At 42.8% G+C, this 133,475-nt stretch overlaps 5 protein-coding genes and 2 long non-coding RNA genes across 22 annotated transcripts; 4 read left to right on the top strand and 3 right to left on the bottom strand.

Annotated features, from left to right (window-relative positions):
* Positions 1-1,590: 1,590 nt before the first annotated feature.
* LOC106585005 (pleckstrin homology domain-containing family A member 2) lies at positions 1,591-24,578 on the top strand. Of its 6 annotated transcripts, XR_006761821.1 has the most exons (14): positions 1,591-1,854; positions 3,871-4,035; positions 6,617-6,673; positions 6,779-6,827; positions 11,747-11,844; positions 16,192-16,320; positions 16,425-16,526; positions 16,607-16,675; positions 16,968-17,038; positions 17,138-17,201; positions 17,621-17,704; positions 17,876-21,037; positions 21,334-21,488; positions 23,964-24,578. XR_006761821.1 is itself a non-coding variant. In XM_014170730.2 (12 exons), the coding sequence occupies exons 2-12, from the start codon at positions 3,895-3,897 to the stop codon at positions 18,344-18,346; spliced, it is 1,335 nt and encodes a 444-aa protein (XP_014026205.1). In that variant the 5' UTR covers positions 1,591-1,854; positions 3,871-3,894; the 3' UTR covers positions 18,347-21,070. The 6 variants fall into 6 exon arrangements, 3 of the variants coding, with proteins under 3 accessions (XP_014026205.1, XP_014026206.1, XP_014026207.1); XR_006761822.1 differs by lacking the exons at positions 21,334-21,488; positions 23,964-24,578 and having other exon boundaries at positions 17,876-20,190; positions 20,233-21,070; XR_006761823.1 differs by lacking the exons at positions 21,334-21,488; positions 23,964-24,578 and having other exon boundaries at positions 17,876-20,184; positions 20,227-21,070.
* Positions 19,201-21,070, top strand: LOC123730422 (keratin-associated protein 10-9-like). The gene is made up of 2 exons (XM_045707064.1): positions 19,201-20,359; positions 20,394-21,070. The coding sequence occupies exon 1, from the start codon at positions 19,201-19,203 to the stop codon at positions 20,275-20,277; it is 1,077 nt and encodes a 358-aa protein (XP_045563020.1). The 3' UTR covers positions 20,278-20,359; positions 20,394-21,070.
* A 929-nt stretch (positions 24,579-25,507) lies between the features above and the next one.
* On the top strand, positions 25,508-51,081 carry LOC106585003 (T-box transcription factor TBX5). Of its 3 annotated transcripts, none has more exons than XM_014170729.2 (9): positions 25,508-26,072; positions 32,992-33,161; positions 34,002-34,096; positions 40,709-40,828; positions 42,545-42,692; positions 43,260-43,412; positions 45,601-45,692; positions 47,592-47,818; positions 47,990-51,081. In XM_014170729.2, exons 2-9 carry the CDS (start codon positions 33,027-33,029, stop codon positions 48,544-48,546), a joined length of 1,527 nt encoding a protein of 508 aa, XP_014026204.1. In that variant the 5' UTR covers positions 25,508-26,072; positions 32,992-33,026; the 3' UTR covers positions 48,547-51,081. The 3 variants fall into 3 exon arrangements, with proteins under 3 accessions (XP_014026204.1, XP_014026203.1, XP_014026202.1); XM_014170728.2 differs by lacking the exon at positions 25,508-26,072 and adding an exon at positions 31,160-31,591; XM_014170727.2 differs by lacking the exon at positions 25,508-26,072 and adding an exon at positions 31,601-31,787.
* Positions 51,082-84,758: 33,677 nt separating this feature from the next.
* On the bottom strand, positions 84,759-95,414 carry LOC106585002 (uncharacterized). Of its 2 annotated transcripts, XR_001323879.2 has the most exons (5): positions 95,068-95,406; positions 89,946-90,544; positions 86,779-86,903; positions 86,388-86,603; positions 84,761-86,220 (listed from the first exon to the last, which is right to left on the bottom strand). It is a non-coding gene; the product is annotated as an uncharacterized lncRNA (long non-coding RNA). The 2 variants fall into 2 exon arrangements; XR_001323878.2 differs by having other exon boundaries at positions 84,759-86,220; positions 86,388-86,903; positions 95,068-95,414.
* LOC106585001 (two pore channel protein 1) lies at positions 90,290-114,436 on the top strand. Of its 5 annotated transcripts, none has more exons than XM_014170723.2 (27): positions 90,290-90,578; positions 97,820-97,956; positions 99,879-100,055; positions 100,186-100,299; positions 100,506-100,636; positions 100,772-100,860; positions 101,066-101,100; positions 101,217-101,275; positions 104,725-104,824; positions 104,903-105,019; positions 105,109-105,233; positions 105,331-105,379; positions 108,668-108,731; positions 108,844-108,888; positions 109,020-109,076; positions 109,254-109,307; positions 109,426-109,498; positions 109,594-109,701; positions 109,877-109,948; positions 111,602-111,691; positions 111,884-111,999; positions 112,123-112,169; positions 112,287-112,355; positions 112,462-112,558; positions 112,699-112,838; positions 112,959-113,039; positions 113,417-114,436. In XM_014170723.2, exons 1-27 carry the CDS (start codon positions 90,485-90,487, stop codon positions 113,564-113,566), a joined length of 2,490 nt encoding a protein of 829 aa, XP_014026198.1. In that variant the 5' UTR covers positions 90,290-90,484; the 3' UTR covers positions 113,567-114,436. The 5 variants fall into 5 exon arrangements, with proteins under 5 accessions (XP_014026198.1, XP_014026201.1, XP_014026197.1 ...); XM_014170722.2 differs by lacking the exon at positions 90,290-90,578 and adding an exon at positions 95,598-97,483 and having other exon boundaries at positions 104,903-105,007; XM_014170721.2 differs by lacking the exon at positions 90,290-90,578 and adding an exon at positions 95,602-97,483.
* Positions 114,437-114,568: 132 nt separating this feature from the next.
* LOC106584999 (mitochondrial sodium/calcium exchanger protein) lies at positions 114,569-125,157 on the bottom strand. 4 transcript variants are annotated; one of them, XM_014170718.2, is made up of 15 exons: positions 124,588-125,156; positions 123,873-124,025; positions 123,317-123,369; positions 122,739-122,796; positions 120,879-120,984; positions 120,594-120,761; positions 120,184-120,300; positions 119,761-119,826; positions 119,531-119,661; positions 119,189-119,330; positions 118,939-119,060; positions 118,691-118,844; positions 118,500-118,580; positions 118,258-118,322; positions 114,569-116,040 (listed from the first exon to the last, which is right to left on the bottom strand). In XM_014170718.2, exons 1-15 carry the CDS (start codon positions 124,780-124,782, stop codon positions 115,852-115,854), a joined length of 1,800 nt encoding a protein of 599 aa, XP_014026193.1. In that variant the 5' UTR covers positions 124,783-125,156; the 3' UTR covers positions 114,569-115,851. The 4 variants fall into 4 exon arrangements, with proteins under 4 accessions (XP_014026193.1, XP_014026192.1, XP_045563004.1 ...); XM_014170717.2 differs by having other exon boundaries at positions 120,166-120,300; positions 124,588-125,154; XM_045707048.1 differs by having other exon boundaries at positions 119,531-119,826; positions 124,588-125,157.
* A 1,314-nt stretch (positions 125,158-126,471) lies between these two features.
* On the bottom strand, positions 126,472-127,887 carry LOC123730421 (uncharacterized). The gene is made up of 2 exons (XR_006761819.1): positions 127,783-127,887; positions 126,472-127,176 (listed from the first exon to the last, which is right to left on the bottom strand). It is a non-coding gene; the product is annotated as an uncharacterized lncRNA (long non-coding RNA).
* Between the last annotated feature and the right edge of the window lie 5,588 nt (positions 127,888-133,475).

A 133,475-nucleotide genomic window follows, 5' to 3' on the forward strand; every position in this document is an offset into this window, starting at 1 on the left:
ACGGTCCCATGGTGTTTATACTTGCGTACTATTGTTTATACAGATGAATGTGGTACCTTCAGGCGTTTGGAAATTGCTCCCAAGGATGAAACAGACTTGTGGAGGTCTACAATTTATTTTTCTGATGTCTTGGCTGATTTCTTTTGATTTTCCCATGATGTCAAGCAAAGAGACACTGAGTTTGAAGGTAGGCCTTGAAATACATCCACAGATACACCTCCAATTGACTCAAATGATGTCAATTAGCCTATCAGAAGCTTCTAAAGCCATGTCATCGTTTTCTGGAATTTTCAAAACTGTTTAAAGGCACAGTCAACTTAGTGTATGTAAAATTCTGACCCACTGAAATTGTGATACAGTGAATTATAAGTGAAATAATCTGTCTGTAAACAATTGTTGGAAAAATTACTTGTGTCATGCACAAAGTAGATGTCCTTACTGACTTGCCAAAACTATAATTTGTTAACAAGAAATGTGTGGAGTGATTGAAAAACGAGTTTTAATGACTCCAACCTAAGTGTATGTAAACATCCGACTTTAACTGTTTGTAATAGCCGTGCTTGACTTTGGCAGGAGCTCACCGGAGCTGGGTACCGGCTACAGCACCTCAAATTTTCTACTGCTTGAGCTCCTTTTCCTCTTATAGAATATTAGCTCAAAAGTGTTGTGGAGCTCCTGCACCTAAATACAAACAGTACTGGCACCCAACATGAGTACCTGCACCTATTTCAGTCCAAGTCAAGTACTGGTAATAGCCTATAGGTTATCTAAATAAAGTATAGGTCGGTACACAATCTATTTGACTGTATATCAGATGTATAGGAAGCATACCTGTGTATTATGAAGTGAGTGGTACACCTATTATTAATCAATTGTGTAAAAAGTACCCAGTTGTCATACTTGAGTAAAAGTAAAGATACCTTAACAGAAAATGACTCAAGTAAAAGTGAAAGTCACCCAGTAAAATACTACTTGAGTAAAAGTCTAAAAGTATTTGGATGTAAATATACTTAAGTATCAAAAGTAAATGTAATTGCTAAAATATACTAAGTACCAAAAGTAAAAGTACAAATAATTTCAAATTCCTTATATTATGCAAACCAGATGGCGCCATATTATAGTTTTTTTTAATTTACAGAAAGCCAGGGGGCACACTCCAACACTCAGACATAATTTACAAACGAAGCATGTGTTTAGTGAGGCCGCCAGATCAGAGGCAGTAGGGATGGCGCCTTGATAAGCGTGTGAATTGGACCCTTTTCCTGTCCTGCTAAGCATTCAAAATGTAACGAGTACTTTTGGGTGTCAGGGAAAATGTATGTTGTAAAAAGTTAATTATTTTCTTTGGGAATGTAGTGAAGTAAAAGTTGTAACAAATATAAATAGTAAAGTAAAGTACAGATACCCCCCAAAAACACTTAAATAGTACTTGATAGTATTTTTACTTAGGTACTTTACACCACGGCTATTAATGTTTGATGACCCAGCACAATGACAGCCATGAAAACTGTTAAAACCTAAAGTCAACAACAGAGAGATCAGCGGCAGCGCCAGTCAAGAGTCTGGCTACCCAAACTCCTTGCTTCAGCCTGACAAATTCAAGAGTTCATGTCAACGCAGTTCCTCATACTGTAGCTACTGCAAAAAACGACAAGAGACTAGATCATTTCCGGGATTGGTTCATTCTAATCGCGAGCCCTACCAGGAAAGAAGCCTCAGCTGACAGCGGTGTTCGGGTGCCGCATACATTTCAGATAGTAGACAGATGTCAACTAAGAGTAACAACAGATTTAAACGAGACGTGTTTTACTCTTTGCGACACTTGGGACGCACGCACACTGAACAGTAAAACGGGTAAGTTTTGTGTGTCTGTATGTGTGTGTTGGGGGGAGTAGCCTAGGTGTGGCAGACATACCTAGAGTTGTGGTTGGCAGATCGTTTCAGCATTAAACTTTCATGTCATCTCAACCTGATGCTAAATCATGCTTCATTGGGCGGAATAGTTATTCTCCATACAAGTCGACAACTAGTGAAATAACTGACAGAGTATCTAGCCTACAGAACATAGCCCACTGAGCACCTGATCAAATAATAATGTAGGCATATCTATGATACAGGATGGGTTCCACGTGGATCTGATCCTTCTGGATTAGACACACGGTAACAGTGACACTAATACTCAGATTGTTCACTTGTCAAATAAAAAACAACGATTGCAAAGCTAAACAAACCATACAACTCTATGCACAATAACTATTTTTAACATTTTCCACATAAAATTGTACAAAAACACGTTTACTTGAAGAACAGTGCAGATGTAAAGTTTGGTAACAGAATGATGTTTTGTGCTGTCATTCTGTTACCAAACATTACATCTGTACTGTTGGAATGCACCGTGGAATTACCCTCCTATAGTATTCATATGTAGCCTCTATTTCTGTATCTGCTCCTCATTCTGTTTGGGGAATAATAGCTGTGCATTAATAAACAAAACTTTATGATTCACACTAATCAGTAGGGTTGTGACAATTATGGAATTTGGGGTAACAATTAATTGTCATGCAAATGGTAACTGTTGTCGTAATTGTTTTGAGCTTGTGATGCATCTTTTGAAAATTGCCTACTACTTGCCTAATGAATATCACAGCTTGGTGACACCCCTGTCTCAAAACTGGTTTTGACCGCATTGAACTTTTGGAAATGAAGCTTCTCCTCCCGACCGTGCCGTTCTGCTCGTAAGATGACTACCAACTTTACCCAATTCATGTAAAAATGAAAACTGCTATTGGGTGAACTATATCTACTAGAATATAAAGTTGAACCTCCCCTTCTCCTAAAATACATGTATTAAGATTTTTGTTGTTGTTGTTCAGGGTTATTGTCATTAATTGTCGGTTAAACAATTATAGGATAACTTTGCCAGCCCTGCGAATAAGGCCTACATAGACAGCATGGTACCAAACACGAAGCCCTTTTAACCCAATAATAATGTAATGCTAAGTTTAAATGCATCAAATGTCCCATGTCTTGTAAAGATTGAGAACTACTTAAAGTTTGCCATAGATGCCAATATATAGTTTCAGACTTGGTCACTCCTGCTATGCTAAATGCCTGAAACAGATGTTTTTTCTGATGTCAAAGCAGTGTGTGTGTGTGTGTGTGTGTGTGTGTGTGTGTGCGCGCGTGTGTGTGTGTGTTAATTTCTTTCTTTCCTTAAACAACACCATGAACACAATGTTCTTCATATTGCTGTTCCAGAGGAAAGGTTGTGTTAGCATGCTTATGTGACCAGGTCGGTGCATCTACTGTACAAACAGGCATCAGTCAGGATGATGTCATGTCCTCAGCATGTCAGTCAGTCTCTCTGACAAGAGTTAGGTTGTCCTCTAATTAATGTTCATTCCCTTGTCACTCTCTGACCTGAACCCCCCCCCCCACTCTCTCTCTCTCCCTCCCCCCTTTTTCTCATCTCTATCTCTCCCTTCCTCTCTTTCTCTGCCCCCCCCCATATCTATCTGACCAGATGAAATGTGCCTGTATGCAGATCTGTTTAGTAGTCTATAATTTCCAGCTGTGGTGAATCCTCTGGTTAGCAGCACAGCCTGAGGTCTTATGCTTAGCTAGGCTGCCTCAATAACGTCACATGAAAAACTGCTGTGTGTGTGTGTGTGTGTGTGTGTGTGTGTGTGTGTGTGTGTGTGTGTGACATGACTGCTCGCTCTCTTCCTCTCTTTCGGGCAAATTTACTGCCTACTGTTGCTCTAAAAGAGGATTTGGGTTTTCTGAAGAATTAGATGCCTGTGTCATTACTGTGCAAGATTTATTTCAAAATGCCTTACAAATAGACTCCTCCCGCTCTCCATCTCTCAGTGATATGTGGTAGCAGGCAGCAGTATGCCATACGTGGACAGGCAGAACCGTGTGTGTGGCTTCCTGGACATTGAGGAGAAGGAGGGCAGCAGTCGCTTCCAGAGACGCTACTTCATACTGGACACACAGGGCAACACACTGCAGTGGTACATGGACAACCCCCAGGTACACACACACACACACACACAGTCATTATAGTACCTGTACAAACACACATGACCTCTGATGTGTCTGAGGCAGAGTGTGTTCAAATAGTGTGTGTGTTCCGCCGCTAGCAGGGTAGAGGAAGTGAAACTGGGAGTAGAAGGTTTTTAACTCTGTCTCTGCCTGCATAAGTGCTTGTTGTTAGGCTTGGGCGATACCCCGGTATACGGTATAAATGGTATATTTCAAAATACCGACGGTATGATTTTCAATACCGTTTAAATAAATATACAGTGCATTCAGAAAGTATTCAGACCCCTTGAGTTTTTCCACATTTTGTTACATTTTAGAATAAGGCTGTAATGTATTAAATGTAATTTTTTTCCCTCATCAATCTACACACAATACCTCAATGACGACGCGAAAACAGGTTTTTAGAAATGTTTGCAAATAAATTAAAAACAGAAATACTTTATTTACATAAGTATTCACACCCTTTGCTATGATACTTGAAATTGAGCTCGGGTGCATCCTGTTTCCATTGATCATCCTTGATGTTTCTACAACTTGATTGGAGTTCCACCTGTGGTAAATTAAATTGATTGGATATGATTTGGAAAGGCAAACACCTGTCTATATAAGGTCCCACAGTTGACAGTGCATGTCCGAACAAAAACAAAGCCATGAGGTCGAAGAAATTGTCCGTAGAGCTCAAAGACAGGATGGTGTCGGCACAGATCTGGGGAAGGGTACCAAAAATTATCTGCAGCATTGAAGGTCCTCATGAACACAGTGGCCTCCTCCATCCCCCTTCCTAGAGCTGTCTGCCCGGCCATACTGAGCAATCAGGGGAGAAGGGCCTTGGTCAGGGAGGTGACCAACAACCTGAAGGTCACTCTGACAGAGCTCCAGAGTTCCTCTGTGGGGATGGGAGAAACTTCCAGAAGGGAAACCATCTCTGCAGCACTCCACCAATCAGGCCTTTATGGTAGAGTGGCCAGACGGAAGCCACTCTTCAGTAAATGGCACATAACAGCCTGCTTAGAGTTTGCCAAAAGGCACCTAAAGGACTCTCAGACCATGGGACACAAGATTCTCTGGTCTGATGAATGCAAGATTAAACTCTTTGGCCTGAATGCCAACCGGTCACGTCTGGAAGAAACCTGGCACCATCTCTATGGTGAAGCATGGTGGTGGCAGCATCATGCTGTTGGGAGTTTTTTCAGCGGCAGGGACTGGGGGACTAGTTAGGATCGAGGGAAAGATGAACGGAGCAAAGTACAGAGAGATCCTTGATGAAAACCTGCTCCAGAGCGCTCAGGACCTCAGAATGGGGCAAAAGTTCACCTTCCAACAGGACAACAACCCTAAGCACATAGCCGAGACAACGCAGGAGTGGCTTCGGGACAAGTCTCTGAATGTCCTTGAGTGGCCCAGCCAGAGCCCGGACTTGAACCCAGTCGAACATCTCTGGAGAGACCTGAAAAAAGCTGTGCAGCGACGCTCCTCATCCAACCTGACAGAGCTTGAGAGGATCTGCAGAGAAGAATGGGAGAATATCCCCAAATACAGGTGTGCCAAGCTTGTAGCGTCACACCCAAGAAGACTCGAGGCTGTAATCGCTGCCAAAGGTGCTTCAACAAAGTACTGAGTATTGGGTCTGAATACTTATGTAAATGTTTTTTATTTTTTTTATTTTATCGTTTAAAAAAAATATATATTTGCAAACATTTCTAAACCTCTTTTTGCTTTGTCATTATGGGTATTGTGTGTAGATCGACGAGGGGGGGGAGAACTATTTAATCAATTTTAAAATAAGGCAAAATGTCAAGGGGTCTGAATACGTTCCGAATGCACTGTGTTTGGTATACTGTACCAGTCAAAAGTTTGGACACCTACTCATTCAAGGGTTTTTCTTTAGTTTTACTGTTTTCTACATTGTAGAATAGTATTGAAGTCATCAAATCTATGAAATAACACATGGAATCATGTAGTAATCAAAAAAGTGTTAAACTAATCAAAATATATTTGAGATTCTTCAAAGTAGCCACCCTTTGCCTTGATGACAGCTTTGTACACTCTTGGCATTTTCTCAATCAGCTTCACCTGGAATGCTTTTCCAACAGTCTTGAAGGAGTTCCCACATGTGCTGAGCACTTGTTGGCTGCTTTTCCTTCACTTTAAGACATGAAGGTCAGTCAATCTGGAAAATTTCAAGAACTTCAAGTGCAGTCGCTAAAACTATAAGTTATGTATAACTGTAATATATATATATATATATATATATATATATATATCCAGCTCAGGGCCACAGCTCTGCATTTGCTTTGGTAACTTTCTAGCAAAGTGGCTAGATGTAAAGGTCAAGCTTCTTGGTTACAGCAGAGACATTCAATCCCCTCCTGGATCAAGATCCCTGTTGCCTAAATTGTGTTGTGCGTCCCCTCAAAAAAGTATATATACAGGTATATTATTTTATTATTTATAGCAGCCCTTGTGTGCACATTCGGTAATACCGTATACCCCGGTATGGTACAGAAACGGTTTGACGGTATGAAAATCTTGCTATTACACTATTGTTGTGTTGTATGTCTGCCTCTAGAACCTGCCTAGTGGAGCAAACGCAGTTGGGATTCTGCAGCTGACGTACATCTCCAAGGTAACAACACCCTTAAACAGACTACTTAGTAAGGGCAATGTTTTTGACTGATTCCAGACTCTCATCTCCTCTCTCATCTCATCTGCTCCTTCGTTCGGTGGTTAGGTGAGCGAGGCCACGGGGAAACAGAAGTCCAAGACTGAGTTCTGCTTTGGTGAGTCAAAGTGTTTGTTTGAGTGCTTCTGTTTGCATGAGTATGAGAGTGTAAGGTCTTCTCATGGCCCTGGTGAAACACCTTCAGTTGTGTGTCATCTGAATCGTTCCATGTCATTTCAACAAGCCATGACACCCACCATCTCAGATTGTTCTGAAATTGTTTCTGTCGTTTGAAACATTGGCATTCTTCAAAGTGTTTGGGAGAGATTGAGATACATTGTCTAGATAAAGTAAGATATCGTCGGCGTATAATGACATGATGTTATCCGTAGAATTGAGAGAGATTGGTGTAATTTATTTTGATTGCCGAACTGCCTGGGCCAGTGGCTCCATAGACAGGTTGGTTGTTTAGCAACAAAACCGATGTGTGTGCAACAATGGGGCAAAACAGACAGGGTTTGTTTAGATTGTTGACAATATACAGTTGAAGTCAGAAGTTTACATACACCTTAGCCAAATACATTTAAACTCAGTTTTTCACAATTCCTGACATTTAATCCTAGTAAAAATTCCCTGTCTTAGGTCAGTTAGGATCACCACTTTATTTTAAGAATGTGAAATGTCAGAATAATGATGATTTATTTCAGCTTTTATTTCTTTCATCACATTCTCAGTGGGTCAGAAGTTTACATGCACTCAATTAGTATTTGGTAGCATTGCCTTTAAATTGTTTAACTTGGGTGAAATGTTTTGGGTAGCCTTCCACAAGCTTCCAAATTTTCAATGGGATTTAGGTCAGGGCTTTGTGATGTCCACTCCAATACCTTGACTTTGTTGTCCTTAATCTATTTTGCCACAACTTTGGAAGTATGCTTGGGATCATTGTCCATTTGGAAGACCCATTTGCGACCAAGCTTTAACTTCCTGACTGATGTCTTGAGATGTTGCTTCAATATATCCACATAATTTTCATGCCTGATGATGCCATCTATTTTGTGACGTGCACCAGTCCCTCCTGCAGCAAAACACCCGCACAACATGATGCTGCCACCCCCGTGCTTCACGGTTGGGATGGTGTTCTTCGGCTTGCAAGCATCACCCTTATTCCTCCAAACATCATGATGGTCATTTTGGTCAAACAGTTCACCGGTGTCGAGGTAATTGAGGTAATTATGTACATGCAGGTAGGGTTGTTAAAGTGGTAATAACAGAGAGTAGCAGCAGCATAAGGGGGGGGTTGCAAATAGTCTGGGTAGTCATTTGATTAGCTGTTCGGGAGTCTTATGGCTTGGGGGTAGAAGCTGTTTGGAAGCCTCTTGGACCTAGACTTGGCGCTCTGGTACTGCTTGCCGTGCGGTATCAGAGAGAACAGTCTATGACTAGGGTGGCTGGAGTCTTTAACAATTTTTAGGGCCTTCCTCTGACACTGCCTGGTATAGAGGTCCTGGATGGCAGGAAGTTTGGCCCCCCCGGTGATGCACTGGGCCGTACACACTACCCTCTGTAGTGCCTTGCGGTCAGAGGCAGAGCAGTTGCCATAGTTGCCATAACAGGCAGTGATGCAACGAGTCAGGATGCTCTCCATTGTGCAGCTGTAAAACCTTTTGAGGATCTAAGGACCCATGCCAAATCTTTTATTTTATTTACGTCCCTTCCAAATTACTCTTTGTGGCTGTATTAATCATTTCGAGTAATAGTTGATCTAATTGGTTCCAAAATATTAAATAGACCTCAGAAGGAATACTGTCCCAACCAGGTGATTTGTCTTTATTCATTCTATCCAATGCCCTTTTTAAGTTCGTGGAGAGAGATTTGGGCTCCCATCAAACTGGCTTCCTCAGTTGAGAGAAAAAGAGTTCTTACATCTTTAAAAAGGACTCCGTCTGGCTTGGAGTGGATTTACAATCAGAGGGGTACAATTCTTTATAGGAACGGGGGAATCTTTGTCATGTGTGCTCCCACTCTGGCCTCTAGGTCACCAGGCTGCTCGTTATGGCGCACACCTGTTACCATCGTTACGCGCGTCTTCAGACTCACCTGGACTCCATCACTTCCTTGATTACCTTCCCTACATATGTCACTCCCTTTGGTTCCTTCCCCAGGCGTTATTGTTTCTGTTCCTGTGTTGTCTGTGTGCCGTTAGTGTTTCTCATGTTTTGTATTATGTTTATTTATTAAAACACTCACTCCCTGAACTTGCTTCCGAACTCTCAGCGCACGTCGTTACACTTTAGTTGATATAATTTGGGTTCTGATAGTAATTAACCTGATTGAGTTTCAATGGTTACAATATCCCTTAATTACTGCGACGCTTGTTAGCCAGAAGACAACTGTGTCGATTACCATGAAACTAATGCTAAAGTTTATCTCCACAGATGGAATATTCTGCTCTCTGTCTTATCAATAGATTTAGTTCTGTCTTGACTTTGGAGAGAGTAGTTGCACTGAAAAAAGTATTTGTTGAGAACGCTCTAACTTCGTTAACAACTTTTCCAATTCTGATATCTTCTTTTAAATGTGATTTATTCAGCCCAGAAGCAAATGTAGTTGCATTGATTTTAATAAAACCTTTGTCCCATAAAATCAGAGAATCATCAACTGAATTTTTGTTCATAATTATGAATTCGTTCAATTCAATTTCAGGTGTGTTTCTCGGAGCATTGCTCTATCAATGTTGTTTTAAACTATCAAGATAGTTAGAATGATAGAACTATTAAGGCCTTTCAAATTCCACAAGAGAATAGCTAGTGTTGCCATTGTTTTACTAAAATGTAATTGTTATCTTTAATGTTGATTAGCCCATGGATGTAAAATAAAAGCAGGACCCACAGGGAAACCCACCCATTGGTCCGCTCCCCACATAGAAGACCCTCTCTATAAACCATTGACACTACCTTATGGTAAATAATGCAAGCTACTTCAATGACTAATTTCTTTGAACAGGGGAAAAGAAACATGACCAGATTCACAGGGAATGCATTACAGTCGTGACCAAAAGTTTTGAGAATGACACAAATATGAATTTCCACAAAGTTTGCTGCTTCAGTGTCTAGATATTTTTGTCACATGTTACTATGGAATACTGAAGTATAATTACAAGCATTTCATGTGTCAAAGGCTTTGATTGACAATTACATGAAGTTGATGCAAAGAGTCAATATTTGCAGTGTTGACCCTTCTTTTTCAAGACCTCTGCAATCCGCTCTGGCATGCTGTCAATTAACTTCTGGGCCACATCCTGACTGATGGCAGCCCATTCTTGCATAATCAATGCTTGGAGTTTGTCAGAATTTGTGGGTTTTTGTTTTTCCACCCGCCTCTTGAGGATTGACCACAAGTTCTCAATGGGATAAAGGTCTGGGGTAGATTTTGTTCCCCGAGCCACTTAGTTATCACTTTTGCCTTATGGCAAGGTGCTCCATCATGCTGGAAAAGGCATTATTCGTCACCAAACTGTTCCTGGATGGTTGGGAGAAGTTGCTCTCGGAGGATGTGTTGGTACCGTTCTTTATTCATGGCTGTGTTCTTAGGCAAAATTGTGAGTGAGCCCACTCCCTTGGCTGAGAAGCAACCCCACACATGAATGGTCTCAGGATGCTTTACTGTTGGCATGACACAGGAATGATGGTAGTGCTCACCTTGTCTTTTCCTGACAAGCTTTTTTCCGGACTCCCCAATCAATCGGAAAGGGGATTCATCAGAGAAAATGACTTTACCCCAGTCCTCAGCAGTACCTTTTGCAGAATATCAGTCTGTCCCTGATGTTTTTCCTGGAGAGAAGTGGCTTCTTTGCTGCCCTTCTTGACACCAGGCCATCCTCCAAAAGTCTTCGCCTCACTGTGCGTGCAGATGCACTCACACCTGCCTGCTGCCATTCCTGAGCAAGCTCTGTACTGGTGCCCCGATCCCGCAGCTGAATCAACTTTAGCAGACGGTCCTGGCGCTTGCTGGACTTTCTTGGGCGCCCTTAAGCCTTCTTCACAACAATTGAACCGCTCTCCTTGAAGTTCTTGATGATCAGATAAATGGTTGATTTAGGTGCAATCTTACTGGCAGTAATATCCTTGCCTGTGAAGCCCTTTTTGTGCAAAGCAATGATGACGGCACGTGTTTCTTTGCAGGTAACCATGGTTGACAGAGGAAGAATAATGATTGCCAGCACCATCCTCCTTTTGAAGCTTCCAGTCTGTTATTCAAACTCAATCAGCATGACAGAGTGATCTCCAGCTTTGTCCTCGTCAACACTCACACCTGTGTTAACGAGAGATTCACTAACATGATGTCAGCTGGTCCTTTTGTGGCAGGGCTGAAATGCAGTGGAGATGTTTTTTGGGGATTCAGTTCATTTGCATGGCAAAGAGGGACTTTGCAATTCATCTGATCACTCTTCATAACATTCTGGAGTATATGCAAATTGCATTCATACAAACTGAGGCAGCAGACTTTGTGAAAATTAATATTTGTGTCATTCTCAAAACTTTTGGCCACGACTGTACATGGTATGGAGAAGCAAGCCACAGCTTCATACTACTTGTCAAAAATAGAGAACTGATACTGTATACTGGTTGTTGGGGTGGGATTGGCATGGAGTGTGAGGGTTCTGTGGGTGGCTTAAAAAAAAATATACAAAAATACAATTCCTCTTCTTACTAATTGGTAGGAAGACGTTTGGTCCGAATCGGATGTTGGGTACTATATTAATTGAATATTATCTGAATCCTATACATTAAAATGGCCAATTTGGGTGCAATCAGTTAGGTTAAGTTCTCATAGATTAAATTATATTTCAACAAAATGTTTCAGAAATGCTAATTGTTTCTTTTGCTAAGAACAATCTAACATGGTGGGTGTTAACCCTCTTTCTGGTGCTTTTTGAGGTGGAACAACCCATACCTGTTGTGTCCTTCTTGCAGTGATCAGTGCTATTATAACCTCTGTATTTATGTTCTGTATTTCTGTATATCACTATGTCTGCAGTGATCAATGCAGTGTCTCGGCGTTATTTCCTCCATGCCAACGATGCTGCTGACCTGAAAGACTGGGTCCTCGCTCTGAACAAAGCTACCAAGATCACTGTGAGTACCTCAACTCCTGTAGCTAACGTTACCATTAACATATGGTAACATTAACATAACATATGACTCATCTAATCATTACACGTATAACCAGGCGTGTAACTTGCGGTCATGAGAGACAGGTCAATTTGCCCTTATAATAATTAACAGCCTTGGTTTCTCAAATAACTGCCTCGCCTGGTTCACCAACTACTTCTCAGATAGAGTTCAGTGTGTCAAATCGGAGGGCCTGTTGTCCGGACCTCTGGCAGTCTCTATGGGGGTGCCACAGGGTTCAATTCTTGGGCCGACTCTTTTCTCTGTATATATCAATGATGTCGCTCTTGCTGCTGATGATTCTCTGATCCACCTCTATGCAGACAACACCGTTCTGTATACTTCTGGCCCTTCTTTGGGCACTGTGTTAACAAACCTCCAAACTAAATGCATGCTCTTCAACCGATCGCTGCCCGCACCCACCCGCCCGACTAGCATCACTACTCTGGACGGTTCCGACTTAGAATATGTGGACAACTACAATTACCTAGGTGTCTGGTTAGACTGTAAACTCTCCTTCCAGACTCACATTAAGCATCTCCAATCCAAAATGAAATCTAGAATTGGCTTCCTATTTCGCAACAAAGCCTCCTTCACTCATGCTGCCAAACATACCCTCGTTAAACTGACCATCCTACCGATCCTTGACTTTGGCGATGTCATTTACAAAATAGCCTCCAACACTACTCAGCAAATTGGATGCAGTCTATCACAGTGCCATCTGTTTTGTCACCAAAGCCCCATATACTACCCACCACTGCGACCTGTATGCTCTCGTTGGCTGGCCCTCACTTCATATTCGTCACCAAACCCACTGGCTCCAGGTCAGCTATAAGTCTTTGCTAGGTAAAGCTCTGCCTTATCTCAGCTCACTGGTCACCATAGCAACACCCACCCATAGCATACGCTCCAGCAGGTATATTTCACTGGTCATCCCCAAAGCCAACTCCCCCTTTGGCCGCTTTTCCTTCCAGTTCTCTGCTGCCAATGACTGGAACGAATTGCAAAAATCACTGAAGCTGGAGACTTATATCTCCCTCACTGACTTTAAGCATCAGCTGTCAGAGCAGCTTACCGATCACTGCACCTGTACACAGCCCATTTGTAAATAGCCCACTCAACTACCTCCCCATATTGTTATTTATTTTTGCTCTTTTGCACCCCAGTATCTCTACTTTCACATCATCATTTGCACATCTATCACTCCAATGTTTTATTATTTCGCCACTATGGCCTATTTCCTTACCTCCCTAATCTTACTACATTTGCACACACTGTATATATATTTTTCTATTGTGTTATTGATTGTACATTTGTTTATCCCATGTGTAACTCTGTGTTGTTGTTTTTGTTGCACTGCTTTGCTTTATCTTGGCCAGGTCGCAGTTGTAAATGAGAACATGTTCTCAACTGAGGTGAAATACAACATTTACAAATTTGATTGATAGGGGAAATAAGTTCCCTCCATAAAGCACCAGGCAGCTACTTGATTTCTGTGTCTTGACACCACACAGTGCTACTCCTTTCCTCATTTTACGATTGCCCCCACCCCACCGCTAATTATGCTTTTGGTTTGGCACGCTCACATACTCTCACAATCTCTCATCTATAATATGAGGAAATGGTGAAACAGGACAGCATGATTTGTGTTTCGAGGTTTCACAGAGCACATTCCAGCACAGTGTGTGTTGAATCCTATATTCAGCCTGGTGGTGGGGGGGGGCTTTCCACACATACACTGTTTATAATACTGTATATACCATTTAGCAGATGCTTTTATTCAAAGTGACTTACATTCATGTGTGCATACATTTTATGTACATGTGGTCCTGGGAATCAAACCCTATCTTGGCGTTGCAAGTAGAGGTCTTCACGGAGCCGCTTGTACCCGAATACCCGAGACCCGATCCGAGACCTGAGCAAGTCCGGATCCAGAATTCTAAATAATGTCACGTGTCTGGGCCGGATCGAATTTGATTTTCACGGGTCTCAGGTATGTGTAGTTTTAACTGTTTTGTCCAGAAGGACCCATACAGATCAGAACGCGACTGCTGCATTAGAGAGAGAGAGAGAGAGAGAGAAATCCTATAATTTATGCTGCCGCTCTTTACTTTTCACAAGAGTGGCGCGTGAAGCTTGTTGTTGGCCAATCATAAGTCATCAAAGTGACAATAGGCTACAGTCAGAGCCTCCGTGTGTGGCAAAAGTTAGGACATATCTAATCAATGGAAGATGGAATTTAAAATGAAGGAAAGTTAAAGGCGAAGGATGAGCTACAACAACCAAGAGCCAACAGATAGGCTGCTACTTTATATTCTGAATGGTGTTGTTGTTGTTTGTAACTGGAGGATGAGAAAGCGCATGCAGCTTCAATTAGCCTAGATGGTTAGTTAACCAGGTTCTCCTGGTTTGATGCAGTCAAGACGGGTACAACGTAGTCATATTGGATGATAAATAACCTAGCTACAGTATGGCAGCTATTAGTCTACTATAGTGCGAGTCAGCTTGTTTGGTTGCGGTCTCTCCCTCCCTGTTCCCGTGTCACACACTCACACACACACACACACACACACAGCACGGCCCCTGCTAGAGCGTCACCTGTCCCTCACTTTATCAGCTCCGGTTAATAAATGACCTTAAAAATATACTTTTCTGCTGCTTTCCTCACTCGGATCGGACCGGGTCTGGATCTGACCAGGTCTATACGAAACTGGTCTAGTTGTCCTTGGGTCCATTTGGAACGGGTCTCTATACAGTGGGGGAAAAAAGTATTTGATCCCCTGCTGATTTTGTACGTTTGCCCACTGACAAAGAAAGGATCAGTCTATAATTTTAATGGTAGGTTTATTTGAACAGTGAGAGACAGAATAACAACAAAAATATCCAGAAAAACGCATGTCAGAAATGTTATAAATTGATTTGCATTTTAATGAGGGAAATAAGTATTTGACTGGCCTAGCCAGTCTCCGTTTCTTTTTATCCCAAAAAAGAGTCCTTGCCGATGACAAGCATACTCATAACATGAAGCAGCCACTAGCCTACTTTTAAATCTATAGTGTGGTACTCAGTGATATGTTGTTGGATTTGCTCCAAACATAACGCTTTGTATTCAGGACATAAAGTTAATTTATTTTATTTGTTATACTTTAGTGCCTTATTGCAAACAATGCATGTTTTTCATATATTTTTGTTCTGTACAGGCTTGCTTCTTTTCACTCTGTTATTTAGGTTAGTATTGTGGAGTAACTACACTGTTGTTGATCCATCCTCAGTTTTCTTCTATCACAGCCATTTTACTCTGTAAAATCACCGTTGGCCTCATGGTGAAATCCCTGAGCGGCTTCTTTCCTCTCCGGCAACTGAATTAGGAAGGACGGCTGCATCTTTGTAGTGACTGGGTGTTATTGATACACCATCCAAAGTCGATTTAATAACTTAACCATGCTCAAAGGGATATTCAATGTCTGCTTTTTTTATCCACCTACCAATAGGTGCCCTTCTTTGTGAGGCATTGGAAAACCTCCCTGGTCTTTGTGGTTGAATCTGTGTTTGAAATTCACTGCTCGACTGAGGGACCTTACAGATGATAATTGTATGTGGTGGGTGAGGTAGTCATTAAAAAATAATGTTAAACATTATTTCACACAGTGAGTCCATGCAACTTATTATGTGACTTGTTAAGCAAATTTTTACTCCTGCTCTTATTTAGGCTTGCCATAACAAAGGGGTTGAATATTTATTGACTACATTTTTAACTAATTTGTAAAAATGTCTAAAAACATCATTCCACTTTGACATTTTGGGATATTATGTGTAGGCCAGTGACACAAAATCTCAATTTAATCAAATTTATATTCAGGCTGTAACACAACAAAATGTGGAAAAAGTCAATGGGTGCGAATACTTTCACTGTAGCAGTCATTTTCTTTCCAATCCATGAAGGGAAGTGTCACACTTCGGGAGGAAGGAGAGATTATTGGAACCTGTGTCAGAAAGGTCACCACTGTCTGTGGCTCTGTGAGGCTGAAGTGTGGTGCTGCTCTGTTTCTTCTCTATTGTCACCTGCCCTCACACAACTCTCGCTCTTCCACTTCCTCTTTAACTGCCCTGTATTCCCGTTGAAGAAACCCTGTGTGCCTTATGAGCCTTGTTTATCTCACATTTCTTGTTTATCACTCCATAAATATGTTGTAATGCATTTATAGTTTCATAGGATATCAATAAGTAAACCTGAATGGTAATGTGTTGTTAGCTAAATGCCAACTGCTAGCTGTGTGTTTGACTTATTGCTCAAACTGTTGTTCGCTGTAGGTCCCAAAAGCAGGGCCTCTCCAGCCCAGATCAGAGGTTTCTACGGTAACCGGTGAGGCAGGGGGTAAGAGGCTGGCCTACAAGACTGAGATCATCGGGGGAGTGGTGGTGCACACACCCATCTACCAGGTACTATGGTCTAGACCAAATACACCATTGCCACGATGACAGTGAAGATGGCGATGATGATGATGATAGTTGTGAGGATGATGATTGTGTGTGTGTGTGTGCAGAATGAGGGGGAGGAGATGGAGGTAGGGGACAGGAGGGTCTCCTCTGTAGGCAGTAGACCAGGTGTACTGAGGTGTGGCTATTGTGTCAAACAGGGTAACGTGGTGAGTACACACACACACACACACACACACATGCACGTACACACACACACACTTTTGAACTAATCTGTTGTGTGTTTCAGAGGAAAAGCTGGAAGAGACGTTTCTTCACACTGGACCACAATGCTGTCAGTTACTACAAGTGTGAGATGGTGAGGTCATATCCTCTCCTCTTCTCTCCTCTGTGTGTGGCTCTGGGTGGTAACGCTGTTGCTGTTTAGACCTCAGTGGGGTGTAATTACAGATGTCCTCAAATGGATTTGGGATAGGAAATACAAACCAAGCCAATACATTGTAGGAAAAAACATGTGTCCTCCATGTTTGTCTTTGGTTCTGCTTTTGTGTGTTTAGTGTTCTGTGTGACAGATATGTCAGTGGAATAGAGTAAAGTGGTGTTTTTCTGATGTGCGTTTGCGTGAAACCTGCATTTGATATGTATTTCAGGATAAGGAGCCTCTGAGAGCTGTTCCTCTGAGAGACATTCAGAAGGTCCATGAGTGTCTGGTGAAATCTGGGTGAGAGTCACACACCTCTCTTTCTCTCGTTCTCTTGACACCAGACACAAACACACACAAACACAGAAGCTCAATGTCTTACCCACTCATCTCTGTCAGGGACCTGCTGATGAGAGATAACCTGTTTGAGATCATCACCAGCTCCAGGGTCTTCTACGTCCAGGTAGGGGGGGGTGTGTGTGTGTGTGTGTGTGTGTTGTCGTCCGTTGGGCTTCCATCTGTGTTGACTCCTCTCTGGCTTGATGCTCTGTTGCTCATGTGTGGCCTTACTTCTGTTTTTGGAGAAATGGACAGGATGTTTTTTGTGAATTGGAGGAGAACTTTCCCAACACTTAACCATAAGAACAATAACATCCCTTGTCCCCCCATGGGAGAACAGCTGACTAGGGGCAGGGGCCTCAGATCACAGAGAGGTGTGTGTGTGTGTGTGTGTGTGTGTGTGTGTGTGTGTGTGTGTGTGTGTGTGTGTGTGTGTGTGTGTGTGTGTGTGTGTGTGTGTGTGTGTGTGTGTGTGTGTGTGTGTGTGTGTGCTTACTGAGTTGTTTAAGCGTGATGTGTAAGCATGTGCTGGTTGTGTTGCAGACAGACACTCCAGAGGACATGCAGGGCTGGATCAGAGACATTGAGTTGAAGATACAGGACTTCAGAGGCCCTGCCAAGGTAAAGGTATATTTAGATACATACGAAAGCCTCATATCACAACTCCTCAGAATATGACCTGACGGGCCGACTAGCAATTCAGACCAGTACTATTAGTGGTCCTTATGGCATGCTCAAATGCAAGCGTGATTCAGTGGGGGAATTGGAAAAATCTCTCTCTCTCTCTCTCTCTCTCAGGGTTCTGTATTTACGTTTGCCTCCTCTCTGTATCGCCATGGTAACTCCTCCCACCCACCCTCTGTGTTCCGTGGTCGCCAGGGAGATGACAGGAGACCCCCACTAGTGAAGTCGTGTTCTGTGGCCCCGGGGTGGCAGCCCTGGACCCCCGTACCCCAAAGAGAGGCTCCCGCTCTGGGCACACTGGACAAGGACAGTCCCTTTAGCAATCTGCCCTCCAGTCTTTCCTCTCGCTCCACCTCCTCCTCCACCTCCTCATCTTCATCCTCCCCCTCCACTCCCACTCTCATCCCACAGGGGGTCCCAGCTCCAGCCCTAGCCAGTGGTGTGGGGGTCCCAGCCTGCCCTGGCCCCATAGCTCCAGACCCCTCCAGCAGCCGGAGGAGACACCGCTCTCAGCCTCAGCCCCCCAAAGACCGCAGCTTCCCTTTCAGCCTGGACGATGATGGCATCCGCACCACCGACGTCTAGAACCAACCACGTCTAGAATCAACCACTTCTAGAATCACCAAAACTCTGGATCCAACAATATATAGAACTACCATCTAGAACCAATGTGTAGACAAACAATGACACTTGTTTGAGTGTTTTCTACTGTTGAAAGGCTGAACCTCCCTCCCCCCACCCCCTTCTCCTCTACTCTAAGAGTTTCACAGGCCTGCTGCTGAAGCTACGTCTGCTGTGGGTCTGTTTGCTGAAGTAGCCCTGGTGGGAGAGGGTAGTGATGTAGACTGGGGTTCCTGGATGCGTTCTCTCACTGAGGGGTGTGTCAGTAGTGGCTGTGGGCTTTTGGTATAGAGGGTGACTCAGAGAGAGCAGTGTTGGGCAGACTGGGAGGGGTTATCAGTATTAGAGTGTCTGGTGGAATGTGAAGGATATGTTATATTTTATTGTACGATTTCCTCTTTAAACTTGAATTTAGTCCACCCAGGTACTGAGATGAAGGAAGGTGGATGCTGTGGTGGAGCCTGGTCTGTCTACCGAACACCCTCCACGAGTATAAGTCAGCTGGTCTTTTGCTTGTATTAACCAAGGCTACGTCCCAATTGGCACCCACTTTGGGTCTTGGTCAAAGGTAGTACACTATATAATGAATATGGTGCCACTGCCAATTGGGACCGAACCCAAGGGTCCCATTCAATCAATAACCTGGTCATGGAACATGTTAGTGTCTGTGGCTCTGCCTGTTGGTAGACAGTCCTGTTCCCTTGTTAGACTGCATCCAATTGCTACATCAGCAGCACATTTTGTATATACGCTTTTAGCGTATTTCTGCACGTTCTTCCACATACCGGATTCTCTTGCTCAAATGTAAATTATCCACTATGGTGTTGTGTCATGTCACATGTTGTGTTTTCCCTTGCCTGTACCTCACCGACCCAGGTCCAGGTGTGCTTTTCCTTTGCCTGTACCTCACCGACCCAGGTCCAGGTGTGCTTTTCCCCTGCCTGTACCTCACCGACCCAGGTCCAGGTGTGCTTTTCCCTTTCCTGTACCTCACCGACCCAGGTCCAGGTGTGCTTTTCCCCTGCCTGTACCTCACCAACCCAGGTCCAGGTGTGCTTTTCCCCTGCCTGTACCTCACCGACCCAGGTCCAGGTGTGCTTTTCCCCTGCCTGTACCTCACCGACCCAGGTCCAGGTGTGCTTTTCCCCTGCCTGTACCTCACCGACCCAGGTCCAGGTGTGCTTTTCCCCTGCCTGCACCTCACCGACCCAGGTCCAGGTGTGCTTTTCCCCCTGCCTGTACCTCACCGACCCATGTCCAGGTGTGCTTTTCCCCTGCCTGTACCTCACCGACCCAGGTCCAGGTGTGCTTTTCCCCTGCCTGTACCTCACCGACCCAGGTCCAGGTGTGCTTTTCCCCCTACCTGTACCTCACCGACCCAGGTCCAGGTGTGCTTTTCCCCTGCCTGTACCTCACCGACCCAGGTCCAGGTGTGCTTTTCCCCTGCCTGTACCTCACCGACCCAGGTCCAGGTGTGCTTTTCCCCTGCCTGCACCTCACCGACCCAGGTCCAGGTGTGCTTTTCCCCTGCCTGTACCTCACCGACCCAGGTCCAGGTGTGCTTTTCCCCTCCCTGTACCTCACCGACCCAGGTCCAGGTGTGCTTTTCCCCTGCCTGCACCTCACCGACCCAGGTCCAGGTGTGCTTTTCCCCTGCCTGCACCTCACCGACCCAGGTCCAGGTGTGCTTTTCCCCTACCTGTACCTCACCGACCCAGGTCCAGGTGTGCTTTTCCCCTGCCTGTACCTCACCGACCCAGGTCCAGGTGTGCTTTTCCCCTGCCTGTACCTCACCGACCCAGGTCCAGGTGTGCTTTTCCCCTGCCTGTACCTCACCGACCCAGGTCCAGGTGTGCTTTTCCCTTCTCTTTAAACTTAACCGGTCATGTTTCTGATTCTTTACATAGACTCCTGTTATAAATCACAAACATCAATATCTGCTTTGTGTGTGTCAGACATGGGTTCAAATACTATTTAATGTATTTTAATACATTTTCAATACATTTGAAACATGTATTCAGATACCCTTTATTTGGAGAAAAAAAAACAAGTAGTTGAAAATTGGAATGTATTTCGACATACACTTGGAAAGTATTTGAAAATACTCAAATACACTCCCATACATTTAACCCAGGTATTTGAAAATAGTATTTGAAATAAGTATTTGAATATACTTTTAAAATACAATTTGGTCGACTATTTGGTTTTTACAAATAACTCAAATAAAAGTACCTGTTTTGGGCTGTGTATTTGAAAATACTGAAATACATAGAAAAAGTATTTAAATAACAAATGCTCAAATACACATGTATTTGAACCCAGAGTGTGTGTGTCTATCTGTGTGTGTTGGGTTCATCATGGTTGACTGGCTGGTCAAACATTTTAGAAACAGGGTAATGTTTGTTTTTAAGTTAAGGCATCTTTGATATCTGTATATGTTCTTTTAGCATTTTGCAGTACTGCCATTCCGGAAAGAGAATGGTTAAATTCTCATGTCTGCTATTTCTAATGCAATTTCATGTATTTTGCTCTTCTGGTTACTGTTTTCTCTGATTAATTCCTGTGGTACAGTATTTCAGATGTAATGGACTGCCTTCTACCTCGTACCTGGTGTCCACTCACCTACCTGATCATAATGGTGTTGTTTTTTAACTTGTAAGCAAGTGCATTAAATAATAAGACAAAAGATTTTTAGTTCTATTGTAAAGTTGTCTGATTTGAAACCAATCTAGTTTTGGCCAGTACTTTTGATGTGAAGTGAGTGTATGACCCGCTCAGTCCTACTATAATAGTTAGTTTGTCATCCTGTGATCTGACAGTGTCACTGGTGCGCTGGATACAAGCAACACAAAGAACTTAACAGATGGTGTGAGAAAAAGACAGACAGAAATACCGTTTTTCTCTCTCCTATTATATCTCCTCCTCTTCTTTTATTCCCATCTCTCTCCTAGAGTTGAGATGAAGTGACCCCAGACCGTCCACCCTGGCCGGCCCCGCCAGAGGCTGTGTTAAGTGAAGTCTTTCACACGTCCAGTGCTGAAACCTGTGACCCAACGCTAACCCAGACCACCCGCCTGGGGACATGCCTCCTGAGCTCTGTACCATGGTGGGGAAAGGTGTGAGCCACAGTAAAGGCCACATTAACACAGTAAAGGGCCTTAGAGCATCACAAATGTCAGCTGTGTTGACATGAGTTTTCAGCCTTTAAAGACTGACATCCCAGAAGTGATAAAGTCTCCAATTGGAAGGAAGTGGCTTTTTAAAGGGAGCATTTAAACAGGACTGACTGATGGAGGACGAGGAAGGTTGAGGAGGAGATAATGATGTCTAGGAGAGGAGGAGATAATGTCTAGGAGATGATGTCTAGGAGAGGAGGGGAATAATAATGCCTAGGTAAGGAGGAAAGGAAGAGGAAATAATGAGAGGCGAGGAGGAGGATAATGTCTAGGAGAGAAGGATAATGATGTCTAGGTGAGGAGGATAATGATGTCTAGGTGAGGAGGATAATGATCTCCTTGAGAGGAGGAGGAGATAATGATGTCTAGGTGAGGAGGAGGATAATGATGTCTAGGTGAGGAGGAGGAGGATAATGATGTCTAGGCGAGGAGGAGGAGGATAATGATGTCTAGGCGAGGAGGAGGAGGATAATGATGTCTAGGCGAGGAGGAGGGTAATGATGTCTAGGCGAGGAGGAGGATAATGATGTCTAGGTGAGGAGGAGGATAATGATGTCTAGGTGAGGAGGAGGAGGATAATGATGTCTAGGCGAGGAGGAGGAGGATAATGATGTCTAGGCGAGGAGGAGGAGGATAATGATGTCTAGGCGAGGAGGAGGAGGATAATGATGTCTAGGCGAGGAGGAGGGGAATGATGTCTAGGAGAGGAGGAGGAGGGGAATGATGTCTAGGAGAGGAGGAGGAGGGGAATGATGTCTAGGAGAGGAGGAGGAGGGGAATGATGTCTAGGAGAGGAGGAGGAGGATAATGATGTCTAGGTGAGGAGGAGGAGGGTAATGATGTCTAGGTGAGGAGGAGGAGGGGAATGATGTCTAGGTGAGGAGGAGGGGAATGATGTCTAGGTGAGGAGGAGGGTAATGATGTCTAGGTGAGGAGGAGGGTAATGATGTCTAGGTGAGGAGGAGGGTAATGATGTCTAGGTGAGGAGGATGGTAATGATGTCTAGTAGGAGGATAATGATGTCTAGGAGAGGAGGAGGGTAATGATGTCTAGAGGAGGAGGATAATAATGATGTCTATGAGAGGAGGATATAATGTCTTGGTGAGGAGGAGGATAATGATGTCTAGGAGAGGAGGAGGATAATGGTGTCTGGGTGAGGAGGGTGATGATGTCTAGGTGAGGAGGAGGATAATGGTGTCTAGGTGAGGAGGATAATGATGTCTAGGCCAGCGAGCAGTATATGGAAAATATGAGGTCTTACTACATCAAGTAGTTCATATTGTAGTAGTTCATTTATGATTAAGCTCTAAGCCATTCTCTGTCGCTCGCTCTCTTTCTCTCCATCTCTCATATGTGTGTGTGAGTGGCCAATGGCCATCAGTGCGTAAAGAAGGTCACTTGTGTTTAGTAACACTTCAGAGTGACGCCTGTGAGTGAAATGTTCCTCTCGGGACATACACCCAGGCACAGAGGCTGGTATCCTAAATGTTAATGTTACCACATGGACACCTCTGTGCCCCCCTCACCCTAACCCCAGACCCTTTCTGTCCCCTCTAACTCTGCACCTGCGACTTTATTGGTCAAATGCCAGTGGATAAAATAATGGGCACTTTTCTGCAGAGAAACTCTGCCGTCTGTGTGTTAGACACACTGCCGTCTGTGTGTTAGACACACTGCCGTCTGTGTGTGTGAGCATGTTAAGAAGAGTTTAGGAGTGTGTGACCTGATGGTTTGGAACTCCTCAGAGTGAGTTTAGCACCGTGTTCTGTGTGCTATTGTGATGTTAGTCCCTGTTCTGCTGTGTCTGTCAGAGCAGAGGGCCAACACTAGAGGGCGATGGAGGGCCAGACACATCTCCATCAGGACAGTGACCCTAGAAGAGACTAGCCCTGTCTGAGGAACACACTGTACACACAGTCTAATGATAAGAGTAATTTACAGTAGTGATGTTGTTTTATTGAACAACAGTCGTGTAGTGTGGGCTAATAGACAGTAGAGTGTGCTAACAAAGTGTGTTTTGCAGCCTGGGATCTGGTGCCAGAAAGCTATGTCCTGCATTCCAACCCCAATATAAAGTAATAACACAGTGAAATAACACTTCCTTGAGTCTCTGTGCCATTCGGCATCTCTCATTGGAATCCAATCAGGACAGCTTGTAGTTATTCTTTATGTAGTTTATCATGTGAGGGTCCCTCTCTTTTCTACAAAATAGGACCTGAGCGAGACCACCTGACTGAAGGGGGTGGGCGAGATGAGAGAGGGGGAGAGAGAGAGAGGGGGGTAGGAATGTGACTTACCATGTGTGATGTGATTGTTTGCAGAGAAATGGGTTGACCTTGTCCATTGCTACCACATAGGCATACACACACACACACACACACTCATTCCCTTTGGTCTGGCTGTAGGTGTGTGGGACAAAGCTGTGGAGTGCTGGAACACTTGGAACCACTTCCTCCATACAGACCTAGCGGTTAAGAGCATTGGACCAGTTACTGGCGTAACCGAAAGGTCGCTGGTTCGAATCCCAGAGCCGACTACTTGAAAAATCGATTGATGTGCCCTTGAGCAAGCCACTTAACCCTAATTTCTCCTTTAAGTCGCTCTGGATAAGAGTGTCTGCTAAATGACTAAAACTTTTTTTTTTAAATCACTTGATAGAGTAAATGTAGAAGTAAGGATGGGACAGTGTAGTCCAACCATGGCCACAAAAAGGCATGTATTTTACCTCTGTCTATGTCTCTCTCAGCTTCTTAGTAATATAATGTTAGTTCTAACATGGAGGAGAAGTTTGTTTGGTTACTCAGCTTCTATACTCTCACTGTTGGAGAGTAGAAAACATGCCTACTGGAGTGACATGACATAGGGCCTATCACATAGGCCTGACCTAACCTTCCTTCTATTTATCTACTGAGATGATGTTCTAGAAGTCTTAAGTAAAAGAGAAATATGACAAGTTCAAAACAATCAAATTCTGTTTGAGATGAATATTTGTGATAAAGTCAATAAATAATTTGAATTGATTAATTTGCCTTTTTTTTCAAACAATGTAGCCTTCAACTATTAGTGTACTTTATTAGATTTCTACACACAGAGACGAAATATAGGTTATATTATCTGCAATTATAAATTCCTAAACTAAAATATCTTTAAAATCATAGTATTTTAGATATTGCTTAAGACGAATAAATTGTATAAAACAGCACTTGAGTATTAGAGAAGATTTTTCAAAAATGCTACGTGGCATTCAAGTTAATAGGCTTTCTACATTTATGATTTGGTTATGGGATTGTTTAAATAAACACATTGCATTAATATATATACCTACATTTAAAAATATAGCTGATAAAAAAAAAGTTTAGGCCTAATTCCTAATTTAATTTTCTTTAAGATACCTCTTTGAATTTAGTGATAGTCCCCTACATTCGTTTATAACAATCTGATATATTTGTAACATTGAAGTTATAAAGAACAACGGTTTTCGAAACATAAACAAACATTTTATAAAACATAAATTATTAAAAAGATGAATTGGAAATGCGTGTCCCTCGGGCCAACACGCATGTCAAACTATAGCCTACCAAAACATTCTCACAAACAGTTGCTGTTCGTAATGAATGTTTTTGTTCGAAATTAGATCAAAATGTGATTACACATGGAGGCCTACAATTATAGCTATGAATTAAAACAGTCGGTCCAGAAAGTATTGAGAAAGTATCAGACTTTATTTCATCTGAATCATCCAAATCATACACGTTCACAACTGTACATGCAACCGCAGCCAGAAATGACGACCGACCATCACTTGACCAAACATGAAATAGGCCTATTCTATAAATATACTGTGAGTGTAGGCCAACTATCTCGAAACTATTGTTTAACGGAATTCTAAATATTATGCACAAAATATTTCAAGATTTTTTTTATATCTCACACCGAGGCTGATGTTTCTGATTCGCAGCGCAGGATTAGGATTTTAGATGTTAGTGGGTCTCTATCTCTTTCTCAGGGCCCAAATATAAAAGAGAACACGTACAAGTCAGAGGGCATGAGGAGAGAGGGGTGAGACAGAGGCCTGAGTTCCACTGCACATTAAGTTTAGAAACAGTTGTCGTCTGATATTCGCAGAACACCATCACATCGCCCGGTTATCAATAGAAGGTTGATCTTTGTCCATCAGTCATTTCTCTGGCAGTTGAAATGCCACATATTGGTGGCAGTATAGTCTAGGCCTAATGTTTGACTTTATATCTTTGTGATTATTCACAGTGGGGTCAGTTATGTGAGCAGTGACGTGTGTGGTGCACGCAGCGACGGAAATCAATGCCAACTCCACAAGAGCCACAATCTCAATGCCACTACACGACAGCACATGCTCTAGGCATATGTGCATGCCCCGAAGCACATACGCATGGATTGCTTCATATGAGACCATTGAGGACTGTTGACACACTAGGCCTCGGCTACTGACCGAATAGACAGTAAATGTCCCAGCGCGGAACTGCCACCTGAACACGGTAAAATACAACAATTGATGAAATAACCGACTACTGATCTGTTTTGGAGACCATGCATGACCGACTGGCTATAGGCGTTTGTCTTCTTATTTGTGATTTATAAAAAATAGAGGTCAAGCCTTTTACTAATATTCCCAATATTAGCCTAAATTATATGCTAGGTTATCACTTTCTGAAATAATTGTTGGATTTGAAAACCTTGCGCTTTAGAGCACTCGGGACACTGCATGCGTAAAAGCCAAAATTCTGGTGACAATCCTGTAATAACGAGTTTATTGCTGTGACAAATAACCGTTTTGAGGAACAAGATCATTATCGAAGCAGAATGTCAAGGCTACAGAGTAATCGTCGGTAGCCTATGAGCGGTAGCCAAGAAAATGTGAGAAAAGCAAATCAGATTAGGTTATAATTAGGCTATATTTACGCGATGTTGACCTATTTTCATACACCAATGAGTCCAGGCTCTAATTTCACACTATTGTAATAGGCTGTATCGCTGCAAGCCTATCCTATTTCAATATGTGTGTGTGTGTGTGTGTGTGTGTGTGTGTGTGTGTGTGGTCGTGGATTGATTATTTGATTAAAACTTATTTGGGAAGGGGGCAGTATTGAGTAGCTTGGATGAATTAGGTGCCCAGAGTGAACTGCCTGCTACTCAGGCCCAGAAGCTAGAATATGCATAGATGTAGATTTGGATAGAAACACTCTAAAGCTTCCAAAACTGTTAAAGAAGGGTGACGAGCACGACGCATTTCGTGACAAAAAATGTCTAAATATTCCATTACCGTACTTCGAAGCATGTCAACCGCTGTTTAAAATCAATTTTTATGCAATTTTTCTCGTAAAAAAGCGATAATATTCCGCCCGGGAATCTGCGTTTAGGTAAAAAGACGAAAGAAAATAAAGCATGGGGTCGACTCGTGCACGCGCCTAAGCCCATTGTCCTCTGATCGGCCACTTACCAAAGGCGATAATGTGTTTCAGCCAGAGGCTGCCTCGATATCATTCAGCTTTTTCCCGGGTTCTGAGAGCCTATGGGAGCCGTAGGAAGTGTCACGTTACAGCAAAGATCCTCAGTCTTCAATAAAAAGAGCCAAGAACTTGTCAGACAGGTCACTTCCTGTATGGAATCTTCTCAGGTTTTTGCCTGCCATATGAGTTCTGTTATACTCACAGACACCATTCAAACAGTTTTAGAAACTTTAGGGTGTTTTCTATCCAAAGCCAATAATTATATGCATATTCTAGTTTCTGGGCAGGAGTAATAATCTGATTAAATCGGGTACGTTTTTTATCCGGCCGTGAAAATATTGCCCCCTAGCCATAACAGGTTAACCTCTCTAGGCTAGGCGGGACGAATTCGTCCCACCTACGTAACAGCCACTGCTATCCTGTGGCGCGATTTTCAAAACCTTAAAAATCCTATTACTTCAATTTCTCAAACATATGACTATTTTACAGCCATTTAAAGACAAGACTCTCGTTAATCTAACCACACTGTCCGATTTCAAAAAGGCTTTACAACGAAAGCAAAACATTAGATTATGTCAGCAGAGTACCAAGCCAGAAATAATCAGACACCCATTTTTCAAGCCAGCATATAATGTCACCAAAACCCAGAAGACAGCTAAATGCAGCACTCACCTTTGATGATCTTCATCAGATGACAACCCTAGGACATTATGTTATACAATACATGCATGTTTTGTTCAATCAAGTTCATATTTATATCAAAAACCAGCTTTTTACATTAGCATGTGACGTTCAGAACTAGCATACCCCCGCAAACTTCCGGGAATTCGCTAACATTTTACTAAATTACTCACGATAAACGTTCACAAAAAGCATAACAATTATTTTAAGAATTATAGATACAGACCTCCTCTATGCACTCGATATGTCCGATTTTAAAATAGCTTTTTGGTGAAAGCACATTTTGCAATATTCTAAGTACATAGCCCAGGCATCACGGGCTCGCTATTTAGACACCCGGCAAGTTTAGCACTCACCATAATCATATTTACTATTATAAAAGTTTGATTACCTTTTGTTGTCTTCGTCAGAATACACACCCAGGACTGCTACTTCAATAACAAATGTTGGTTTGGTCCAAAATAATCCATCGTTATATCCGAATAGCGGCGTTTTGTTCGTGCGTTCCAGACACTATCCGAAATAGTAAAGAAGTGTCGCGCGCATGGCGCAATTCGTGACAATAAAATTCTAAGTATTCCATTACCGTACTTCGAAGCATGTCAACCGCTGTTTAAAATCAATTTTTACGACATTTTTCTCGTAGAAAAGCGATAATATTCCGACAGGGAATCTCCTTTTCGGCAAACAGAGGAAAAAATCCCGAAGGCAGGGGCGGTCGGGGTCACGCGCATAAGCCAGTGTCCCTTGATCGGCCACTTGAGAAAGGCGATAATGTGTTTCAGCCTGGGGCTGGAATGACGACATTCTGTTTTTTCCCGGGCTCTGAGAGCCTATGGAAGACGTGGGAAGTGTCACGTTAGAGCAGAGATCCTTAGTAAATGATAGAGATGGAAAACAAGTTTTGGTCAGACAGGCCACTTCCTGTAAAGGAATCTCTCAGGTTTTGACCTGCCATTTGAGTTCTGTTATACTCACAGACACCATTCAAACAGTTTTAGAAAATTTAGGGTGTTTTCTATCCATATGTAATAAGTATATGCATATTCTAGTTACTGGGTAGGAGTGGTAACCAGATTAAATCGGGTATGTTTTTTATCCAGCCGTGTCAATACTGCCCCCTATCCTAAACAGGTTAAAGACAAACTTCTCCTTAATGCAACCGCTGTGTCAGATTTCAAAAAGGCTTTACGGCAAAAGCACACCATTCGATTATGTTAGGTCAGCGCCTAGCCACAGAAAACCATACAGACATTTTCCAACCAAGGAGAGGTGTCACAAAAGTCAGAAATAGCGTTAAAATGAATCACTTACCTTTGATGATCTTCATCTGATGGCACTCCCAGGTCTCCATGTTAGACAATAACTGTTCGTTTTGTTCGATAAAGTTCATCTTTATGTCCAAATACCTCCTTTTTGTTCGCGCGTTTAGTCCAGTAATCCAAATGCACAAGGCGCACTCACAAAGTCCAGACGAAAAGTCAAAAAAGTTCCATTATAGTTCGTAGAAACATGTCAAACGATGTATATAATCAATCTTTAGGATGTTTTTATCACAAATCTTCAATAATATTCCAACAGGACAATTCCTTTGTCTTTAGAAAGGAAAGGGAACGGAGCTCGCGATCATGGCCGTGCGCGATAAACTCCTCAAGGCTTTCAGCCAGACCCCTGGTTCAAACAGCTCTTATTCGCTCCCCTTTCACAGTAGAAGCCTGAAACAACATTCTAAAGACTGTTGACATCTAGTGGAAGCCTTAGGAAGTGCATACTGACCCCATAGACACAGTATATTGGATAGGCAATCACTTAAAAAAATCTACAAACCTCAAATTTCCCACTTCCTGGTTGAATTTTTCTCAGGTTTTTGCCTGCCATATGAGTTCTGTTATACTCACAGACATTATTTTAATCGTATGTTAAACACTTGTATCTTTCATCAATGTTTATGATGAGTATTTCTGTCATTTTATGTGTCTCTCTGCACTTTCACCGGATGTTTGTTTGAGACAATGCATTTCTGAACATAACCCGCCAATTTCAAATGAGGTTTTTGGACATAAAGATGAACTTTATCGAACAAAACACACATTTATTGTCTAACATGGAGTCCTGGAAGTGCCATCTGGTGAAGATCATCAAAGGTTAGTGATTAATTTTAACGCTATTTCTGTCTTTTGTGACACCTCTCCTTCTTTGGAAAATGGCTGTATGGTTTTCTGTGGCTAGGCGCTGACCTAACATAATCGCATGGTGTGCTTTTGTCGTAAAGCCTTTTTGAAATCAGACACTGTGGCTGGATTAACAAGAAGTTTATCTTTAAAATGGTGTATAATACTTGTATGTTTGAGGAATTTTAATTATGAGATTTCTGTTGTTTGAATTTGGCGCCCTGCAATTTCACTGGCTGTTGGCTAGCGCCCCACATATCCCAGAGAGGTTTTAAAATCACAGTCAAGTATATTCCGCCAAACGGAGAGAGCAGAGCTCAAACGAGCGCCTGTTTACCTCATGCTGACCCCTTCAACTCCGGTTGACTCTGCTCAAGAGCTGCACGGTAATGGATGCGACGGTTGATTATCTCGATTCTTAACACAGACGCAGCGCCCTGCAGTGAAATGCTGTGTGAAGGATGGTAGCCTTTGAGATAATATACATGTAGGTTATCCTAGCTATTATATAAGAAAGGGAAAGAGTCTAATTAAGCAATAAGGCCTGAGGTGGTGTGGTATATGGCCATTATACACACGACGCAAAGCGGAGTGCCTGGACACACCCCTTAGCAGTGCTATATTGGCCATATACCACAACCTCCCGAGGTGCCTTATTGCTATTATAAACTGATTACCAACGTAATTAGCAGGAAAAACAAATATTTTGTTATCCCCGTGGTATATGGTCTGATACCACAGCTGTCAGCCAATTAGTATTCAGGGTTCAGACCACCCAGTTTATTATAGTATTTATATCCTGAGATCATGCATGCATGTATTTACAGAAAATGTTGCTCCTCTCTTAAATAGGGATTATAGTACCTTCATGCTCTTTACATCAAACCAAATCCTCATAAACCGACCTCCATTTTCTCAAAATAATCCCTGGCCATGCAGGGAATGAATTAATCTCTCTCTCTCCATCTCTCGGTCTGTCTGTCTCTCAGATTCATAGCATCTTTATTAGCATGAATGACAAGGCCACTGTTGCTGAAGCTCTCTGTCTCTGTCACTCTCTCAGATTCAGATTCATAGCATCTTTGTTAGCATGAATGACAAGGCCACTGCGCTCTCTGTGTCTGAGCGAGAGGGGGGTGGGGGGTGGGAGGGAGGGAGGGAGGGAGAGCAATCTTATAGGTCTACATTATTTCAGTAACTGGCTATGACGCGAGGGTACGATGGGGGTGGGGGCTGAAAAGCGTAGGGGGTGCCTTGAAATGGGTAATTCCTGATTTGAGGGTCAAACCGAGCTCCAGCTCCGCACACTATAGACACTGCTGCATGGAGATAGAGGGACAGGAGTGGGGAAGGCGGGAAAAGACTGGGGGTCTCTGGTGGACCAGGCTGGCTTCGGCAACCGTCAACGGTCAGAGTCATAGGGAAATTCATCCAGACGTATGGTACAATCCAGTTTTAAAATACTAAACGTATATAGCCTAACCTTCGTCCAGTGTGATTATTCACCGTAATACTACGTTACTGACGGAGGTCTGACGGAGTGTTCAATTTAATTCGTTGAACTCTGTGGGTCTGCGTGTTTGGAGAATTTCGGATTAGGTGACACAGCGACTCTGGACACTGATCTAACAAACACACACACCAGGATGACCGTGGAACTGTGGTCTCCAGGACCGAAACAGAACAGCGCATGAGGTACACAGACCCGAAGAGTGTGTGAGGAGTGTTTAAGTGAATGTGTGCGGCTGGATGTAGTGTTGTTTAGTCTCAGCGTCTTGGCTTTAGACGGCTGTCTCTATGTCTTCGCTGTTCCGCTCCAGAGTTGATGTAGAATGCAGACCTGGGTTCAAATTCTTTGAAAGTAATTGAAATAGCCTAAAGACATTTCGAAGTAAGTATTTTGATAATTTTTCTTTGAAAATATAAGTAGGCTATTTGAATATTGGAATGTTTTTGGAAACACTTGGAAAGTATTTGAAAATACTCAAATACACAGACAAGTGTATTTTCAAATACAAATATTGAAATACTCCATGCATTTTAACCAAGGTCTGTTTGGTCCAAGGGGTATTTGAAATAATGGAAACAAGTATCCTATTTCAAAATACTGTAGTTTTGGCTATTTACATGAATTTACTTGCGTATACTTTCAAATAATTCCAATATAAGTAGCTGATTTGGCCACATTATTAGAAAATACTCAAATACACAGAAAATAAGTATTTAAATAACAAATAGGCCTAGTAAATACGCATGTATTTGAGGCCAGGTCTGGTACAGTGAGAGGTGCAGTCCGGGATTTGACCAACAATAAGCCAAACTGGACCTCTCTTAGCTCGTCTAGAAACACTGTTTGGATTTAGTGTCACGGTACATTTTATTGTCAATAATTTATAGAAAACAAAAGAATGTTTTACCAGTGGGCCCTGATCATTCACAGCGTATAATAAAATAGCATCCTTATATAACCGTCTATCTATTAGCTTACTAATAGCATATTTAATCACTAGTAGGATATTGTTACGCGTTATTAGTAACGATATGCTACATACATTATTATGATCACTAAGCCTATTCCTATTATTGTTATCTTATTATTAATTATGACTGTTATTCGATTATTATGATGATGATGATTATTGTTATTATTACACGTTAAATATGCACACGCTGTGATATAGCCAGAACACAATTTTAAATAATAGATTAATAATAGATAAAGCCTGCTGATATTTAACAAGACTATATGTTGCAGATGACTATCTAAATAGACACTTAAATGTTTATTTAAATATACATTTTAATTATGCTTATTTTTTCTAATTTGTTTCATTTGATTATCTAGACCATTTATGCATGAGCTTATTTCTTTAGGCCCAAGATGTTTTCAAATGCACAACACAGCTTATTTTGTAATATAGTTAGAATTTGGTCATATTTTCTGTGATATGAGACTGAGGTGTATATTGAATTCAAGTCATTATTATCAGCTCTGTTATCCCAGGCCTAATAGGTTAATAATAAAGTATTAACATACTGTATTTTAGGCCTATCAGATAATAGTGTGTGTGTGTGTGTTGTGTCTATCCCGTCAGTGTGTCCCTTGGTGTCAGGTACTGTAGTGTGTGTCATGGCTAACGGCGGGGACCCGTTCGTCATCCCAGAGCGCATGGACACAGACACGGACTCACCGAAAGAGAACAAACCGGAGAATCACACTAGCTCCAGCTCTCCACCGTCACCGGAGACCACGTGCACACAGCAGGTAACTTCCCGTGTGTGTGTGTGTGTGTGTGTGTGTGTGTGTGTGTGTGTGTAAATGTAACATTTTTCAAAACATGAAAACGATGCACTTGTATATTTTTTTAAATTGTGGGTGATCACGATTTATGCATGATTTTCTCTTCTAAAGCGAAGTGGTAAAGTAATGATTGAAAATAATGTAATTAGGTTAATAGTCTATAGTAGGCCCATAGCCTATTGAAGAGAGCAAATGAAAATACTCGGAATAATATAGGCCACTAATTTAAACGATTATTCCCCCAATATAAAAACTAAAGTTGGCGAAGTAGCGCATTTAATTTCAAAGCAGAAACAAATAGCCAATTTTAGGAACGCGGGAGCTGAATATGACCTAGATTTGGTTTCTAAACAGTCGGTTGGTTACCTAGAACATGCCCAGAGCAACACTGACTGACTCTCTGGTTAAATCTGTGTCAAACTCCGTTAGTGAAAATATCGGGGTTTTCTTATAAATTTGAAACATTCAGTAGCCTATTTAACAGTGTGGCCCTATGCAGCATCTAATAAATAGGCTTACAATAGTTATTGTTATTAATATAGGACCAAACGTATTGTCATTTTAATCAAACCGTTCCAATAGTACAACAGTCTCATTAAAATAAAATATATTGTTATTGGTAAGGCTGTAAAGGCTTATGTTTGTTTGTTTTAAAAAAAACTGTTTTGACAATGTTCAATTAAGTTTATGTAGGCCTATCGGTAGGATATTCTCTCAAGGAGGGATCGGGACTTTGGTTTAAATATTTAGTATATATATATATATATATATATATATCTTATCTTATTTGTTCTCTATTCTCAGGGGATGGAGGGAATAAAAGTCTACCTGCACGAGCGCGAGCTGTGGGAGAAGTTCCATGAGGTCGGAACAGAGATGATTATCACTAAAGCGGGAAGGTAAATGCGTGCTCTATGTGTTCTTGCATTAGAGGATAAGGAAAATTCGTGTCCATTATAGGCTACAATTATACCTGATAAACTAGTAAATATTGTTTTCTCTCTTTTTACGTTAGGCTTAGGCTATAGGTTTTTTGAGCTTCCGTTAATTAACACTGAACATTTAGGGTAAATAAACATGTGTCCACAAGACCTAGACCTGTTAAACATGTCACATTTTTGTGATTAGGGCTAATGTTTGTAACGTTTGTATTTATAATTAGGCCTATAACAAGTAGACTAATGGCCGGGTACACATTTTCACGTAACATAATTTTCTCATTAGCCTAATAAATGATTGGCGGTGGCTATGAATATGGAGTTTCGCACTCGCCCCAACCCCTCTGGAAAGCCCTTTCTCAAAGCTACGCATCCAAATCACCTCCTGTACGTGTTATTCTACGCACACATTTTTTGTTGCTGCTCACACTTCACCTCCCTTCACGTTTCTCTCTTTACTCACCCTCTTCTGATCGAACCAAGATGATGTATCCTCCCACTGGGCACAAACTGGTTGGTTCAATCAACGTAGCTAGTAACTTATCAATGTATTGTGACGTGGAATGAACGTGAAAATACATAGGATTTGAAAAAAAAGTCATCAATGGTTGTTTGGAAGGTGAAATTTCAACCACGGGATTATGTCATCATTGTAACCAGTTTTCAACATAGACAAACTTGTACGAAATATGTTGAATTTGTACCTTTGAAACAACGTTATCTTCAACACATAGACAAACTTGTTTAAAATATGTTGACTATGTACCTTTGAAACAGCTTTGGAGCTTCAATTTACAGTGAGCTCCAAAAGTATACAGCAATATCAATGGAATACATTTAACTCTGAAAGTGTTAAACGTACACTAATTTCAGTGAACATATGAGTCCCGGTGTTAAAATAACACTTTTGAAAGCGTTAAAGATTTAACTCTGTTACAGTGTTCCCAATTCAACACTTAAAGTGTTCAAATGAACTTGGTTGTGGTGTTTGCACAGCTCTACTGTAGAGTAATATGCACCTACAGCGTAAAACATAACACTTCATTTAGAGTAAACTGGACTCACTTTGCTTAGTGCTGATGCTGTTACACTTTCTGTGTAAGAAATGAACACCTCTAGTGTTACAGTAAATACTTTTTAGGTGTTGTTTTAACACTAGGGTGTAAAGCCTAATTTGCATATGTCCCGGGTGCCTTTTCTTTTTGAGTGAATTATAGAGTTTCCACCCATGACTGTATTTGTTACTGACAGAGACATGGTTATTGAATGATTTCATTTTAAAGGCCTGTGGCATTCACCAAGTGAGTACCTAGTCAAATGTGATCATTAAAACTAAACTCTATGACAATACAATACATATATCATAAGGCCTTACTTTGATGTGGTGTTAGGATACTCCTGGTTTACAGGCCACGTCAGGCCTGCAAGTCACATTATGCTGGCTTGCAAAGTGATGTGTAATTCCTATTGGAATCCAATCAGAGTTAGGATATCCAACAGCTGGAATTTTTAATCACCCACAACCTGCATTCAGAATGACTTTCAGGGTTAGGAAAGTTGATAAGAAGACTACCTAAACCATTTAAACTGGAACAACCATTTCAGTAACAGGTATAATAAATCAAACTAATTGATTGTATTAGTTTAGAAAAATGTATGTTATTTATCTTTGTGTAGCATAAGATTAATCAATCAATCAAAACCAAAAGCAAAAACACAGATATTAAAAACAATCCTAAAAAATCTACCTGCAGTAGAGAATGCTTGGAAATAGGATAATGATAAGCAGGGTTTTGATGGGACTGTTTTACTCTCCACACTGTACAAAATAACTCTGGTTATTAACACCAACGCTGGGGGTTCTTTTACACCACTTAGGGTTAATTTCACTCTTACAGAGTGAGTTTAACTCCTGAATCAACAGGAACATTTTTACACTGAAAAATCATAGTTGGCCAATTTGCTGTGTATTGGGACTGTGACAAATCTTTGTTGTTTTGGCACTGTGCTCCAGCACTTTGGATTTGAAATGATACAATGACGATGAGGTTAAAGTACAGACTGTCAGCTTTAATTTTAGGAAATGTTCATCCATATCGGGTGAACCATTTAGAAAGTACAGCACTTTTTGTACATAGTCGCCCAATTTTAGTGGACCAAAAGTATTGGGACATATTCACTTATGTGTATTAAGGTAGTCAAAAGTTTAATATTTAGTCCCATATTCCTAGCACGCAATGATTCCATCAAGTGTGTGACTCTACAAACTTGTTGGATGCATTTGCTGTTTGTTTTGGTTGTGTTTCAGACTATTTTGTGCCCAATAGAAATGAACAGTAAATAATGTATTGTGTAATTTTTTTACTCACTTTTATTGTAAGTAAGAATATGATTCAAAATACTTCTACATTAATGTGGATGCTACCGTGATGACGGATAATCCTGAATGAATCGTGAATATTGATGAGTGAGAAAGTTAGAGGCATGACTACTTTAATACACAAACATATAAGTTAATTTGTCCCAGTACTTTTGGTCCCTTTTGGAGCTCACTGTATATCCACCATCAGAAAAAAAACTATAGGCTGAGCACCACTTCCTACTGGAGAGTTGTTCTATCTAGAGCTATTAATTTGGTCTCCCATCCAGAGTTTTAACCAAGCCCTGCTTAGCTTTGATATTTATCACTGACTAATACCAATGTACTATCGTGAGAATGGCTATTGAGAGGTCTCTTAATAACAAAATTCACTATACCTATCAAAGTCATTCCAAAGGGTAGGTTTAACAGAGCAAATTAAATGTAACCATACTTTAGAGATCATCAATGATACTATTTAGGCCTATATAGCATTTGCGAAGTCATCTAGAGCTATGTTTCAATTCAACCCAGGGTTCAACAAAAAATTTACAATACATACAGTGCCCTCAAAGTATTCATACCCCTCAACTTTTTCTATACACAAAGTGTGATTAAATTGTCCTTTTTTTTGTCAACGATCTACACAAAATAATCTAATGTCAAAGTGGAAGATTCCTTAAATAAAACACTAATATATTTTGATTAGATAAGTATTCAACCCCCTGAGTCAATCCATGTTAGAATCACCTTTGGCAGCAATTACAGCTGGGAGTCTTTCTGGGTCTCTTAAGAGCTTTGCAAACCTGGATTGTACAATATTTGCCCATTTATTTTTGAAGAAATTCTTCAAGCTCTGTCAAGTTGATTGTTGCTGGACAGCCATTTTCAAGTCTTGCCATATATGTTTCAGCCGATTTAAGTCAAAAATGTAACTAGGCTACTCGGGAACATTCAATGCCATCTTGGTAAATAACTCCAGTGTATATTTGGCCTTGTATTTTAGGTTATTTTCCTGCTGAAAAGTGGATTTGTCTCCCAGTGTCTGTTGGAAAGCAGACTAAACCTTTAGGACTTTTCCTGTGCTTAGCTCTATTGCATTTCTTTTCATCCTAAAAAACTCCCTAGCCCTTGCCGATGACAAGCATACCCATAACATGGTGCAGCCACCACCACGTTTGAAAATATAAGACTGGTTCTCAGTGATGTGTTGGATTTGCCCCAAACATAATGCTTTGTATTTAGGACAAAGAGAGTATTCATTTTCCACATTTTGTGCAGTATTACTTTAGTGCCTTATTGCAAACAAGATGCATGTTTTGTAATATTTGTATATTCCAAAATACATGTAGGTTAGTATTGTGGAGTAACTACACTGTCAGTGATCCATACTCAGTTTTCTCCTATCACAGCCATTTTACTCTGTAAAATCACCATTGGCCTCATGGTGAAATCCCTGAGTGGTTTCCTTCCTCTCCGTTAACTGAGTTAGAAAGGACACCTGTATTTTTGAAGTAACTGGGTGTATTAATACACCATCCAAAGTGTGAAAAAATCATGTTAAACAACATTATTGCACACAGAGTTGGTTCATGCAATTTATCTGACTTAAGCACATTTTTACTCCTGAAGTTATTTTTGCTTGCCATAACAAAGGGGTTGAATACGTGTAACTGATGTGAAATGGCTAGCTAGTTAGCGGGGTGCGCGCTAATACTGTTTCAATCTGTGACGTCACTCGCTCTGAGACCTTAAAGTAGTTGTTTTTGTGGAGCGATGGGTAACGATGCTTCGTGGTAGGCAGTTGTTGATGTGTGCAGAGAGTCCCTGGTTCGAGCCCAGGTAGGGGCGAGGAGAGGGACTGATGCTATACTGTTACATACGTATTGACTAAAGACATTTCAGCTGTTCATTTTATTTATTTGTAAAAATGTCTAAAAACGTAATTCCACTACGACATTATGGGGTATTGTGTGTGACATAGCATCTAAAGAAAGGTTAATCCATTTTAAATACAGGCTGTAAAACAACCAAATGTGGAAAAAGTAAAGGGGTGTGAATAAGGCCCTATATAGGCACTGTGTAGGCCTAGGGTTTCAAGCTTTGGTTGATTTCAAATGTAATCTTCAAATTAATCATTGGATTCAAGTCTCCATCTTAACCAAAAATCAAGGCTAAAGAATCGGACTAAATCAAACTTTATTTAAAGTGCATTTAAAGTTTGATTAGATTAGATTTAATCCTATTATTTAACTTCGATTTTTGGTTGAGGTGGAGACGTCTATATCAATTATTCATTTGTAGACAATCTGGAAATTTAATTGTGCCAACGTAACCAAATATCAACATTTGAAGGAGATGTATCTTCTGCTTGGTTAGTTCCATCTGTGCCACTGATTTAGTCTAATTCCAGTTTGTCTACAAATTACTAATTGATATGTTGGATTCACTTCTGCATCTCAACCAAAAATCTAAGTTAAACAATAGTACTAAATCAAATCAAATTTGAAATACACTTTAAATGAAGTTAGATTTGATTTAGTCATGTTCTTTAACTTTGATTCTTTGTTGAGATGGAGATGTGAATCCAATTGATCAATTAGTAATTTGTAGACAAACTGGAATTAAAACCAGTCTAAATCAGTGGCACAAAAGATTCAAATGTTGATATTTGGTTGCGTTGACTTTAAAGAATAGGATTAAGGCTGTGGCTCAGATGAAACTATCCAAGCATTCAATATCCTTTAAATATTGATATTTGGTTGCGTTGTCAATAGCCTAAAGCTATTTTAGAAACTAATGTGACAGTATTTATTCAACCTTAAAATGGCCACATTTTGAGCTTAGCCTAATGTAACTATACATTTATTTTTATGTAATCTTAGAAAGCGTGCATGATCAAGATAGCATGCAAAGGTTGCAGGTCTGTGGAGATCTTTGCAATTGCTATAATAACCTGCACAGAATCTCGAACAGCATTGATCACTTGCACTATGCGCTTTTAATGTAATCTCAACTGCAATCCAGGTCATTTGGTTGTGCTATGAGATACATATTCAAAATATCTGACATTGTATTCCCATTTGAACTTTGTTGTGCTTTTAAATGGTTGAAAGTGCAGCGATAACACATGTAGATGAATACTAAACCAAAAATCTGACATTGTTTTTCCATTGGAATTTGGCTGTGATTTTAGAAGTGTTGAAAGCATAGTGATGACACATTGGGAATTCAACAAACTTCTGGCTGTCTTTTTGAGTGGGTGAATAAAGGTTGAAATCTCATTGATCAACACCTCAACCAAATATTACCCACATTTCCACATTGAAGTGGCGTGGTGTGCCCAGTGGGCTATGTTTCTGCCTCATACTTCTGAACAGTTGAAATAAAAACCCTGCAGTGATTTATGAAGACTGCCTACAACCATATCTGTCTGTTGTGTTGGATATTGCAGTTGTACAAGAGGGACGCAGTCCCTACACATTGCATTGGAGCAAAAACAATCTGCTTTTTGTGTTCTGATGGAGGCTAACCTTTGTAATTGTCATACGGTAGCCACTAGCCAGAGTTGCTGAAAAAAACACTGCTACTTTGACTGCCTGTCTGCCTCCTGCTTAGCCAATGTTTACAATGATGATTGAAAAGTACTTTAAATCGCTAATTGGACTGTGACTGTGTCTTGCTTGTGTTTGATATGCTGCCTAGATAGCTGCATGCAACTCCCCACTTGAGTTTTGACTGGAGTTTGTACGAACATGTTGATCATGTCTTTTGTGTTCGACATGTAAATAGCTGCATGTAGCTTAACTCCCCTCCTGAAAAAAAAAAAACATGAAATCATGCTTATGCTTAATATCCTACTGAGGCATGGAATTCAATAGAGAGAACATGTCGACCATATCCTTTGTGTACAACATGAAGGTTGTAGGCTACACCAGACAGTCGTTCATTGCCGATTAAGGAGGGGGAAGCGGCAGCAGAGCAGTGGGCAGCAGCTTCATATTTTGTTAGGAGGGCAGAAATCTCAGTATCTTTAGCCAGAGCAAATTGGGCCTCCAGAAAATCCGGAACCGCAGCCACTCCGTAAATTGTTTAGATGTTTCTCGTTTTGTTTCGCGTTTTGCTCACAACTGCAGCAATGGCTGCTATGCCTTTGTGATAGGCTACTGATATTGCTATGATCCTGACTGTCTGTGGTGTTGCTGTCTCGCCAGGCGGATGTTCCCCTGCTACAAGGTGAAGGTTACGGGCCTCAACCCTAAAGCCAAGTACATCCTCCTCATGGATATCGTGCCAGCGGATGACCACCGCTACAAGTTTGCGGACAATAAATGGTAAGCTAGTTATATATCAAAACGTTGTATATTTAAATCGCCTACGCTATGTGTTTTGTGCTGCTAAAAATAAATAGTAAAACGGAATATATTTTAACAGCATTATAGAGAAAGAAACATAACACAGAGCAGGGATGTGGATGTTTAGGCCTGCTTACACGCTGCCGTGACATCATGGTCCCGCTCGGTGCTCTGTGGCCTAGTTTCTTGTGTATGCCTGCTGCCCGCGCATCACACCTCCTGCCCCTGACTGCTGGTTCAGCCTCAGTACCATGGGTTCATGTGGCGGGCAGATTAAAGGCTAGGTTTCACTGAGGTCAGCACCAGGCTGCAGGGGAGATGTCGTAAACCCATAAACTCAGACATTTCCAACTTGCTTACTCGTTGTAGAAAGCTCTTACCCGAGTTTCGCTCTTGGGAAGTATCAGATACAACCAATATGAAACTCTACTCAAATAACTTACGCTCATTTTAACTAGGAGGTCCCAGGTTTCCAACATGACGTGAATGCGGCGTAAACCCTCTCGTGCTGCGTAAGTCTCCTCTCCCTGGTCACATGACGGAGCCCCGTGGCACCCTTAAGGACACGTCATTCATCTGATACAATAGAAGATGGGCGCTCCATTTTCAGTCATATGTTTAGACAAGGGACTATGTTAATGCCTAATGTGAATGTTGTTATGCATGGGTAGATTATTTGTTTGTAAATATCAGCGGTGCTCTGTCATTTCCCTGCCATATTTGACAGAAGTGGAATAGCTTCAGTGAACATGTTTGCTAACTCGGTCCAGTTGTTGCCAGTTGGAGGGCATTCTTCTCTGACAAATTCCAATTTAAGGAGTCATACACATGACAACAACACGCACACACGTCATAGGCTATTGTCATTAAAGTGGCAAGGTTGGGATCAATTCCGTCTCAATTCCAGTCAATTCAGGAAGTACACTGAAATTCCAATTGTCGTCAACGCTTTTCAATAAGGAAAATGTGGAATTGGAATTTGGTTTACTTTCTGAATTGACTGGAATTTAAATGAAATTGACCCAAATACTATGAAACAAACCAGAACATTTTGCATGTTTTAAATATACTGAACAGAAATATAAACATGCAACAATTAACAATTTTACTGAGTTACAGTTCATATAAGGAGATCAGTCAATTTAAATGAATTAATTTGGCCCTAATCTATGGATTTCACATGGGCAGTGGCGCATGTTTTTGGAAACATGTTCACATGGTTGGAATTTGCTTGTACCTCATCGCTCTGATTACCACCTGTATTGGTATGAACATATCCTGATGTAACAGACAGGGGCCAGCGGAGTCTCTTTGTAATAAAAGCAGTTGAAGCGTGAGGAGGATGTTGGTCTAGTAATAATAATACATACAGCCAGCGGTGCACCATGGCGTGTCAGATCTATGTGTCTCCTATGCCAGTGTGACAGCACGACGAACACAGTAAATAGCATGGCCAGGTTAGTGTGTGTGTGTGTGTGTGTGTGTGTGTGTGTGTGTGTGTGTGTGTGTGTGTGCGTGTGTGTGTTTTTGCGAGCGAGAGAGAGAGAGAGAGACACACAGTATGAGGTGCAGGTAAAAGGGCAGGGCTGGGTCAGACCAGGGCCAACTGACTCTCACATTAGCATCCAATTGTGATTGATATTTGGTTGAGTTGTCAATGTGTGAATTGTGTGTGTGTGTGTGTGTGTGTGTCAGGTCTGTGACGGGGAAGGCGGAGCCGGCCATGCCAGGCAGGTTGTATGTCCATCCTGACTCTCCGGCCACCGGAAGCCACTGGACACGTCAGCTTGTCTCCTTCCAGAAACTCAAACTCACCAACAACCATCTGGACCCCTTCGGACACGTTAGTCCTCAACCTCTCTACCTGTGTGTGTGTGTGTGTGTGTGTGTGTGTGTGTGTGTGTGTGTGTTTTGTGTGTGTGTGTGTGTGTGTGTGTGTGTGTGTGTGTGTGTGTGTGTGTGTGTGTGTGAAGGGATAGTGCTGCTGTCTGCTGTGGTTCTGTTAGAACAGTGGTAACCTCAATAATGATGTTAGGTATGTTAAGGGTCATTAGCTCATCCATGCCTGGTGGGACCGTCACACCAATTAGGATTAGGCCTCTCGATGAACGCACACGCACGCACACACACACTATTATCTGCTTTCTGCTAGGCCTATTATCTGTTAATACTTTACTATTACACACAGAGCATGGCTACCAGAGAGGGAACAAAATCACTGACACGACAAACATATGCACAGTGCATTGGTACATAAAGACAAGCATTTGGAAATAAACAATTTAGCTTCAGCATAGCATGCGTCCAGACACAAGGGCAAATTTATGGAAAGGCCTATTGAATATATCCGTCTACAAGTGGGATGGAGTTAGAACATTGGTTTAATGTATTTGTTTTTGTTGTATTGCAGATCATATTAAACTCCATGCATAAATACCAGCCCCGCCTCCATATCGTCAAAGCAGACGAATACAACAGGTTTGGTTCCAAGAACACTGCCTTCTGCACGCATGTGTTCTCAGAGACCGCCTTCATCGCCGTGACATCATACCAGAACCACAAGGTACCGAAACACTGAACACGCAAAATAATTTAGGATTATTATTTAATTTTTTTAAGTCACATTTTTGTTCATCTTATTTGATCAGATATTTCTGGATTATTTTGGCATAGGTACAGTTAAATTGTCCAGGTCCTGTTGTACAGGCCAGAGTTGTCTTATGGGTATATAGATTTGTGTTAGCCATGTGAATCAGTGCATTTTCCCCCGCGATCACTGTTCTCAACTCAACATGTCCAGTTTGATTACATCCCAGTGTTTACGCATCACAGGGCAGCTCTGACCTGTTCCTTTCCTTTGATCATATATGTTATGGTTTCAGCGCCATAGAGAAATCACTCTCACACACATACAGGTAACTGCCAAAATAAAGGAAACACTTGAGTAAATGAGAGATACAAAGTTTATTGAAAGCAGATGCTTTCACACAGGTGTGGTTCCTGAGTTGATTATGCAATTAACATCCCATCATGCTTAGAGTCATGTATAAAAATGCCCAGTTGCCCATTATTTCTGGCTACCATGGCTAGAAGAAGAGATCTCAGTGACTTTGAATGAGGACTCTCAAAGGACCATAGGGGGTTTAAATGGTGTGTGTGTGTGTGTCTCAGTCACCAGATCTCAACCCAATTGAACACTTATGGGAGTTTATGGAGACAGCGTTTTCCACCACCATCAACAAAACACCAAATGATAGAATTTCTCATTAAAGAAAGGTGTTGCATCCGTCCAATAGAGTTCCAGACACTTGTAGAATCTACACCAAGGTGCATTGAAGCTGTTCTGGCGGCTCGTGGTGGTCCAACACCCTATTAATAAGACAGTTTATGTTGGTGTTTCCTTTACAGTGCATTCGGAAAGTATTTAGACCCCTTCACTTTTTTCCCCATTTTGTTACGTTACAGCCTTATTCTAAAATGGATTAAAAATATATATATATCTCATCAATCTACACACAATACCCCATAATGACAAAGCAAAAAGAGGTTTTAGATTTTTTTGCAAATTGATTACAAATACAAAAACGAAATATCACATTTACATAACTATTCAGACCCTTTACTTAGTACTTTGTTGAAGCACCTTTGGCAGTGATTACAGACTCAAGTCTTCTTGGGTATGACGCTACAAGCTTGGCACACCTGTATTTTGGGTGCCAAGCTTGTAGCGTCATACCCAAGAAGACTTGAGTCTGTAATCGCTGCCAAAGGTGGAAACAGGATGCACCTGAGCTCAATTTCAAGTCTTATAGCAAAGGGTCTGAATACTTATGTAAATAAGGTATTTCTGTTTATTAGTTTTTTAAACGTGTTTTTGCTTTGTCCTTATGGGGTATTGTGTGTTGGTTAATGAGGACATTGTTTTATTTAATACATTTTAGAATAAGGCTGTAACGTAACAAAATCTGGAAAAAGTCAAGGGGTCCGAAGACTTCCCGAATGCGCTGTATTTTGGCAGTTACCTGTAGTTTCTCTCTCTCTCTGTCCTCTCACACACACACGCACGCGCGCGCGCACACACACACACACACTGAAACACATGAAATACAAGTTCAAATTATGTACAATACAAAATTCTAAACTATTGAATGCAAATTGAATTCCTGAACACAAATTCAAAATTCAATTTCTGTTGGCATTTATATCGCTCCATAGTGAAAGCCCACGTGAACTGTGATAAACACATCACCACGCCTAAAAAGAAAAACACAAACCAACGGCAAGTTTCCCGCCGTGTCATTGTCAATGAAAATATATATTTTTCACCCCAAATGTTCCTAGAACAACTATATTTGACTTAAGGACTTTAAAGCTGGAATCCTTGGTGAAACTGCTTCGTTCATTTTGGGATATTACAACAACAAAGAAATTACAGCAAACATTGTTTAGTTCTTTTCCCCTCACCTCTGTTTTGTCCATAAAACAATAACAAAGGTGCTGGGGCCGACAGCGGCGCTGTTTCTCCTAATGCGGATTCCATCTTTAAACAGTTTACACTGCTATTCTGCTGGTTCAAAATGAATACTTTCAGAACATGATCAGTGTCTGTGGAATGTCCATGTTGCGTTTCAGAATCTAGCAACTGTTCAGGTCCAGATTCAACATTTAGTGTCTCATGGATCAGCACAGTAACACAAAGGGCGGGGCAGGGTGTTTGGTGATCTAAGGCAGTGTGTTGTGTCCCTTCTCAGATCACCCAGCTGAAGATAGAGAACAACCCATTCGCTAAGGGCTTCAGAGGCAGTGATGACATGGAGCTGCACCGCATGGCTAAGATACAGGGGTGAGTACAGACTCTCTCTCTCTCCCTCCCCCCCTCTCTCTCTCTCTCTCTCTCTCTCTCTCTCTGACTTTTGCTCCAGCCTGTCTGGAAAGGACAGTCTATTTTGTGCATATTGTGTGAGGCGGTTTGAGTAAGTGTCCTCTCAGAAATCGACAGTAAACTTAGGAGAAGGGAGGAGGAGGAGAGGGGATGAGGAGGGAAGACTGGGGAGTCACTGTACTGCTCTAGGTGTAGATTGAGGGAGGTGAAAATAAGAGAGGGAATGGACTGGGGTGTTAGAGAGATTGAGAGAGACGATGAGAGCAGAGAGAGAGATGAGGGAGAGTATCTGAAGTGGCATGCGGATGAGAGTTTATTTTTAGAGTAGCATATTATCTTTCAGCAGTGTGTGTGTGTGTGTGTGTGTGTGTGTGTGTGTAACAGCAGGGTGAGAGGTAGAGAGCCACAGACCAATGTCCCCTACATACCACTGAGAGGCCAGTGTTCAAGAGAGGGAGAGAGTAAAATTACATCATAACATGCACGTCTATAATAGAAAAATAATGATCAAACTGGGAGGGAGACTACAAAAAGAAAGGAATACTGAGTGTGTAATTGAGGTTTTTGAATCACAAGTATGGAAATATACAGTATATGGAAGAACAGGTGGAAGTCAATTATTGTGTAATATTTTGGCAAGCAGCTTAGACAATATTTTCAAATCTACGTTAATTAGACTGTTTGCCTAAAATATATTCATATATCTGCTCACTGGGCACACACTGGTTGAATCAACGTAGTTCCAATGTAATTTGTCAACGTATTGTGACGTGGAATCAATGTGGAAAATACATTTGGATTTGAAAAAAGTCATCAACCAGCACTGTTTTCATCTAATTTCAACCAGCATTATAAACATTGAAATTAGGGTAAAGCTTCAACTTAAATACATTGACTTAACCTGAATAACAGATGGCACATCAATAAAAGTGTATTATTAATATCATGAATTTGGCATCCATATAGGGTTAATGATAACTACTTCTAAACTTTCAAAGATCCAATCAACCATGGATAAATGATAGTATACCTACCTACATGTAGAAATGACGGTGTCCTTTGTTGGGAAAATCAGATGTCAATGTAGTCTACATAAATGCAACCTCACTCCGAATTTACTTTCACACACAGATTGCGTAAGGAAGGTTAGAGGAGTTACTTTCAACTATTCAATGTTATTTAGGTAGTCTACGGAAATGAGTATGGAAGCGGATTGTCTAAATGTGTTGAAACGACAGCTCAGCTGAAACGAGCTTGTTTCCAAGGCTAAGCAGGGTACATAGGGTACATAGAGGTAGGCATCTGGATGGTAGACTTGTTATCAAGTGCATTACCCCTCATATACCATTTAAAGAGTCACTGTTCAGGCTTTACATTTTATTTCAATATACCTCTTTATTTAGGTTGATAGCTTAACCGTTGAAACAATGATGTTTATTCAAACATACCATTTTACTATCATTGAAACGAGGTCAAAGGCAATTTAAATGTATACATATTTCTGATGATTATTTTGAAATTAGATTGATGTAACAACCTGTTAGTCAGGTTATGTCAATATATTTAAGTTGAAGTTTTACCCTAATTCCAATGTGTATAATGCTGGTTGAAATGAGATAAAAACAATACTGGTTGATGACTTTTTTCAAATCCAATGTATTTTCCACATTGATTCCACGTCATAATACATTGATAAATGACATTGAAGGTTGATTTAACCAGTGTTTGCCCAGTGGGTGGTGGTTTAGTTTTCTTAGTACTGGAGGCCTGTCTCATTACTGTGCTTGGACTAAAAGATGATTTCAAAATGTGTTGCAAATGGTATAAATCTCTCTCTCTCTTTCTCTCTCTCTCTCTCAGTAAGGAGTATCCGGTGGTTCCTCGTAGCTCAGTGCGTCAGAGGGTGTGTCCTAGTGGGAGTCCGTTTGGGGGGGAAGCGAGGGGGTTGGGTTTGCACCCCTATTCCTGTGAGAATGGGGTGAGCAGCACCACCCAGGACCTCCTCATCCCTCCTCCATCCCCCTACACCCTCCCCCAACCAGACACACACGAACACATGCAGGTGTACCACTGCAACAAGAGAAAAGGTAAGCTACGCTGCATTTGTACGATTACTGTCACTCTAAACACTGGAGCAGTTTGTATTGCCTCTTTGTCTCTGGAGTGATTTGTTTCTATGATCGTCGTTGCTAGTGGAAGACCAGTCCCCTTTATAGTGTGTTACTCAATCTTACACCCCCCCCTCTCTCTCCCCACAGCGGATGATAGCTGTCCTACAGCAGAGAATCACCAGTACAGGAAGCCCTACATCGACAGTTCTCCCAGCAACGACGAGTCTTACTATCAGCCGTCTGCTTACCCTCATCCCCCTCTCCCTCCCTCCGTCCCTCCCCCTGGTCTCTCTGACTCCCCATACAGGTCAGAGGTGGGGCAGCGGCAGGCGTGTATGTTTGCTGGCTCAGAGCCCAGACTGGACAACCTCAGCTGTACATCCTGGTCCTACAGCTGCCCATTGACTCCTCCCATGGCCCCCATGACCCCTACTGACCCCTACACAACCTTCCCCCACCAGCCCTACTCCTCCAGTCCCCGGAACGCTCAGCTGAGCTCCATAGCCCACCAAGGCTCTCCTCCTCTGGGGGACTCTCTCTCTCGCGGCCAGACCCAGAGCTCCAGACCACACCAGACACCCCAACATCCCAGCCCACCCCTCAGAGAGTACCACCGCTACCCCTCCTCCCCATCTCCTCCTCACTACCACACCCTTCACACACATGTCAGGGGAGGGGTCCCAGAATGGAGCGAGCCCACCTGATTGGACCACAGGTGTAGGGGAAAGACTCTGATTGGTGGCTTGGGGTTATGTTTATGTGAGATGTTGTCATTTTATGTGTGAAGAGATTTAATTGGCCAGTTGTGTGTTTCCCTGTGCCATCGGTGGAACGTTAGATCATCTGTGTGTTGCGTTTAAGTCCATCCTCCTCTGACTGGGACCTCTCTGGAAGGAATTGATGTTAGAGGAACTTGGGGGATAAGCATTCAAACTAGAGGGACAGGAAGAAAGATGATGCCATCAACTAACACGTTCCACGCTTCATTCCTGAGACTGTTTTTAATACAGTATGTGACCTGTCTGTCACCCTGTCACCCTGTCCCCTGAAGATGTGAGACTGTCTCTCTGTGGCCGTGGTTCCCAGTTGGTTTGTGACCCACCGAAATCCCTGTGATCCAACAGACAAAACCATATTTGTAATCTGTGTGTGTGTCAGCTCAGCTCAGGGCTGCTGTGAGTTAATGTCGGCTGAGAGGGGCTGCGGTGGCCACAGGCAGAGCAGAAGAGAGATAAACTGTTAGTTTACACCAGGCTGCAGGGAGGAAGACCTGCACACACACACACACACTGACAAACATAGAGAACTTGTTTAGAGGCTGCTGCATGGCAGAAGACCTGTAAACACTCCCATTGCATTTTGGGTATACGCACATCTCATCATCATGCAGCTGTCACTGCTGGCCTCTCCTTTACCCCTGAACTGACCCAACAAAACTCTCTGTTTCTCTGAACTGACCAATCAACACTCTCCGTTTCTCTAAACTGACCTATCAATCAACACTGTCCTTTACCCCGAACTGACCAATAAACACTCGATCAACACTACATTTCTGTCTCTCTCTCTGCCCCTCACTCTCTGTCTGTGTTTCTAGCCCCCCCCCCCCCCTTAAAGCCAGTAGAAGGGAGTCATATTATAGTCACACTTTTAAACATATACTTTAGACATCATATGATTATTGTTCTTGTCTAAATATTGTTTTATTTTCCTTGAGAGTCAGTGGGTGTGTTAGTTGGAACCAGGTGATGGCCTGGTGTTTTACACTAACATAGGAAGAGTTCATATTGGTTCACAGAGGATCAGTACGTAAGCACTGCATGTGCAGAGCGAGAGTCATTCCTGTGTGTGTGTGTGTGTGTGTCTGTGCGCCAGCGTGCGTGTGTTTATGTGAAAGCAATACTTTAAAAAGAGACGTCCTGTGATCATTTGAGAAGTGTTTGTACTTTATTGTATTGTTATTGTTTATAGTATTTATTGGCCTTGAGATTCTGGCTGGTTTTGTTGTAATTACACAGTGCTGGTTTTGTTGTAATTACACAGTGTTGGTTGTAATTACACAGTGCTGGTTTTGTTGTAATTACACAGTGCTGGTTTTGTTGTAATTACACAGTGTTGGTTGTAATTACACAGTGCTGGTTTTGTTGTAATTACACAGTGCTGGTTGTAATTACACAGTGCTGGTTTTGTTGTAATTACACAGTGTTGGTTGTAATTACACAGTGCTGGTTTTGTTGTAATTACACAGTGCTGGTTGTAATTACACAGTGTTGGTTGTAATTACACAGTGTTGGTTGTAATTACACAGTGTTGGTTGTAATTACACAGTGCTGGTTTTGTTGTAATTACACAGTGTTGGTTGTAATTACACAGTGCTGGTTTTGTTGTAATTACACAGTGTTGGTTGTAATTACACAGTGCTGGTTGTAATTACACAGTGTTGGTTGTAATTACACAGTGCTGGTTGTAATTACACAGTGCTGGTTGTAATTACACAGTGCTGGTTGTAATTACACAGTGCTGGTTTTGTTGTAATTACACAGTGTTGGTTGTAATTACACAGTGCTGGTTGTAATTACACAGTGCTGGTTGTAATTACACAGTGCTGGTTGTAATTACACAGTGCTGGTTGTAATTACACAGTGCTGGTTTTGTTGTAATTACACAGTGTTGGTTGTAATTACACAGTGTTGGTTGTAATTACACAGTGCTGGTTGTAATTACACAGTGCTGGTTTTGTTGTAATTACACAGTGCTGGTTGTAATTACACAGTGCTGGTTGTAATTACACAGTGTTGGTTGTAATTACACAGTGCTGGTTGTAATTACACAGTGCTGGTTGTAATTACACAGTGCTGGTTGTAATTACACAGTGCTGGTTGTAATTACACAGTGTTGGTTGTAATTACACAGTGCTGGTTGTAATTACACAGTGCTGGTTGTAATTACACAGTGTTGGTTGTAATTACACAGTGTTGGTTGTAATTACACAGTGCTGGTTGTAATTACACAGTGCTGGTTTTGTTGTAATTACACAGTGCTGGTTGTAATTACACAGTGCTGGTTTTGTTGTAATTACACAGTGCTGGTTTTGTTGTAATTACACAGTGCTGGTTGAATTGTTCAACTTGTTTGTTTCCCATTGAAGTTTATTTATTTTTTGCTTTCCTCCCTCCCGTCTCCTGTCATTTCCTTTTGAATACAATATTTAACATGGTTGTAATAAATGGCTTGTTACTTTTTCTGTTCTGATGTGTGTGTGTGTGTGTATATATATATATATATATATACAAATGTATTTACAGAACTTAAATACATTTGAAGAGAATTTCAAATAACTCAATCTGTTGTCATGTTTATGTTCCTTCTGAAGAGACATGCATCGCACACACACACACACACACACACACACACACACACACTAAGGCTGAGTAGGGAGTAACTCCATCAGTGCAGGTTAAAGAACATTGAGCTGAGCTGTGTTGATAAAGGAAGTTAAACAGAGTAGTCTAGTTCGAGTGCAGCTGTGTGTGTGTGTGTGTGTGTGTGGGTTTTCTCTTATCTCTGACAGTTTGTTTGGCCTCTCCAGTCTCCTCCAGCTGTACCCCCTCACACAGATGACCTGCTGCCCAGAGAGTAGTGGGGTTGACTGGGCAGGAGCGGGCATCACCATGAGCACTGTTGGTGGTCCTCACTCTCTGTCCCTCTCTCTTGCCTCCTGAAGTGATTCTCGTTAAGGTGTCGTGTTTCTGCTCCTCAGTGGGGTTAAGGACTCCTCACACCTGCCCACAGCTCAGGGAAAGGATGAGACCGTTACAACACACACAAAGACACTCAGACACACACAGTGCATGGTAGAGAAATGTGTATGTACGTGCATGCATGCGCACCTGCGTGTGTGTCAGCTTGACTTTCCCCAGCTTTCTCTGCAAGACTTCGCCACAGCCAAAATGTAAACTCTCTCTCTCTCTCTCTCTCTCTCTCTCTCTCTCTCTCTCTCTCTCTCTCTCTCTCTCTCTCTCTCTCTCTCTCTCTCTCGGGTCGGGGTTAAGCACACAGCTCCTTTGAAGGTCCGTACCTCCTTAACCCTTCCTCTCCTGTGTTAGAGAGTGCTGAAAGGGGGAGTGGAGAGGCCCCTGATCCATCTGTTAAACAAACACAGTGGAGATGAATCACCCTACCACAAGCTCCTAGAGGAATGTTCAGTACACTACCGTAATAATACAACAGGGCTCTCCAGACAGCGATAAGAAAGAAACAACCAGATTATGAATGAGAAATGTCTCTGTAACTTTGAGACCATCAAAGATTGTGTGTGTATATTATAAAAGCTGAATGTTCAGTCTGGAGACTGTCTTATGATCAAAGAGCCTAAGTGGTGCTTATCGGTATCTCCAGCCAGGTCACCCGTGATACAAGTCAGTATTCGACGTTCCTCCATGTCTGAGGATGTCGGGAGATGATATGGAAACCAGCCACTAGGGGCAACAGTGAGCACTGTTACCTTCAAATAGATGTTGTATTGTGGCTGGGGATGGTGGATGGGTGTAAGCAGTTAGAATCCAATGATAGAAAGTTGTTTTTTAGATTTTGTTTTAAGCCTATCCCAAACCTTAACCATTCAGAGTTAATGACTAACCTTAAGATTTAGAAGTTAATGCCTAAACTTAACCCTAACCTTAAAAATTCGGAGTTAATGCCTAATCTTAACCTTTAAAGACCTCAAAATTTGACGTTTCCAACAACATAAAAATTTGACGTTTGAGAAGCATGGATGAAAGTCTAATTCTGACGTGAGACAGAGCTAGTTGGTTATCTCTCCCTGCCTCTTCCCTCCCTTCCTCGCTCCCTCTTTATTCCCCTCTCCCTCCATCCTCCCTTACTTCTTCCCTCTCTTTCTTCCCTTTTCCCCCTCTCCATTCCTCCTTCATCCCTCTCTCTCTTCCCCCTCTTCCCCTCTCTCTGTCCCTCTCTGTCTTCCCCTCTCCTCCTTCCTTCTCTTTCTTCCCCTCTACTTCCCCCTCTCCCTCCTTCCTTGGTTTTGGTTTTACACAAGTATTAGATCTAATTATAATCTGACATAAATATCTTCAGTTTTACCCATCCTCTTTAAGAACACAGGCATTTGTGCGATGTTCAGTCCTTAATGACATCATTTGGGGGAATAAGTCATTAGAAATGGAGTGTAATTGAAAAAGCTGATTATGTTCCACTTACAGCAGTAGGTCCTAGGAGTCAGTCACTTACAGAAGTAGAGTGGTCTGGTGGTCGTCTGGCTCTGGCGTCTAACTCAGGCTCTGTGTGTTTAAAACATGGAATTAGCATGGATAGAGCTTAGGAGAAACAGGTGTGCTACAGTAAGGCTGGAACAAAAGTAACTGCTCGTAAGTAAATTGTATCTGCCAACAGTTAACCAGGCTACATTAGCTAGCTAGTAGCTATACACATATTTTACAGTTAGTCACTACAGCTGCTGCATGCAACAATGATATCCTACTTACAGTACCATGACCACGGCAGTTCCACATCATTCGACCCAACATTCCAAACGGTATGTATCAAATATGGTACACCCACCAGGCAAAGTTGATTAGAAGGATAATGTCTGTTCTATAAATTCTAATTCCATGGTTTAAAAGCCCTGAGAGTGGTAATGTCATTAAGCTGTTCATAGTAACGAGCCCCAGACTCAGGCTAATAACCCCAAATGAGACTTTATGGCTGAAATAGTCTTGGTTGTTCTGGAGTAGATCTTCATATGGATACAAAGCTGTCAGGGATAAGAGAGGGCAAAGAGCACAGGGGTGGGTGTACACACAAGCAGTTGTCATTGTGCAAGCAGGCGTGCATGTGTATTGTAGCTGTACTGAGATATGATGCAGATGGACGGATGCACTGCGCCCTGGCAGGGAGACGGGACTTCATTTTCAGACTTTTAGCTCCATTACAAGATGCTCATACAGCAGCTCTCGTCTATTTGTGTTTCTGTGAGTAGGGTTAATGGGATCGTTCGGGATTTTGGCAATAAGGAAATCTACTTGCCTAGAGTCAGATGAACTCGTGGATATCATTTTGCGTCCAGTATGAAGGAAATTAGAGGTTGTTTTGCAAGCCAATGCTAACTAGTGTTAGCACAATGACTGGAAGTCTACAGGAACAGCTAGCATGCTAACTGTTCCCATAGCGCAATGACTGGAACTGGAAGTCTAATGGTAATTAGCAGTTGCGCTAATGTTATTTAGCATCTGAACACAGATACATAAAAATGATATCCATGAGTTCATCTAACTGGGGAAGTAGAAGGGGCTTCATTGCCAAAATTCCAAACTACCCATTTAAGGATAAAGACACACACAAACACACAAAAACACAAAACATAGTGGTGGTGAGATCTGGTAAATTGTGCACAGGATAGATAAATACTGATCATCATTACGCTGAACTCATCATTAGTCCTCCCCCTCTCTCTCTCTCTCACACACACACACACACACACACACACACACACACACACACACACACACACCTGTGAGACAATAGGAAGGGTTGCAGGTCAATCAGACAGGTCAGGGAGGTCAGACTAACTTCATTAGAGAATCTAGAAAGGCTGTTGTAAAACCTCACCACTGGTCTAGTACAGTGGTGGTCACTAAATACCCGGGCTGTGACGTGGTTGGAGTTGTCAACAACGCAACATGACAGAAATATGGTGCCAAGTTTTAGAACTACCGGTAGTTTCTTTGAGAAGATATACACTGAGTGTACAAAACATTAGGTACACCTGCTCTTTCCATGACATAGACTGACCAGGTCAATCCAGGTGAAAGCCATGATCCTTTATTGATGTCACCTGTAAAATCCACTTCAATCAGTGTAGATGAAGGCGAGAAGACAGGTTAAAGAATGATTTTTAAGCCTTGAGACAATTGAGAAATGGATTGTGTATGTGTGCCATTCAGAGGGTGATTTGGCAAGACAAAAGACTTAAGTGTCTTTGAACAGTGTATGGTAGTAGGCGCACCGGTTTGAGTGTGTCAAGAACTGGAACACTGCTGGGTTTTTCACACTCAACAGTTTCCCCTGTGTATAAAGATTGGTCGAGCACCCAAAGGACATCCAGCCAACTTGACACAACTGTGGGAAGCATTGGAGTCGACATGGGCCAGCATCCCTGTAGAGTCCATGCCCCGACGAATTGAGGCTGTTCTGAGGACAAAAGGGGGTGCAACTCCTAATGTGTTCTTAACGTTTTGTACACTCAGTGTATAACGCGATCTGGGCATTTGAACAACAGCATAAATACACCTATTTCACTTTTGAATGTCAAACCCCGAATGACTACTGCTGCACATGCTGACACTGTTTTGAACAGATTAGATTATACTATTTAGAATGAGCAGCCAGCTCACGAATAAACGAGTGCACGAAGGAGAACGCAACAAACATGCAGATACAATAATTGAAAACACATTATCTAACTGGGGATAGCTAGCTAACATAATGTCACAAATCATGATGACCTAGCCAGCTAACTTTCATTCTGAAATAACTTCATATGTCCAAGTTAGTCAGAGTCAAGACTTGAAATTGGCATGTGCGCTAACTAGCTAGCAAGCTACCAGATAGCTATAGCTAGCTAGCTGCTTATCAAAGGTAGATAACTTGTTATCTCAAATTTTGCAAACTATTTCTCAGTGTTTCTCAAAATTACTGTAGCTGGCTAATTAATTGATCATGCTTTGTGATACACCTGGTTTTATGCTGTTTTAGTCCACACATTATGTTTGCCTGTCACCTACAGTAGAACCTGATAAACAACATGGGGGGACACAATATAATTGGCCTGCCACCGTCATGTTTTTCTGTCCTACTAGATCCGCAATGAGAAGGTTCCAGCTATTGTATCCCTCTGTCTTTTGACTCTTGTTGGATGTAGATGTCTGGTTTATCAAGACCCAGGCTCCCATGACTGTTATGATTATTCATTTACAAGTAAATTACAATTAGCTTTTTGCTTTAGCGCCATCTGTACCTGATAGAGCAGATCTAGTCTCACATGCGGAAGGAAGTAAGCCATCTGGCACGAGAGACTCATTTGGAGGGAGACTAGAGGAGACGTAGAAGTTCTGATTGAAAGCACATTTGAGCGTCCCAGGATGGTCCTTTTACTTTGTACTGCTATAATGTATGCTATGAAATCCTGTGATTTCATTGTGACAGTTCCCACTCAGAGCAAATAGCTGGCAAAACAATCCAAGTAATGTCCATCCAAGTAATGTTCTCACGGCCTATGCGCCCCGGAGGCAGAGCTGCTGCAGCCAGTCACTGAGGAGCAGAATAGTAAGTAACGGAACAGCTTGTATTGAACAATATCGTTTTGAAATAGGAAAATGTACACATTTCCTGCACTTTTCTGAGCATTTAAACATAATCCATGAATTATCTAATATATATATATATTTTTATATATTTGTACTTTTCTTTTACCAATCACAAGTGGGGCGCCACCCCTAATGCCCTAATGAAGCAGGCCGCCACTGGTCTAGTGCTGTATATAGTCCATACAGTCTGCAGTATAGATCCATGTATGTGTTAAACAACCCTAATCCTGGAGGTTTAGAGGATCAGAGGCTGTTCAGGTGGTGGACAGAGATCCATCCTAACTTCCCATCTGTTTGCAGCATGGAGCTCTGTGAGAAGGCCCAGTGACCAGCCTGCATGTCTCCAGTGCGGCGCTCCATGAGGAGGCCCAGTGACCAGCCTGCATGTCTCCAGTGCAGCGCTCCACGAAGAGGCCCAGTGACCAGCCTGCATGTCTCCAGTGCGGTGCTCTATGATGAGGCCGAGTGACCTGGCTGCATGTCTCCAGTGCGGCGCTCCATGAGGAGGCCCAGTGACCAGCCTGCATGTCTCCAGCGCGGTGCTCCGTGAGGAGGCCCAGTGACCAGCCTGCATGTCTCCAGCGCGGCGCTCCATGAGGAGGCCCAGTGACCAGCCTGCATGTCTCCAGCGCGGCGCTCCATGAGGAGGCCCAGTGACCAGCCTGCATGTCTCCAGTACGGCGCTCTATGAGGAGGCCCAGTGACCAGCCTGCATGTCTCCAGTACGGCGCTCTATGAGGACGCCCAGTGACCAGCCTGCATGTCTCCAGTACGGCGCTCTATGAGGACGCCCAGTGACCAGCCTGCATGTCTCCAGTACGGCGCTCCATGAGGAGGCCCCCTGCTGCACAAAAAGACAAACCACCTCTAATAGAGTCATGCTCTGTTCACCAGCCCAGAAACTCAAACAAACTACTATTAGACCTGAGAAATGTCCCCTCTCATAAACACAAGAATAGGCACAGACAGACAGACAGGCAGGCAGGCAGGCAGGCAGGCAGGCAGGCAGGCAGGCAGGCAGGCAGGCAGGCAGGCAGACACACACACACACACACACACACACACACACACACACACACACACACACACACACACACACACACACACACACACACACACACACATATGAAAGCGAGGAAAGGGGAGTAGAGACGCACCCCCCAGTGAGTAGTTGGAGGGTTGGGAGTCGACGTGGAGCCAGTGTCCAGTCTCATTACAGACAGGGGAGTTGAGAGGCATGCTAATTCACCCATCCCCCTCCACCCATACACCCATACACACACACATACACACAACCCTCTTTTACCATCTAGAAAATCAATGAGTGCGACTTCAAATAATTGTATTTAATTATATTATTTATTATATTATAACGTCTCATGTCAATCAACTTTAAAAGTTTAAAAGCAACTGGGACTATAATAGATGGGACTATAATGTCCAGGCCTCAGGCCCTACTTCAGCAGCCAGGCAGCACATGCAGCCAGCAGGCTCCTTCCCCAGCATTCTCCCAGTGTTCCCTGGAGGTTTGTTGTTACCCGTGTTCCATGATGTTGGCAAACAGCCCAACAAGACCCCTGCAGAGACACTAACGCACAACAAAAACATCAATAAACAAACAAATGCATAAACACACCCCTACACACATCCGTACACACATCCCCCAATGCACACACACGCCTTCCCTATTTACCATCCCATTGTTGGCCATATTTTCCCTTACTCCCCCCTCCCCTCCCCAAACATACACACACATACACTCCATGCTTCCCTCAAATATGGTCTCTCATCACTAATCGATGAGCCCAAAGAGCATCATTACCATAAACACAGACTTCCTCTCAGGGACATACACGCTTTGTTTGGGCTGTCCTGTTGACCTTTAATAATGGATGTCCAAATGTTTATCACCCCCGCTCAGTGGGGGAGAGAGAGAGAAGTAGAGAGGGAAGCGTCTTTAAGGAAGATCCACTTTGGTTTTTTAACATTTGTTTTCTTCACTTTTTGTTAGTTACTGCAGATTTAGGCTTCGTGTTCGTGCATCCATCAAAGTAGCTGGAGTTGAGATGTGTGATGAGGTGGAGAGGGACAAGCGTTGATTGGGAAAAAGGGAAGGAAGGATTTATCTAATCTGCAATGTAATTTAATTTATTTTTGAGACTTGCAAACCTGCTTAAAATGAATAAGAGTTCTGGCCAATTAGGAGAGGAGGTCAAGTCATTATTATTCTTTGTTTGCCATTATAGTTAAAATCCAATGATGGTTATTGGCAAGAGTGGAGATGGGCTCAATCCAAAGGATCAGGACGGGGGAGCTGGGAGGGACGGGGGAGCTGGGAAGGACGGGGGAGCTGGGAAGGACGGGGGAGCTGGGAGGGACGGGGGAGCTGGGAAGGACGGGGGAGCTGGGAAGGACGGGGGAGCTGGGAGGGACGGGGGAGCTGGGAGGGCATCAAAAACTTCCCTGAAGTATGTGTGGTGCCTCCACTCATCTCACTTCGGTCTCTTGGTGGACCCACTCTCCACAAGTAGAGCCCCACCAGCCACTATACTTTAATTTAATTCACAAGGTATTACAAACTGACCACAGCATTTAAGTGGCAGTCTTTCTCCAATGTATTTACAATGACATCATCCACAGACTTTGGTACATTAGAGAAGGAGTGGGAGCTTAAAAGCCCTAAAAGGGCATTGCGCCCTAAAGTACAAAGAAGTACTTGCATTATGTTTTGTGTGTGTTCTCTGTTAAATGTTTGCTTAGCCTACATGTTCACACGTTTTATAAATGTAATGTATACAATAACTATGTATTCATACTTTAACTCTTCCATATCCATGCGATGTCCACCACCCTCATATGACATGCCTGATAAAATGTTTTGTCTGGTTTTTCAATGACAGACGAAACAGACAAGGTTTGCTTCTAGACTTTAATTCTATACAAGTAAAGGCCAACCAAATCCAACTTATTATATGGAACGTGCACAGGCTTCATGATGCCAAAAAAAAAGGTTATTGAACATTTAAAGGGATTGTCAGCAGATGTGGTTTTCCTGCAAGAGCTACACTTCAAACAATGAGAAATGTAATTCTTAAAGAAGCCCTTGGTTGGAGGGGCCTTTGCAGCCACCTACTGTAGTAACAGAAAATGTTTAGGCATCCTGATGAATAAGAATACACCCTTTTCCCTTATATCCCAGCACATGGACCAAGGCCATTTTCAAATTTTGAATTGTACCTTACAAGGGGGGAAAAATGCAATTGATTTAATTGTATATCCCCCATGGGCAAATCTGGTATTTTTAGATAGAATTGAAGCTATATTAGATCAGACCCACACTGGAACTATTAGTTTAGCAGGTGACCTAAATCAAGCATTCAGCAAGTTAGACAGAGCAATAAAAAAGGGAAATTCATGGAGCCTCCAAAGAGGCTGACCAATTTCATCAATATACAATATTTTACAGGACACCTGGAGATTATTATTCCCAAAAACAAAAGGCGACTCCTTTTTTCTCAAAGTAAGAAAAGCTATTCAAGAATTGACTACAATGTACTGGGTTCTAAAATCTATTACCCACTGTGACTATTACCCACTGTGATTATTAAAACCTACCCTAACCAGAAACAGTGGATGGATGGCGGCATTCGCGCAAAACTGAAAGCGCGAACCACCGCATTTAACCATGAAAAGAGGTCTGGGAATATGGCTGAATATAAACAGTGTAGTTATTCCCTCCGCAAGGCAATCAAACAAGTGAAATGCCGGCACAGGGACAAAGTGGATTCAACAGCTCAGACACGAGACGTATGTGGCAGGGTCTACACGAAATCACAGATTACAAAAAGAAAACCAGCCACGTCACGGAGACCGACGTCACGCTTCCAGACAAACTAAACACCTTCTTTGCCCGCTTTGAGGATAATACAGTGCCACCGTCACGGCCCACTAACAAGGACTGCACCCCCCCCACCCTCCTTCTTTGTGGCCAAAGTGAGTAAAATGTTTAAACGTGTTAACCCTTGCAGGGCTGCCGGCCCAGACGGCATGCCTAGCCGCGTCCTCAGAGCATGCGCAGACCAGCTGGCTGGTGTGTTTACGGACATATTCAACCGCTCCCTATCCCAGTCTGCTGTCCCCACATGCTTCAAGATGGCCACCATCGTTCCTATACCTAAGAAGGCAAAGATAACTGATCTAAATGACTACAGCCGCGTAGCCAGTGATGCCAACTTAGAAATTTTGTTGCTAGATTTAGCAACTTTTCAGACTACCCTGACAACTTATTTTTCAAACAGCACCTAGCAACAAATTTAGCTGAGCGTCTGCTGCTGACGTCACTCACAATGCACTTTTGCAGCCAGGCACGATAACTAACTACCAATACACTGCTTAAAACTATAATTGTTCAGAATGTGTAGGTTTACTAGATAAAAAGAAAATCAATAAAATGTAATTGTTCAATAATGTCTAATGTGTAATTGTTCAATAATTAAATGTGTTGTGTTTAAAAATAAAAATATCTGATCATATAAAATGCGTTGTGTTTATATTACTTTTACTAAAAATATGTGATAAACAAACAAATCTAAACTAACAAATGTCAAATTATATTTTTGCCGAGATGGCCAGTCAATTTGAATAACGTTATTGTGTATTCTACGTAATGACGCAGTTTTACGTTATCACGCAATGACATCACAACGTCATTTAGCAACTTTCAGCGACAAATCAACCTGCCTCTACCAACTCCCCCTGAAAATTAGTTGGCAACACTGTGCGTAGCACTCACTTCTGTCATCATGAAGGGCTTTGAGAGATTAGTCAAGGATAATATCACCTCCACCTTACCGGCCACGCTAGACCCACTTCAGTTTACATACCGCCCCAACAGGTCCACAGACGATGCAATCGCCATCACACTGCACACTGCCCTATCCCATCTGGACAAGAGGAATACCTATGTAAGAATGCTGTTAATTGACTACAGCTCAGTATTCAACACCATAGTACCCTCCAAGCTCATCGTCAAGCTGGAGGCCCTGGGTCTCAACCCCGCCCTGTGCAATTGGGTCCTGGACTTTCTGACGGGCAGTCCCCAGGTGGTGAAGGTAGGAAACAACATCCCCACTTCGCTGACCCTCAACCACAAGGGTGGGTGCTCAGCCCCCTCCTGTACTCCCTGTTCACACACGACTGCGTGGCCATCAAATCAAATCAAATGTATTTATAAAGCCCTTCTTACATCAGCTGATGTCACAAAGTGCTGTACAGAAACCCAGCCTAAAACCCCAAACAGCAAGCAATGCAGGTGTAGAAGCACGGTGGCTAGGAAAAACTTGCTAGAAAGGCCAGAACCTAGGAAGAAACCTAGAGAGGAACCAGGCTATGAGGGGTGGTCAGTCCTCTTCTGGCTGTGCCGGGTGGAGATTATAACAGGACATGGCCAAGATGTTTAAATGTTCATAGATGACCAGCAGGGTCAAATAATAATAATCACAGTGGTTGTCGAGGGTGCAACAAGTCAGCACCTCAGGAGTAAATGTCAGTTGGCTTTTCATAGCTGATCATTCAGAGTATCTCTACTGGTCCTGCTGTCTCTAGAGAGTTGAAAACAGCAGGTCTGGGACAGGTAGAATGCCTGTGAATGCCTCCAACTCAATCATCAAGTTTGCAGACAACACAACAGTTGTGGGCTTGATTACCAACAACGGCGAAACAGCCTACAGGGAGGAGGTGAGGGCCCTCGGAGTGTGGTGTCAGGAAAACAACCTCTCATTCAATGTCAACAAAACAAAGGAGATGATTGTGGACTTCAAGAAACAGCAGAGGGAGCACCCCCTATCCACGTCGAAGGAACAGCAGTGGAGAAGGTGGAAAGTTTTAAGTTCCTCGGCGTACACATCACAGACAAACTGAAATGGTCCACCCACACAGGCAGTGTGGTGAAGAAGGCGCAACAGCACCTCTTCAACCTCAGGAGGCTGAAGAAATTTGGCTTGTCACCCAAAACCCTGACAAACTTCTACAGATGCACAATTGAGAGCATCCTGTCCGGCTGTATCACAGCCTGGTACGGCAACTGCACCGCCCACAACCGAATGGCTCTCCAGAGGGTTGTGTGGTCTGCACAACGCATCACCGGGGGCAAACTACCTGCCCTCCATGACACCTACAGTGCCCGATGTCACAGGAAGGCCAAAAAGATCATCAACGACAACGACCACTCGAGCCACAGCCTGTTCACCCCGCTAACATCCAGAAGGCGAGGTCAGTACAGGTGCATCAAAGCTGGGACCGAGAGACTGACAAACAGCTTCTATCTCAAGGCCATCAGACTGTTAAACAGCTATCACTAACTCAGAGAGGCTGCTGCTACATTGAGACCCAATCACTGGCTACTTTATTAAAGTGATCACTAGTCACTTTAAACAATGCCACTTTAAACAATGCCACTTCAAATAATGCCAGTTTAATAGTGTTTACATATCTTGCATTACTCATATCATATGTATACACTGTATTTTATACCATCTATTGCACCTTGCCTATGGCGCTCGGCCATCGCTCATCCATATATTTATATGTACATATTCTCATTAGGTGGCTTTTACTTTGCAAAATATATTGAAATGCACTAAAGATGAACAAAGGGTACATATTGAAGATTTGCATGTTCATCCCCAGAATCTTTTCACTTGTCTGTATAGAGGTGCTGTTTTCAGAAAATTCACAAAAGCTCTGACGAAGGCCGTTAGGCCGATACGTAAGCTTATTAAATATCAGTGAAACTATCAAGAGCAGTGTGCGGTTTCCTTTTTCCTTCATCACTTGTCTGTTTCAAAAGATGAAGCTAAGAATATGAACAACTTCATAGTAAAGAACACTATAACAACATGGAAGTAAATGAAACACATTCTACAGTAACCAATATCACTCCCTAAAAACACACCGCTATGGAACAATCCTTGGATAGCTTTACAGAAATCACAGATAAATTGGCTCACATGGAAAACTAAAGGCACAGAAACCGTAAATTACGTGGTAATTGGAAATACAATTATTTCCATGACACAATTAAAAAGCACTTTTGGACTGACCAATGTAGACATTTTCAAATATATGCAATTGAAAACTTTTATATCACAAATTTCTACCTGAAAACTTTTGGACATCAGAGAGATGTTGGAATCCTATTTGAGTCAGAAATAGATAGTCATATGATAGGTAAGATATACAAAACCTTGCAGAGAGCCTATCCAACTGACAATCTCTTGAAAAAAATATGAACTATTGGAACAAAGACTTAAAAATAACTGAAATTACAGTTAACAAAAATGTACCCTTAATCCAGTATAAACGAATGTATAGAATTAATTATACAAGAGACAAAATTCACAAATTCTACAGCACAGCTTCAGAGTCACATCACGTGTAGAACTAACAATGACTCAATAATTCCTGCTTTCTGGGAGTGCTATAAAGTCCAAAAGTTATGGGCAGTTAGAAAGCTGGCTGTCAGAAGTTGGATAATGTAAATCTACTTTTAATCCGTCTATCTGCATATTTCAAGACATGTCATATGGGGGTGCAGTGAGATACCCAATGAGTCGGACAATATTATTTTTGTCACTTGTATTGAAGAAGCTATTACTTAAATAGCGATACTCCAACGTTAAGTGAATGGAAGAATCACATCCTTTATTATTTCAATATAATTTGTATAAAATCTGGCTACAGACAGAAACGACATAAAACAATTTGAAGTCATATGGGCCACAGTCTTACAAGCATTAGAAACAACATTGGGTGTGGTTACTGTGAGAACATGTGGGTCTGAGCAAGTGTGATGTCTTTAATGTTTGTGGAAATGTATGTATGTAAATGTTAAGTTCTCTATTGTTTCTGACCATGTATTGTTAAAAAAATTATAATAAGTTAAATTAAATATAAAAAAAAAAGAAGATGTGTGATGTGTGTCTCTGAAGTGTGTGTATATTCATGGCTGGAGGTTGATGTGTGTGTGCTGGTGTCTGCCCCTCCTCTCCTCTCCCAGGGGACAGCAGAGCGACAGAGGGAGACCCAGGGATGGATGGAGCAGAAAACGACAAACAATCACAGATGATCAGCCTGAGAGTCAGGAGGATCCCTTCAAATATTAATCAGTTGTTAAAAGGTCTGGTGGCGTTTACATGGGTGTGAGGTGCCCATCTCCTCAACCTCACACTGTCATCCCCGACAACACACTTTTATTTTAATAGCATCGCTACATTAGCATTAACAACTTGGTATGTATCGTGTGTGTGTCCCCGTATGAGTGTGTGTGTGGCATCTCCATGCATGAGTGGCCTGTGTGTGTGTATTTCATCAAAAATGCATACAGCTGCATCTCCCTACTCCCTCCATCGCTATATTGTTATTTTTTCCCCTCCAATGGCTTTAGGTCATGGCAGTATGCGTGTGTGTGTGTGTGTGTGTGTGACATTTGCATTTGTAGATGCATTTTCCTGGTCCCGCTGCTCTCCTCTCATCTGTCTCATCATCTTAAACACAATATGATCAGTAGAGTTTCAGTCAACTGGCAGGCATAACATCACACTGTATTTCCATTAGCTACATTAGATGATTGTTAATAACAGTCCCATCTGTCTCCTGTTATGTTGTAATGTAGTCTAACAAAGGTGACGACTGAGCTGTTTACTGTCTGCAGTCTGAAGATGACAATGCTCCCTGGATCACAGGTAGCAACTAGCCAGTGAAGATCAGTTATAGTCACTAAATAAGACTGGATGTATTAGCTGTGGCACAGTCCACAGAGAAATGTGTGATATCAGGTGTGAGACAGCTTGAAATCACGAGATTACACTTCTCTCGCTTTGTCAGCAGCCATTGGTCAGATGGGGGAAATGCACACTCACTCACACGCACGTCTGTGGCTATCTGAAAAGATTCTGTGTAGTGAGAAATAAACTCAGCAAAAAAAGAAACGTCCCTTTTTCAGGACCCTGTCTTTCAAAGATAATTCGTAAAAATCCAAATAACTTCACAGATCTTCATAATAAAGGGTTTAAACACTGTTTCCCATGCTTGTTCAATGAACCATAAACAATTAATGTACATGCACCTGTGGAACGGTCATTAAAACACTAACAGCTTACAGACGGTAGGCAATTAAGGTCACAGTTACGTAAACTTAGGACCCTAAAGAGGCCTTTCTACTGACTCTGAAAAACACCAAAAGAAAGATGCCCAGGGTCCCTGCTCATCTGCATGAACGTGCCTTAGGCATGCTGCAAGGAGGCATGAGGACTGCAGATGTGGCCAGGGCAAAGAAATTGCAATGTCCGTACTGTGAGACAGCTAAGACAGCTCTACGGGGAGACAGGATGGACAGCTGATCATCCTCGCAGTGGCAGACCACTTGTAACAACACCTGCACAGGATCGGTACATCCGAACATCACACCTGCGGGACAGGTACAGGATGGCAACAACAACTAACCGAGTTACACCAGGAACGCACAATCCCTCCATCAGTGCTCAGACTGTCCGCAATAGGCTGATAGAGGCTGGACTGAGGGCTTGTAGGCCTATTGTAAGGCAGGTCCTCACCAGACATCACCGGCAACAATGTCTCCTATGGGCACAAACCCACCGTCGCTGGACCAGACAGGACTGGCAAAAAGTGCTCTTCACTGACGAGTGGCGGTTTTGTCTCACCAGGGGTAAATGTCAAATTTGCGTTTATCGTCGAAGGAATGAGCGTTACACTGAAGCCTGTACTCTGGAGCGGGATCGATTTGGAGGTGGAGGGTCCGTCATGGTCTGGGGCGGTGTGTCACAGCATCATCGGACTAAGCTTGTTGTCATTGCAGGCAATTTCAACGCTGTGCGTTACAGGGAAGACATCCTCCTCCCTCATGTGGTACCCTTCCTGCAGGCTCATCCTGACATGACCCTCCAGCATGACAATGCCACCAGCCATACTGCTCGTTCTGTGCATGATTTCCTGCAAGACAGGAATGTCAGTGTTCTGCCATGGCCAGCGAAGAGCCCGGATCTCAATCCCATTGAGCACGTCTGGGACCTGTTGGATCGGAGGGTGATGGCTAGGGCCATTCCCGCCAGAAATGTCCGGGAACTTACAGGTGCCTTGGTGGAAGAGTGGGGTAACATCTCACAGCAACAACTGTCAAATCTGGTGCAGTCCATGAGGAGGAGATGTACTGTAGTACTTAATGCAGCTGGTGGCCACACCAGATACTGACTGTTACTTTTGAATTTGACCCCCCTTTGTTCAGGGACACATTATTCCATTTATGTTAGTCACATGTCTGTGAAACTTGTTCAGTTTATGTCTCAGTTGTTGAATCTTGTTATGTTGATACAAATATTTACACATGTTAAGTTTGCTGAAAATAAACGCAGTTGACAGTGAGAGGACGTTTCTTTTTCTGCTGAGTTTATATAGGCTAAACATAGACCTTATAGATATGCAGGTAGGCTATAAATATAAGTACAGAGAGAGACAGAGATACAGAATGGAAAACAGACAACATGCCTTATCAGACACACACACACACACACACACACACACACACACACACACACACACACACACACACACACACACACACACACACACACACACACACACACACACACACACACACACACACACACACACACACACACACACACACACACACACACACACACACACACTGTAGTGGAGCTTCTATGTCAGTAGTTTGCCATTGGGGGCAACAGAGGCGTTGTCTATGTATAGAGAAGAGACAGGATAGCACAGCAGGGTAGAGGGCACTCTGAAGGGAAAGTTTCTCAAGTTTGAGACAGCGGATAAAATTGCCTTGGATTTAGAGGATTATTTTCAGACTGTTGAGGAACAACTCTTAATGTGCATTTGTATCTGTTTGTATGTGTTTGTATGTGTTTGTGTGTGTTTGTATGTGTTTGTCTTTGTTCATCAAATAAATTAAAAATGTATTGGTCACATACACATGGTTAGCAGATGTTAATGCAAGTGTAGCGAAATGTTTGTGCTTCTAGTTCTGACAGTGCAGTAATATCTAACAAGTAATCTAACAATTCCACAACAACTACCTAATACACACAAATCTAAAGGGATGGAATAAGAGTATGTACATATAAATATATGGATGAGCGATGACCGAGTGGCATAGGCAAGATGCAATAGATGGTATAAAATACAGTATATACATATGAGATGAGTATGTAAGATGTGTAAACATTATTAAAGTGGCATTATTAAAGTGGCCAATGATTTCATGTCTGTATGTTGGCAGCAGCCTCTCTATGTCAGTGATGGCTGTTTAACAGTCCGATGGCCTTGAGATAGAAGCTGTTTTTCAGTCTCTCGGTCCCAGTTTTAATGCACCTGTACTGACCTCCTGCCTTCTGGATGATAGTGGGGTGAACAGGCAGTGGCTCGGGTGGTTGTTGTCCTTGATGATCTTTTTGGCCTTCCTGTGACATCGGGTGGTGTAGATGTCCTGGAGAGCAGGTAGTTTTCCCCCGGTGATGCGTTGTGCAGACCGCACCACCCTCTGGAGAGCCTTGTGGTTGCCATACCCGACGGTGATACAGCCTGACAAGATGCTCTCAATTGTGCATCTGTAAAAGTTTGTGAGGGTTTAAGGTGACAAGCCAAATTTCTTCAGCCTCCTGAGATTGAAGAGGCGCTGTTGTGCCTTCTTCACCACACGGTCTGTGTGGATGGACCATTTCAGTTTGTCTGTGATGTGTACGCCGAAGAACTTAAAACTTTCCACCTTCTCCACTGTTGTCCCGTTGATGTGAATAGGGGGGGTGCTCCCTCTGCTGGTTCCTGAAGCCCACATTTATGTGTGTTTGTGTTTGTGTTTGCGTGTGTTTGTGTGTGTTTATGTGTGTGTGTTTGTATGTGTTTATGTGTGTGTGTTTGTAATGTGTTTGTAATGTGTTTGTGAGTGTGTGTGTGTGTGTGTGTGTGTGTGTGTGTGTGTGTGTGTGTGTGTGTGTGTGTGTGTGTGTGTGTGTGTGTGTGTGTGTGTGTGTGTGTGTGTGTGTGTGTGTGTGTGGTGTGTTTCTATGTGTGTGTGTGTGTGTTTGTATGTCTGTGTAGGAAAATGCCTGTGTGGGACAAAGATCTGATGAGTGGAGCCACACCGATGATTGAGAAACAGACATAGATCAGAGAGGTGGATAAACAGCTCCAGACAAACAGATAATAGTCATAGCAATCATAAAAACAAAGTGACAAAAATGTGACTATTGGAGTTAACATACTGTATGTACCTGGGATATTGTGTGTGTGTGTGTGTGTGTGTGTTTGTGTGTGTGTGTGGAGTGTGTGTTTGTGTGTTTCACAGGAGTTTGAGCTGAAGATGGAGAGTTTGCGAAGTCGGAGAGATGAGGTGATGAAGAAGGGAGAGAAACTGAAGGAGTCTGCTCAGATTTGACAAATTCCTCATATTGGGTGGCTAACACACACACACACTCACTGACACACATACACACACAGACACTGGAAAAACCATCATAGTCACATGTGCCATCTTGCAGGAGAACGACGCAAAGCGAGGCCATGTTGAGAAGAAGTCGGAAAGAGAGAGGGATGCTGTGCATCATAAAGAGGGAGGGAGAGACAGAGGAGTGCGCTCCTGGAGGCTTGCAAACTGAGGCTGCAGTGCATAGTGGAGAAGATTGCCCTCTACTGGACCTTCCTGGAACAGGTCCTCAGACTGATCAAGGTACCCAAGACTGGCACTTTCACACTACCGATTTCCGGGAAAATTACCTAGAAAGTTTTCAGGAAAGTTACCTGGGAAAAATACCTGGGAAATGACCTGTGTGTGAAAATTGATAATATCAGGTTGTTCATTTTTGCCAATTTGAAGTTTGAAGTTTCTGGGAAAGTTAAAGAAAATGACCTGAAAAGTTATAATGGCTAAACCTCTTCTCTGGGTATTATCATGGATCCACTTGGAGAGCCAGGCCATTATAGCATACAATTCACCCCTCCTGAGAAATGTGTTTATCTATTAAACTTTTTGGTCTCTGGATATGCCACTAACATTCTTAAATTAAAAAAACGTCCATACTTCTTGTGGGATCAGCGCACTTGCTTTCTCTTGGAAATGAGGGCTGATTAATCTATCAGCTCATGTTTGTTGCAAATGCCATTTCCACATCCTGGTTCAACCCAAATCCCAGCCTCAACCACAACCCTAACCCTACCTTCATGTCCACATCCCGGTTCAAACCTAATACTCAACCACAACCCTAAACCTAGCTTCATGTTCAAATGTATAACGTGTGCATGTGTACAGTTGAAGACGGAAATTTACATACACCTTAGCCAAATACATTTAAACTCAGTTTTTCACAATTCCTGACATTTAATCCAAGTAAAAATTCCCTGTCTTTGGTCAGTTAGGATCACCACTTTATTTTAAGAATGTGAAATGTCAGAATAATAATAGAGAGAATGATTTATTTCAGCTTTTATTTCTTTCATCACATTCCCAGTGGGTCAGAAGTTTACATACACTCAATTAGTATTTGGTAGCATTGCCTTTAAATTGTTTAACTTAGGTCAAACGTTTTGGGTAGCCTTCCACAAGCTTCCCACAATAAGTTGGGTGAATTTTGGCCCATTCCTCCTGACAGAGCTGGTGTAACTGAGTCTGGTTTGTTGGCCTCCTTGCTCGCACAAGCTTTTTCAGTTCTGCCCACAAATTTTCTATGGGATTGAGGTCAGGGCTTTGTGATGGCCACACCTTGACTTTGTTGTCCTTAAGCCATTTTGCCACAACTTTGGAAGTATGCTTGGGGTCATTGTCCATTTGGAAGACCCATTTGCAACCAAGCTTTAACTTCTCGACTGATGTCTTGAGATGTTGCTTCAATATATCCACATAATTTTCCTCCCTCATGATGCCATCTATTTTGTGAAGTGCACCAATCCCTCCTGCAGCAAAGCACCCCCACAACATGATGCTGCCACCCCCGTGCTTCACGGTTGGGATGGTGTTCCTCGGCTTGCAAGCTTCCCCCATTTTCCTCTAAACATAACGATGGTCATTATGACCAAACAGTTCTATTTTTGTTTCATCAGACCAGAGGACATTTCTCCAAAAAGTACGATCTTTGTCCCCATGTGCAGTTGCAAACCATAGTCTGGCTTTTTTATGGCGATTTTTGAGCAGTGGCTTCTTCCTTGCTGAGCGGCCTTTCAGGTTATGTCGATATAGGACATGTTTTACTGTGGATATAAATACTTTTGTACCTGTTTCCTCCAGCATCTTCACAAGGTCCTTTGCTGTTGTTCTGGGATTGATTTACACTTTTCGCACCAAAGAACGTTCATCTCTAGGAGACAGAACACGTCTCCTTCCTGAGAGGTATGACGGGGTATGACGGCTGCGTGGTCCCATGGTGTTTATACTTGCGTACTATTGTTTGTACAGATAAATGGGGTACCTTCAGGTGTTTGGAAATTGCTCCTAAGGATGAACCAGACTTGTGGAGGTCTACAATTTATTTTTCTGAGGTCTTGGCTGATTTCTTTTGATTTTCCCATGATGTCAAGAAAAGAGGCACTGAGTTTGAAGGTAATCCTTGAAATACATCCACAGGTACACCTCCAATTGACTCAAATGATGTCAATTAGCCTATCAGAAGTTTCTAAAGCCATGACATCATTTTCTGGAATTTTCCAAGCTGTTTAAAGACACAGTAAACTTAGTGTATGTAAACTTCTGACCCACTGGAATTGTGATACAGTGAAATAATCTGTAAAAAATTACTTGTGTCATGCACAAAGTAGATCTCCTAACCAACTTGCCAAAATGATAGTTTGTTAACAAGAAATTTGTGGAGTGGTTGAAAAATGAGTTTTAATGACTCCAACCTAAGTGTATGTAAACTTCCAACTTCAATTGTATATGTAGTATGAAGAGATGTGGCTGCTGCTGGGGAGGTTTGCCACACTGCTATCCACCAGAGAGCAGTTACAGCAGAGGAAAAGAAGCGAGGTGCAGGATCAGGCTGACGGCCAACCGGGGGGCACTACAGAGATACACAGACCAGCAGAGCTGCGGTATTCGGCAGAAGAACAACCTGTTGTCTCAGCTACAGACAGAGCTGGACCAGATATGCGTCAACACTCTCGGATGGGTACCAGACCTGATCACACACTCACAGACCTTTAGATGGGTCCCAGATGTATCATATATTACAGTCCATGTGTCTCTGTCCAGACTATAAACCGTTTTTTTTGGGGGGGGGGGGGGTTCAGGTGAGCGTGTGGTACCACATCCAAACCAAAGCAGCAAAGGAGACACTGCTATTTACCACATGATGGACGGGACCGCAGGGTAGGAAGAGGGAGTAGACATCGATGACACAGTGACACAGCTGGAAAAATTTGTGATGTCACAGGTGGAGAAGCTCAGTGATGTCATAGCTGGAGAAGGTCGGTGATGTCACAGTGATGTTACAGATAGAGAAGGTTAGGGATGACAGCTGAAGGTTAGCTATTGCCGCGTTCACTTGCTAGTCGGAACTAGGAAACTCTGGTATTTCCGACTTGCTATCTGGTTGTAGTTATACAAGTGCCGCGTTCAACGAATCAGCAAGTCGGAATTTTTCGAGTTTCCTAGCATATGAACATGGCATACAGTGAGGGAAAAAAGTATTTGATCCCCTGCTGATTTTGTACGTTTGCCCACTGACAAAGAAATGATCAGTCTATAATTTTAATGGTAGGTTTATTTGAACAGTGAGAGACAGAATAACAACAAAAAAATCCAGAAAAACGCATGTCAAAAATGTTATAAATTGATTTGCATTTTAATGAGGGAAATAAGTATTTCACTCGACCTCAACCCAATTGAGATGGTTTGGGATGAGTTGGACCACTGAGTGAAGGAAAAGCAGCCAACAAGTACTCAGCATACGTGGGAACTCCTTCAAGACTGTTGGAAAAGCATTCCAGGTGAAGCTGGTTGAGAGAATGCCAAGAGTGTGCAAAGACAAGGGTGGCTACTTTGAAGAATCTAAAATCTAAAATATATTTTGATTTGTTTAAACATGTTTTGCTTACTACATGATTGCATATGTGCTATTTCATAGTGTTGATGTCTTCACTATTATTCTACAATGTAGAAAATAGTCAAAATAAAGTAAAATCCTTGAATGAGTAGGTGTGTCCAAACCTTTGACCGGTACTGTATATACAGTGCATTCTGAAAGGATTTAGAACCCTTGACTTTTTCCACATTTTGTTACGTTACAGCCTACTTCTAAAATAGATAACAAATCAAATCAAATAGCATTCCTATTGCAGCCATTAAACTCTGTAAGTGACCATTGGCCCCATGGTGAAATCCCTGGGCGGTTTCTTTCCTCTCCGGCAACTGAGTTAGGAAGGACGCCTGTATCTTTGTAGTGACTGGGTGTATTGACACACCATCCAAAGTGTAATTAATAACTTCACTTCACAATAACTGTTTTTTTTGGGTTTTTTAACATCTACCAATAGGTGCCCTTTACGAGGCATTGGAAAACCTCCTTGGTCTTTGTAGTTGAATCTGTGTTTGAAATTCACTGCTCGAGTGAGGGACCTTACAGATAATTGTGTGTGTTGGGTTCAGAGCGGAGGCAGTCATTCAAAAATCATGTTAAACACTATTATTGCACCCAGAGTGAGTCCATGCAACTTATTATATTGTTAAGCACATTTTTACTTCTGAACGTATTTAGGCTTGCCATAACAAAGGGGTTGAATACACATTGACTCAAGACATTTCAACTTCGCATTTTAAATGTAAAAATTCAGAAAAACTAATTATATTTTCACATTATGGGGTATTGTTTGTAGGCCAGTGATAAAACATCTCAATTTAATTACATTTTAGTCATTTAGCAGACGCTCTTATCCAGAGCGACTTACAGTAGTGAATGCATACATTTCTCTTTTCGTACCGGTCACCCGTGGGAATCGAACCCACAACCCTGACGTTGCAAACACCATGCTCTACCAACTGAGCCACACGGGAAGTTTAAAATTCAGGCTGTAACACAACAAAATGTGGAATGTGTCAAGAGGGAGTTAATACTTTCTGAAGGCACTGTACATATGATGTGGGTAAAACAGTATGTAAACAATTAAAGTGACCAGTGTTCAATGACTATGTACATATAGGGCAGCAGTCTCTAAGATACAGGGTAGAGTACCGGGTGGTAGCCGGCTAGTAACAGTGACTAAGTTCAGGGCAGGGTACTGGGCCGGCTAGTGGTGACTATTTAACAGTCTGATGGCTGTTAAATAATCTGCCCTGTCTGTCGGGTGAGTATTATTGGTTGGTACTGTATGTGCCTTTAGGTTCCACTCCATGTGTAGGCTATTGTAACAGCATGTGTGGTAGTCTTTCATATGTGTAGTAGTTTGTTGCGTCGTATTGCTTAGTTTATCATTTGTGTCGACTTTGAATTCAGTCTAAGTCACAGATTGTTAACTTCCTCCATGTTGTACTTGATCTTTATAGACGCGGACCTGAAGACATTCAAGCAGCACTCTGATAGCAAGCATCCCAAGTCTCCAATGGTCCCAGTACCGGTTGATGTGCAGGCCTAAGTGACCACACACACTCAAACTGACCTACAGCTTGGTTAATATTCTTCCCTTATTCACACACAGTAGACATAGTGTAAACCACCATTTTGTCAACAAAATGCTGTCCTCAATGCTTAAATTGTATTGTGTATGGCTCAATTTGTGAAAATGCTGTGATCACTCATCGTCTTTAAGGTTGACATTCACAGACACACGATGACCACAATTTGAATCCTGCAACTGAGACGGAATGACGTCAAGGGACACACACTGAGACCCAGAGTATGACTGAACATGGGCCGGATATTTGTGACAACAACCTAAAAGGGGTGCAGAAGCATGGTTTTGACCGTTTCTGCCTGCCCTGACCCTGAGTCTGCCTGCCGTCCTGTACCTTTGCCCCACCTATCTGGATTACTGACCCCTGCCTGCCCTTGACCTGTCTTTTGCCTGCCCCTGTTGGATTAATAAACTGTGGTTAATTCGATGTTATCTGGGTCTTACCTGAAACGTGATAGTACGAACTGGTCATGACTGACCCAGCAGACCCGAGCCAGCTGCACAACGCCATCTCCGCCCAAGGAGCCACCATCGGTAGGCACAAGGAATTGCTTCGTGGCCTTATGGAGAGGGTCCAAATGTTGGCTGAACGCCATGACCGGGCATTGGAAATTTTGCTAGAGCAATTCCGCGGGTTGTCTGGGAGGCAGCCTACCACGTTGGTAACCCCACAGCCCCTCAGTGACTCAGCAGTTAGCAACCTGCCTGCCTCTACTCTGAACCCGCCTGCCTGACCATACTGACTGTCCTGACCTCAAGTCTGCCTTCCACCCTGTACCTCCTGGACTCTGACCTTGTTATGATCATTTGCCTGTCCATGACCACTCTCTTGCCTGCCCCTTGGATTACAATAAATATCAGAGACTCAAACCATCTGCCTCCCGTGTCTGCATCTGGGTTTCGCCCTGTTCCCTTATACTGGAGGGGTTCGTGGCAGAGGTGAAGAAGGTTTTTGATGCCCCGTTCTCTGGGAGAGAAGCTGACCTGAAGCTAATCCAGCTTCGGCAGGACTCCCGCAGTGTGGCAGACTATGCGGTGGATTTCCGCACATTGGCAGCAGAGAGTGCTTGGAACCAGGAAACGCTGTTCGATATGTTCCTGCACGACGTCTCGGAGGAGGTGAAGGACGAGCTTGCTGCTCGGGAGTTACCTACGGATCTTGATTCCTTCATCGCGTTGACAATCCGTACTGATGGGCGATTACGGGAATGATGGAGTGAGAAGAAATTCGATTTCGCTCGCACAACCAGGGATTTCACCTTGCCTCCGAGCCATCCTGGACGCCCCCGACTGTCCCGTTGCCAAGAGAACCCGAGGCTTCCTGACCTCCCCCAAGAGTTGCCAAGTCACCTCTTCCCGAGCCTATGCAACTAGGCAGAGCTGGGCTGTCGCCAGAGGAACCCTTCCCGTCAGTTCGTGGTGGAGGCCGATGCTTCAGATGTCGGAGTAGGGGCTGTCCTGTGCCGAAGTTCTGCCCTGTACTTTAACTTTTTAGGGTATAGGGGGCAGTATTTTCGATTTCGGATGAAAAGCATGCCCAGAGTAAACTGCCTAATACTCGGGCCCAGAGTCAAATATTTGCATATTATTAGTAAATTTGGATAGAAAACACTCTGAAGTTTCTAAAACTGTTTGAATGATGTCTGTGAATATAACAGAACTCATATGGCAGGCAAAAACCTGAGAAAAATCCAACCAGGAAGTGGGAAATCTGATGCTTGTAGACTTTTCAAGTCATTGCCTATCTAACACACAGTGACTTAGGGTTAATTTTGCACTTCCTAAGGCTTCCACTAGATGTCAACAGTCTTTAGAACCTTGCTTCAGGCTTTTGCAGTGAACAGAGAGCGAACAAGAAGGCCGGGAAGTTGGTGACTCAGAAAATGACATGACTTCAGTGGCGCGCTTTCACATGATGAGGTAGCTGTGTTCCATAACGTTTTTCAAGACATTGGAATCGTCCGGTTGGAATATTATAGAAGTTTTATGTTAAAAAGGCCCTAAAGATTGATCCTATACAACGTTTGACATGTTTCTACGAACGTAAATATAACTTTTTTTGACTTTTCGTCGTGAAATGTTTGGCGCGCTTCCTATATTTGGAGTAGCTTACTGAACTCGCAAACAACAAGGAGGTATTTGGACATAAATTATGGACTTTATCGAACAAAACAACATTTATTGTGGACCTGGGATTCCTGGAAGTGCCTTCTGATGAAGATCATCAAAGGTAAGTGAATATTTATAATACTATTTATGATTTTAGATGATCCCAAAATGGTGGGTATCTGTATTGCCTGATGTTTTTTTCTGAGCGCCGTACTCAGATTATTGCAAAGTGTGCTTTCCCCGTGAAGCTTTTTTTAAATCTGTCACAGCGGTTGCATTAAGGAGATGTTCATCTATAATTCTTTGAATAACAGTTTAATATTTTATCAACGTTTATGATGAGTATTTTTGTAAATTGTTGTGCTGATTCACCAGCAGTTTTGGAGGCAAAATATTTTCTGAACATCACGCGCCAATGTAAAATGGGGTTTTTGGATATAAATATGAACTTTATTGAACAAAACATACATGTATTGTGTAATATTGAGTCCTAGGAGTGTCATCTGATGAAGATCGTCAAAGGTTAGTGCTTAATTTTAGCTGTATTTCTGGTTTTTGTGACCCCTCTCCTGCTTGGAAAATGGCTGTGGGGTTTTTCTTGTGTTGGCACTGTCCTAACATAATCTAACTTTATGCTTTCGCCGTAAAGCCTTTTGGAAATCGGACAATGTGGTTGGATTAAGGAGAGGTGTATCTTTAAAATGGTGTAAAATAGTTGTATGTTTGAGAAATTTGAATTATGACATTTTGTTGTTTTGAATTTGCCGCCCTGATATTTCACTGGCTGTTGAATAGTGTGAACCGTGGGTGGGACGGTAGCGTCCCACGTAGCCCTGAGAAGTTAAGCTGCATCCCTGCACCTTCTTCTCCCACCGCCTCAACGCCACGGAGAGGAACTACGATGTGGGGAATTGAGAGCTTCTCGTGGTGAAGATGGCGTTGGAGAAATAGAGGCACTGGCTGGAAGGGGCAGAATATCCGTTCATTGTGTGGACAGACCACATAAATCTTGAGTATCTCCGCACCGCCAAGCGCCTCAACTCCAGGCAAGCGAAATGGGCCCTTCTTTTTACCCGGTTCAACTTTTCCCTATCTTACCGGCCAGGGTCCAAGAACGTCAAGCCGGATGCCCTGTCTCACTGCTATAGCCCCATGGTTACCGCCCTGGAGCCTGAAACCATCCTTCCCACCTCATGCCTGATGACGACACTCTGCTGGGGTATAGGGAAATAGGTTCGGGAGGCGCAGCAGTTCCAGCCGAACCCTGGGGTCCTACATATCCCTGGATTTCATCACAGGTTCCTCCCCATCTGAGGGCAACACTGCCATCCTGACTGTGGTCGACCGGTTTTCCAAAGCCGCCCACTTCATTCCTCTCCCCAAACTACCCTCGGCCAAGGAGACAGCCCAGCTCATGGTGCAGCACGTCTTCCGGATCCATGGACTGCCCGTGGACATGGTCTCCGACCACGGTCCTCAGTTCTTGTCCCGGTTCTGGAAGGCGTTCTGCACCCTCATTGGGTCGTCGGCCAGCCTGTCCTCTGGATTCCACCCCCAGTCCAATGGCCAGTCGGAGCGAGCCAACCAGGACCTTGAGACTACTCTGCGCTGTCTGGTCTCCGCCAACCCCACCACCTGGAGCTAGCAGCTTGTTTGGGTGGAATGCTCCCGAAACACCCTTCCCTGCTCTGCCATGGGCCTATCACCATTTCAGTGTTCCCTGGGGTATCAGACCCACTCTTCCCCGAGCAGGAAAAAGAGGTAGGCATACCTTCCGCCCAGATGTTTGTCCACCGCTCTCGTCGTACCTGGAGGAGAGCCCGGTCGGCCCTCCTCAAGACCTACTCCAGGTATCGACAACAATCGGATAACCATTGGACCCCAGCTCCCCGGTATTGTCTCGAGCAGAAGGTATGGCTATCCACCTGGGATTGCATATGTGTTTTGTCCGATATTTTTATTTTATTTTTAATCCCAGCCCCCAACCCTTTTGCCTTTTAGTAGGCGGTCATTGTAAATAAGAATTTGTCCTTAACTGACTTAGTTAAGTAAATAAAAAATTACATAAATCCACTTGGAGGTGGTTTAAACTGCATTCTAATGTTGATAGCTTAAAGAAAATGGTATCAAGCGAAGTGCTTTACGCATACTCGGGGGCTGCCCATGTGGAAAATTGACATGGACATTATGGAACTCCCTCGTGTGGTTCTTTTTATGGGGAAAAGTCCTCAATGAAACTGACATTAGGCTAAATGTGGAAAATTATAAATTTGCCTCTGTTGGCCATCAAGTAGCCTATTAATGTATATGCCATTGTAGGCCAACATTTGATACAATAAATATGTTGAAATTATGATATCAGTGGAGTCATTGCAAACCAATTTGTGCCACTTGTGTAGCCTACCTGGAGATAGGCAAACCAATTCAATAAATAGCTGTCACAGGCGTCGAAATGAGCAGACCAAGGTGCAGCGTGGAATATGTTCATCTTGAGTTTAATGAAAGAACACTTTACAAATTAAACAAAAATGACAGCAGACAGTTCCGTCAGGTACTTACAACAAAACGGAAAACAACTACCCACAAAAAACAAAGAAAAAACAGGCTGCCTAAGTATGGCTTCCAATCAGAGACAACGATAGACACCTGCCTCTGATTGGAAACCATACCCAGCCAAAACATAGAACACAAAACATAGAATGCCCACCTACCTATCACACCCTGGCCTAGCTAAACAGAGAAACACACAGCTCTCCTAGGTCAGAGCGTGACAATAGCCTATAACTTCAGTTTATTGTTGTTGAAACCTTGTGTTATTGTGAACGCATTAGATTGACCGTAACAGTAGTCAGATTAGGCTACAAGTAAAACAAATGCAATAAAATAAACACTGGCTGTTGTTGACAAGCATATTCAGTTGTTATACATATTATTAATATTTAATTTAGTGACTGAAATTATGACCCCATCCTCTGTAGCTTATTCCAGCAGGCTATTGGGGAAACAAGCACTTCTTATTGCGAAATCGCCTCGCTATTCATGTTGAATAAATTAGTATGTTAATTTTAACTAAGCAAACTGCTAAACCTTGCCTACATCTTGTCTAGGCTATTCTAGACGATCTGAAATTAGATGTAGGCCCACCAGGGTCTATAGGCTACCTACCATTATCTAAGAAAACTATGTCAAAATGTAATTCTAATCATAAACCCTGTAGCCTATGCCTATTGAAATGACAAGTTAATCTCGCAAATGGGCCATTTATAACGGTTTGTAGTCTTAACATCTGGCAGGTAACAGCATAATTGCTAGAAAATAGGATAACATTCGTTTTTTTATGTTCATCCAATTGTTTCTTGCTCAGAGATTTCGAGATCCTCTGTCCAACTTTCATCACTCAAACTCTCCTGTCAGATTTATCTATAGTTATGCACATGCGCAAAGGGGATTTATTTACAATTATAAACCTGGTTCGAGCCCTGAATGCTGATTGGCTGAAAGCAGTGGTATATCAGACCATACGCCTCTAGGAAGAGGGAACGCAACACCCTGCTACAACTCAACTCCCCGTGGAGTGAAAGAGGTATGGGACTGTAGGTGCGAGTAAGGATGCAAAAGGCAGAGAATTTACCGTTTACTAGGAATTTATTCCGTCACACGGTAAATTTGGGGAAAAGGGGCTGAACAGAACCAAATCAAAAAAAGTAAATGTCAAAGCCCCCTCTCCTACCTACCTACCCACTACTATCCTTACTCGCACCTACAGAGGGAGGTGGTCCCGTGTGGCTCAGTTGGTAGAGCATGGTGTTTGCAACGCCAGGGTTGTGGGTTTGATTCCCACGGGGGACCAGTACAAAAAAAAAGGGGGGAAAAAGTATGAAATGTATGCATTCACTACTGTAAGTCGCTCTGGATAAGAGCATCTGCTAAATGACTAAAATGTCAAATGTACAGTCCCATACCTCTTTCACTCCACGGGAAGTTGAGTTGTAGCAGGGTGTTGCGTTCCTCTTCCTAGAGGTGAACGTAACATAATGGGGGCTCATCCGGGATTCCATTAAACCCACCGGACCCTGCTGCTCTGAGCTCTCTGTGGTTAGTGATTGAGGTGTGATGGTAGGTTGTGAGTTTGGGTGACTTGTTTAGTTTGTGTGTTCAGTAGACTGCAGTGTACAAAATGGCTGCCTCAGCCAAATTTATTGAAGCGCCCTCTGTTGATCGGTTGGTGAGGTAGCTGACCATTATGGACTCTTCATCCCTGAGAAAGCCCTCAAGGCTGAGCTTTTGGTGCAAGTCAGGGAGGGTTTACTGAGGAAACAAATTTTCTCGTTGAAAGATGACAAGAGGGAGGCTTCAGGAGAGGAGACGGGTAGACCTTCCGATGCCAAGTCGGAGGACAGGGCGGAGGAAGGGGTTGCTCGTTCACCATTTACATTCCCCCAATTTGACCCTTTATCTTCTGCTTCGGGTTGTTCAGACAGGACCGCTAGGCTAAAGGTGAGGCTGGCCCATTTAGAAATGGAGCAAAAAGATAAAGAGAGACAGATGAAGTTTGATCTTGAAATTAGGAAAATGGAAATCGACAAGGAGGTTAGGATCCGGCAACTGGAGCTAGACGCTGGCTCCAATGCGACTCCACAACCTGCTCATCATCAAGCCCACTTCGATGTGAGTAAAAATATATTTCTCTGCGTTTGAGCGTGTGGCCGCTGCGCTGCATTGGCCACTCGAGGTTTGGCCTCTCATGTTACAATGTAAATTGTCTGGGAAAGCCCAGGAAGTAGTAACTGCTCTCTCCCTGGAAGACAGTTTACACTATAATACAGTTAAAATTACTGTGTTCAGGGCTTATGAGTTGGTGCCTGAAGCTTATAGGCAGCGCTTCAGGAACCACAAAAAACCCTCTCACCGTACGTTTGTTGAGTTTGCAAGGGTCAAAGAGTCTCTGTTTAATCGCTGGTGTTCAGCCAGCAAAGCTAACACCTTTGCTGATATTCGGGAGTTGATGCTGTTGGAGGATTTTAAAAGCAACCTCCCTGATATAATTGTAGTTCATTTAAATGAACAGAAAGTGGTGACATTGGCCCAGGCAGCAGTGTTGGCAGATGAGTACGCTTTGACACACAAGACTGTCTTTAGTGCGCCTCCTTTTGAAGGCCGAACGATTAAGTCATCAGTGCCTCGTTCAGGTCGCTTTTCCTCTGACAACCCTAAGCCTTTTTATGAAATCCGTGAATGTTTTTACTGTCATCAAAAGGGTCACGTGATTGCGGACTTCCCCATTTTTGAAAAATAAACCGAAACAGTCCCTGTCACCATCCCCTAAAATGAAAAGTGTGGGTTTAGTCAAGTCTTTGGCTCGTCCTTTGGACCGAGTTATTGATTCAGCATTTGAGAAATCGGATCCTGTCTATGCTCCGTTTATCTCTGCCGGTTGTGTTTCCTTAACTGGAGAACAAGCGGATCAAAAGCCCAATCAAATCTTACGAGACACCGGGGCGGCGCAGTCAGTAATCATTACTGATGCTTTACCCTGGTCTCCTGAAACGTATTGTGGCTCGCATGTCATATTACAGGGGATAGACACAAAAACAGTACCTGTACCATTACACTGGGTCCATTTAGTGTCAGACTTGGTATCAGGACGTTTCCATGTTGGTGTAGTGTCTACACTGCTAGTAAAAGGAGTCACATTGCTACTAGGGAATGATATCGCTGGTGTTAACGTCAATCCTGTGTTAGAGGTAGTAGACAATCCAGAAATCAAAACTACAGATGAGAAATTGGTTCAAGCATTTCCCCATGTTTTTCCTGCTTGTGTGTTAACGAGGGCACAATCTCGCAAGCTAGGAGATGTGGTGAATTTGTCTAGTTCCATTTTTGAGAATGTTGAGTTAGAGGACAATGCACCGAGTATTCCTTCTGCAAGGCCGACAGTTTTTACCCCTGTAAAAACTAAAGCAGGGGAAAGCGAAATTGCGCCCCAATTACATGACATTCTTTTGTCTGTCACCCCCAAGAAGGTGATTGAATGTCAAAAAAGAAGGCACCAGTCTTCGCAAGTGTTTTGCTTCGGTAATTTCCATTGAGGAAGCTAAAACTAGAGAGACCGCCTACTTTATGAAAGCAGGAGTTTTGATGCGTAAATGGGCAGATCATGACACCATTAGTGACTGGAGTGAAGTGTGTCAAGTGGTTGTTCCTACACCGTTCCGACAGCAGGTGCTGTCACTCGCCCATGACCAGGCGTGGTCCGGACATTTGGGGATCACAAAGACTTATAACCGAGTCCTTCGACATTTTTTCTGGCCAGGTCTGAAGTCGGACGTGGTCCAATTTTGTAAAACATGTCATGTATGTGAACTCACTGGGAAAGTGAATCAAACCGTTCTTCGAGTGCCGCTCTGTCCGATTCCTGTGGTGGGGGAACTGTTTGAAAGAGTGATAATCGATTGTGTAGGTCCGTTGCCGAAAACCAGGTCAGGTAACCAGTTCTTACTAACAATAATGTGCAGTGCTACTCGATGCCCAGAGGCTATTCCTCTCCGTACTATAACGGCTAAGACTGTGGTGAAGGCACTAGTGAAGTTCTTCTCTACGTTTGGACTCCCTAAAGTAATCCAAACTGATCAGGGATCCAACTTTATGTCAAAACTGTTCTCAAATGTGTTAACCCTCAATTTGGTCAAGTGTGAGTTTGGGAAGGCTACTGTGACTTACTTAGGGTAACAAGTGGGACGAGGTCAAGTGCGCCCAGTAACTGGTAAAGTGGAAGCAATTGTTGCTTATCCTGCTCCCACGACTCGCCGCCAGTTGCGCAGATTCCTGGGGATGGTAGGGTACTATCGTACATTCTGTAAGAATTTCTCGACGGTAGTAGCTCCCCTTACATATCTACTTAGTCCCAAGGTATCATTTAAGTGGTCCCATGACTGTAACTATGCTTTTGAGTCCGCTAAAGTGCTACTTTGTAGTGCCCCAGTGCTTGCTGCCCCCAACTTTGACAAACCTTTTAAGTTGGAGGTAGACGCTAGTATAGTAGGGGTGGGTGTGGTTCTCTTGCAGGAAGATGAAGAGAGGGTGGATCAGCCCATCAGTTTCTTCTCCCGTAAGTTCAACTCGTGTCAGTCAAGGTACTCCACTATTGAACAAGAGACGCTGGCTTTATTGCTAGCCTTACAGTTCTTTGAAGTATATATGGGCTCCAGTGCCTTGCCTATACTGGTCTTCACGGACCATAGTCCTTTAGTGTTTTTGAAGCAAATGTACAATCAGAACCGCCACCTTATGCGGTGGGCTCTGATTGTACAAGGATACAATGTACAGATAAAGTATGTGAAGGGTTCGGCGAATGTGGTTGCCGACGCTCTATCACGAGTTTAGTAACTGGGGATGCGTTAGGTTTTGTTATTGCAAACTGTATGTTTGCATGTTTTGTGGTGGGCATGTTACGTTCCCCAGTTATTGTGTTGTGGTTTTGTTTGTATGTGTGTATTTCAGGATGGCTTCCCGGATTCCTCTAAGCAGCTGATTGGTCGGCCCCATTGATGATTGGAGCTGACCTCACCCTCTCGTCAGGAACAGCTGTCTTCAATTACCAACTCCTTCTGAAGCTATATAAGCCAGTGTTCTGTTGATCAGTGTGTCCTGTGTTGATTGTTGCTGGGGAGCTGATTGGTATGTCCTGTGTGGGTTGTTTCTCAGATAGAGCTGAGGGTTATATCCTGGGTTGGTTGTTTCTCAGATAGAGCTGAGGGTTATATCCTGGGTTGGTTGTTTCTCAGATAGAGCTGAGGGTTATATCCTGGGTTGGTTGTTTCTCAGATAGAGCTGAGGGTTATATCCTGGGTTGGTTGTTTCTCAGATAGAGCTGAGGGTTATATCCTGGGTTGGTTGTTTCTCAGAGCTGAGGGTTATATCCTGGGTTGGTTGTTTCTCAGATAGAGCTGAGGGTTATATCCTGGGTTGGTTGTTTCTCAGAGCTGAGGGTTAGATACTGGGTTGGTTGTTTCTCAGAGCTGAGGGTTAGATACTGGGTTGGTTGTTTCTCAGAGAGAGCTGATGGTTATGTCCTGTATTTTGGTTAGTGTTGCTGAGAGAGAGGTGATGGTGATGTCCTGTGTTGGTTGTTGCTCAGAGACAGATTTTTGTTAGGTATTTATGTTACTGCTGATCTGAGATATGTGTGTGCCAATAGAATGCAGTGTTTTTGATTCTTGAAATTGATTACTTACGTTTGTATTCTATTTCTGTAAGGGCTGCCGTAGGAGAGAGAGGACCAAGGCGCAGCGGGTTACATGTTCATTATATTTTATTAAATAAATGTGAACACAGAAAAACAAGAAAACAAAGACCGACAGTTTCACAGCAGTGCGAAATACAACTACCCACAAATCCCCAGGTGAAAACACGCAACTAATATGACTCCCAATCAGGAACAACGACGTACAGCTGTTCCTGATCGGGAGCCACACAGACCACACAGAAATAAACAAACTAGAAAACCAACCTAGAATACAAAACCCAGAACATACACCAAAACCCCTTAATACATAAATAAAACACCCCTTAAATAACACACACAACCCGAACCATATGAAACAAATACCCCTCTGCCACATCCTGACCAAATATAATACAATTACTCCCTCTGCTGGTCAGGATGTGACAGTTTCATTTGTTCCCAGGGGGGAAGGGGAAGGCACCTTGGGAGTGCTTAGGCAAGAGGCCTGCAGGCATACATATACCCGTAGTATATACTCTGTCTATGCACACTAGGTAAGACCTGGGTGGACCATCCCCTGTATTTTGGTTAGTGCGCAAGGTGGTGCTAGTTAGGTAAGTAGTGGGTAGTTAAGGTAGGAGAGGGGGCTTTGACATTTACTTGCTTTGGTTCCGTTCAGCCCCTTTTCCCCAAATTTACCGTGTGACGGAATAAATTCCTAGTAAACGGTAAATTCTCTGCCTTTTGTCATCCTTACTCGCACCTACAGTCCCATACCTCTTTCACTCCACGGGAAGTTGAGTTGTAGCAGGGTGTTGCGTTTCCTCTTCCTAGAGGCGTACGTAACAATATACCACGGTATGACAGAACATTACATTTTACTGCTCTAATTACGTTGGTAACCAGTTTATAATAGCAGTAAGGCACCCCGGGGGTTTGTGGTATATGGCCACTATACCACGGATAAAGGCTGTATCCAGGCACTCCGCGTTGCGTCATTCTTAAGAACAGCCCTTAGCCGTGGTATATTGGCCATATACCATACCCCCTTGTGCCTTATTACTTAATCATAGCAGTCAAGCAGGTTAAATCGACATCCATTGATGGAAAATGATCTGGTGAGTTTAAGGGCAAATTATCTTTTCTCTTGTAACTTATTCAAATTCCTTTATTATGTCATAGCTTACAATAATTATTTTGAGGAAACCCGAATTTTGCTTCTAACGGTCGTTACAAGTTACTATGATATTCCTTAATTGGCTCGATAACCTTATGGAAAAGGGGTTTATTGTATAGATATGGCAACTCCTCTCTTGCTGTGAAAAAAAAATGTGGGCTAGTTTTTAGGCCTTTTGGGTGGTTTTGAGTGGTCCTTAGGCTAGAAGTTTTAGCTTGACCTGGCACCCCTGCTTGCCGGTTTCCTGCTGTGTTTGCAAACACAAAGTCCTCAGATCTTCTCCATCTGGTGCAGAGTATCAGGTATGAAGGGAAGACCCAGATGCAGACCACGTCGAGTAAACAATAGTTTAATATTCCAACGGGCAGTCAATAGACAGGTCAAGGCAGGCAGGAGTCCGTAAACCAGAGGTAGGGCAACGGTACAGGGTGGCAGGCAGGCTCAGGGTAAGGCAGAGGTCGGTAATCCAGAGGGCTGCAAAGGTACAGGTCAGCAGAGGCTCAGGGTCAGGCAGAGTGGTCAGTCAGGCCGGCTCGGAGTCAGGACAGGCAAGGGTCAAAACCAGGAGGGCGAGAAAAGAGACTGGACAAAGCAGGCGCTGAGACACAAACCACTGGTTGACTTGGACAAACTGGCAACAGAAACAGAACACAGGTATAAATACACAAGGGATAATGGGGAAGATGGGCGACACCTGGAGGGGGGTGGAGACAATCACAAAGACAGGTGAAACAGATCAGGGTGTGATAGAGCTCTTCAACTTCCTGATCACCTCATTTTTCTTAGAGATCTGAGAGAGCAGAGGGTAGGGGGGTGGGGAGAGAGTAGAAGGGGGAGAGATGAGAGGGAAGAAAAAGGAGAAGTTTTGGATAACTGATCTAGAATTAGGTTAAATATTTCAAGGACTAAACTCTGGTGTAATAACAGTAGTATAATGATAACTGTATATATCGGCACCTTTGCATCTCTGTCTTCGATGGCGGCAGCGACTTCCATCTCCAGTGTTGCAACTAGCTCCATGTTGGTGTCATGGCGAAGCAACACCTGCATGTAGCGTGTTCTTTCACATTCCTCAGCCGGGCTGGTGATCAGTTTCTCTAACAATACCCCCTGCAACTCCAGCAGCCTCAATGGCAGCCCCTCACTAATCCTTTTTGGATTCAGGCTGTAAAACTGCAACATTTGGAATAAGTCAAAGGGTATGAATACTTACTGAAGGGACAAGGTTTTACAACACAGTTACTAAGAGGTGTGGGGGGGGGGGGGGTAAATAATGGTCATGATCATGTTATTTAGGCTCATTAGATAGTTGTATTACATGCCAAATAAAAAGGAAAATGCCACACACTGCTGCTTATGCTCCCAGGTGACTTTACTATAACAACGTTTCAACCCTTTGGTCTTCATCAGGCATCATCCCAGGTGTGGGTGAAAGGTTCTATAAATGGGGGTAGTACTCAGTGACATCACTTCCTGAAACAGGAGGTAAAAAAATAAAACATAGGTTCACAATATTAACATTAAATGTATATATGTATATACAGTTGAAGTCGGAAGTTTAAATACACTTAGGTTAGAAACATTAAAACTCGTTTTTCAACCACTCCACAAATTTCTTGTTAACAAACTATCGTTTTGGCAAGTCGGTTAGGACATCTACTTTGTGCATGACACAAGTAATTTTTCCAACAACTGTTTACAGACAGATTTTTTCATTTATAATTCACTGTATCACAATTCTAGTGGGCCAGAAGTTTACATACACAAAGATGACTGTGCCTTTAAACAGCTTGGAGAATTCCAGAAAATTATGTCATGGCTTTAGAAGCTTCTGATAGGCTAATTGACATCATTTGAGTCAATTGGAGGTGTACCTGTGGATGTATTTCAAGGCCTATCTTCAAACTCAGTGCCTCTTTTCTTGACATCATGGGAAAATCAAAAGAAATCAGCCAAGACCTCAGGAAAAAATTGTAGACCTCCAAGTCTGGTTCATCCTTGGGAGCAATTTACAAACGCCTGAAGGTACCATGTTCATCTGTACAAACAATAGTACTCAAGTATAAACACCATGGGAACAAGCAACTGTCATACCGCTCAGGAAGGAGATGCGTTCTGTCTCCTAGAGATGATGGTGCTACCAAATTAGTATTTGGTAGCATTGCCTTTAAATTGTTTAACTTGGGGCAAATGTTTTGGGTAGCCTTCCACAAGCTTCCCACAATAATTTGGGTGAATTTTGGCCCATTCCTCCTGACAGAGTTGGTGTAACTGAGTCAGGTTTGGAGGCCTCCTTGCACGCACACACTTTTTCAGTTCTGCCCACACATTTTCTATGGGATTGAGGTCAGGGCTTTGTGATGGCCACTCCAATACCTTGACTTTGTTGTCCTTAAGTCATTTTGCTACAACTTTGGAAGTATGCTTGTGGTCATTGTCCATTTGGAAGACCCATTTGCGACCAAGCTTTAACTTCCTGACTGATGTCTTGAGATTTTGCTTCAGTGCATGCACAATTTTCCTCCCTCATGATGCCATCTATTTTGTGAAGCGCACCAGTCCCTCCTGCAGCAAAGCACCCCTACAACATGATGCTGCCACCACCGTGCTTCACGGTTGGGATGGCGAACTTCGGCTTGCAAGCCTCCCCCTTTTTCCTCCAAACATAACGATGGTCATCATTGCCAAACAGTTCTATTTTTGTTTCATCAGACCACAGGACATTTCTCCAAAAAGTACAATCTTTGTCTCCATGTGTTGTTGCAAACCGTAGTCTGGCTTTTTTATGGTGGTTTTGGAGCAGTGGCTCTTCCTTGCTGAGCGGCCTTTCAGGTTATGTCAATATAGGACTCGCTTTACTGTGGATATAGATACTTTTGTACCTGTTATCTCCAGCATCTTCACAAGGTCCTTTGCTGTTGTTTTGGGATTGATTTGCACTTTTCGCACCAAAGTACGTTCATCTCTAGGAGACAGAACGCGTCTCCTTCCTGAGCAGTATGGCGGCTGCGTGGTCCCATGGTGTTTATACTTGCGTGTTTGTACAGATGAATGTGGTACCTTCAGGCGTTTGAACCAGACTTGTGGAGGTCTACAATCTTGGATGAATTCTTTAGATTTTCCCATGATGTCAAGCAAAGTGGTACTGAGTTTGAAGATAGGCCTTGAAATACATCCACAGGTACACCTCCAATTGACTGAAATTATGTCAATTAGTCTATAAAAAGCTTCTAAAGCCATGACATAGTTTTTGGGAATTCTCCAAGCTTTTTAAAGGCACAGTCAGCTTAGTGTATTTAAACTTCTGACCCACTGGAATTGTGATACAGGGAATTATAAGTGAAATAATCTGTCTGTAAACAGTTGTTGGAAAAATTACTTGTGTCATGCACAAAGTAGATGTCCTAACCGACTTGCCAAAACAATAGTTTGTTAACAAGAAATTTGTGGAGTGATTGAAAAACGTTTTAATAACTCCAACCTAAGTATATGTAAACTTCCGACTTCAACTGTGTGTGTGTGTGTATATATATATATATTCAATTAGGGTAATAAAAAATACATTATTATTAAAGTCAGGCTTATGGCAGCCAGTCTGATGGAGAAACTTTAGAATTTCAAGCCACAACTCTTATTTTGAAAAACAAGGACTGCTGGTCATCAGTGGCGTTGTACTAAAGTGAATGGTACAGCCTACTGTGCAAGTTATAGAGTACCACAGTATGAGTCATAACACCCATAAAACATAGCGGTCAAACACGGAAATAGTTCCAATCATTTTTCCACCATAAAATGTTCCCATAGAGGATTTTAGAAACACTTCAAATAAGGGCTGTGTTTCATGTAGGTTTACCCTGGCATGATGTTTTGATAACCGTGTAAATCTCTCAAGGACAAGGTGACTTTTATCAATATAATCGCCCCCAAAAATGAAACGCTGATTAGCTGCTAATGTAGCTATCATAAAGAACTACAAATGCCATTATGACAAGACTGTTGAATCGAGGTAAATGTAATAATCTCTGGATTAACTATCTAATGTTAGCTAAATTTAGTAATGAATACATTTGGTAAATGTATTTAAATTGACAATTCTTTGAACTGACTTGTGCAAGTTTTAAATTGACACAATACCTGTTAGCAAAGGTGTAACTATAGATGACATGCAGGCGCTTGCAGGGATTTGTAGTCTTACATGATGTCTACTTTGATGCTAATTAGCATTTTCGAATAGGAGAGCTGACTATATTGATAAAAGTCACCTTGTTCGAGAGAGATTTACATGGTTATCAAAACGTCCCGCCAGGGTAAGCCTTCACGAAACACAGCCCTTATTTTAAGTGTTTCTAAAATTCCCTATGAAAAAAATGAATAGGTGAAAAACGATTGGAACCATTTCCCTATTTGACCGCTAGGGTTTATGGGTATTATGACACCTCCACTGTGGGGCTCTATTTGGATGGAGATACCGTTATTTGAAAATTCTCATAATTATTTCGACTTTGGGATACAAACCTTAGTTGATGGTGGTACCAATAAAATGCTTATAAGTCATGGTTTACAAAACTCTTCACTTTACTCTTCTCAGTCTCCGCTAGCAAATATCTTTGTAGGCAGCTGATGCTGATGGACTGGACATCGATTAGTTAGAATAGCATAGTTTACTGGTCAATGACAGATGTCAACTCGGGATAAATCAAGGAGCAGTATCTAGCTCTAGTATCTAGCTCTATTTGACTAATAGACGACTGTTAATGAAGATAAGCTCGTTTATCGGGTGCTTTTCGAGCACTCTTAGTTTAGTGGAGTCACCTGGAAAGCTAGCTAGTTATCCAGGTAGGAAGAGATAGCTAACGTTATCTAGCTAGCAAGATGCGTCGTTATGCTAGCTGCAGATGATAGCTAGCTATGTCGTGTATGTTTTGACCATAGCATTAGCCAGTAGCTAAGGGCTAGTCTAGCTAGCAGGAATTATCAGCTAATAACGCTAGCTAGCTAGTTGGGGGGTACTACGTTGCTTTTTCCTGTGGATTTCATCTTGCCAGTCCGGGAGAATGGAGGGTACGGATGACGACGTGCCCCTCATCCTGACCTGGGATGATCCGACCAGCGGTCTGTTGAGCGAGGAGACAGAGAGGGGAGACGAGAGTAAGTTTTTGTTGACATCTACATTTTACTGCGTAGCTAGCTGACCCAGCTAGCAAACGTTAGATATCAAAGGTGGCTGCAGCCCGTGACAAATCTAATAGCATTTAGCACAGCATATTCATAATGGCTATCGTCATTTTTAGGATTTGTCTTTTGTAATCTGTTTTAACTTTTCTTGTCTCATAATAATGATCATTAGTTTACTTGCTAGGCGCTCAGCTTCAGTCTTCTAATTCTATTCTATTATTTCTAATGTTAAGCATAGATTGGGCAGCAGGTAGCCTAGTGATTTAGAGCGTTGGACTGGTAACCGAAAGGTTGCTAGATCGAATCCCCGAGCTGACAAGGTTCAAATCTGTCGTTCTGCCTCTGAACAAGGCAGTTAACCCACTGTTCCTAGGCCGTCAATGTAAATAAGAATTTGTTCTTAACTGACTTGCCTAGTTAAATAATTTTTTTAATCAGATTATATGGAACAACTATGAACTGTTCAGAGCCTTATTGTTTTGGTGACCTGTCCTGTTTGGGGGTTGTTGGTTGATGATCAAATCAAATTTGTATTAGTCACATGCGCCGAATACAACAGGTAGACCTTACAGTGAAATGCTTATTTACGAGCCCCTAACCAACAGTGCAGTTTAAAAGAAAAACGGATAAGAAATAAAAGTAACAAGTCAATAAAAACAGCAGTAAAATAACAATAGTGAGACTATATACAGGGTGGTACCAGTACAGAGTCATGTAGGTGGAGTTATTAAAGTGACTATGCATAGATGATGACAACAGAGAGTAGCAGCTGTGTAAAAGAGGAGGGGGGGGCAATGCAAATAGTCTGGGTAGCCATTTGATTAGATGTTCAGGAGTCTTATGGCTTGGGGGTAGAAGCTGTTTAGAAGCCTCTTGGACCTAGACTTGGCGCACCGGTACAGCTTGCCGTGTGGTAACAGAGAGAACAGTCTATGACTAGGGTGGCTGGAGTCTTTGGCAATTTTTAGGGCCTTCCTCTGACACCGCCTGGTATAGAGGTCCTGGATGGCAGGAAGCTTGGCCCCAGTGATGTACTGGGCCGTTCGCACTACCCTCTGTAGTGCCTTGTGGTTGGAGGCCGAGCAGTTGCCATACCAGGCAGTGATGCAACCCGTCAGGATGTCTTTATCACGGAATAAGATAAATGGTTGAGTTTGATGTCATTTGAAATCTTACAAACAGGGTTGTCAAACTAATAATATAATTTATTTTTATCTTTAACGTCTTTTATCTAAATGGGTAAACTCAATTTTTTTCGTGTTCATATATGTTGGAGTATAGATCCTATTTTACATAATCAAAGCTGTTTGTGTTGTGCCAACAATCGGTGAGGCACGGCATGCTATTGAATACAGGGTGGGTGGGTGTCTTGTTTTTGCTACTAAAGTTTTAACGTTCAAATGGTACCATAAAGATGGTTAGAGGTCCATACGTCAGAGAATGTTGGGAATATCCATTGTTTTAAATTGAATGGTGAATCTTCTATCGGAAACCTATTGAAATCCTAGTGTGTTTTGAGTTCACAAGTACTACAGTTGCCATGGCGCCCTAGTAGCAGCCTAAGCAGAGAGCTCCTGTAAATATGAACATATTTAATTATTTGTAAGTCTTTTTAATAGTGTGGTTTTTTTTATCAGCTGTTTTGTTTTTGACTGGCTGGTCAGCTCTTTTTGGCTTGGCTTATTATAATTTTTTCGAATGATGCACCTGGAGACAGCACTGTACCAGTTTTTTTTGTTTCACCTGGTTGCTGGTTCCTGATCTTTTGATAACATCAATTGAAGAGTCAAATGAAGCTTGAGAGGAATGGGAGATGCAGTGCTGAAGCAAAGGGGTTGTAATGAGGATGACTGGCTTGTACTCTGAACTGTGTGTGGTGAGCTTCCTGCCTCCCTTAGCTGCTGAGTCATCACCCAAGTGGGTGCCATGCATTGTGAAGGAAGAGAAGTCCAGTAGCTACACAACTCAGGCTGGTTCCCAGAGTAGCCCTCTACAAGATCAACACCAGACTCCATCTTCATCAACCATCTCCCTGAGCACCTTCCTCTGATCAAGCCATGAACTGTCCCTCCATCTTTGGAGGATGCATGCACTCAAAGACTTGGCATCAATTATTGGTTGACCTAACTATACAGTAGCTAGGCTACTCACGATGATGTATTGGTTGACATAACTATACAGTAGCTAGGCTACTCACGATTATGTATTGGTTGACATAACTATACAGTAGCTACACTACTCATGGTTATGTATTGGTTGACATAACTATACAGTAGCTACACTACTCATGATTATGTATTGGTTGACATAACTATACAGTAGCTACACTACTCATGATTATGTATTGGTTGACCTAACAATTTTTTTTATCTTTATTTAACTAGGCAAGTCAGTTAAGAACAAATTCTTATTTACAATGACAGCCTAGGAACAGTGGGTTAACTGCCTTGTTCAGAGGCAGAACAACAGATTTTTACCTTGTCAGCTCGGGGATTCGATCTAGCAACCTCAATCTAAATCCTCATCAATCTACAAACAATACCCCATAATGACAAAGCGAAAACAGGTTTTTAGAAATGTTTGCAAATGTATTAAAAATAAAAACAGAAACCTTATTTACGTAAGTATTCATATCCTTTGCTATGAGACTCGAAATTGAGCTCAAGTGCATCCTGTTTCCATTGATTATCCTTGATGTTTCTACAACTTGATTGGTGTCCACCTGTGGTAAATTCAATTGATTGGACCTGATTTGGAAAGGCACACACCTGTCTATATAAGGTCCCACAGTTGACAGTCCATGTCAGAGAAAGAATTGTCCGTAGAGCGCCGAGACAGGGTTGTGTCAAGGCATAGATCTAGGGAAGGGTACCAAAACATTTCTGAAGCATTGAAAGTCCCCAAGAACACAGTGGCCTCCATCATTTTTAATGGTAGTAGTTTGGAACCACCAAGATGGGAGAACCTTCCAGAAGGACAACCATCTTTGCAACACTCCACCAATCAGGCCTTTATGGTAGAGTGTCCAGATGGAAGCCACTCCTCAGTAAAAGGCACATGACAGCCCACTTGGAATTTGCCAAAAGGCACCTAAAGGACTCTCAGACCATGACAAACAAGATTTTCTGGTCTGATGAAACTAAGATTGAACTCTTTGGCCTGAATGCCAAGCGTCACATCTGTAGGAAACCTGGCACCATCCATCCCTACGGTGAAGCGTGGTGGCAGCATCATGCTGTGGGGCTGTTTTTCAGCGGCAGGGACTAGGAAACTAGTCAGGATTGAGGAAAAGATGAACGGACCAGAGTACAGAGAGATCCTTGATGAAAACCTGCTCCAGAGCACTCAGGACCTCAGACTGGGGTGAAGGTTCACCTTCCAACAGTACAATGACCCTAAGCACACAGCCAAGACAATGCAGGAGTTGCTTCGCGACAAGTCTCTAAATGTCCTCGAGTGGCCCAGCCAGAGCCTGGACTTGAACCCGATCGAACATCTCTGGAGCGACCTGAAAAATAGCTGTGCAGCGACGCTCCCCATCCAACCTGACCGATCCAACAAAATGTGGAAAAAGTCAAGGGGTCTGAATACTTTCCGAATGCACTGTATAGGTAATAGAATAGGCATTCCCATTCAAGTTGTCATTCGACGGTGGGTGGACCGATCGGCAATCTTTCTAGTAGTAAATGGAAGTTAAAATTTCAATTCATTTTCAATGGTATACCAGCTAAATTGCAGTGGTCTGAAGGGATGGCAGGTAGCCCAGCAGTTAAGAGCATCGGGCCAGTAACCGAAAGGTCGCTGGTTTGAATCCCCAAGCCGACTATGTGAAAAATCTGTCTGTGCCCTTGAGCAAGGCACTTAACCCTAATTGCTCCTGTAAGTTTCTCTGGATAAGAGCGTCTGCTAAATTACTCAAATGTAAATGGGATAGGTCCATTTTATGAATTCTGTTTCTATGATTGAATTGACACCCACCCTGTATTTAAGAATATGCTTTGTCTCAACTGATAAGGACACAACACAAACACCTCAGATGATCTAATGTGAAAATAAGAACAATCTGAGTTTACGTGTTTTTAGGTAATTGGAGTTAAAATGGCTATAAAATAAAAACATTTTGAAGAAATTATCAAAATGTTTGACAACCCTGTTTGTAAGCCTTCAAATGATATCAAACTCAACCATTTATCTTTTTCAGTGATGAAGACATGGATGTCTCATGGTAGGGCGGGGTATGCAAAATGGGTGTACTTTGAGCAAAATCTCTTTCTGACCACTATTACCATGGGCAAACATGTATGAAAGGATTCATTCATATATAAAGGTGTGCAGTCAGAAAGGGATTGAAATCATATGGAACGACCATGAACCAAAGAGTACAGAAGCAAATGCATCTACTTGAACAGCGACTGTAAATAATTTGAAGGTAAAATAACATAACCCCTTCTAGGACACTCACCAGAGAGGCAGCTCCTCTGCAAGCTGAGGTTAGGTTTTGGCTGACGGCAGTACGGTTCGAGGGTACGGTGGTTTGGGAGGTTCTGCTGATTGTCATCAGAGCAGATAAATGCAGCGCTGGCTTGCTCCTCTGTCGCTTTAAATTAGAAGAGAGAGGTGTCCCCCTGACCCAGAGATCGTGTTTGTGTGTCTCTCCACTTCAGTAATCCTGTAGCCTTTGTACCACACACACACACACACACACACACACACACACACACACACACACACACACCTGCAGACTGCCTCTCACATACACACTGGAAACTGCAGCATCAGCAGAGGCAGATACCTCTGTGTCTGCCCCCCACCCGCAGCGCACGCAGGGCAGTGTGTGTGTGTGTGTGTGTGTGTGTGTGTGTGTGTGTGTGTGTGTGTGTGTGTGTGTGTGTGTGTCTCTCTCTCTAGGGCCCCCCGGGCCTCTCTGGTTCTGTGTGTGTGTGTGTGTGTGTGTGAGAGCTCCTCTGGAAGTGGACAGGAAAAGGACTGGTGTTTTTCCAGGATATCTGGAGTGGGAGGAGGGCTGACTACCCTGAGGCCTGGGAGGAGAAGTTTGTTCCACAGGCAGTAGAGAGCAGGACACAGCAAAAGGAGGCCTGCTCTAAAACACACAGCCTTGAGCAGACCGTCACTCAGGCTCCGGCTCACGACAGGACATGATACAGCTGCTGGCTTTGTTCTTGTGATTTAGCCTAGTTGGAGAAGCCACTGTGGAGGAAAGAGAGGATTTCTGTAGTATTTTCCTCTTAGCCCAGAGGACTGACCAGGACTGCCCTGTGTGTGTTTGTATGGGCCTGTGGAGCCACAGGCAGGCACGGGGCCTGACCTCAGTGCGTTGTTGACGGGCGCTCTGAATGTTTTATTGTTCTGAAAAACAAACGAGTGGCTGGGACTTTACCCACAGACACAGTGCTATTAGGACAACAGCAGATACTAGGCCACTTCATTATCACCATGTAGCCAGAGGCCTGAGAGAACAGGAGCCTCACCAGGATTATTATCACTCAGCTGGAGTTTGATCTCTACACAGCAGCAGACTGAGCTCGGAACACGCTACTGTCACAGCACCTGAATAGGCTTCCGTGTGCAGGATCTGACTGGCTGACAGCTGGCTGGCATAATATCGATGACTCCTGCCTACTTGGCACTCAAATCCAGTGATCACAGATGTCTGTCTGTAATTCCTAAGGAGAGGAGAAGACATCTACTACACATCAACTAAGGATTTTACTGCTTGGTTTTATGAGGATTTTATTTTTAAATACGTTTTTAGATCTGTCTTTTTTTAGAGTCAATGGTTAGCTGGTTGTATATTATCTTTAGTAAGCATGACTTAAAGTTGGATTCAAATATGGGTTGGGTTGATTTTAAGGATTATTTATATCGTTGTGTCAGAGACTGAAGTCATATTATAAGTACTTAGGGTAAGTTTAAGATGGTAGTTTAGATTTTCCTCAGCCTGCTAAGGCTCCAGACAGCCAAACCAGACATCGCACGGATCTAATCAGGACCTTCTTCATTCTCAGTCTGGTGTCTCTCACCATCAGGAGGTGACCTCACTTCCTGTCTATAACTTGAAGGACACTCCTCAATCTAACATCAGTGAAGAGCGGCGTTGTCGATTATAAAAGTGATCCATGTGCACAGAGAGCAGAACTGAGCTCAAAGGTGAAACTGCACTGAGCGGAGAGAGGGAGGAGCCCAGAGAGGGAGAGAGGAAGGGAAAACGAGGTTAAGAGAAGCGAAAGAGGGTAAGAGAAGTTGTAACTCCAGAGAGTGTGACTGCATTCTGGACTCCCCAGTCTCCCAGGCTGAGGTAGGCTGCTGAGGTAGGCTGCTGACAGAGGCTGTGGGATCCTACCCTAGCCCTTTGACTGAAGAGAGACACTGGATGGTTCATCTGTCCACCAGCTGTCATCAGACGCTCGAGCAACATTTGTTTTTCATTGAATGGTTTGTTTGTTCCTGCGACAGAGGACATACCTGTCTCTAAGAACGCAGGGTACACCACCTGCTCTGTGTGTGTCTGGAACTCTGAGCTGTGGTGAACCTTTGTCTGGGGATCCCTGTGGGGGATCTGTTTTTACATTGTCTCTCTGACGTGTGTCCATGTGCAGTGGAATGTTAGCCCGTGCGTGTCCCTGGAGGCGCGAGGACGCTGGACCTGTGAACTGTGAATGACACACACTGCTTTAGCGGACCAAGTCCCCAAACACACACTCAAACTCCTGGACCACTGGTAGCTAGCAGAGCCATGGAGTGTTCGGCCGTGCAGACAGAGACTCCTGGTATCCATGACAACAGTGTAGAGTTGACCCTGGAGGAGAGTCCGGTCCTCATCTCCTCATTCTGCACCGAGCTACAGCTAGATAGCGTGGGTATGTGTGTGTGTGTGTGTGTGTGTCTGTGTGTGTGTGTGTGTGTGTGTGTGTGTGTGTGTGTGTGTGTGTGTGTGTGTGTGTGTGTGTGTGTGTGTGTGTGTGTGTGTGTGTGTGTGTGTGTGTGTGTGTGTGTGTGTGTGCTTGCGTGTAGGATATGTTGTGAACATGCAGGATACAGTGCTGTTGAAGCCGTCCCACCAGTTAGTCTACTCTAGTGTGTATTAGCTCCGTAATAGTATAGGAAATGACTAAATATATCTGTCAGGTTTTGGAGGCTCTTTAATTATTTTGTATTAACGAATGAATAATGTTGTGGTTGTTCCTTCTGTGTAGATGGAGGAGGGGGGTATGACATAGTGAATAACCAGGTGATACCAACACCGGGGCCACCACCAAACTACAGATCACACAATGCCTCACTTCAACAAAGCTGGGAGATTAACTACCAGGAAGCAGCCATCTATCTACAGGTACAAAATACAGACACACACACACACACACACACACACACACACACACACACACACACACACACACACAGCCATTTTGGCATGTTGGCTAGCTAGACTATATTACTGTCTACTTGGTATTTACTTTAAAAGTTAGATGGTAATGATTAGCTACATTATAATGTTAGGAGTTGTAAGCTGACTGTAAGAAAGCCTAGCTATGGTGGGACACATCAGCATCTTCTGACGGGTAGATCATGTGCGTTTGTGTGCTAAACCTTTTGTGTACTGTTGTGTCTATGACTACCATTAAATGTGAAGACCTATTTCATCAAATCAATTCTCTATGTGTAATTATTATTACGGGAGTAAACTAATCAGGTCTACCTAGGAAGTCGGGGCACCACGGGAAATTGTTTAGAGTCTCTATTTCCCAAATCGACTCTTCAGATATTTTCATATCTTATCAAAACAGTCGCTTATTAATTAATTATTATTACCTCATCAGTTCTCATTACTGAAGGTCGCAAACCTTTGGATATCTGCATGAACCCTAGCCTAAATGATGAATCAGTGATATATAAATTGGCCTAATTATTTATTTACTAACTAACTAAATAATTACAGAAATATATAACAAACAAACAGTAGATATTTGGGTTAGCGGACGAAGCCGATATGACAGCTTGGTAGACAAAGGGGTGGGGACTGAGAGAGCGGGAAAGACAAAATGGATTCTCCACACAGTTGATAATTATATTCATTGAAATGCTAATTCTTTGCACATGAACGGCCGCTCATTCGAGAATAATTGCAACGTATATATACACACCCGTATGTCGTTGTTGTCTTCTCTGTTGGAATCGCCGGTCCGTCTGCTGGAGAGTCAGTTCATCAGAGAGTCTCTGGTTAACTTCCCCAGAAGTCACAATGTCCTATGTGGTTGTAGCTTTCTCCGCGGCTCTGGATAGTGTCTGTTGTAATGGATACGTCAGGCCTACAGATGGTCGTTGCATAGTATAGATGCTTCCACGGTTGTCGGTATTCTCGTACTAGACTTACGTAATTTCCAGCTGCAGACTAGTAATTATACGTCTAGGATTTGCTCTTATTCTGTAGTGATTGATAGTCTCAGAGCTTAACCATTTCCAGCCATGTAGCCAAAACTACAGCTGTATGGTCTTCGTGGCCTATAGCATTAACCATTTCAACATGTAGCATCAGCTCCATATTTTCTGGTCGAATGTACATTTCGCAGGAGTGGGTTTAATAAACTTCTGAGAAAAGAGCAGTCCATGACGCTGACGTAATGTCTATGCTCACGTGGGCGTGGCACCTGATTTGGTTAACTTTATATGAAAACCCATGTTTTCTCATTTAGAAGGTTAACATCACATTACATCTCTTCACAAATAGTTTAATGTTTAATCACATACGTTTCACAATATTTAAATGTAAACCTGATAGCTGGGAAATGTACACTAAGAGATACAGTTATCTGTTTCCTGTCTTCATGAGATCACCAAGTGAAACACACTTGTCAAACACACTTGAAACACACTTGTCCACGGACCACTCCCACATTCTCAAAAATATAAATATTGTTTAATTATTCAAACTTTCAATGTCCAAGTGTCTCTCTGTGTTCCACAGTTTACATTCCAACCTCGAACACTACAGAGCATAGGGGCAGCGTATTTTATGACCGACCATAAAACAGCCGACTTCCCGCTCTCCTCCTCTACGAGAGAGAGCACGCTGTAGAGCGGACCCACTGTAACCTGATCCTTCAGATGGTCACAGGAGAGTTATGACAGTACATTTTATTTGTAGCTATAGGTATAGCTCAGGTGAATGGTAGAGAGCTGTAGAACAAATGTATCATTTTCACACTTGTATTATTAAACGAAATGTCGATGTGTGTGTGTGTGGTTGGTCCATAGGAAGGAGAGAACAATGATAAGTTCTTCACACACCCTCGGAATCCAAAGGCGCTGGCAGCATACTTGTTTGCTCACAACCACCTGTTCTACATGATGGAGCTGCTAACAGGACTCCTACTGATGGTGCTGTCTCTCTCTGAGGCTCCCGCTGTACCATCACTACGCCTGGATGTTTATGTACGTACACACTGCCACACACACTGCCATACACACTGCCACGGGTTCACACCACTCTGGACCTGCTGGGTTAGGGTTAGAGGGCAGAGGTTAGGGGTGAAAGACTAAAGGATGTGTTCTGTCTCTGTAGGTCCACGCCACTCTGGAGTTATTGGCTCTGGTTATGGTGGCGTTTGAACTCTGCATGAAGCTGCGCTGGCTCGGCTTCCACACATTCATCAGACACAAGAGGACCATGGTGAAGGTACATACACACAACTTCATAGGAGCATCCCAAGCAGTGCATATAGATTGCAAACAAGAGTGGTCCCAGAATCGATTCCTGAGGGACCCCGTGAGACCCTATATACTCACAAGAGTGACACATTATTGCCTGTCAGTTAGATGGTTTACAAACAGTTATAGTTTCAGCATTTCATATGACTGACAGCTGGTCTCTCCTGTGTGTAGACGTGTGTGTTGCTACTCCAGTTTGTGGAGGCCATAGTAGTTCTGATCCGGCAGACGTCACACTTGCGTGTGACCAGAGCTCTCAGACCCATTTTCCTGGTGGACTGCAGATACTGTGGTGCCGTGCGCAGGTACACACACACGCGCACACACACACACAGCGCAGATACATCACATACACACCTTTACCTGTATTACCTCGCACTGCTTTGTTGTTTCCAAAGTGTGAATAACTGTTGTGTGTTGTCACCCTCTTGTCCAATCAGAAACCTGCGTCAAATCTTCCAGTCCCTTCCCCCTTTTATAGATATCCTGCTGCTGCTGCTCTTCTTCATGGTCATCTTCGCCATCCTGGGTGAGACACACAAACACACACATCTTGGCTGTTCATCGAAGTAAATAATGACATTAATCCTAAATGACAATCCTCGAAGAGCCTCCAAAAACATTGGACAACAGTGGAAATTATATGATCTTACAAACAACTGTACCTTGAAATCTAAATTCAATTATGTTCTATTATGTCTGTCTGAGTATGGATCTGTTCTCTCTCTCTACAGGCTTCTGTCTGTTCTCCCCGAACACTTCTGATCCAGTAAGTGAAACCGTTTGACTGACATTTTCAGTATGGTGTGCCTCTGTAGACTGCTAGTTGTGGTGCTAACTGGAGGGGACTGTCTCAAACTGTTTTGTCTGGCTTTCTTTTCTCAGTACTTCAACACTCTGGAGAACAGCATCGTTAGTCTTTTTGTGCTACTGACCACCGCAAAGTAAGACTTGCTCATCTACCACACACCATAACTCCTGCTTTATACACCTGTGTCTCTAATAGTCTGAAATGTTTCATGCTCTGTGACTGTTGAGATTGTAATACTCTCTCAAGACAGCGTAGTGACTGTTGAGATTGTAATGCTCTCTCAAGACAGCGTAGTGACTGTTGTGATTGTAATGCTCTCTCAAGACAGCGTAGTGACTGTTGAGATTGTAATACTCTCTCAAGACAGCATAGTGACTGTTGAGATTGTAATACTCTCTCAAGGAAGCATAGTGACTGTTGAGATTGTAATACTCTCTCAAGACAGCGTAGTGACTGTTGTGATTGTAATATTCTCTCAAGGAAGCATAGTGACTGTTGAGATTGTAATACTCTCAAGGAGGCATAGTGACTGTTGAGATTGTAATACTCTCTCAAGACAGCATAGTGACTGTTGAGATTGTAATATTCTCTCAAGGAAGCATAGTGACTGTTGAGATTGTAATACTCTCTCAAGGAAGCATAGTGACTGTTGAGATTGTAATACTCTCTCAAGACAGCGTAGTGACTGTTGTGATTGTAATACTCTCTCAAGGAAGCATAGTGACTGTTGAGATTGTAATACTCTCTCAAGACAGCATCAGTGGTGGAAAAAGTACCCAGTTGTCATACTTAAGTAAAAGTTAAGATACCTTAAAAGAAAATTAGTCACCCAGTAAAATACTACTTGAGTAAAAGTCTAAAAGTATTTGGTTTGAAATAAACTTCATATATAGTATCAAAAATAAGAGTATAAATACATTTTCAAATTCCTTATTCCTCTTATTTTTTTAAGGGTTGCAGGGGCACACTCCAGCACACTCCAACACTCAGACATCGTTTACAAACGAAGCATGTGTGCTTGTTTTTCTTGTTGTCAAATCCCTTCAAAAGTCAGGTGACCTAAGCACTTCCAAATATGGAGTTGCAGGTTTGCCATATCTGTCATGTTTGCGCATATCTCTCCTATGTGCAAATCTTTATGGCAGTCATTTTACTTAAGGCCCTTGGAAATTACCTGCATATCTGTAGTTATAAAAAAAAATGGAATGCAATATATCGATTTACAAATCAAAAGGTGTTTGTTTGTGGATAGTGAATTTCATTTGTGGATTGGTGATTTACATTTGTGGATTGGTGATTTACATTTGTGAATACATTTGGCATGATATTGATCCCATAAAGGAGCTCCTTCAGAGTGAATGGGAGTCTATTGGGCGCTAGCTCAAAAACCCAACATTAGCACGAATTCTGTCAACAAAAAGTAAAACATTGCAAATATTTTCCGAGATGTGAGATAATTAACTTGCTATATCTGTAGTATCTCATAGCTTTGGAATCGTGACATTACATACTTTCGAGGAAAATAGCCACGTTTCTCAACATATAGACTAACTTTGAGAAGGGATTGCGTGACGATGAGCTTAGCAACCACGTGGCACAGCATGACAACGTGAGTGCGATTGGTCGACAGTCTGCTGGTTGGGGCGTTATACGTTCCTTCAGCAATTTAGATTCCTATCTTCTTTCTATAATATCTCTGGCAACGGCACCATGCAATGCACCCTGGACTAATGAGGCAGACAATTAGGAAAAATGTGCTAGACCATCCATTAACCTCCCTGGGCAAGCGTCCCACCTAGTCAACAGCCAGTGGAATCGCGTGGCGCAAATACAAATACCTCATAAATGCTATAACTTCAATTTCTCAAACATATGACTATTTTACACAATTTTAAAGACAAGACTCTTGTTAATCTAACCACACTGTCTGATTTCAAAAAGGCTTTACAGCGAAAGCAAAACCTTAGATTATGTCAGGAGAGTACCCTGCCAAAAATAATCACACAGCCATTTTCAAAGCATGCATATATGTCACAAAAACCAAAGCCACAGCTAAATGCAGCACTAACCTTTGGATCTTCATCAGATGACACTCCTAGGACATTATGTTATACAATACATGCATGTTTTGTTCAATCAAGTTCATATTTATATAAAAAAACAGCTTTTTACATTAGCATGTGATGTTCAGAACTAGCATACCTCCGGTGAACCCACAAACCTCCGGTGAATTTACTTAATTACTCACGATTAACGTTCACAAAATACATAACAATTATTTTAAGAATTATAGATACAGAACTCCTTTATGCAATCGCGGTGTCAGATTTTAAAATAGCTTTTCGGCGAAAGCACATTTTGCAATATTCTGAGTAGATATCACGGCTAGCTAATTTGACACCCATCAAGTTTGGCCCTCACCAAACTCAGATTTACTATAAGAAAATTGGATTACCTTTGCTGTTCTTCATCATGGTTCTTCTACTTCAACAACAAATGTTGTTTTGGTTCGAAATAATCCATAGTTATATCCAAATACCTCCGTTTTGTTCGTGCGTTCAGGTCAGTATCCGAAGGGTGACGCGCGAGCGCATTTCGTGACAAAAAAATTCTAAATATTCCATTACCGTACTTCGAGCATGTCAAACGCTGTTTAAAATCAATTTTTATGCGATTTTTCTCGTAAAATAGCGATAATATTCCAACCGGGCGACGTTGTATTCGTTCAAAGACTGAAAAAAAAACATGGAGTCCTCTCGTGGACGCGCACTCCAGTGTCATTGTTCCCTGCTTGACCACTCACAAAAACTCCTGCTGTTTTTCGCCCAGAGACTGCAGAGACGTCATTCCACTTTCTGGCGCCTTCTGAGAGCCAATGGAAGCCTTAGAAAATGTCACGTTACAGCAGAGATGCTGTATTTTTGATAGAGATGCCCTAGAAGGAGAACAAATTGTCTGACAGGGCACTTCCTGTATGGAATCTTCTCAGGTTTTGGCCTGCCATATGAGTTCTGTTATACTCACAGACACCATTCAAACAGTTTTAGAAACTTTAGAGTGTTTTCTATCCAAATCTACTAATTATATGCATATTCTCGTTTCTGGGCAAGAGTAGTAACCAGTTTAAATCGGGTACGTTTTTTATCCGGCCGTGCAAATACTGCCCCCTAGCCCCAACAGGTTATATTACACATGTCTCGAGGTAGGAATATCACAAAAATATGATCAATGGCTCATTCGAGAAAAGACATCCGAGTTACGATATCAGTCAGTATTGAAATCTGACATGTATGATAGACGTTTTTGCAATCTAAAAGTCGTATTCCTTATTAACTTCCAGTGTAGTGAGAGCGACTTTATCACAGTGCTACGACATACCAGCCGGATTTCTGCCTGCTTGAACGCCAATAGCTCAGAGGGTCATGAAAACATGAAATGGGAATCGATAGAACATCACTCAAAATGGGTGAACCATTCCTTTAAGTACTTTACACCACTGAACAGCGTAGTGCTTGTTGAGATTGTATTACTCTCAAGACTGTATAGTACCTAATGAGATTGCTGGTGTCCTGTTTCCTCTAGCTTCCCAGACGTGATGATGCCAGCATACTCTAGGAACCGTTGGTCCTGTGTCTTCTTCATCGTCTACCTTTCCATTGAACTCTATTTCATCATGAACCTGGTACACACACACACACATGCTGTTGTTTCCTCCCTGTGTACCCTTTGGCCATGGTTTGACAGTGTGTTTGTGTTGCAGCTTCTGGCAGTGGTGTTCGATACATTTAACGGTGTTGAGAAGATGAAGTTTAAATCTCTGATGCTCCACAAACGCTCCGCTATCGACCATGCCTTCCAACTGCTGGTCAGCAGACAGGTACACATACACACACCCAGGTAGTGTCGGTAAGCTGTTGTAATTTATGTGTAACTGTTGCGTTTCGTGCGTGTGTATTTGCTCCTTAGAGGCCAATGGGTGTGTCTCTGAAGCAGTTTGATGGTCTAATGCGTTTCTACAGACCCCGTATGTCTGCCAGAGACCGCTTCCTCACATACAAGGCCCTAAACACTGCAGGAGCACCCATGCTCAGGTAACACACACACACACACACACACACATACTGTATGAGCACACACATACTATAAGTGTTGTTATTTTAAAGAGGTGTGTGTGATGTTCTGTTGCAGCCTAGATGACTTCTATAAATTCTATGAAGTAATTGGCCTCAAATGGAAGGTAAGCCTAACACACACACACACACACAAATACACAGTTCGCATATGTCTCTGTGTGGATTTACCTATATCTATTCTCCCCTATTTATTTGGACAGTGAAGCAAACATTTTTACATTTGGCTTTATACTCCAGCATTTTGGATTTGAGATCAAATGTTTCATATGAATTTCTCCTTTTATTCTGGGGTATTTTCATACATACACTACATGACCAAAGGTATGTGGACACCTGCTCGTCGAACATCTCATTCCAAAATTATGGGCATTAATATGGAGTTGGTCCCCCCTTTGCTGCTATAACAGCCTCCACTCTTCTGGGAAGGCTTTCCACTAGATGTTGGAACATTGCTGCGGGGACTTGCGTCCATTCAGCCACAAGAGCATTAGTGAGGTCGGGCACTGATTTTGGGTGATTTTGCCTGGCAAGCAGTCGGTGTGCTAATTCATCCTAAGCGTGTTCGATGGGGTTGAGGTCAGGGCTCTGTGCAGGCCAGTCAAGTTCTTCCACACCGATCTCGACAAACCATTTCTGTATGGAGCTCGCTTTGTGCACTGGGGCATTGTCATGCTGAAACAGGAAAGGGCCTTCCCCAAACTGTTGCCACAAAGTTGGAAGCATAGAATCGTCTAGAATGTAATTGTATGGTGCACCGTTAAGATTTCCCTTCACTGGAACTAAGGGGCCTAGCCCAAACCATGAAAAACAGCCCCAGACCATTATTCCTCCACCAAACTTTATAGTTGGCACTATACATTGGTGCAGGTAGCGTTCTCCTGGCATCCGTCAAAAACCCAGATTTGTCAGTTGGACTGCCAGATGGTGAAGCGTGATTCATCACTCCAGAGAGCGTGTTTCCACTGCTCCAGAGCTTTACACCACTCCTGCTGACGCTTTGCATTGCGCATGGTGATCTTAGGCTTGTGCTCGGCTGCTCGGCCATGGAAACCCATTTCATGAAGCTCCAGACGAACAGTTCTTGTGCTGACATTGCTTCCAGAAGCAGTTCGGAACTCTGTAGTGAGTGTTGCAACCAACGACAGATGATTTTTACGTGCTTCAGCACTCGGTGGTCACGTTCTGTGAGCTTGTGTGGCCTACCACTTCGCTGCTAAGCCGTTGTTGCTCCTAGACGATTCCACTTCACAATACCAGCACTTACCGTTTACCGGGACAGCACTATGGGGGCTGAAATTTGATGAACTGACTTGTTGGAAAGGTGGAATCCTATGACGGTGCCACATTGAAAGTCACTGAGCTCTTCAGTAAGGACATTTTAATGCCAATGTTTGTCTATGGAGATTGCATGGCTGTGTGCTTGATTTTATACACCTGTCAGCAACGTGTATGGCTAAAATAGCCGAATCCACTAATTTGAAAGGGTGTACTTTTGTATATATAGTGTATCTGTTTTACCGTTTAGAAATGAAAGTACTTTATGTACCTAGTCCCCCCATTTGAAAACGTATTGTTTTTGTAAGTATTTGGTTATGTTGTGCCCAATTAAGATTAAAGGGATACTTCGGGATTTTGGCAATGAGGCCCTTTCTACTTCCCCAGAGTCAGCTGAACTCATGGTTACCTAGTTCCTCATTGTTATGTCTCGTGTCCAGTTAGAAGGAAGTTAGAGGTAGTTTCACAAGCCAATGCTAACCAGTGTTCGCACAATGACTTAAAGTCTATGGGTATCTGATAGCGTGCTAGCAGATACACATAAACTTCCAGTCATTGCGCTAAAGCTACTTAGCAATTAGGCTAGCGCTAGTTACCAATTTCCTTCAAACTGCATGCAGAGACATAAAAATGGTATCGACGAGTTCATCTGACTCTGGGGAAGTAGATAAAGGGCCTCCTTGCCAAAATCCTGAAGTATCCCTTTAATCTTAATTGGGCACAACATAATCCGAAACACAACAAAACAAAATCCAAATGCATCCAACAAGTTTGTAGAGACACAAGCTTGATATAATCATTGTGTGCTAGGAATGTGGGACCAAATACTAAACTTTTGACTTTAATACACATAAGTGAATTTCTCCAAATACTTATAGCACCATCAAATGGGGGGACTAGATACATAAAGTGCTTTCATTTCTAAACGGTAAAACAGATACAGTTGAAGTCAGAAGTTTACATATACTTAGGTTGGAGTCATTAAAACTCATTTTTCAACCACTCCACAAATTTCTTGTTAACAAACTATAGTTTTGTTTCAGTTTCTGATAGGCTAATTGACATCATTTGAGTCAATTGGAGGTGTACCTGTGCCTCTTTGCTTGACATCGTGGGAAAATCTAAAGGTATCAGACCTCAGAAAAGAATTGTAGACCTCCACAAGTCTGGTTCATCCTTGGGCGCAATTTCCAAATGCCTGAAGGTACCACGTTCATCTGTACAAACAATAGTACGCAAGTATAAACACCATGGGACCACGCAGCCGTCATACCGCTCAGGAAGGAGACTGATTCTGTCTCCTAGAGATGAACGTACTTTGGTGCGAAAAGTGCAAATCAATCCCAGAACAACAGCAAAGGACCTTGTGGAGATGCTGGAGGAAACGGGTACAAAAGTATCTATATCCACAGTAAAATGAGTCCTATATCAACATAACCTGAAAGGCCACTCAGCAAGGAAGAAGCCACTGTTCCAAAACCGCCATAAAAAAAGCCAGACTGTGGTTTGCAACTGCACATGGGGACAAAGATCGTACTTTTTGGAGAAATGTCCTCTGGTCTGATGAAACAAAAATATAACTGTTTGGCCATAATGACCATCATTATGTTTGGAAGAAAAAGGGGGAGGCTTGCAAGCCGAAGTACACCATCCCAACCGTGAAGCACGGTGGTGGCAGCATCATTTTGTGGGGATGCTTTGCTGCAGGAGGGACTGGTGCACTTCACAAAATAGATGGCATCAAAACTTCTGACCCACTGGGTATGTGATGAAAGAAATAAAAGCTGAAATAAATAATTCTCTCTACTATTATTCTGACATTTCACATTCTTAAAATAAAGTGGTGATCCTAACTGACCGAAGACAGGGAATTTTTACCAGGATTAAATGTCAGGAATTGTGAAAAACTGAGTTTAAATGTATTTGGCTAAGATGTATGTAAACTTCCACCTTCAACTGTATGTATGACAATACGAAACATTTGGTCTCCAATCCAAAATGCTGGAATATAGAGCCAAATTAAAAGTTTTAGCTCCATTGCCTAAATAAATATGTAGGGGAGTATATATATACACACCTCACTGATGTGTGCCTGCGTGCGTGTGATTGTACTCTAGGCACGGCGGAGCGGGGAACACTGGTTTGATGATCTTCCACACACTACTTTTCTTATCTTCAAAGGTGACTTGTATTTTTCCCTTCTTTCTTCCATCGCATCCACTGCTGTGTTCCTCTTCTCTTATCTGAGGTGACTCAGACTGACTGACATCCTTCTTGTTAATGTTTCTACCAGGCATCAACCTGCTGGTCAAGTCTAAAGCCTTCCAGTACACCATGTGTAAGTAGACATCCATTATTAGTAGTATTAGCTATAGTACTATCATCTGTGTTGTAAACCTAGGACCAAACTTAACTCTCGGACAGGACTAACCCTAGGACACATTTAACTCTCCTCTCTCTCCTCTGTAGATGTGGTGGTGGCTGTCAACGGAGTGTGGATCCTCGTAGAAACCTACATGTTGAATAGTAACTAAACCTATTCCCAGACTATAAAGTACTTTTAATGCAGATTCCCTGTTATGCATGATTTTTAATTCAGGACTAGGCTTAATCTGGGTCCAGGAAATCGTCCCTAAGTGTCAAGTAGAGACCTACAAATTGAACAGTAAGGTTGTCTCTAATCTCTGTCCCCTCCCTCTGCAGGTGGATTCTCCTCGTCCAGAATAGTCCCCTGGAGCTACATTGTCTTCCTCACAAGTAAGATCACGCACAAACAGACACACAGAGAGCCACATCCTTTTTGTCACTAGTGAGAACACACATTTTTACTCCGCTCGCTCTCCTTTTCTCCGTCTCGCTCTTTTTCAATCTCTAGTCTATGGGGTGGAGGTGTTGTTGAAGGTAACGGGCATGGGACCGTTGGCCTACTTCAGCTCCGGCTGGAACCTGTGAGTACTGACCCTTAACCCTCAACCCTTAGCTTGTCCAATGTGTTTATTCAGGGGCATAATAGCCGTCAATGTCTCTGTGTTCGCCTCACCAGGTTTGACTTCTCTGTGACGGTGTTTGCCTTTCTGGGCTTGATTGCCCTGGCCTTCGACATGGAGCCCTTCTACTTCATTGTGGTGCTCAGACCGCTGCAGCTACTCAGGTGGGTTACCACGACAACACGCACGTATGTTGTCAGGGGGGCAATTCGTTTGTGTGGGTATTTTGTTAGGTGCATATATGTGTGTTACCGGTATGTAGATTCATAAGTATTGTGTTGATCATCACGTCTTAAGTATGTGCACTCTATCAGGTTGTAAGTGTGTGTACTCTCTTAGGTTGTTTAAGATAAAGCAGAGGTATCGTAACGTGTTGGACACCATGTTTGAACTCTTCCCGAGGATGGCAAGGTAACAACTTTTCCCCCTGAACCATAACCCACTATATTTACATACAACGCATGTACAGTTGAAGTCAGAAGTTTACATATACTTAGGTTGGAGTCATTCAAACTCATTTTTCAACCACTCCACAAATGTTTTGTTAACAAACTATAGTTTTGTCAAGTCGGTTAGGACATCTACTTTGTGCCTGACACAAGTAATTTTTCCAACAATTGTTTACAGACAGATTATATCACTTATAATTCACTGTACCAAATTCCAGTGGGTCAGAAGTTTACATACACTAAGTTGACTGTGCCTTTAAACATCTTGGAAAATTCCAGAAAATGACGTCATGGCTTTAGAAGCTTCTGATAGGCTAATTGACAACATTTGAGTTCATTGGAGGTGTACCTGTGGATGTATTTCAAGGCCTACCTTCACACTCAGTGCCTCTTTGCTTGACATCATGGGAAAATCAAAATAAATCAACCAAGACCTCAGAAAAAAAATTGTAGACCTCCACAAGTCTGGTTCATCCTTGGGAGCAATTTCCAAATGCATGAAGGTACGTTCATCTCTACAAACAATAGTATGCAAGTCTAAACACCATGGGACCACGCAGCCGTCATACCGCTCAGGAAGGAGACGCGTTCCGTCTCCTAGAGATGAACGTACTTTGGTGCGAAAAGTGCAAATCAATCCCAGAACAACAGCAAAGGACCTTGTGAAGATGCTGGAGGAAACGGGTACAAAAGTATCTATATCCACAGTAAAACGAGTCCTATATCAACATAACCTGAAAGGCCACTCAGCAAGGAAGAAGCCACTGCTCCAAAACCACCATTAAAAAAGCCAGACTGTGGTTTGCAACTGCACATGGGGACAAAGGTCGTACTTTTTGGAGAAATGTCCTGTGGTCTGATGAAACAAAAATAGAACTGTTTGGCCATAATGACCATCATTATGTTTGGAAGAAAAAGGGGGAGGCTTGCAAGTTGAAGAACACCATCCCAACCGTGAAGCATGGGGGTGGCAGCATCATTTTGTGGGGGTGCTTTGCTGCAGGAGGGACTGGTGCACTTCACTAAATAGATGGCATCATGAGGGAGGAAAATTATGTGGATATATTGAAGCAACAGCTCAAGACATCAGTCAGGAAGTTAAAGCTTGGTTGCAAATGGGTCTTCCAAATGGACAATGACCACAAGCATCCCATAGGAAATTTGTGGGCATAACTGAAAAAGTGTGTGCGAGCAAGGAGGCCTCCAAACCTGACTCAGTTACACCAGCTCTGTCAGGAGGAATGGGCCAAAATTCACCCAACTTATTGTGGGAAGCTTGTGGAAGGCTACCCGAAACGTTTCACCCAAGTTAAACAATTTAAAGGCAATGCTACCAAATACTAATTGAGTGTATGTAAACTTCTGACCCACTGGGAATGTGATGAAAGAAATAAAAGCTGAAAGAAATATTTTTCTCTACTATTATTCTGACATTTCACATTCTTAAAATAAAGTGGTGATCCTAAAACAGGGCATTTTCTACTAGGATTAAATGTCAGGAATTGTGAAAAACTGAGTTTAAATGTATTTGGCTAAGGTGTATGTAAACTTCCGACTTCAACTGTATGAACCTTGTGTAGAAACCTACTTAATAAGAACTTGTATGTGTTCTCAGCCTGGGGCTGACGTTGATCATCTTCTACTACTCCTTTGCCATTGTGGGGATGGAGTTCTTCGCTGATGTAGTTTACCCTAACTGCTGCAAGTGAGTCACGCATACACTCTTACACCCAGTTCACTCACACACTAACCTGTCAGTCTAACCTGACACTTTGTTCAAAGCAGAGCCTAAGAATACTAGAAAAAATATTGGTGCTCCAGTAATATGACGGCCATCTTGGTCAGGGTGGTTCACATAGGTTCCAGTTTGTCTCCCTTCTCTCTCTCGTTCTCACAGTACCAGTACAGTAGCAGATTCATACAGGCAGATCAATGTAACCATAGGCAATAGGACGGTGCTGGATGAGGGCTACTACTATCTCAACAACTTCGACAACATTCTCAGCAGCTTTGGTAAACACACACACAGTAGTCAATACTAGGCAGTTCCCTATATACTATTTTGTTATATAATAAACGGATAGATTTTGATGTGGGATTCAGCATCTCTCTTTCTCTCTCTTTCTCTCTCTGCAGTGACTCTGTTTGAGCTGACTGTGGTAAACAACTGGTACATCACCATGGTAAGACTCTTCCTTCTCACGCTGTATGCTGTCTGATTAAACCTCTGCTGCTGCCTGACTGTCAAGCTTGTCCAAGTTACTGAGGTTGATTGACAGCTGCTGTCCCCTACCCAACAGGAAGGAGTGACCTCCATGACAACTCACTGGAGCCGCCTCTACTTCATGACCTTCTACATTGTCACCATGGTGAGAGGTGTGTGTGTGTGTGTGTGTGTGTGTGTGTGTGTGTGTGTGTGTGTGTGTGTGTGTGTGTGTGTGTGTGTGTGTGTGTAATTGTCTCTGTCCTCTCTAGGTGGTGATGACCATCATCGTTGCCTTCATCCTGGATGCGTTTGTGTTCCGTATGAACTACAGCCGGAAGAACAAAGAACCATTGTTAGATCCTGAGGGTAAGTGTGTGCATGCGTGCAATGAACAATGTTAGTAAGATGAGAATGGTGTAGTGTTTGAGATGTGTGTTTGTGTGTTGTAGATGAGAACGCTGTAGTGTTTGAGATGTGTGTAACGATGGTGTGTTTGTGTGTTGTAGATGAGAACGGTATAGTGTTTGAGGCAGAGGTGAGTCGTGACGAGGCGTTGGCTACTCTGGAGCTTTATAAGCAGACGTGCCCTGGACTCTCCTCACTCAACTCTCTACAGGGAGTACTGGTGGCCATGGACCGCAGCGGGGTGAGAACACACACACAGACCTACACTCACAAATAGACAGACACACACACTCGCTCACACAGCTTCACAAACCTGCCCCGTCCTACACTCTCATAAATATAGACTGATGTGTGTGTGTAGAGCTCGTCTCTGGTGTACCTGGGTCGGAGGTCGCGGACCAAGAGTGACCTCAGCATGAAGATGTATGAGGAAGAGATCCAGGTGAGCCTCACGCTGCCATGACAACCAGAGTCCTGCTGACTGCTCCATGTTAGATTTGTCACTTTAAATAAGACTTTAGCTAACATGACCTAACTACAAAGGTGATGTTGATCTTGCCTTTTCTACCAGAGGAGGCTGGTGGAAGGATCACTAGGAGGACAGGCTCAGTGTAAAGACTGGCATGGAATGAATGGACCAGTATCAAACATATACTTTGTTCCATTACAATGAGCAGGTCCTCCTATAGCTCCTCCCACCAGCCTCTTCTGCTGTCTAGCGAATTGGATTACAAATTAGTATGATATTTCTGACGTCAGCTGTGACAAGAAAAAAAAAGAATTGTATGATTAATGTGTTATTGGTGTGTGTGTGTGCAGGAGTGGTATGCTGAGTACTCCAGAGAGAACCTACCCCAGTCAGACCGAAGCCTAGTGGAAAGAGAGCTGGAAATCCCTCCTCCCTGCCCTGATCCTGAACCTGAATCCCAACCCCAGCTCAACTCACAAGGACCACTTAGTATTAACTAACACTCACTGTTTCGCTCTCTCTCACACACACACACACCTCTTTAACTTCAGTCATCATGTCACAGAGCACTCTGAACTTAATGGTGATTGTCTTCCACAATGACAAGACAGAGAACCCCTCAAGTCTCTGTCTCCTTCGCTTCTTCCCCCTCCTCCCAGCCTGAAGAAGTGTACTCTAGCAGCTTGGTCAGACAGTTGTGATGTGGACAGATGTGATGGTGTCACTGAACTACAGCCTGGATCCTGGACCTGTTGAGATGCAGCAGGGATTTCTGTTGATATGAATCATGTTCTCTATCTGAATGGATCTGTGTTCAAACAGGTTTAACAGCTTTATCTAACCCCAACCCTGACAGGACCTTAGTCTGCTGATGCATTGACAGTCGAAGCAGAGCATCGATTTAGGGGTTAAAGGGCAGGGTTTTTAAGGGTCAGAGTTAGGCCCTCTAGCTGTGAGACAGAGAGCTAATGTTCAAGGCCACCACAGGAGTACGAGGAGCCACTAGGATGGACTTGGAATTTCACACTGCTCTTCTTCACTGCTCTGACCAGAGGACACACGTCTGGACAGTGAAAAGACACATACCTGTAGGTGAACACCAGGCTGCCTGTAGATACATACAAACTCACACGATCCCGCCCCATCTGCCAGCACTAAGCTAAGCCCCCTCAACAACCACAATGCCCACACCCCCCCCCCCAACACACACCCACACACCTCAAACCCCTGCACATGTCCAATAACCTACAGCTATATCTTCTAGCCAGCGTTTGAACAAACCTAAGAGAACACTTTACTTTTATAACTTGTTATTCTGTAAGTGTATTATAATGTATTTGGTGTATTAAATGAGGAATCATTTAAATACATTGTTCACTTTGCCAAGTGTATTTGTGTAGCTACCTTTGCTTTAAAGTGGCAGGGTTCAGACTAGCCCTGAGACATGGCTATAGACACCTATGGTATTTTAACCATCTTCTCTGTGTGGATGTTACAGGAAGGATTTTGGATGTTTTTATTTATATCTTAAACGGGTACAATACACAATAATCACCATCTCAGAACCTAGACATGAGTCTATGCATAAGTGCTTTTTACCCTGATATCACCTTCCTTAATGCATACACACACAGCCCAGACAGTTTCAACAAGAGAATCCTTTACCAAAGGTGCTTTTTATATGCAACAATTTCACCTGCAAATATCTGTCAGAGACGATAATGTACTACCGCTATAGCGATCGTACATCTGTAGTAGTAAAATAATACAATTCCTTGATAAAAATGTGTAACATTGTTTGATGCAACTGCATAAAGTAGCTTGTTTAGGGCCATCTTCAAATGATTTAAATAGCTGCACCTTGCTGTTTCACGATTGGTTCCCCTTCTCAGAAGTTGGAACTATATAGGTGTTTCTAAGCCATATTATTTGAAATTCATTAGGAAATCGAAATGATCGATGTGTTGCAAAGAGCATTTTATTTAAAAATTAAAATTAAAAAGTATCTTTTCCCAATTTCGTGGTATCCAATTGGTAGTTACAGTCTTGTCTCATCGCTGCAACTCCCGTACGGACTCAGGTTAGGCGAAGGTCGAAAACAGTGCGTCCTCCGAAACACAACCAAACTGTACTGTTTCTTGACACAATGCCCACTTAACCCGGAAGCCAGCCGCACTAATGTGTCAGAGGAAACACTGTACACCTGGCGACCGTGTCAGCGGTGGGACAAGGACATCCCTGCCAATTGTGCGCCGCCCCATGGGTCTCCCGGGTTGTGGCCGACTGCGAAAGAACCTGGACTCGAACCCAGAATCTCTAGTGGCACAGGTACCACTGCGATGCAGTGCCTTAGACCACTGTGCCACTCGGGAGGCCCGACTCACATCAACCATTCCAAACAGCAGTGTTTCTCACTAAGGAGACACTACATTCACATTGATTTAAAGGAGAAAATTCCCTTAAAGTGCTACTGCATCTTTTTTTCATTTTTTTTACTCCTTGTCAGTACATGGGTTACTTTAAAACTGTGTGTTACTGTCATTTCTGTATATGTGTGTAATTGTTTTGTGTGGACCCCAGGAAGAGTAGCTGGTCCTCATGTAACAGCTAATGGCGATCTAAATATAAAAATATAGTCAGTGCAAACAGACAAAAGTTAAATCACAGTCTGATTGGTTCCAACTCCGTTAAGGCACAGTGTGATTGGCTGTGACTCCATCTCTCCCAGGAAGAGGAAAGTCTCTCAGGTCTCGATCCGTCTGGTCCAAACCATCTCGTACAGGCTTCAGATGTGGATAAAGCCGAACTCCGTGAGCAGCGCAACCAGGAGGAAGACTGCGTAGAAGAGCAGGAGGAAGATTCCATAGGCCCGGCCCAGATGGAAACAACGCAGAGGAACTAGGATGAAGGAGAAAGCCAGAGAGAGACCCAGAGAACCTGCTAGAACCCAGGTCAACAAACCCTCTGGTTCCAACTGGGTGGTGTAGACGGGTGGGGGTTAGAGCGAGAGGGGGGTGGAGAAAATAAATGAGAAACTAACCTTCTTTGGCACATTTTAACACACAAATAAAATCAAGCTGTTGCAAGAGGGGGGTACCAGTCCAATTCTATGCACTTCAGACAGACATTTCTCTGGTCACTACCTCTCTACAAAATGCTTATTTCAGACAATTACAAACAGCTTATATACAGTACACACCTACTCATTCAATTTTTTTTTAAATTTGTATTATTTTCTACATTGTAGAATAATAGTGATTACATCAAAACTATGAAATAACACATGGAATCGTGTAGTAACCAAAAAAAGTGTAAAACAAATCAAAATATATTTTATATTTCAGATTCTTCAAAGTAGACACACTTTGCCTTGATGACAGCTTTGCACACTCTTGGCATTCTCTCAACCAGCTTCATGAGGTAGTCACCTGAAATGCATTTCAATTAACAGGTAGTGCCTTCTTAAAAGTTAGTGGAATTTCTTACTTTCCTTAAGGCATTTGAGCCAAACAGTTGTCTTGTGACAAGGTAGAGGTGGTATACAGAAGATAGCCCTATTTGGTAACACATTATGGCAAGAAAAAAATCAAATAAGCAAAGAGAAATGACAGTCCATCATTACTTTAAGACATGAAGGTCAGACAATCCGGAAAATTTCAAGAACTTTGAAAGTTTCTTCAAGTGCAGTCGCAAAAACCATCAAGCGCTATGATGAAACTGGCTCTCATGAGGACAGCCACAGGAAAGGAAGACCCAGAGTTACCTCTGCTGCAGAGGATAAGTTCATTAGTTACCAGCCTCAGAAATTGCAGCCCAAATAAATGCTTCAGAGTTGAAGTAACAGACACATCTCAACATCAACTGTTCAGAGGAGACTGTAGACAGGTGGAAATCTGTAATTTGGTCTGATGAGTACAACATTTTCGATTTTATGTTCGAAAGACTGTGTCTTTGAGAGATGCAGTAGGTGAACGGATGATCTACGAATGTGTGGTTCCCACCGTGAAGCATGGAGGAAGTGTGATGGTGTGGGGGTGCTTTGCTGGTGACACTCAGTGATTTATTTAGAATTCAAGGCACACTTAACCAGCATGGCTACCACAGCATTCTGCAGCTATACGCCTTCCCATCTGGTTTGCGCTTAGTGGGACTATCATTTGTTTTTTAACAGGACAATGACCCAAAACACCTCCAGGCTGTGTAAGGGCTATTTGACCAAGGAGAGTGATGGAGTGCAGCATCAGATGACCTGGCCTCTGCAATCACCCGACCTCAACCCAATTGAGATGGTTTGGGATGAGTTGGACCGAGGAGTGAATGAAAAGCAGCCAACAACTGCTCAGCATAGCATTCCAGGTGAAGCTAGTTGAGAGAATTCCAAGAGTGTGCAAAACTGTCATCAAGGCAAAGGGTGGCTACTTTGAAGAATCTAAAATGTATTTTGATTAGTTTAACACTTTTTTAGTTACTACATGATTCCATATGTGTTATTTCATAGTTTTGATGTCTTCACTATTATTCTACAATGTAGAAAATAGTAAGAATGAAAGAAAAACCCTTAAATGGGTAGGTGTGTCCAAACTTTTGACTGGTACTGTGTATATATACACTGAACAAGAATATAACAAAAATAAACGCAACCTGTAATGTGTTGGTCCCATGTTTCATGAGCTGAAACAAAAGATCCCAACATTTTTTTCATACGTACTAATTTCGCTCACATTTTTTTGCACAAATTTGTTTACATCCCTGTTAGTGAGCATTTCTCATTTCATGCTGACTGCAGGAATGTGCACCAGAGCTGTTGCCAGAGACTTTAATGTTAATTTCTCTAATATAATGTACTTTAATAAATATACTTTAATATAATGTTCTTCCATGGCCTGCATACTCATCAGACATGTCAGCCATTGAGCACATTTGGGATGCTCTAGATCAGTGTGTGCATGAGGCAAATGGTGGTCACACGAGATACTGACTGTTTTTTTAAAGGTATCTGTGACCAACAGATACATATCTGTATTCCCAGTCATGTGAAATCCATAGATTAGAGCCTAATGAATTTATTTCAATTGACTGATTTCCTTAAATGAACTGTGAACTCAGTCAAATATTAGAAATTGTTGCATGTTGCGTTTATATTTTTGTTCATATATGAGGTGAATGGTACTGAAGCTAAGAGCAGACGTACCGTCACCACTGGCTCGTTGTTAAACATCTGTATCAGACAGCCAATGCCCACTCCAATCAGCATGTCTGAAAGGAACATGGTCAAGGGCAGAAACATGATGCACAAATGACTGCATAGGCCTACACGTAGCAGATACACACACACACTCGCTTTTAACTTGCACAAACACACATCCAGCAGACACACACACACTCGCTTTTAACTTGCACAAACACACATCCAGCAGACACACAAAAGGATACTAAAGATGATTCCCCCAAAGCAGGCTGATAATGCCATCCGTGGGTAGCCCTGGCGAGCGATGGTGATGTCCGAAAAACAATCTAGGAACCGAAACAAACAGATTCAACACTACAATAAGTAAGCAGTCTGTCTGTCTTTTGTATATTTAGTAGGTGAGTGCAGCGGTAACCGCAGTGTGTGTGTGTCTCACCCCCAATGCTATTTCCCCAGGCCAGCAGTGTGAGACCCAGTAAATTGTTGGACAGACTAAGGACCACACCGAGCATGTGCAGGATACTGACCACCTCCGAGGCTGCGGCACTGATCCACATCGCACTCACCACAAAGCCCAGCAGAGAGAACACCTATGGAAAAAAACACACACATTATACAAACACCACAACACCTAGCAGAAACAAAAACAGCGACAGAGTGAACGAATGAGTCCGTGTGTCTTACTAAGTGGTATGCCGGGGGCTGGTCGTTAGAAGTGGTGAGGAAGACTATGGCGGAGAGGAAGAGGCCAAAGAGCAACGTCAACGCCCAGACAGGAAACTGACCCTCGATCAGATACAAACCGTCTAGAGAGAGAGAGAGAGAGAGAGAGAGAGAGAGAGAGAGAGAACACCAGTCCAGTCAGTTAACACACTTCCTCTGGAGAGGAATAGAGATGAAGGTTCTTTGACCACACACAGGCATGCAGACTCACACTCTCCGGAGCTGAAGGTGAGCACACAAACCAGCGGCGCAGTGACAAGGTGGAGGCAGTTTAATGGTCTTCTCCAGTTCCTGTCTTCTTTGTCAGGATCCACCACTGGAACAGTCAGCAGCAGCAGCACCTCCAGTGGCATCTATGGGGGGAACTGCAGCTCAGCAACCACTGGCACTCAAACACACTGGTGCTCCTGCCAAGCTCTAGCTTCGTTTCCAACCCTTGTCCATTCCCCTTACCCTTAACCCTAATTCCTACAGATCTGCAAATGAAAAGTGCAAAGACACACATTCAGATCTGCAAACAGCAAATCGCACACATATATTCATGCACACACACCTTCAGTATTTTCACAGTCCTCCAGCGCCAGGTCTTCCTCCTCCAGGTCCTGCTGTCCACCGGGTTTAGAGAATTCAGCAGGATGGAACTGGTCGACTCACAGTAGGGGAGCAGGGGACGGTACTCACTGTCTATACACGCACACACACACACACTCGACTGGATTGGTTCTCGTAGCACACCCCAGAGGTATAACTTAGTGGAATGTGCACAGTGACTGTGGTTGTTACCATAGCCCTCCTGGATGCTGCCATTAGATAAAAGAGGAGCCTGGTCTGACTCAGACGTCTGGAGCTCTGCAGAGAGATACAACTGTCAGACACACGGGGTGTAGGTGTGTGTATGTGTGTGTTAGTTCTGCTATACTTGTGGGGACCTAAAAATCCCCCAAAGTCTCCACAAGGTTAGTAAAACAAGGAAGATTCTCCCTCGTGGGAACACTTCCCACATCCCCATGAGGACAAAGGCTATTTTAAGCTTAGGGGTTAGGTTTAGGGTTAGGGCTACATTTAGGGTTAGAATTTGGGTTAGGGCTACAGTTATGGTAAGGGTTAGGCTTAAGGGTAAATAGGACATTGAATGGATAATACAGTTTAGGTCACCACATGGATAGAAGAACATAATGTGTGTGTCACCTGGTACGTGTGTGTCACCTGGTGCGTGTGTTGAGCTCTGGACGGAACTTCTAGTTGCTGAGTGTTTCTGTTGACTGTAGATGTAGGCACTCACAATGACTGTTACCACATACACCACATACAGCCCCAGGTACCCTACAGAGAGAAACACAGACAGACACTTATTCCACCCCAACCATCAGCGTGACTAGTCCTCCTACCTTCTGAAGTACACTGAACACAGTGTCTATGTCCGTAATATTTTGCCTGGATTCAAGCTTGACAGAAACAGAGGCATGACTGATGAATGAACCAGCAATGGAGAAACGTCTGGTGTTGTTTAGCTCCCAGGGTAATGTTGAATGTGGACTACTGCAACCCTCACGCAACTCTTATTCAACTCTAACCAAACTGTCTGTGTGTGTGTGTGTCTGTGTGTGTGTGTGTACCTAGTGTCTCTCCCAGTGATATAGTTCCTCTGTAGAGGATGATGAAGGTCCAGAAGACTGCAGCCATGTAGAAGATGACATCCCGCAGGAAGGGGCGGGACGCTACAGTGAAGGGTTTGACCAATGACACAGATCCGGCGACCACCGTGGTTACAAAGATACCCGCTCCTATGAACGAAGGGAGCGAGGGATTAAACTCTGTGTGTGTTTACCGAACAGTGCACCTATAGCCAGGCAGTGTGCGTGTGGATGTGTGTGTGTGTGTGTGTGTGTGTGTGCATGTACCAAACAGTGCTCCTATAGCCAGGCCAGCGGTGTGTGGACGGGAGAAGGCCACAGTGGCACTGAAGACATCTGGAGCTCCGTTACCTAGCGCCAGGAACGTCACACCCTGACAGACACATTTAGGGAAAACACTTCTGGTACTGGAGTAGAGTTTGTCCGTGAGTATGTGTGTCTGTGTGTAACAATGGTGATTATTTAAGCACATTTAAAGCAAACTGCATGAAAATACACTGCTCAAAAAAATAAAGGGAACACTTAAACAACACAATGTAACTCCAAATCAATCACACTTCTGTGAAATCAAACTGTCCACTTAGGAAGCAACACTGATTGACAATAAATTTCACATGCTGTTGTGCAAATGGAATAGACAACAGGTGGAAATTATAGGCAATTAACAAGACACCCCCAATAAAGGAGTGGTTCTGCAGGTGGGGACCACAGACCACTTCTCAGTTCCTATGCTTCCTGGCTGATGTTTTGGTCACTTTTGAATGCTGGCGGTACTTTCACTCTAGTGGTAGCATGAGACGGAGTCTACAACCCACACAAGTGGCTCAGGTAGTGCAGCTCATCCAGGATGGCGCATCAATGCGAGCTGTGGCAAGAAGGTTTGCTGTGTCTGTCAGCGTAGTGTCCAGAGCATGGAGGCGCTACCAGGAGACAGGCCAGTACATCAGGAAACATGGAGGAGGCCGTAGGAGGGCAACAACCCAGCAGCAGGACCGCTACCTCCGCCTTTGTGCAAGGAGGAGCAGGAGAAGCACTGCCAGAGCCCTGCAAAATGACCTCCAGCAGGCCACAAATGTGCATGTGTCTGCTCAAACGGTCAGAAACAGACTCCATGAGGGTGGTATGAGGGCCCGACGTCCACAGGTGGGGGTTGTGCTTACAGCCCAACACCGTGCAGGACGTTTAGCATTTGCCAGAGAACACCAAGATTGGCAAATTCGCCACTGGCGCCCTGTGCTCTTCACAGATGAAAGCAGGTTCACACTGAGCACGTGACAGACGTGACAGAGTCTGGAGACGCTGTGGAGAACATTCTGCTGCCTGCAACATCCTCCAGCATGACCGGTTTGGCGGTGGGTCAGTCATGGTGTGGGGTGGCATTTCTTTGGGGGGCCGCACAGCCCTCCATGTGCTCGCCAGATGTAGCCTGACTGCCATTAGGTACCGAGATGAGATCCTCAGACCCCTTGTGAGACCATATGCTGGTGCGGTTGGCCCTGGGTTCCTCCTAATGCAAGACAATGCTAGACCTCATGTGGCTGGAGTGTGTCAGCAGTTCCTGCAAGAGGAAGGCATTGATGCTATGAACTGGCCCGCCCGTTCCCCAGACCTGAATCCAATTGAGCACATCTGGGACATCATGTCTCGCTCCATCCACCAACGCCACGTTGCACCACAGACTGTCCAAGAGTTGGCGGATGCTTTAGTCCAGGTCTGGGAGGAGATCCCTCAGGAGACCATCCGCCACCTCATCAGGAGCATGCCCAGGCGTTGTAGGGAGGTCATACAGGCACGTGGAGGCCACACACACTACTGAGCCTCATTTTGACTTGTTTTAAGGACATTACATCAAAGTTGGATCAGCCTGTAGTGTGGTTTTCCACTTTAATTTTGAGTGTGACTCCAAATCCAGACCTCCATGGGTTGATACATTGGATTTCCATTGATTATTTTTGTGTGATTTTGTTGTCAGCACATTCAACTATGTAAAGAAAAAAGTATTTAATAAGATTATTTATTTCATTCAGATCTAGGATGTGTTGTTTAAGTGTTCCCTTTATTTTTTTGAGCAGTCTATATTGTGCGTGCGTGCGTGCGTGTGTGTGCGTGCGGTCTGTAGAAGGATACAGCCACGTTGTGTGTGAGTCGAAGGCTGGAGGAGATGGCTGAGAGGTTGGGACAGAAGCTGCAGAGAGAATAAACACAAAGATACACCTTCAACCAATCAATAGCTAACAGAAAACACCCTCACAGAGTCCAAACACTGTCCAAATATTTCTGTGCCGTTTACTTTCATTAAAACAGTGCTCTGTCCATTGGTTGATACCACTGCTTCTGCTTTCACTGTTTCAACACAAAGAACATCTGCTTTGTCTGTGATACATGTGATCAATCACATGACCAGATCGCAAACGTTAGAGGTGAACAGAAACACTGCAACTCTTATCTCCCTGAGAGGATAACAGAAGACACACACACACACCTTAACCATGACACACTTATCTCCGGTGGTCAAGTGACTAGGCCCATGTGATCACATCAACTTGAACTGCTGGATATAACACTGTTGTAACTGCAGTCAGCGGAACACAATTACAAACAATACCCATCTGTTTACAGCCAGTGTACAGGTAGCGAGAGAGAGTGTTACAAAACTGATGTTCAGTAAAGATATGTTACAAACAGAACATGTGAGAGAAACTTACAACTTTGACGCAGTCAGTCCGAGAACTATGAACAAGATTAACAACCAGATAATCTGTAGAGAGTTGGGGAAAGAGATTAGTTAGATTAGATTCGTTTTCTGACATGGCTGAAATATCAGTGTTTATAAAATAACTTTCATATCGACAAGCAGGTATTGAGTCTCTTTCTCCCCCCCAAAAATCACTAGTATATTCTACTAGGTTTATGTAGTAAAAACAGTGTAAAGTGTGCAGTATTGAGCCTATGAGGTGAATACAGTATGGGCCTACGAGTAAAGAGTGAGTAACCCAGACTAACAGCACTGTGAGAAGAAATCCTCATTTAAACCCTGATTCATGAGTTTTCTGCATGGCTCAGTTTGAGGAAGCTCTGCTCAGAACAAGGGGAAGTGGCTAGCCCCATTGAGGTTGCTTCAGATTCCTTCTTTGAATGCATGTAGGTAATTCTGATTAAGAACACTTGCAAATGACAAATGTGTGTATAATGCCTGTAATAACACATGTAATAATGGTCTGCACGTGCGCTCACACACACACACACACACAGTGTGCTTACGCAGAGTGTGATAGTGAGGGGTGTTAGGTTGGGTGGTAGTAGACAGAAGGCCATCTTGAGGTAGTTGATGAAGCTGTCTTCCATACTGCAGTCTGGAGTGGCCTTCACAAACGCACAGCGATCAGCAGCACTGAGGTTCATCACAATGTCACACTGAAAGACACACACACACACACATACTTAATTACTACATCACACTGGAAGAGAGGGGAAGCTTTCAAATAAATACATCGTCATCAAATGATCTACTGCACTGAGCAGAACACACTTGTACGGAGAAGAAAATAAAAAGTGTGAAATTAATGCACCCAGTACTGTAAGTCGCTCTGGATAAGCGCGTCTGCTAAATGACTAAAATATCAAATGTTAACTTAAAATATAACAATATGGTGGATGTCATTTGTTATTTCACTGCAGTGCAGATGAGGGAAATGAGAGAAGGATTTAAAACACTCAAAAATAATATAAAATTGAACTTAAAGCAAAAAGGTTGCCCTCACAAACAACGGTCACGAGTCCAGATACAACATGCGCATGCCTACTTAAATAGTTGGCCAGTTGTGCTATTGCTCAACACCACTAAACGTGGCAAATCTGATCAACAAAGAGATTCTTTTCTGAAGAAAAAATAGCAATTTCAGGATGCACCTGTCGGGAAAACTGAGTTACAAAGATTGAGATTCATGGTTGAAATCTAATTAGTTACCAAACTAACCTCGTCTGTGCTTCCCTGACGTAACATCGCGGAGTGTGTCCCCACCATGGTACCCACAGAGAGCAGATCAGCACCGTCGGCGGATCGGTCTGGAGACGGAACTATCCCGGTACCTGAATCACCAGAGCCCAAGACATGGCGACTGTGACACCACAACAGCAGCAACACGGATATAAAAACAACCCGCGATGTCATATTTTACTCCGTCCAGGAAATGCATCCATAACCGATTCCTTGCCACATCAGACTAGTGGGAGGTGGGTTTGGTGGTTCGGATTAGACCTGAGATTAGAATACTGGAGAATTGAAAGTGTTCCTTGTTGCTGTAAACTAAATGTTGCAGTGACAGATTGAAGACTCCCTGGTCAGCAATAATTCATAACAGAGCTTGCTTGACCAACCCTTTGTGATAGCCAACTCTTTATGTTGTAGGCTACTCGTTAGAAATAAGCGCGGAAAGCTCGTTTTCTTCTCGTTGTTGACATTTCCAGTTCTAGTTTTCGGGAACGTCCGTGAACAATATGTACCAAAACATCTGACTCGCGGACGCTCCTCCAAGGCTACGTCATAAATTAGGCTAAACTCTGACGTCCACATTTAAACCCATCCCACTATTTTAATCAGGAGCCGTCCAGACAGACTCCTTCGGGTGTGTGTGACTGTGTGTGTGAAGGGGCGGACTTAGTGATTTGGAGGCCCCAGGTAGAGGCCAGTGAGACACCCACCCATTTAAAGCAATCATGGCAACTGAATGAAGAGCTGTTCGGAGACAGGTATTTTTTGGGGTGAACAAAGCAGAATGAAAATGCTAACTGAAATGACCGCACTAGTAAAGGCCTTTGCATCACCACATAGAACAGGGGTGGGTCTCGTGTGGCTCAATTGGGGTGAGTCCCCTGTGGATCAGTTGGTAGAGCATGGCACTTGTAATGTCATGGTTGTGGGTTTAGTTCCCACAGGGGACCAGTATGGGAAAAAGTACAAAAAGGCATTCACTCACTACTGAAAATTGCCCTATATAAGTGCATCTGCTAAAGTGTAAAACATTTTTTGGGGTAATTTCGTCTTGAGGGCCACATTGGGATTTTCAAACTAAATGAAGGGCTGCACAGATTTCTTAGTCAAAAGTAATTTGCGAGCCAGAAAGAGCTCAGTTGTTTTAAAATATATAGCCTTGTCCTAGGTTCATTCCAATTTCTAGCCTGCATCATTTCTATCTGTTTTTACACTTTCAAGTTAGGGATTCTGGGCCAATACAGGCCTATATCTGATATTGTCTTTGCAATATCAACCAATACTGATATATTATTTAATTTTATGAACTTTTCAACCATTCTAGCACAGATACAAACTGCAACCAAGTTTCTATGTTCATAAAGCTAATAAGATATTTCAAATGACTTGAATATGGGAAAGGTGTAATTATTTTGAATTGCATCAGAAAGGTATTGGAAAGTTTGGGGAAACAACAGGGAGATCATTAGGGGATAATTGTGTGTAGAAAAAAAAGATCTGCATTGTTTTCAATTGCGGTTTTGTCATAGCTTTCAGGCATGGGGTAATAACTAATAGACCCAACTGTTCAAAAACTAGAGCCAAATTCGATCGGTTTGTTATAATAGCGCACATCGGTGATGACTCACGAGCGGAGGAGGGCCTCAAGCAGAGGAGGATGATAACAAAAATAATTAATTATTAAACAAAATTATGCCCAGTTCACAAGGCCCCCTTGTGTTATGAGGCCCCAGGCAATTGCATTAGTTGCCTAATGGTACAGTAAGTCAGACACCGTGTGTGTGTTTGCATGTGTGCTCTCACTGTCTCATAACAACCCACTGACAGCTACAGATCAAACAGAAATGAGTCTGAGTGGTGATTCATCTCTTCATCAGAAAGTCTTTATTCTTCAACTGGTCAGGACATAGCATGCACATAATGGCTAATTACAAGGTGCAAATACATAAAGACACTCGTATGAAAAAAACATTCACATACCACATTCTGAAATTGGCACAAAGACCCTGGCTGCATGGCAGACTTCAAAGTCATTGATACATGAGGTATTACCTATTACATAGAGCCTATTACATATATGGCCTATTAAATACAACTACAGGAGCTTATCCAGGGCTCCCAAGTGGGGCAGCGGTCTAAGGCACTGCATCTCAGTGCAAGAGGCGTCACTACAGTCCCTGGTTCGAATCCAGGCTGTATCACATCCGGCCGTGATTGGGAGTCCCATCGGGTGGCGCACAATTGGCCCAGTGTTGTCCAGGTTTGGCCGGGTTAGGCCGTCATTGTAAATAAGAATTTGTTCTTAACTGACTTGTCTAGATAAAAAAGGTTGAATTAAAAAAATACATGAAATTGTCACAAAACTGTATGTTATTCTCCATGAAATATACAACAACCTCCCCCTTCCTACATAAATGACATCTCCTTGAGAACGGCATCATTGCCTGCCCTCCTCAGCCTCCCCACAGCCCTCCAGTCTCTGGTTGACTTTTCGTAGACCGGATCAGTGTCCAGGGGCGAAGTCTCAGTGTTGTAGCATCCTATGGCTGCCTTACTGACCACTGGACACACCACCTGCAACACACACACAGTCACAGATACACACACGCACAGATTACAAATATGAAGTAACTGTAATCAGCCCGGATTGTAATTAGATTAAAGTTACATTCTTAAACAGTTGATTACATTTGGGATGACAATCTAATATAAAGAGGAAGAACTGATATATATTTGTCAGCATTGCTGTCATTTAGCTCACTCTCAAGTCTTCTCACATGCTCTCTAAGATGCTATTGTTCTGCTGATAGCCCATTAAGTGTGGATGGCTTCTTTTGTATTCAAACTGGTTGATCGAAAAGGTAAGGCTTCCAAAACATTTACCCCTGGCCTTCTGGTATTCCACAGAGTTCCTGCTTGCTGCTTTGTAGCAGTACACTTTCACTCTCTTCTTTGTGTGCTCCATAGTAAAAAAAGAAGAAGAAATGCTTTCTGATTGCACAATAAAAAACTAAATGCAACCAGGGGAAAAACACAGTCACATTCAAAGCACACACATCCCTGGGTCGCTCGTATTTTCAGTTCGCTACAGCTAGCGACTGGAACGAGCTGCAACAAACACTCAAACTGGACAGTTTTATCTCAATCTCTTCATTGAAAGACTCAATCATGGACACTTACTGACAGTTGTGGCTGCTTTGCGTGATGTATTGTTGTCTCTGCCATCTTGCCCTTTGTGCTGTTGTCTGTGCCCAATAATGTTTGTACCATGTTTTGTGCTGTTACCATGTTGTGCTGCTGCCGTGTTGTGTTGCTACCCTGTTATTGTCATGTTGCTACCATGCTATGTTGTTGTCATAGGTCTCTCTTTATGTAGTGTTGTGTTGTCTCTTTTGTCGTGATGTGTGTTTTGTCCTATATATATATATATATATATTTTTTTTAAATTCCCAGTCCCCGTAGGAGGCCTTTTGCCTTTTGGTAGGCCGTCAATGTAAATAAGAATTTGTTTTAACTGACTTGCCTAGTTAAATAAAGGTTAAATCAAAATAAAAACACTGTCTTGAAACAACCACTATTTTACTGTAGAAGAGAAGAGGGTCTTTCTGTAGGTCAGAATTTTATTGATCAACAAATATTGAACAAAGGGCACTCACCTCAGGATTTCAATTCAAGGTGGGTGCATAGGACTTTAAATGTACTGATATTAATTACTATCAGTAGCCTAAATATTAGAAATGAAAGTAATCCAATAGTAATCAGATTACGTTATTCATTTTGAGTAAATTATTACTTTACAGATTATTTTTCATGTAACTACAATAATCGGTAACGGATTAAATTTTTCAAGTAATCCGCCAAACACTGCACACACGCAGTTACTGCTAGAACTATTAGCCTATAAGAAGTAAGGACGAGGGACTAGTGAGGACAGGTATTGGGGAATGATGTGTGTTTACATTTACATTTGAGTAATTTAGCAGATGCTTTTATCCAGGGTGATTTACGGTTAGTGCATTCATCTTAAAATAGCTAGGTGGAACAACCACATATCACGGTCCCAGTAAGTACACTTTTCCTCAATAAAGTAGCTATCAGAAAAGTCAAAACTAGAAGGTGCGGGGGGGTCAAGTGCAAGTGCTGGTTCAAGAAAATGTTATGTTTTGTTTACCGGAGAGCAGCATAGATGTCAGAGTGAAAAGCTCCCTCCCATGAGGCATGGTCAATGAGCAGAGCACCTGAAACACACACAGCAGGAGTCACAATACAGCCTCAGGGCAAGCTAACTGTGACAATGGTTAAGCCAGGTGATGGGCTATAAGTGCTACTCCTGTCATGCCAATGCACAGAAATGATCATGAATTGCTTTCTGCTGTGTGTATAGTACCCATATAGATGCGTGCCAGGCTGTGTGGCCAGTCTCGTGCTGCCAGCTCCAGGTAGCCAGGTGGTTTGAGAGCTGAGGCCTGCAGGAACTCTCTCAGACCAGAGAAGGTGCGGTCAACTGATCTCACAGACAGGGAGGCTGCTGCCAGTAAGGTCTGGGGAGGGGGCAGTTAGATGGAGAATGTCAGAATTTGTTTAGCAATTATATCAACAGAGGTTGTAATGGCCTTTATAATTGTATTAATAGTAACAGTCTTTCCTGGCTACCATTCATTGTTGGTTCAAGGAAGACGATACTAGACAAAAGCTGCGGAAACTAACTTAATTATCCAAAATCTGATCTCAACGGTCATAGTCAGTTCACAACTAAACTCAGTAAAAAATGTATTTTAGATGGCTCTGAATGACTCTTTATCCCTTTAAGGGCCCCTAACCTGGATGTGTGTGACGTAGGCCTGCAGTACGAGGCCTGAGCTCCGAGAGACACAGCAGAGAACATCCAGAGACAGAATATTAGTGGTCCCCTCCCAGATACTCAACAGCTAGAGAGAGAGAAGGTACTGTTACTCTAAAATGAACTATTGCCACTCGATTGTTGTTGAGTAACAAGAGTGAGAGTAGGAAACTACTTCATCCATTAACAGCAACATATTTACTCCATAACGTAAAACAGTAAGTCTGCCTTCAGACAGACAGATGTGTGTCATGTGACCACCTACCTGAGCATCTCTGAGCATTGCAGGTAGTCCTGTGTCCTCGATGTAGCCCTGCCCCACGCACAGACAAGCTTATGAATCACAATACCACAACCAAATCAATCGCATCACCTATTCCAACATGAGCAGAAATAATCAGTTCCATGAAAGTAAATTCAGACAGACAGACAAAAAGATAGACACACACACACCTGTATAACCTTGGCAGCTCCATCAGTCATAGCCAGAGGACAGGCGTAGAGACCAGTGGAGGGAGAGTACAGGTACAGCTTACACATCTGGTATACACGACTGGAACAACATCATCATTAGTGTATGAATATATAACTCTCAATGCATGGAATTTTCATAATGCCATGTCACAAAATTCCAATGAGTAGCTTCTGAGATTACTGTTACTGTTTTTATATTCTCTGTGTTGGTGACAGGTTTGGGAAAAGATGGGTTAATAGGTGAGGTTTTCAGTGTGTGTAAGGATGTCTCCCACCGCCACTCCACGTACGTCCTCTCGTATCTGATGGCGACCAGCCCCTCCTGTGCTGATAGGTCCTTCATGTGTAGCCAAGCGGGGGAGGTGACGATGCATTCCACATGGCAACCCCAGGGATCATTGGTCACCAACCGACCTCACTCCTGACCCCACCCATCTACCTCACGCACCAACTGCTCCCCAAACACTCACAGGTCTGAACACACCACCATCACATTAGTGACTAACAGATAAAGCATCATCATAATGTTTTATCCATTCGGAAACGTTATTATGGGATACACACACACACACACACACACACACACACACACACACACACACACACACACACACACACACACACACACACACACACACACACACACACACACACACACCTCACTGGGCAGGTGTCTCCTCAGGTATCCCTGTAGCAGAGCGTCCTCCAGGAAGGGGTTCAGGTCTCTCCTGGAAGAACCCTCCTATCCAGGCCAGGAGAACTCTGGCTGCCCCTCTGCTCCAGTGACATCTTGGGGTGACCAAGCCAGGCCCCGCTGAACCATGCTGGCAGAACTGCTGCTTGACAGCTCGCAAACATTCTAATACACAGCCGGTAAAAGCGTCTGGTGACCTGCCGGTGCAGCAGTGGGCTCGAAGCCATGGTCCAGGAGCTCAGACGTCACGTCACTGGCCTGAATATGACAAGTAAACAGATTTTTTTCAAAACCAGCAGCTGCATTTCTTTGGTTAAATTTAAAGGCCTACTCCTTGATTTGAAAAATAACAAAACGGCAGCCCTTGCACTTGGTTTGCTGTAAAGCTAGGTAGAGAAACGACACTCAAGTTTAAGGATCAACATTTATAAGAATCAATGAATATACACATGATTATTTAAATTATAAAAAACGGCTGTAAGTATCACAGTGGGCCGTTAATAAGCAATCTTATGGATGTGCAGTAGGAAATCTTACTGCAAAAAAATGAATTTATGTAACAGTCAACGCCTTTCATATGTGTGGTTAAACAACTTCAACATTGGGTTTAGTAATGGGCCTAATATGCAAAGAAAAACCCCCAAATAAAACATTATGCAATGCCAACATTTGTGATCCAAAAGTGTGTTAAAATTCAGGCACTGTAGCGACAGAGCAATCTCTATGCTTCACGTTAGTCTGGCACTGGCAGTGGCGGTTCTAGACCATTTCAACTGGGGGGGCCAAGCTGGGGCCAGTTGTACTGTTAGAGGGGCCAGTTACATTAGACGTTATTGTTGTCATATCGTTTTCTTCACTGCATTGCAGGCATTAGCAGGCAAAAGACCATGTTCATAATCATCATCGTTGCCACTGTCTAATAACGGATGTAAAAAAAGAATGATAGCAAAAATGTGTTATGTAAACATTATTTCATACTCCACATTTAGGGGGGCCACAAGGGGGTCCAAAATTGATGTGAACCGCTTGTGGGCACTGGTTGTCAAAGAGTAACGTTTACAAATATCTGGTTTGCAAAGCTTAAAGGAAAACGCATGTGCCTTAATCAACAATAACTTCTAGAATATTGTTTTGTTTACTCACCTAGTTCCGACTTCCAAATCCCGACTTCCCGACTTCCAAAAAAAAAGTCAGGAGTAAACTCTGGCGTTAACATAAAAATCTATATCGACCTTCAAAGTAAACGACTGGAACGTCAGACTAGACACCAGCTTCGTCCTGACTACTTTTGGTCATAAAATACACATAGCTTATACAATAAAATAACAGTGACGGTCTACCCTAGTAAAGAGCTAGATCTCTCAGATGAAAATCAACATGTGGCACAGGATACCTATGACTTCTAGACTTTGTGTAGCTTGATGAATAACCATGCAGGTGGTTCACAGGGCCGGCTTAATGCTGGGGCTTACCGGGGCTGAAGCCCCTGGGTGACCAAAGAGGCAGCAAAAAAACATATACAGTACCAGTCAAAAGCAGTGGTGGAAAAAGTACTCAATTGTCATACTTGAGTAAAAGTAAAGATATCTTAATAGAAAATGACAAGTAAAAGTCACCCAGTAAAATACTACTTGAGTAAAAGTCTAAACGTATTTGGTTTTAAATATACATAGGTATCTAAAGTAAATGGAATTGCTAAAATGTACTTAAGTATCAAAAGTAAAAGTACAAGTATAAACCATTTAAAATTCCTTATATTAAGCAAACCAGACAGCACAATTTTATTTTTTCAATTTATTGGCAGATAGCCAGGGGCACACTCCAACACGCAGACATAATTTACAAACTAAGAATTTGTGTTTAGGGAGTCCGCCAGATCAGGGATGTTCTCTTGATAAGTGTGTGAATTGGACCATTTTCCTGTCAAAATGTAACGAAAATGGAAAAAGTATGGAGTAAAAATAACATTATTTTCTTTAAGAATGTACTGAAGTAAAAGTTATCAAAAATATAAATAGGAAAGTAAAGTACAGATACCCCAAAAAACAACTTAAGTAGTACTTTAAAGTATTTTTACTTAAGTACTTTACACCACTGATCAAAAGTTGGACACCTACTAATTGAAGGATTTTTCTTTATTTTTACTGTTTGACATGGTTAGTCAAAGCGGAAAATTTCAATAACTTTGAAAGTGTTTTCAAATGCAGTCGCCAAAACCAAGCGCTGATGAAACTGGTTCTCGTGTGGCTCACTTGGTAGAGCATGGTTTTTGCAATGCCAGGGTTGTGGGTTTGCTTCCCACGTCAAGAGCGTCTGCTAAATGACTAAAATGTAAAAATGTAAATGTCATGAGGACCGCCACAGGAAAGGAAGACCCAGAGTTATCTCTGCTGCAGAGGATAAGTTCATTAGAGTTACCAACCTCAGAAGTTGCAGCCCAAATAAATGCTTTACAAAGTTCAAGTAACAGATATATTTCGACATCAACTGTTCAGAGGAGACTGCGTGAATCAAGCCTTCATGGTCGAATTGCTGCAAAGAAACTACTACTAAAGGACACCAATAATAAGAAGAGACATGTTTGGGCCAAGAAACACAAGCAATGGACATTAGACCGGTGGAAATCTGTCCTTTGGTCTGATGAGTCCAAATTTGAGATTTTTGGTTCCAACCACTGTGTCTTTGTGAGATGCAGAGTAGGTGAACGGATGATCTCTGCATGTGTGGTTTCCACCGTGAAGCATGGAGGAGGAGGTGTGATGGTGAGGGGGTGCTTTGCTGGTGACACGGTCTGTGATTTATTTAGAATTCAAGGTACACTTAACCAGCATGGCTACCACAGTATTCTGTAGCGATACACCATCC

This window comes from Salmo salar, chromosome ssa24 (assembly GCF_905237065.1).
Source record: "Salmo salar chromosome ssa24, Ssal_v3.1, whole genome shotgun sequence".
In the NCBI taxonomy this organism is placed as follows: Eukaryota; Metazoa; Chordata; class Actinopteri; order Salmoniformes; family Salmonidae; genus Salmo; species Salmo salar.

Excerpts from the sequence above, each read along its gene's own strand:
- LOC123730422 (XM_045707064.1), top strand. The coding sequence starts at position 19,201 with ATGGTGTTGTGTCATGTCACATGTTGTGTTTTCCCTTGCCTGTACCTC.
- LOC106585003 (XM_014170727.2), top strand. Across the intron at positions 45,693-47,591 it reads CGCATGGCTAAGATACAGGG|TAAGGAGTATCCGGTGGTTC; the intron begins GTGAGTACAGAC and ends TCTCTCTCTCAG. Across the intron at positions 47,819-47,989 it reads CCACTGCAACAAGAGAAAAG|CGGATGATAGCTGTCCTACA; the intron begins GTAAGCTACGCT and ends CTCTCCCCACAG.
- LOC106585005 (XM_014170730.2), top strand. The coding sequence starts at position 3,895 with ATGCCATACGTGGACAGGCAGAACCGTGTGTGTGGCTTCCTGGACATT. Across the intron at positions 11,845-16,191 it reads ACAAAGCTACCAAGATCACT|GTCCCAAAAGCAGGGCCTCT; the intron begins GTGAGTACCTCA and ends TGTTCGCTGTAG. Across the intron at positions 16,676-16,967 it reads GTTACTACAAGTGTGAGATG|GATAAGGAGCCTCTGAGAGC; the intron begins GTGAGGTCATAT and ends TATGTATTTCAG.
- LOC106585001 (XM_014170721.2), top strand. The coding sequence starts at position 97,360 with ATGGAGTGTTCGGCCGTGCAGACAGAGACTCCTGGTATCCATGACAAC. Across the intron at positions 108,732-108,843 it reads TACTTTTCTTATCTTCAAAG|GCATCAACCTGCTGGTCAAG; the intron begins GTGACTTGTATT and ends TGTTTCTACCAG. Across the intron at positions 109,499-109,593 it reads TTCAGCTCCGGCTGGAACCT|GTTTGACTTCTCTGTGACGG; the intron begins GTGAGTACTGAC and ends TCGCCTCACCAG.
- LOC106584999 (XM_045707047.1), bottom strand. The coding sequence starts at position 124,782 with ATGACATCGCGGGTTGTTTTTATATCCGTGTTGCTGCTGTTGTGGTGT. Across the intron at positions 119,061-119,188 it reads CACCTTCAGCTCCGGAGAGT|ACGGTTTGTATCTGATCGAG; the intron begins GTGAGTCTGCAT and ends CTCTCTCTCTAG. Across the intron at positions 116,041-118,257 it reads ACAACGAGCCAGTGGTGACG|TTGGAACCAGAGGGTTTGTT; the intron begins GTACGTCTGCTC and ends TACACCACCCAG.